This window comes from Colossoma macropomum, unplaced genomic scaffold (assembly GCF_904425465.1).
Source record: "Colossoma macropomum unplaced genomic scaffold, Colossoma_macropomum, whole genome shotgun sequence".
In the NCBI taxonomy this organism is placed as follows: domain Eukaryota; kingdom Metazoa; phylum Chordata; class Actinopteri; order Characiformes; family Serrasalmidae; genus Colossoma; species Colossoma macropomum.
In genome coordinates, this window is record NW_023494787.1 from 7279298 (window position 1) to 7392791 (window position 113494).

Consider the following 113494-nt stretch of genomic DNA (forward strand, 5'->3'; position numbering starts at 1 on the left):
GACCCCAAAACTGACCCCTATCAGATAAACAGCACTTAAAGCTTTCATCTCTGAGAGAGAGGAGAAAATCAAGCTGCTTCAGATCTGAAAACATCCACAGGTGTTTCTGTCCATCCTTCCACTGTGAGAAGACGACTCAGCGTTGTGGGTCTGAAAGGATGTGTAGCTGTTCAAGAAGAACCTTACTGAGAAAAGGAAACGGACACATCAAACAAAGAAGCTGAACAGTGGACTGACCACCCCAGAGTCCAGACCTCAACACCACTGAATGTGTTTGATTACTTTAGAAAATGATCAACCAGCTTCTAAGACTGAACTTTGGAGGCGTGTCTGCAGATTCTTTGAGAAACTGAAAGTGAGTCTCCTGAAAAGAATGGAAGCTGTAGTAAAGGTAAACAGTGGACACAGTGAATGCTGGAAAAAGTATATTATGTTTTTGAGGCTTCTGTGTAATTTTAATATAATATGTTTTCTGATTTTTTTTCTGATGCTGAAAAATGAATGACTTGTACTTACCGGCAGTTTTGATTGGAAGTGAAATAAATGAAGGGGGTCTCTGACCTTTGCACAGTACTGTATACACCGTAAAGGCGCTGTCAGCTCAACACCTGCAAATATTATTAAAAGTTACATTGCAAAAAAGTACATCCTTAACAATAATTTTAGCTTTTTCGACCAATCTGTGGTGTTTTACTTGTCATGCACAAATACTTTCTCTATGTTGAAGGTCATTTTCCATTTACAGGGATCTCAAAACTGATTTTGAAGCATTAGCTTGGGTGTCAGTTTGGGGTTTATGGGTCTCTCCCTGCAGAGGAGCCTGGTTTGTATGATGGAATAACTGCCTGAGGGTGTTGCTAGAATTGACACTGAGCAGTCAGACTCGTCTTTGAGGCCTTGTTTTCCCACTTATACAGCTGACTGCGTAGACAGTAGGGAGCAAGGCAGATCACTAGTTATTGAGACAAACCCTGGAACGTGCAGTGCAGAGAGACTCCAGGGCAGGATTGGGAACCTCTGGCATTCATGAATTTTTGAATGAAGTTGGCCCATGGCTGTTTTTTATTAGCCAGTTTTTGTGGTTGTTATTATTATTTATGTGTTTTAAACTGATGCTTACACTGGGCTAAATGAACACCAGCACATTTACAGGACATTTTATTGGCCAAAGTTGCAATACAAGTAATAAAATAAAAATGATTTGTTCTTTAGTGGGCTGAGCTGGTATTTTAAAGTGCCTGTATCATGGAAAACAAATTTCACTAATTTTAAAAAATAGTTTGTGTATTATGTAAACATTGCTACATTTAAAGTGTCCTGTTCACTCCCCAGTCCGCACATCTCATATATGGAAACTGAGCTGCATAAACAGCCTGTTTTGAATTCAATTGTTTCTGTGATGTCACAAAAACCAACACATTTACATTCATCCCACATTTATTCAGCTACAGCGGTTTAGCCCCGCCCATTTAAACCAAAGTTATAGTGTATAAGTGTTTCAGCTCTAAAGGGGTTTTTTGAGGCACAGCCAATCACAACGGAGCTAATTTACATACATCAGCCTTAAAGGAGCGATAACAAATACAGCCTGTTTAAGTCTAAGTATTAAAGAGAAAAATTGTCATGCAAACATGACTTATGACTATTTTTGGCACATAAAATGACAAAACATTGTAAGTGCAGCTCAAGGGGAAAAATAGAGTACAAGAAAAATATAAAATATGGGCTTTTTTAAATTATTAAATGGAAAATCAGTTGCCTGAAATCAAACAAAGAGCTACACTGACTGTTTAGCACAATGAGTCGTGTATATTTATGGTATGATATTTTTGGTACAGTTGCATTAAAATACAGCGTGATTTCACCCGCCTGCCTCACCTTATTTACCTCATAAAACTGTGACAGAGATCAGACCAAATCAACATCAAAAAAATAGTTTGGTCGATTGCGTGTTTGGACTCGTCCAACTTCAATCATTGCGAAAATGTAGTAGTGTTGAGTTCATTATGATCATTATTTATTATAATCAGCTCATTCCACATCTGTCAGTTTCGTTTTGGTAAAGTGTTCCTTTAAAGGAGTTTCAGCTCCATATTGTTTAGGCAGTTTCTTTGCAGACGTCTGCGGGTTTGCATCCAAAATGTCTCCTGAGTTCATGATCCGTCAATGAACACAAGCTCAGTGACAGCAGTGTAATAAAAACAGCTCAAGACTGTTGTTCCCTCCTCTGTGTGTTACAGAACTCTAAGTCCAGTCTGGATGGAGTTCTTCTCCTGTTACGTTGTGCCAAAAGTACTTTACTGTACTTTAGTAAAAGTAGAAATATTCTATATATATTTCTACTCTAGCTGATGCTCAAAACTACTTACCTGGTCCTGCCTTCTCGTTATCTGTCTCACCTGTCTGTTGTCTGTATCCTCTCATTAGTCCCAGGTGTTTCTAGTCTGTTCTATGTGTATTTTGTGAGTTCAGACCAGGCCTTCAACATGGTGGTGGTAGTATGAGGAAAGGTTGACTGAGGGGGGTGCTCTGAGATCTTGGGCTGGAGTTCTGGGCAGCTTCTGCCTGTAGCTAGAAGGCCAGACCCCCTCACAGCTGTAGTAGGACTGATGCAGGACTGAAGAACAGGGAGGAGATGGGGTGGTGATGGGGATTGCGAACACTTCGTCACAGGAAAGGAAGGTGAGGATGTGAATTTATAGGGCGTTAGATTGGAAGAAGGAGGGGTTTCAGCCATGCTCCACCCCCCAAACTTCAGTTATAACATACCTACATTTACACCCCTGCTTGTGTGCTTAGTGTGTCACTCAGGAGCCCAGAGCCTCAACTGATTTTAAGATCCAGGGGGGCTTTGTTTCTGTCTTTTGCCCAGCACCCCAGAATCATAAACCCACCCCGATCATCCTCGATGTAGTTTTTGCCATTTTTTTTTGTGTAGACACAGATTATAGTGGTATATCATAAAAGTGAGAAGGTTTCTCACAAATATCACTTAACAGCTCATAATAATGATTTTTTTATAAGTGATTATTAATACATACTAAGTCATGATTATGAGATTGTAAGTAAGTCATATTTATGACATTGTAAATTATTATTATGAGAAACTAAGTAATAATTATTATATTAGAAGTCATAATTATGGACTGGGGACCAGGGTGTTTCCTCCCTTCCGCCCAATGAGCGCTGGGATAGGCTCCAGAACCACCTGCGACCCAGGAGGATAAGTGGCTTGGATGAGGAATGAGTGAGTGAATAAGTCATAGCTGAGATACTAAGTTATATTTCTGAGATTGCAAGTCATAATTATGAGAGACTAAGTCATTATAATAAGATAGAAAGTCATCATTATGAAATATAAATCAGAATTATGAGATACTTAGTCATAATTATGAGATTATATCTCATTATTATATCAAACTTCTTGTAGTCTAGTGGCCTCGCTGTGGAACAGGAGGTGGTGCCCAGGAGGTGGATCTCAGGACGGCTCTCACAGCCGTCATCGGGGCCTGGGGGACCGGCGCCTGGCGCAATGAAATAGATGATATCTCATAAAAGTTATTATTGTGAGATAGCAAGTCACAATTATAAAATATAAAACTAGAAATATAAAAATTAAGCATGAGATACTAAGTCATAATTTTAAGATTTCATCTCGTTATTGAGATATCAAGTCATAATTATGAGACACAAAGTTATTATTGTGAGATATTAAGTCATAATCATGAAAAATAAATAGTAAAAAAAAGATTTGTAATAATCGTAAGATATCTCATTATTTTGAGATAGCTAATCATAATTATGAGATACTAAGTCATAATTTTGAGATTTTATCTCATTAAGATATCAAGTCAGAATAGTAATAAATAGTGAAAATACATATTTTTCACTATATATAAACGGTGAAAATCATATTTATGAAATATAAATAGTAATTATGAGATACTATGTCAATCATAATCATATTATCTCAGTATTTTGAGATAGCTAATCATAGTTATGAGATACTAAATCATAATTATGCAAAACTTTCTCATTGTTGTGATTTTCCAAAACGGCATTACACACGCCACCGTCCAAATGTCCCTCGAGCAGATTACAATGAAAAACCACAGAGTCAAAGAGTCAGAAAGTCAATCTGTGAACGGTTGGAATCGAAGAATTGACTCTTTTGGAATCGACTCCTCACTAAAACACTGCATTTCCAAAGATAAAAGTAAATTATTCATGTCGGAACAAAACGAAATCATTCCAAACCATTTCTAGTGTCCATTCATCATGGAATGTTCATGCCATTACGAGGTTACAAGGTTTTTATTCTGACAGCGACGAAATGGAAGGAAAATGTGAGCTTAAAACACCAGAACAAAGACAAAACATTTGTATCAAAATGTTTTTTTTACTTAACTTTGGTGTACAGTTAACATACAGGAGCAGAACGTCCTTCAACAATAAAATAATCATAATTACAACAATAATTGAAATAACAATATCAATAAAATAGTCAATTTTTTTTTTTCCACGCCAGATAACATACTGATAAATACTCGTAAGAATACACGGAATGCTTCAGATTCTGATTTTCCAGTTGAATGATTGTCATGTTACTGACGTACATGATTTTATCATGTTACAAACCTCATACAGCGTGAGTTGCAAAGGGGGTTAGAGGTTTTAGCGTAGAGGAGGGCAGTGACTAACGGAAAACTCTCTATTCTCAGATACAATAGAACATCAAATCTATTCTAGGTTAAATGGTGCAGAATAGACTAGCTCTGAGTGGGTGAGGCGTTACAAATAAACATACTTTCACTGAATGGCAACAGCTGCAGTAGATTTTAATCTTATTTCACCTGTTTTTTTTTGTTTTTTTTTTAAGGCAAAACAAACTGGACAATAACTGATCGGCCTACTCGCTAATATATCACTAATTAATGGGTTTGACCCGACTTTTGTCTCTGAGTTACAGCAATAAGCAAGCTATGCAGTACCAAAATTGGAATCTATTCTATTTCTATTTCATAATAGACGCCTTTCAGCTTAATCACTAAATTACATGTTAATACACTAAGGATTCCTGTATTAACCGTTATGTACAGTTTAAAGCAGAGCCGAATGGATTCGTGTTACGGAACAGACTTCAAGCTCAGAGGAAAAAGAAATATCACTAATTGCACGTAAGAATGCAAGCATACATTGCCTTTGTAATGTGAATTTAAAGGGGAATTCTACAGATTTTCTAAATTTCTGTAAAAAAAAATCTCATTAAGATGTGAACAGAGTCATTCAGAGTGGTTTGGTGTGAAATGGTTCAGATGTCTTTACAGTGGTGGTGATAGGAACCAGGGGTCGCCATGACTACAACACAAATATAGCTTTTTTACTTACTATCCAAAACCACCAGAGATCCTACACATGGATTTTGATTATAGTGAAAAGCTTCCCATGTATCCCTCCACCATGAGAGGATTTAAAAAAATATGTTTTAGGCCAAAAACTTCTCAAAACGATGTCATCAGGCATCAGTGCAGTGAATTCATAACCATTTCCTGCAATAACTGTCTGTGAGGGAGCTTTTAGAGGTGGACGTCTGGTTCCTATCACCACCACTGTGAACAATTCTGACTCTAAGTCTCTCTAGAACAGAGCATTTCACACCAAACCACTCTGAATGACTCTGTTTACACCTTAACCATTTAATTACACAGAAACTCTGAAAGATTTTGGCGCAATTCCCCTTTAAAGTACAGGTTTTAACCGTACGTTTCATCCCCAGTGCAACACAGCGGCACAAAGGCACTCACCAAACAATGAGCGATACCTGACATCTAAATTCAATGTGTACTAAATAACGCTCAACAAGAAGAAACAAGGCAGAATGCATAAATAGTGTAGCTGTATTTAAAGGCTTGTAATTCTCTATGTGACCTGAGCCAGCATGATCCGCCCTGCAGAAAGAAAACTGGGAGACAGCATCATTTGCATCGTCCAATTACAGACAAGGGACCTTTTTTTTTTTTTTCTTCAAAGAAAACCTGAAAGCTCTTTATAACTGGTAGAGAATTGAAGTAGTTACATTCCATATTGAGGGGTTTCTTCATCACTCGAATCAAACCAGTTACACCCACAATTAAAAATAAACAATGACTCATAAATGTTGGATGCTAGGGGAAGGCACAAGGACTATGCTAACAAAAAAATACACTATATGTCCAAAAGTATCCAGACACCAATTTTAATATTAATTCAGCTCCTTTAAGGTGCACCTTTGCTGACACAGCTTGTATTGTCTCCATAGAAAAGCACTGACCAATAAGACAGGGCGCTCTAGAACAGCCACACATGAGCCTGAGGTCACTATGCTCAATGCCAAGCCTGGGCCAGAGGGGTATAAAGCCCCCCAGCATTGGGCGGTGGGGTAGTGGAACCGGTGTGATGGAGCTCCATCTAATACCTACAGGATGAGTTTGAGTGATCTAGAACTGACTATCCAGCATCAGCACCTGACCTTACTAATGCTCAATCAGATCCTCACAGCAATGTTCCAACATCTAGTGTAAAGCCTTTCCAGAAGAGTAGAGGCTGTTACTGCAGCAAAGAGGGACAAACTCACTATTCATTTAAGAAGAAACACGGGTGTCCACAAACTTTTGGACATATAGTGCATCTTAGGGGCCTGTAATGTGTCAAAAACCTGTGTGTAGTGCACTCAACACTGCAGTTATGATGACCGCATGTGTCTGACCATGTGCATTATGGAAATACTGTTTTACTGAATACTCTGTTATGTATTTTTATCATCTTTCACTCAAACGTGCTCTCCAACCTTCTCCCTGTCCAACCTTCTCTCCTGTATATCTCAAAATCAAAAACCATAATCCCATAATTCAGACACAGATGAAGACATTCTGGAGATCCTGGTTAGTTAAATCTGGTGTGGAGAACTAGAGCTGGAATCAAAAGAAAACTCCAGCGTTTTTCAACCTGCATCTGCAAATGACAGTTATTTCATCTGATCGGCTTCCATTGTAAGTGTGTTTGAAGTCAGTGGGTTTCCTAAGAACCAGAAAATGTGTCAAAATGATCACTCGTATTAATCAAACAGTATATAGAGATTAGGCTGAAAAATGCAGGACTAAGAAGGTAGACCTTGTGGAAAAGAGTTGGTGACCACCAGCTTCTAAATGGGGCTCGCACTGTAAAAAGTGGCTCTTTAGATCTACCTAAAAAATGACTTCATGTAGTAACAAGTAAATTAATTAGTTTTATTCCTAAATAGATACTTTGAATGAACGATTCTTTCAATCAATGTAGTTTTTAAGCTGAATAAAACTAGTTCAACTGCTTGTTACCACATAAAGTATTTTTTTTCTAGATCTGAGAGCCACTTTTTACAGTGCGGATTTTTGAAAGCTCAAAAAGCTTTTAAAGCTGTTTAGAGATGCGGGTTACAACCTAAACAGTAAAAATATCCCTCCATGTTAAGTGAAATACCTTTATCACAATGCCATAGAGCAGTGTTTCCAGACTCCAGAGTCGCTTGTTTTCCTCATTCAAACTAATTGTGAAACATGAGCTGCGGATACAGTCGCATGCAGAAGTTGTTCATGTTGTCCCGATTTTATAGAACTGGAATATGAATAAAAAGTGCCATAACTTTTTGCACAGGCCCCAATATGTTAAATCTTAAACTCATTTTTAAAATGTGCAGAAGTGTGTTCTCTGTAGAGGATGTGTTCACTCATTCACACTTCAACAACAACATATAATTTGACCAGGGGTGCTCACACTTTTGCATACGACTGTATGACTCAGATACACTACCACTCAAAAGTTGGAATTAATGCTTAATGGAATTAATTTCTTTTTGGCCGAGCATCAGCGACGTGAGTGGTTAAACTTGATAAATCAATGACAAAGAAAAACATATAAAGTGAAGTATTATTACTGTTAATTGTGACAATGCTCATCCAAAAGCCTGGTGAGTGGACTGTGGTTTGGCTATCTCAAATACCTTCAAAACTAAAAGAAATCTCGAGAGGTCAAGTCTCAAAGACAGTGGGAAACGCAGCGATGTACTCCAGATCCAAATCACAGTCACCATCCACCTCGTACATTTCTATCTTTTTGCTCTTTTTCCCTTTTTTAACATCTTTACAAATATATATTTTTTAACAGAACTGCTAATTTTGCAACTTGTGATTAAACAAATATGGACGATCAGATCTTTTTTAGGTCCTGATTATCAGGTTTTCAGTTTCAGCACTTAACAAAGAAAAAATAAAATTGTATTTAATTGTATTTTTTTCCTGTGGGCCGCTATTCTTTGTATTTATAAACAGGCGGGCCTTGGGGTAGAAAAGGGTGAGAACCACTGGTGTAAAGCACGCTGTCACTGGACTCTAGGGCAGTGTTAAACGCGCTCCCTAGAGTGATGAATCACCCTCCACTATCTGGCAGTCTGATAGACAAATCTGGGTTTGGTGGATGCCAGGAGAACGTTACCTACCAGAATGCATAGCGCTGACAGTAAAGTTTGGTGGAGGAGGGATGATGAGCTGGGGCTGTTTTTCAGGGTTTGGGCTCCTTAGTTCCAGTGAAGAGTGATGTTACTTCCAGTTACTGAACTGGAACGTTAAGTGTAAGTCAGGACTTCTCGTCCAACATCAGTGTCTGACCTCACAAATGCTCTTTTGACTGAATGGACACAAATTTCCACAGACACATCTTGTAGAAACCTTCCCAGAAGAGTGGAGGCTGTTATAGCAGCAAAGAGGAGCCAACTCCATATTAATGCCCACTGTTTTGGAATGGGGTGTCCAACAAGCTCATATAGGCGTGACGGTCAGGTGTCAATATTATTTCGGCCACATAGTGTACAAGCAATGAAAAACAACACTCCTAGCTTTGTTTTCTTGGATTTTGCCAATATCCCGTTGAGATAGTTTAAAAGCTGGGCCAATCCAGGAGCACTTTTATGTGGATTTTTACGTTGGCATGCTTTGGTGGTCTTATAGTGTGAACAGCTTAAAGTACTTCAAGCTACACTGTATACATTATTACTGAATAAATGAACAATAATAATGTATAAGATATTCCAATGGTAGTGTAGATAGTGACAGTATATTGTTTGCCATTTAATACGTTCTTGTTCCCAAAATACTTGAAATGGAATAAAACATCTAAAATACTTTTGGTTTCACTACCAATTAGATCTACATTGTATAAATTAATATTGCATATGAAATATAATATTAATATGAGTAATTCCAAACCTTTGAACAGTACGCATGTCATAAATAAAGAATACAGTGCAGGGAGCTCTGGAAACACTGGGAAACTAAACATAAAGCAAAAAAGTTCATGGTTTGCATTAAAACAGTGGGTGCATCACAGTCTTTTCCCTTTTCTTTATGACCCCCCCAATACTGATTTGGTCAAAGCGTGAGGTGAGTGTATGAATGCAAATAATGAAGATTACCCGACATATTTTGGCATATAAAGTAAATCCATTGGGTTCATGCTCAATTATGATGAGGTATTCTGGCTTTGGTGAATCGTACACCACATGGCAAAATGATTTGGTTACGAAAACACGAAACTGCGTCACCACAAAATACCAACACCACCATTTTTAAAGCTGACGATTTCGGCTTACTTGTTTAGTTTTTTTTTTTTTGTCCTTTTTTGGTATGAAAATAAACAAGCTCGAAGGCTGTGCTCGTGTAGCTAGGAGGATGGCTGGATGGTCAGTAGGGGTGTAAGTCTCAAAACAACTCAATCTGATTATGATTCTTTAGGAAATGATTCAGCGCATCATGAAATCTCAGACTCAATTTGATTCAGTCTGATTCAATTCTTTCAGTACGATTCAGAATTAATCTTAAAAATACACTAAAAACATAAGTGGTTCAATAACAAATAAGCAATTTCAAAATAACAACTGTAGAAAATATGAATGTACAAATTATTAAAAATAAACTTAAAAGTGTTTAAAAAGGACATGATGCACAGTTACGTATCTGCAAGAATCATATTTGTTTCATAGCTTTTATAAAGGCATACATTCACTTTTAAATAGGATCTTCAACTTTACCACCTAAAAAATATCAAGTGGTGCAACCACACATTCATTAAAACTACTGGAAATGTGTATGAGCTAGTTTTTGCACTTGGACCTGTAAAAACCTCTGTTCTTGACCTTTTTTTGAAAAAAAAAAAATATATATAAAAACACATTCATAATAACATGTTCATGCTTGTCCTGGGGTCGCACCACATGACTTGGTAAACGACGTCAGCCTTGACTCAAAAACAATTATTCCAATATTTGTGAATCTCTGGCCTTGGTATTGCAATATGCTCTTTCTTTAAAGCATGCCAAAATAAAAGTCCTTTGTAAAATAGACTATACATAGTATTTATATAAAATTACCTTTTTTTTAAATTATTAATCTGCATATACGGTTGGACGGTCGCACCACTTGACATTTTTAAACTTCGGGAGGTATAAAAAACAAAAATTAATTCTAAATCACTGAAAATGCATTCACATAAAGGAGGTATTGTAGATTAACGTGGTATTTGTCATGTATTTCCTAAATATTTTAAAGGAAAATACTGGACACAAAAAAATGCATGTCTACTTACTCATCAAATGTGACTGGAGGAATGGTAGAAATATTACACTGTAGTGTAATAAAGACAATAAAAACAATACATGAAGCTGTTTTTAAAATTATTTTTACCCAGTATTTTATCAATTTAGTTATTATTAACAGCTGGTTTTTGAAAGCAGCCTGAACAGTTTATTTGGGCCAAAAAATAATTGCATACATTTTTGATACATTATAGTTGATTATAATGGTATCAAAATCGATGCCATTGGATCATGATGCATTTTTACACCCCTAGTGGTCAGCCAGACATTATGATGAGCACAGGGAGTGGAATTGGATTCCACACACAGAGGAACACAGCACAAGCACAGAGACAGTGAGATTTTCGAGGTTTGTTCTGTTTTCATCCGTCTGACCCAGTCTGAGACAGTTTCAATTGAGTTCCTGAACAGTTTTTGATCCACTAACGCTAATCGTTTAGGGTCCTCTGGTCTCCTCTGGCCTGCTCTGAGGTCACTGACGTGAACAGTAGCTCTGTGGTCATTATCACAAGGCCAACGAACCTGCAAAGTCAACGCTGGCGTGTGTGTAAAGCGATCAAAAAGTGACAGCTTCCCGTTCACCCGCATACCAGTTATATTTGATCATTTAGTGTGTGTATAATACTGTGCAGAAGTCAAAGACCCCCCTTTATTTACTTGATTTCCGGTCAAAACAACCATTAAGTACAAGCTATTCATTTTTCAGGAGATACTTCTGAGGAGACTAGATATAAGATAATCCATTTGATTATCAAAGATAAACAGGAGTTTCCAAAACTGAAGTTTAAAATTTGAAGAAATATGCCTCCTAACAGCCACCTGGAAGACCTGGTCGACACCAAAAACTGCCCCCATCAGATAAACAGGACTTAAAGCTTTCATCTCTGAGAGAGAGGAGAAAATCAAACTGCTTCAGATCTGAAAACATCCACAGGTGTTTCTGTCCATCCTTCCACTGTGAGAAGACGACTCAGCGCTGTGGGTCTGAAAGGATGTGTAGCTGTTCAAGAAGAACCTCACTGAGAAAAGGAGACGGACACATCAAACAAAGAAGCTGAACAATGGACTGACCACCCTAGAGTCCAGACCTCAACATCACTGAACTCTGGAGGTGTGTCTGCAGATTCTTTGAGAAACTGATAGTAAGTCTCCTGAAAAGAATGGAAGCTGGAATAAAGGTAAAGAGTGACTCACTAAATACTGAAAAATGTATATTTAGTTTTTGTTAATAAAATATATTTCCTGATGCTGAAGAATGAATCACTTGTACTCGATGCCTATTTTGACTTCAAGAAATTAAATGAAGGGTGGTCTCTGACTTTTGCACGGTGTGTGGTGTGCATACTGACAAATAACATGATTTGCCACTCGATCCCCCTAAATTCATTGTTTTGGAACAGGTTTAAAAGTATTGCAAACCCTGCTGCAGTCTGCTCTGTATTATTACTATAATCAGGTGATGTGCAAAAGCTCGGAGAGGTGTACGGACAGTAAAGCTATTTTCCCTGAACTTAATCTGCAATAAACCCTGTGGAAACTTTTGCATTGATCCGAAGGTATGCAGTGTTAAAGTACATTATATAACTGTATTCTGCAAAGAAATGCATCTGCATATCCCTATAGGAGAACTCTATGGCAAAACCTTTGGAAAACAAGAATTTGAGGGATCTCAAATGAGGAGTTACAGGTCTGCATTTCGGATTATGATGAGGATTAAAAAGTAAAACCGGTGTTGTCTGTGTAAAATACGGTCGCCATGTGTACGTATATAAAGACTAAGTTGCCACTTTATTAGATAAAGCCACCTTGTATATACACTCACCGGCCACTTTATTAGAAACGCCCACCATATAGGTGCACGCCATAAAATTACAGTCATATACTCTGTCCACCAGTGGAAAGGGATCACAATGGGACCACCACTCCCCAGATATTACTTGGGTGGTGTTGCTGGCATTTTTAAACACTTCATTGCCTCTGCTAGGTTGAGAGTGGTTCACCGCCCAAAAATATCCAGAAACCGACCGCTGGTGAAGAACTAGAGTTTCCCAACCAGGGTTTCACAACCCTCTAGTGGTTTGTGGTGACACTACAGATTTTGCTTGAATCTGTGATAGAGATATCACTGTTATATTAAACACAATAAAGATATAAATGCACCACTTTTGGTGTTGCTCACATTTGGCAGCAGTTTGATAAAACAAAAATACAGATCTTGTTCCATAGAAATGTGTTGTGCTGCTAATGTGGGAATTCTGTTTCACAACACACCCAGAATTTCAGTAAAATCTTTTCAGTAGAACGTTTATATTTTTGTTCAGAATAAATATAAATATGTACATCTTCACTGTCATAACAAAACCTTGCATCTACAAAATAGTACATTTTAGGAGACGGAAAAACATTCTGAACTTGTATTGGAAGTGAGTGTAAAAAGTTTTTTCCCGGATAATTTTGGAAAATTCTTATCACTCATTATGAATTTTTGTGACAATGTAAAGGGCAGCTGGTGTTTTTAAATGATATCGCTGTTGTCGGAAGAAAACCTGGTATCTCCAAAATGGTGACTTTACAGGAGAAGGAAAAAACATACTTTACTTTTAATGTAAGTCAATGGAACCAGTCATTTTGGGCCATTTTTTTTAGTCCATTCATCATGAAATTTACATACAATGTAAAGAGCAACAGGTTTTTTCAAATTATATCAAATGCTGAAAAACGTCAAAAAACGGAGATACGAGGTTTTGTCCTGACAACAGCGATATACATATACAAAAAAACAACCAAAATAGAGTACGGTTTTCTCAACAGTGAAGAAATGATCTTTTAAAAATAAAAATCAAAATTGAACACTTTGTGATTAGCTGAGCCTAAAGCAATATTTCCAGACAGTATTGATCTATTCATAATTACTGAAGAGTAATTACTGTATGTTTATGATACTGTATGCTTTCTAATCAAAGTATGAAGCCAGCTTTCTTGGAAAGATATTTGAAATGCAAACCAGGAAACCGATTGACTAAAAAAAACCCTGCAAATTGCACCTATATGGTAGGTGTTTCTGATAAAATGGCCTCCGAGTGTAGATACAAGGTAATCCGATTAACCTGGCGACTCAGTGTATACCTAAGTGTATGTTAGTGTGTTCTTTTATCTCCTTCTTCTCAGTTAGAAGGTCCAGGGTCTGCGAGGGGCATGGTGTGCAGAACCTCATCCAGCAGCTGCAGCGCGCGGTGCAGGTGCACCTCCACCCAGCAGGGGGTGTGTTTGATGCTCTGCCGCGGGTAGTCGGGCCCCCAGCCCTTCACGAAGCTGAGCCGCAGGATGCACAGCCTCCGCAGGTCGTCTACACCGATTCCTGCAGCCGCAGACAAACCTGCAGGGCAGAGGAAGCAGAATCAGATCTGTGGTTTGCCTGCAGACAAGTGTCTTTCTTTGATAAATATACGCAGTACTGAGTTTATCTGGGCAACAAGTGTGTTTTTGCCAATAAAAACAACTTATTACATTAGAATAAATACAAACAAGTAACACGAATTTCTTATTTTGAAAAAAACAAGCAAGTTTGAAGAAGTCTGGTTCCGATTTTACCAGCACAATTGATTTAACACAATGAATCACTGAGAAGCCAAAACAGGTATCAGATGCCAATTATACCGTGCGTCCTCGAGGAGAGGTTTGGAAATGGCTAAACAACCACATCGTCACACTTAAAACCACTACTTATTGCATTAATGTTATCTGTATTTATTGTAATATTTGTGCTAGTATTGTAATAATAGTGTTATTTTCTCAGGTGTCTATAACTTTTGCTCAGTACTACATACAGTCGTATGCAAATTTTTGTACACCCCTGGTCAGCTGACATGAATTGGTGATTAAGTGAAAATAAATGAACATGTCCAGGGAACAAACTTACAAATAAGTATAAACAGGGCCATATATATTTATTTGCTGAGTTTAGCATATTCGGAAAAAATAAAACATAAAAAATAAAAATGTGCCATAAACTTTGCACAGGCCACACATTACGTTTTATTTTATTTTATTTTTTTGTCAATTCGACAAATATACAGTAATTGTGCAGAAGTGTGTTCTCTGTAGAGGAAGTGTTCACTTATTTTCTCTAAGAACATCAACAAAAACATGTCATTTGACCAGGGCAGCCAAAGTTTTACACACGGCTGTATATAAGCTAACATTGGACATCATACGTGCCATGGCAGATTTGGGGTTATTGGGAAAACCAGGGAGTAAACTTAAATGTCAACAAATTTCCAGGGAATAGTGGAAATTAAACGTCCAGAGAGCAAACTTATAAATATAAATGGCATAAATACGGCCATATATATTTGGGGGGAAAAAACATAAAAAATAAAATGTCATAACTTTTGCACAGACCACATACTTCATTTTATTTTATTTAATTTCTTTTTATATTTATTTACTACCATATAGGTGCACTTTACAGGTGTTTTTTTAATGAATTGGTTTTGTGGCCTGGTTTGCATGCTTGGTTTTCTTTCCAAGAAAGCTGGTTTAATACTTTGATTAGAAAGCATACAGTATCATAAACATACGGTATAACATTACATAGTTTAAAGATGTTCCGTTCATTTGAGAATGGAATAATGTGGAATGATGGTTTTCAGCCCCAACAAAGACTGGATATCCGGAGAAGTTATATTGAGAATTTCAGGGTTTTTTTTCCCCAATTTTCTCCCCAATTTAGATGCATCTAATTTCACCTGCTAGTTAGGACCCCCTCAATCACATGATACCACCAGGAGGGCGAAAGCTAGCACAGTCTTCATTTGAGACCTGTGAAGCACCATTGCATCTTTCTGGACTGCCACTAATGCAATGTCATTGGACAGCTGAACACGTTCGGAGGAAAGTGCCAACCGCCTGTTCTGTTGTGTCAGCTAACAGACACCTGTGCTGGCTAGCATCGTGCTGAGTGCTGGGGGGAAACCAGGGGGCCATCCTACCCACTCAGAAAGAGCGAGGACTCTCTTGGACTCCTGGCCACGGATTGCTGTAGCGTCACCAGGAATCAAACTCACGATCTCCTGACGATAGGGCGTTTTGTACCGGGCTGCTGACCGGTACCTGGCAGTGGATCATTTTGCACTGGGCCCCCGACCGGCACCTGGCATTGGATCGTTTTGCACCGGGCCCCCGACCGGCACCTGGCAGTGGATCGTTTTGCATTGCGCCCCCGACCGGCACCTGGCATTGGATCGTTTTGCATTGCGCCCCCGACCGGCACCTGGCAGTGGATTGTTTTGTACCGGGCCGCATCAATGCAGCAGTGAAGAATTAGCAGCCTAACTGCTAAAATCTACTATTATTGTCATTAACATAATTAATATCATTATAATATTATCTTGCATTATGTAGCCTTTCTAACTGTATAACTCAGATCCACAGGGTTTAGATCTACAGGTGTAATGTGACGTTCTTCGAATACTCACTGACTGCAGGCGCGATGCCCCCGACGCTGCCTGGACCCGGGATGTTGCCGGCCACCGCGGCCGCCTGAGCCGCCGCTGCTGCCTGAGCTGTGGCTGCCTGCTGCTGCATCTGCCTGTGGCACTGCCTGAGGTCAAACACCTGCACCCGCACATCACCACCACATCACACAGCACCAAACAAACATTGCTTTTAATGCCTTTAAGACCCCAGTCTCCTAACACAGAGCTGTGACAGGGAGCTGTTTGGACAGGCTTTAATAAAACCAAGCTGTGGCTAAAACAAATCTAATGTGACAGCATTGAAAAATACACACACAGGCTTGCCGCGCTGCCCTTCAAAAGTTTGGGGACAACATGCCTCCTCCTAAATTTTGATTTTTAATTAACCCACACCTAAAAACTTAAAGGGCCCACATTCCACATTTATCTTGCATTTTCTTTTTTCTTTAACCCTTGTGTGGTGTTCAGGTCTGTGAGACCCATTTTCAATGTTTACCAAGAGAGAAAATGATGCGATTTGTTTTTATTTCAACCTCAGATTTCTTGGCCTTTGCTCATTTTCTGTGAAGAACGTATAAAATAACGCATTCAGTGTCTTCACTCTGTTCACCCCCCACACATTTATATTACACATGTGGTGTTGGGTGAACCTGCGGGGAGTAAAAGTGTGGAGGTGCTGTGTCCCTTACTCTGTTCTCCTCCTACATGGCCTGCTGTTAGTGTGTGTGTGTCTGTGTGTATGTATTTGTATGTGTGTATGTGTGTGTGTGTGTGTGTGTGTGTGTGTGTGTGTGAGGGTGGACAACATGGACAGGCTGCTGACTGCCTACAGCTGCTAAAGGAGAACCCTACGCTGGCCATATGTGATATTTTAAACATCTGGTGTTTAAAATATCAAACAATTTTTACATAAATTGTTATGGCTGTATTGATTTAAAGACCACTGAGTAACAACAACATCAACACCACACAAGGGTTAAGTAAGAAAGAAGATTTAAATTACCATAAAGCAGCTCTGTGCTAAAGCTTTGTGCATATTTATCATAAACTCTCAGCTTCATGTTCATCCAAGTGTCTTCCTTGGTATGAAGAGCAGCTTTTACATAACAATTTGACAGTTTTCTTTTCCAAACTATTGTTAAAAGCTTTTACTGAAACTCTTTTGGCCCAAAGGAGGTTTAAATAGCTGAAAGGTTTGACTGCTGATGAGTGCTGACATCACAACAAGAGGATACAATGACAGACCTCTGGCTTTATTCCTAGTGTAGCACTAGTGTAACTCTCTCACTGATGTTTACATGTGTGATATTGTTTTCTTCTAAATAAACCAGATTAGCCTTTAATAAGTCATTGCATGACTTATGCTCATTTGTATTAATCACGTGTTAAAAAGCTATGTGTCCCCAAACTGGATGGCCACTGCATATGAAAAGATTCACAGCGGGCTGAATATTATCCACTGCACTGGATAATACTGATGTAGGCTCCTGTGCTTCTGACCTTGATGTAGGCTCCTGGGTAGATTTTGTGCACAGCGTCCCCTGGGGCTCGCCCTGCCTCTCTGTCCAGGTAATAACTCTGGACGAACACAGCGTGGTCACTCATACACCGCATCCACACGTCTCCTTCACCCCGACACTCCAGCTGCACGCCTTTCCCGATGTGCAACCTGCAACAGAGCGACACGTCTTGATTAATTTATTAATATTTCATGAATTTGGATTTAATGAAGAACTTTTTTACTTCTGTTACTGTAAACCTGCGTTTCTTAGATCCTGCTGGTGTGGGTTCACGACTGTTCTTTCTCTAAATGATGAACACTAAAGTCACTTGCTCACTAATAGCGCTTCACGTTGGAGAAACGTCAGATCACTAGACCACATCCACGTGCTTTACATATTAAAAAACAAGGTGTTTTCCATCATCATAGCCAAGTCGCTCTGGATTCAGCCTTAGATGCCTTTGGAAACTCTTCATCTTTAATATTATTTACTGAGCAGTTTAAACTAGTCCTCTAGTTCTCTCAGATCTCTTTCCCAACATAGTGATTATTGCCTTTAAGGCACTGTCAGCATTATTATGTTAATTCAAAAGCCTAAATAAAATGGCAGATTATACACAAAATAACCCTTTCTTTCAGTTTACAGTACGAGTGTGCTCTAAATTCCGGTTTTGGTAAAGAATTTTCAGGCCCACTTTATGTTAAATGTCTCTAATTACTGTGTAGTTACACCTTAACAATAACGGCAACAACTAAGTAAGTACTGGTGATATATTTACTGTTACAGATTGATTACAGTAGCATCAACTTCAGTTTTTTTACTCATGTAATTGATAGTTGTAAGAGCATATTTTCTTATATGTAACTGATTACACGTGTGTATGAACTGCTGTTCTTCCAACAAGACTTGTCTGACTGTGACAGGAGACGTTCAATCATACATTATGAAAGCGCTTTCACTGCATCTGCAAAGAAAATGCCAACTTTCCCAACATTTAGCCAGCTGTATTAGTATGCTTGTGCTGTGACATAATAACCAAACCAAAATTCCTGTCACCACTATTAAGCTACACATGTAATTACATGAGCAAAACCTGAAAAGTTGAGATACATGTGTATTTATATAAGCTCCACTACTGCAATCCATATATATATATATATATATATATATATATATATATATATATATATAGACAAACTATACAGCAGTACTTATATTGATGTAGCATGCATTGTTAATGTGTAACTACAAAGTTCTCAGAGACACAATATAAAGTGGGACCGAATTTTCATTTCCATCCATCTTAATGATTTACCAAAGAATCATAAGCAAATCAAATCACTGAGTGTGATAATCCGATCATAGTCAGATATCTGCATTTATCTGATTATTCAAATGGTCATGTAAACATTATATTCCCATTTCTTAGATTGGAGTAAGGTCTAGAAATCCGATTAAGAAATCCAATAAAGAGAGCTGGATTTTAGCTCAGTAGTCAGATTTCTCAGTCCATGTAACTCTTATTCTGATTTCTTTCAGATTTCTGTGACTGCGCATGTGTGAAACAGACAGTGGTAGCGGAAATAAGCAAGTAGCACTTCTGCGAGATGCAGCTCAATGCTTTTGGAGTGACGCTGAAAGCAACTACATTTAAATTTAAATGATTTAAATTTCCATCTTCTAGATGATGCACGTTCATATTTTCAGGCAAAGTGGCGCGATGTTTTTTTGTGTCACGCAGTTTGAGTTTTACATTACGCTTACGTCACATCTTCATCTGTGAGTTTTTGGCTGGTCCGATTACTGCCTGACTCATGTAGATCCAGAGTTTTCCCATTATCTGATTATCCAAGTGCATGTAAATGCATTGATCGGATTACTGACAAAGTCTGGCTTTGTGCAGTTATCAGATTATTAAGAGCATGTAAATGCATCGTATAATCAAATCATCACAGTCAGAGATGTGCACCTGTGAAACATAGACATAAACAGCTGGACGTAAGGAGCACAGACCTGGCCCTCTCGCTAGCGTCGGTGCGATGGACGTTGCTCAGCTGGCCGAGGCAGAAGCGATCTCCTCCTGACGGATCCACATAACCGTCAACTGTCACAATGGGACAACTGGACAGCACCTTAAACATCTCACCCACCTGCACATCCATCTCAAAATAGGAGATGGAGCACCAAAACTCCGGCCCTGCGAACACAAAAATGGTTTAAAGCAATAGTTCAGCACAAAATCAACTTTGCAGAGTTGCTTCTTTAGTTTTACACTGGAGCTACTAGGTTAATGAAGTAAAAGTAAAGCCCACCTATCAGCACTGCCTACAGGTTAAGGAGAATTCTGGCATAAAGCTTACATTTAAAATGTTATCTGTCATGTTATGTATGTTCCATAGCTCAGGAGGGGGCGATAAAATCGATAATCATGATTTTTTAACCATAAAATATTATGCAAATTATTTTTAGATATTAGTAGAAGAGTCTACAATGTAAGTCTATTAGAGATTATCTAAAAACCTGATACAGTTTGGGGTGATTGTGTAATGTTTTAGGCATGCAGTTAGCACCATGCTAATTGGTGGGGTATAAGGTTCCATTACCTATTAGCGACATTTGCCTCATAGCTCAAGTGCAAAACTAAAGAAGCAACCAAACATGTCTTGGCTAACTGAAACTGTGCACACTGTTTTTTTTTTCTGTCATTGTTTCTCTGACAAACTGTCACTTTAACATTCTCAAAAATGGGCTTAAAGTAAACCTGAAATCAAAACTGAACTTTCTAATACTGTCCAATTATATCATGTTTCACCCCACCCTTCCACCCCCACTTATCATGGAGAGAAAACGCTCAGCTAGCTCAGAGACCCCCCCGACACCGTGATTGACTCACAAACACGTCACAGGACAGAAGGAGAAGTTATATTTCCCCATTTGTGCTGACTTTAATACAGGAAGAGGTTTCTGTACCTGGATGGTTGGAGACTGGAGGAGGGAATGAAGGTGAACTGTGATGCTGAGACCCTGATAATCATACAACAGAGAAAATACCATCACTATACAGCAAAAACATGTACCATCACCCAAGATCACCCAGGTGATGAGATCATCACTGTACTGCAAAATAAACGGCTTTAAAGTTCCAAAACATTAAAAAAACATTTTTTAAAGGGTCCATATAAAGGAAAAAACAATATTCCCTTGGTTTTTTTAAATAAAGAAGCTTGAATCAATATGTAAACATTGCTAAAGTTTATAAAAACATACCGTTCGCTCCCCAGCTCATACATCCCATATATGGAAGCTAAGCTGCAGCCTGTTTTAAATTCGATGTTTCTGTGATGTCACGAGAATCAACTTATTTACATATGTCCACCTACAAAGCCTACAGCAGTTTAGTCCCACCCACTCACACTGATGTCATAAGGAGCACTTCAGCTCAAACCGCTTTTTGAATGCTTCACATCCAATCACAGCAGAGCTTATTTACATAAATCAGTCTTAAAAGGCAAAGTAACATAAATAGCCTGCTTAATTTTAAGGGACACCGGTAGTAAAAACGGTCATGGAAAAATTCATTATAACCATTTTTGGTACATAAAACCGCACAGTAAGTGGACATCAAGATCTAAGAATGAAATACAAGAAAAATATAAGATATAGGCCTTTTAAACAAATTTGCATTTTTGTCATTTTGAAACGTCACATAAGAAATTTTGTAACATATTGAACATTAAACAGGATATCTGAGTGAGAGCTGCTGCTGTATATTTTAAAAAAATGTTATTTCTTAGAAAACTGAAAAGTTACAGTGACCACATCTGTATTCAAAAGAAGGCAAGGGGTCCTCAAACTTCAGACAGGCAGTTTACAAACAGCCAGAGTTAAGCTTAGGATCAGTTCTGTGTTTCTGCAGCTCCACTTACAGAAGTGGGGGTGGTGTAGAGGGGGCTGGTGACCGCGGCTGTTTTGCTGGGGTCCTACGGGAGTGTAGGAGGCCGTGCTGCTGCCTGTCCATGTAGCTGAAACAGCGAACAGAAGAGGTCACCTACCTTACACACGGACCAAGTCCAGCTCAATGTGATGGCTAAGAAACTGTACCACACTGTCCAAAAGTCTGAGAAAGTTCAAAAAGTAGATAAACCATGTGTTGGATGGTAACACTGAATGCTGGACTTTCTCAAGGAGAGCTTTGAAAAATGGTTAAGCTAACATCCACATCAAATCCTTATTTTATTATTATTCATAATAATATTTTTTTCAGAACAGATAAAAGCCCGGTGCCCGGATAAATATCTCAATCTACTGTCAAATATAAGACGCACTGAATTCAGAGCCTGTGCATCGGATCACAGCAATGCGGTGAGATAACGCAGTGTGTGACAGAGGTGAGCTGGTTTGTGTCGGAGGAGCAGCATCATAGCAGCCGATCATCACTGTTTTTAGTGAAGTCAGACAATGTTTGCTTATCATTTAAGCTATTTTTTCCCAGTAAATGTCTCTGAGGTGTTTCTGAGACAATGTGCGGTTTGCAGGAATTACAAGCATAAAAATACAGCACTTCAGCAGACATGAGAATGTGGCTTCATAATGACTCCATGAAAAAGCCTAGCATTGAAATATTTGCTCATAAACTGCAGCCAATGACAGACTGTCATTTAACCATCACTGGTTGCTGCTAACAAACTCTCTTTAACTGCTTTACCCTTTTTATTCTCTTTACAACTGGCTACATTCTGCCCTCACTAGAGCAGGCAGAGCAGGTAAGCTAACCGGCTAACAGGCTAACGCTACTAAAATAAAAGACAGACTTTAAGTTCAAGACTGAAAAATATACATACAAAGAAAAAAAATGTTACTTGCATGTCTGTTATGAGCTTAAATTGTCTGTACTGAAACTGAAGCTGACATGAAAATCCAATATAGCGCCGAGCTAACCCTGCTAGCTTGACCCTAACAGACCGTAGAGCATTTAAAGAGCACTATTAAAGTGCTGGTTTAAGAACAGATTTCTGCATTAGACATTGCTGTGTAGCGGCACTACTTTCTGTTTTTCTGCCTGTACCTTGAAAGAAATGACTTTATTAGTTTGAGTACTTTGCTATAAAGGTTTTAAACAGGATCTGTAACTTTCATGCAGGTTAAAATATCATTTAACAGACTGATTTCAAACATCAGCACCAAGCATTCGAACATCCCAACAATAAAGATTATTTTTATCATTATTTAATCCACATTTCTATCATGTTAGGACTTCATAAGCATGTAACTTACTGTCTGTCTACACTTTGCTGGACATTCTGTCACTCAAAGGATCATGGGCGCAGGAATAAGGTAGACTTTACAGTCCAAACAGCATTTAATGTTGGTTTAGCGGCCATTAATAATCTTTAGAAATATAAGCAACTGACCTACATAAAAACCTGTTACACCTACAGCAGTTCAGTTAGCCCCACCCACTCTCACTGAAGTTATAAGGAGTGTTTCAACTCTGAGTGCTTTTCGAATGAGGTACAATACAGGACAGCCAATCAGAACAGAGCTCGTTTACATATATCAGTCTTAAGGACACAGTAACAAAAAAAGTCTCTTTAATTCTAAGGGATAAAGAGAGGTCATGTAAAAATAATGACGACCATTTTTGGTGCATAAAAGCATAAAATGTTATAAGTGGGCCTCAAAGTAAAATATAGGGGGTCCGTGAGTGAAAAGGCACATAAACTAAGAATGAATTAATGACATTTTGTTAGTAAGATATATTTAAACTGCTCAGTGCTGTATGTGAGTTACTCACTGTGGAAGGAGCCCTGGCTCTGCGTGTGCTTGGAGCCGTTGTAGCCGTTCTGATTCGGAGGAGGCTGTTGGGGGGCTGGAGGTTGGGGGGGTCCGTGAGTGGGTGTGGAGGGGGGTGGTGTGGGGGTCATGACCTGAGCCTGGGGAGATGCAATCTGCAGAAGACCCTCGCTGTGACCACCCTGCATAGGCAACATAGAGCCAGATGCTAGAGAGAGAGAGAGAGAGAGAGAGAGAGAGAGAGAGAGAGAGGGAGAGAGAGAGAAAAAGTGAAAGAGAAGGAAAGAGTGACAGACGGAAAGAGATGGAGGGAGAGAAGGACAAAGAGTGAAGGAGAAAGAAACAGTGATAGAAGGACAGAAAAGGAGAGAGAGAGAGAAAGAGTGAAAGAGAATGAAAGAGTGACAGAGGGAGAGAAAGAGGGAGAGAGAGAGAGAGGGAGAAAGAGTGAAGGATGAAGAAAGAGGGACAGAGGGACAGAGAAGGAGGGAGAGAGGGAAAAAGAGTGAAGGAGGACGAAAGAGGGACAGAGGGATAAAGAGGGAGAGACAGAGGGACAAGGAGGGAGGGAGAGAGGGAGAAAGAGTGAAGGAGGACAAAAGAGGGACAGAGAGGGAGGGAGAGAGGGAGAAAGAGTGAAGGAGGACAAAAGAGGGACAGAGGGATAGAGAGGGAGGGAGGGATACATGGAGAGAGAGAGAGAGAGAGAGAGAGAGAGAGCAAAAAAGAAAGAGAAAGAGAGAGAGAGGCAGAGTAGGAGAGAGAGATTGAGAAAGGTAGATATGCAGAGGGAGGGAGATAGAGGGAGAGAGGGAGATAGAGAGAAGGAGAGGTAGAGAAACAAAGAAAGAAAGAGAGGGGGAGGGAGCGAGACAGAAGGAGACAAAAAGAGAGCAAGAGAGAGAGGGGAAAGGGAGGGAGAGAGTCAGAAAGAGCAAAAAAAGAAGAGAGGGATTGAGGGAGGGAAAGAGAGGTACAGAGACAAGGAAAGAGAGAGAGAGAGAGCAAGAGAGAGAGAGGAAGAGGGAGAGAGTCAGAAAGAGCAGAAAAAGAAGAGAGCGAGGGAGGGAGGAAGACAGGGAGACAGAGAGAGACAGAGAGCAAGAGCGAGAGAGGGAGAGAGGGAAAGAGAGAAGGAGACAGCGAGAGAGAGTGAAAAAAGGAGAGCGAGAGAGAGAGAGAGGACGACAGAGAGAGTGAAAGAGAGAGAGTCTTTTAACAGGTTCTGCTGCTGCTGTAACCTTGATTAATGAAGTTTATATCTGTCGGTGTGGAGAGAGAGGAGAGGGGAAGAGCTGTAGGGACAAGATAAAAGACGACACTGAATTTGGTGAAACAGGACTGGAGAACAGTTGGCCTGCTGAGCGCGGAAGCTGCTGAAATTCAATCTGAAAATCTCTTAGCGCTCGGCCTGTCGCACCAAACAACACATCAGAAAGCAGAGCCTTCTTTCATCTTCTTCTGAAACCATTACGCAAACTCTCTGAGGTCCCCCATGTCTCGAAATTACAGTGCACTGATGTGGGAACTGTGGGCTGATGCTGACAGCCGATATTTTTGTATTTATTTATCTGCTGATGTCAATGCATAAACATAAAACATAGAAACTGGGACTAAACAACCTGGATCAGCATTATGGAGAAAAATAAGATTATTATAATATTATTTCTGTTACAAATGCAGTAAAATAAATAAAATGCAGATGTTTTAGTGCAGTAACCCAGTGTCACCTAAACATTCTACTCTACGGTACATACATCGTCCAATATCAGTCCGACATATCGGCCACATCTAAACACCCCCCCCGTAAGAATTAGTGAGCAATCTGGAACTGAAGGAGACTCGTTCACATTACAAGCCTCATTGCTCAAATCCGATCTCTCTGACGTGATGGTTCACACTCGTTTAGGTAAGTGATTCAAATCCGTCATTAATGTGGACGAACCGGTGTCCTGAAATGACCCTCGTGAGCACATCCTACTCAGTAACGTCACGTGAATGAATCACGTTCATCATCAGCACAAACTAACGAGCAGAACGAGCTTCGCTGAGAAGATAATTAACTCTGATCAGCTCTCAGCTTCATTATTAGAGCGAGACGAAGGAGGAAAAGGTGAGATGAGCTGCTTTTCCACCGTTTACAGGCTTTAACTTCTGTTCGGCGCTGCTGCCATGGTAACGCTGAATGATGGAGCAGCACAGTGGAAAAAAGCACGTGAATTCCGATCTGAGCGCCACATTAAGGTCGCATGGCTACGAATTAGATACGTATCCGATCTAGGACCACATATCAAAGCAGCTAAGGTCGGATTTGAAAAGATCAGATTTGTGTCTCCACACAGCCCTGAAAACATCAGATCTGAGTCACATTAGGGCAAAAAATCAGATTTGTGCCACTTCAACACGGTAATGTGAACGTAGCCTCACTCAGAGTGGACAAAAATGAAGCTTAATCCTTTATTTACTTTGGTAAATTTGACATTACAGCCTCGCAAACAACACAATAATACCATTATTGTCAATGTTTTGGTTCAGTCAGTTTATCTGTACCACTAATAAAGGAGAACTCCACCACATTTTTATAAATTTTGAATAATTTAGTGGTTGAGATGTAAATAGAGTCATTCAGAGCAGTTTGGTGTGAAATGGTTCAGATGTCTTTACAGTGGTGGTGATAGGAACCAGGGGTCGCCATGACTACAACACAAATATAGCCATTTTATTTACCATCCAAAACCACCTGTGAACCTACATGTGTCTTCTGAGCTTTTATATGGAATGTTGATGATGGTAAAACAGCAATAAATCCTTGGGAACTTTTTTGCCTCACAACTCCCTGCATGTATCCCTCCACCATAAATGGATTTTTAAAATGTTTTACTCCAAAATCTTCTCAAAACTATTATAAAACATTCTCAGACATCAGGCAGTGAATTCATAACCACTTCATGTTATAACTTTCTGTGAGGGAGCTTTTAGAGGTGGACGTCTGGTTCCTATCACCACCACTGTGAACAATTCTGACTCTGTAAGTTTCTCAAGAGCAGAGCGTTTCACACCAAACCGCTCTGAATGACTCTGTTTACATCTTAATAATTTATTTATGCGGAAATTTTAAAAATGGATGGAATTCCACTTCAAACTGAGCTTATCAACAGAGAAGTACAGCCAACCTTAACGTGTACTAAAATTCTGATTTGGTCTTTAGCAGAGCTGCCTTGTTGTTTATCCTGCCCCCATCACCCAATTCATACTGTTAATAATTTATTAGTCCTTAGTTTCATTGTAAACTGGCATTTTTTGAAGTATTTTAAAAATAAAATATAGTGTATTGTTAAAAAATACATCTTTACCTGATTTTAAACCCATCTATCTTCTCTATTTGTATATTTTTTGTCCTTTGGTCCTCAGCCCACCACAAAAATAGCTTTCCAAAGTCCAAAAACACATTTTCTACATCATGTCCAAAGTAGCATCCTTACCGGTGGGTGAGAGAGGCATGTTGGGGTAAAGTGTGACGGGCGGGGGGCCCCGAGGAGGTTCAGGTGGCAGCTGTAACGGTGGCAGCGGCTGGCTGTAGTGCTCCGGAGGAGGGAGCTTCATCGCCCCCTGGTGGTCGGGCTGCGGAGGCAAACCTGGCGGAACATCCATCTGAATACAGTCATGGATATATTCCTCCTTAATCAGCCTGCCGGAGGGACCTGCAGCCCAGAACAGCCGTAACGGGGAGGAAAGGATGATGAAATTCTGCGCTGTTTGTGTGAAATAACCTCACCAAACAGAAACATCCTATTTTAGGACAATGATTAATGGAAATTGCAGCCACTCACCTGTGTTCTGAAGACTGAGGCCCACTTGAGAGAAAGGGAGAAATAAGAAAAAGGTTAAATAGACTCCACCCACTCCATAGAACACCACAGTAAAGATGAGTCTTCCTCCTTCTCACAAACTTCAGATGCCAAACAGGTCATATTTGTGGTACTGTAAATGTGAATTATGTGGCAGTGCCAATATCCGAGGCTTTTCATATACATGTACATACCTGCTGATGCTGGCACATAAACATAAACATAAACGTCCAAAGAAGAACATGTATCTCCAAAATAGTTTACAGGAGAAAGCAAAAATCTTCTTATCTTTCAATGCAAGTTAATGTAAAGAGGTTTTACTCCAAGTGATTTTGGAACATTTCTATTGGTCTGTTTGTCATGGAATGTCCACACATTGCTTTAACATTACAGAAAAATATAACATTTATTGCTGTAAAATGAGTAACATGCTGATTTTTGGGCACAGTAACCCAGAGTCACCTAAACATTCTGCTCTTCCAGAGCACAAGAACACATCAAATATCAGCCTGAAATACCAGCCAAATCTAAACATCTTGCTGACGCCAGTATTTTTACGCAGTACTTTAAAGCTTCTTCTTACATTTTTAATATGCATTCCATCAGGGCTGATCAATATGACAATATTTATCGTTGATAAATTACATCACAATGTCACAAGGAGATTTCGGAGTATACTGTGAATATCATTAGTACTTAAAAAACACTTTCCAACTACATGTTTGATCAGAAAGAGCATCATTAGTCCTGTTTAATATCTGTGTGAAATGTTGAATACAAATCAGTGGATTCATTGTTTTTTTAAGTATTTTTTTAAATGTTACACTACTTTGTTCCAACTTACCAAAAAAACAAATTGAGACTTACTGTATATCATGAAAACTTCTTAAAATGTTGTGATGATATATTTTTGCCATAGCTCTACATTTAATTAGCTTACTGACAAGCAGAGAAAGTCTTTGGAAAGTGTAGAGTCTAGGCCTTAAATTTTAGGCTTGTTGGCTACATTAGCCTTGTATCTCCAGTGCAACATTAAAGAAGTAAACTTCAGACACTAAACATGGCTGATCAGCTACTACAGTGTTTCTCACACACAGGCTATAATTGTGCAGTACAACGGCAATTTAGGGCCGCTGTTAAAAAAAAAAATAAAACAGTAGACTTCAAGAATACAGTTGTAATATTTCGAGATGTCGTACGGTATATTGTGAGAATAAGTCATAATATTTCGAGAATAAAGTCACAGAATTATGACATTAAAGTGGGACATTTCCAGGAAAAGCCTCAATATTGTAGCCAAGGGTTTGCAAAAGGAAGGCAGCACCTCCTCGTGTTAAATGAGGGGCGGTGAGTTGGTGGAGTTACACTTTCATATCGATTTCACCCACAAAGAAACACTCAGTCTCCCTGTCTCTCCTGCACATCAGCACCAGCCTGTTATTAGTATAAGAAACGGCTGAACCGGCTGAGCAGGAAACTGTGTTTATTTAGAATAAAGAGCCAGACGGACTCGGAGGAAACTGTCTGTCTGTTTTGTTGAAGGAGAACTTGCAGGCAGGGTCGTCTACACGGCTATCAGTGGCTACATCTCTGTGCCATTCAAAGAGGGCATGTATTTTCACAGGAGACAACGAGGATGATGATCAAAATGATCAATTAAGAAGGAGTGAGTGGAACCCCGGCGTGCTGCGTCTTCGTCCTCGCCATTACAGCAACCGAGGCCCCAACGCGGTACGCCCCCCCTACGATTCGCCCACTTTATCCTCAAAATATCGTGAGTTTATTCTTGTAACTTTACGACTTTATTAACGAAATTATATGACTTTATTCTCAAAATATTACAATTTTATTCTAAAAAATACAACTTTATTTTCAAAATATTATGTCTTTATTCTCAAAGTCTATTATTAAAATTTTTGGTGGGGCTCCCTACGACGGCGTTTTAGCAGCCCCACCAAAGTGAACTGATGTACATTTTGTCCCATTTTAACAATTTTTATATTATTATAAAAAATAAAATTTTATATTATTATAAATAAACATGGACACATTTTGTGTAACATAAGACACAATATCAGCTGCGGAGTAACAAATGTACATTACAAAATTACACAATAGTTCAAAACTTTTTTCTTTGTTTTAATTCCATCTTTTTTCCTACTCAGTTATTTATTTATTTTTTCCTAATTTAATAGTGAAGTAGAGGCGGAGTGATAGACTCACCGATGCCCGGGGAGACCACCCTCTCGTAGTGATAGGGGTTAACACAAACATTGTCGTATTTGAGGTCGAAGGCGTACTGGCAGAACTTGACGTGTTTCAGCTCGTTCTTGTGGAGGTCCGGCCAGCGCCACAGGCGGGCGTAGATCACATGGGGGAAACCTTTACGTCCAGCCACCTACACATGCAGACAGGAGATGAGGACAGTACACTGAGAGGTCCAGAATCACACGAGGTGGACACACAGAATGGACTGTGAATCATGTATCAGTTACGTACATAATAAACACCGTCATACGCAAAAGACGTGTTTTTGTTGAATATAAGTGAACACATTGTCTAGAACACACTTCTGTAGATTTTAACACACAATTACTGTTTATTGGCTGTATTTGACATATTGAGGGGAGGGGGCTGGCCTGTGCAAAAGTTATGGCACATTTTATATTTTTTTGTCCAATATGTTAAGCTGTGTAGACCATATGGGCTGTATTTTCATATTGTTTTGACATTTATTGGCCGACCTGAAGGCCCAGCTCTAACAGTCACCATTGATTCAGAGCTGAAACAAGTTCCCACAAGCTTGTCTGCTTAAAAACAAAGGTGCACTGTAGCTATAATGTTCATATGATGTACGTGAGCATCCGAAACATAATACACTCCCAAGAAGGGTTGGGGGCAAAAACCTATCATTTGTGAACAATTCAGTGAAAGTGGCTAAAAAAAGTGACTTAGTAATCAAAAATAGTTGGGATGAAAACAACTTGACTTCAGGATGAATCTGAGGAAATATCTGTCTGATGATGCTACGTGCACCAAAATCACGTTCTAACTGAACCTTTTTAACTACACTAAAAAATCCATGTTATATTTTTATCCCGTTAGTTTGTGCCCCGCCCTCCCCAACATAATATCACTGATTCAATAGAGAGTACAGTATAATACAACTCAAGCGATGTGACAGGAGTGTAACAGGCGGCAGAGGTCACCGGCCTTAATACTGGAAACACACAGTGACAGAGCCAAGGTCACACAGCAGGTCCCACAGGAGTGTCTGTGTATGATTCAGTCCTATGGCTGCATACCACAACCACTACAAGCACTTCAGTGCAGTACAGCAACAAAGCCAAATCCAGCTGCTTCTGCCACTCAAAACCGGCAGACAAACGCACAGACAGAGAAACGCCACAGCAGGGCCTCATACAGCACGCTCTGTATTTCTGTATGAGTGTCTCAGGGGGCTTAAAGGAATACAGCATTTCTCAACATAATCTCAGTCCAGCGCACCTACAGTGTACTGTCAGCTACCACAGACAATAAATTCAATATGTTTCCCTGAACTCGATCCTAATTTCTGCATAATTAAATGTTTAAGATGTAAACAAAGTCATTCAGAGTGGTTTGGTGTGAAATGCTCTGTTTTAGAGAAACTTACTGAGTCAGAATTGTTCAGAGTGGTGGTGATGGGAACCAGACGTCCACCTCTAAAAGCTCCCTCACAGAAAGTCATTAAACGAAAAGGTTATGAATTCACTGCCTGGTGCCTGAGATACTTTTTTATGGTGGGCTTGAGAAGATTTTAGCCTAATTATATATATATATATATATATATATATATATTGCAGATTTACCACACTTTTTAGTCATTAATTATCACGACCACTGTAAAGAAATTTGAACCATTTCACACCAAACCACAGAATGATTCTGTTTACATCTTAACAAGTGAATTATGCAAATTTGTCTGAAAAACTGGTGGCATTCCCAGATTCAGATTTTATTCAGACACAAAAACCAGATGTGATTTTTAGATGCAGTGGAATCTTCACACCAAATCAGACATTTTTTTTTTAAACACTCCGTGGATTTAGGAAGACGGTGGAAAAGGAAAGTAAAACGGAAAAATGGACACAATGTCACACTCAGAATCAATTTCAGACAGAATTACTATGCTTGTTATAGTTTTTAAAAATTTGACGTGTGGTCATGTTTTTGTACATAAGTTAACAAATTTTAATGCACAATTACTGTTTATTTGCTGAATTTGACATTTTATTTTAAACTCAGCAAATAAATACAAACTGTGCACTGAAATTTGCAAAAAATGTCATATTTAAGAAACTCCAACCAAAGCGTAAGATAGCGGCTCTTTACTGCCCTCTGGTGGACCAAGAAATTCAGATTTCTCATAGTTCTTAAATGTGAGAACATATGATGTTAGAGAACAGCTGATGAGAGCAGTTTGCTTATCACAATTCCTAATTTACTTTTCCATTTGTTAAACTCTAATGGTTAGCTGACTTTTCTTACATCTGTACTGTCACAGTGTAAAAGTTGTAGTTTTAATTCTTATTTTATAGTCACACATTTTATTCTCAGAATTTAGCAACTGCCAACTGGCTTCTATTATAAGTGAGTTTCGTCAGAGAGTTTTGTGTCAGAGTCAAGGAAACATGGTAAAATCACTGTCCATGGAAAAAGACTGTATACTGTAGAATACAGAGAATAGGATGAAAAACATCTCCGTACTCCTTTAAAGAACATAAAGGAGAAGTAGAGCGTGAAGATAAGAGAGAGGGAACACTGTGTCTGTAAGGTCTGTTGTCTGGACACGCAAGTTCCTCTCTCTCTCTCTCTCTGCCTATATGTAGCTCTGTCTGCCTTTCTTTCCCCCTCTCTCTCTCTCTGCCTATATGTGTCTCTGTCTGCCTCTTTCTTTCCCTCTCTCTCTCTCTGCCTATATGAGTCTCTGTCTGCCTCTTTCTTTCCCTCTCTCTCTCTCTCTGCCTATATGAGTCTCTGTCTGCCTCTTTCTTTCCCTCTCTCTCTCTCTGCCTATATGAGTCTCTGTCTGCCTTTCTTTCCCCCTCTCTCTCTCTCTGCCTATATGTGTCTCTGTCTGCCTCTTTCTTTCCCTCTCTCTCTCTCTGCCTATATGTGTCTCTGTCTGCCTTTCTTTCCCTCTCTCTCTCTCTGCCTATATGAGTCTCTGTCTGCCTCTTTCTTTCCCTCTCTCTCTCTCAGCCTATATGAGTCTCTGTCTGCCTCTTTCTTTCCCTCTCTCTCTCTCTCTCTCCCTCTGCCTATATGAGTCTCTGTCTGCCTTTCTTTCCCTCTCTCTCTCTCTCTCTCTCTCTCTGCCTATGTGTCTCTGTCTGCCTTTCCTTCCCTCTCTCTCTCTCCCTCTGCCTGTATGTGTCTCTGTCTACCTCTTTCTTTCCCTATCTCTCTCTCTGCCTATGTGTCTCTGTCTGCCTCTTTTTTCCCTCTCTCTCTGTCTATGTGTAGCTCTCTTTCTTTCTTTCCCTCTCTCTCTCTCTCTGCCTATATGTAGCTCTGTCTGCCTCTTTCTTTCCCTCTCTCTCTTTCTCTCTGCCTATATGTAGCTGTCTTTCTTTCTTTCCCTCTCTCTCTCTGCCTATATGTAGCTCTGTCTGCCTCTTTCTTTCTCTCTCTCTCTCTCTCTCTCTCTGCCTATATGTAGCTCTGTCTGCCTCTTTCTTTCCCCTCTCTCTCTGTCTATATGTCTCTCTCTCTTTTTTCTCTGAAGAAGGTCATCAAAGGTGAGACATGATGTCTTCACTCAGCAGTTTAGCTCTATTCCACCAGGGTGGATTGAATTCCATAGACACATACACACACACAGGTTTGTTTTTATACTTTGTCAAGACATGGGGGCATATATGTATGTATATATATATATATATATATATATATATATATATATATATATATGTGTGTGTGTGTGTAATTATCTCTATGTAGTAATATGTCCCATTGGAATGAAATTACATTCATAATTCACAAGTTCAGAATTTTCTTTTCTTGTGAAGTTACCATTTAGAAATACAAGGTTTTGTCAACCCAGTAACAATATGTAAGTACCTACACTGTTAGAAATGAAGGTTCTGTTCAGGTACACTTTTCGTTCATCAAGGTACAAACAATGTAAATGTGCCCTCAAAGGTACAACAGTGGTTTTAAGGTCAAATTGTGAACCTTAAATACGTTTTTCCAGGTTAAAAGTTCGTATTTGTACCTTTTCATAACTGAATGTTTTTAAACAGAACAGTAAAATAAAAGCCTGGAGACGAGACGGGGTGTGTGGAGTCAGTACAGCCTAGAAAACATCATTTCAGTGGATTATGGTACAGTTATGTTCCCTGACTAAAGGTACTGAGATGTACCCTTGAGGGTCCCACCCCAGTGACAAGAGGGGTACTGCCCCAATGACAGTTTACTACCTTTATTTCTGAGACATGTGTACATGTTCTGTGTACATATAACAGTAATGCCAAATGTGTATTATATGTTCTTTACATGTAATAATAATAATAATAAGGTCTCAAATGTATTATATATAAAGTACTCTGTGAAAATGCACCTAAGCAATTTGCTTAAAACCATTCATCTCAGCATTTAGTGTGTTTTTGCTTGTGCAACAGTCCCATACAGCATTAGAACAAATACAAATAAATACAGATACAATTAAAAGAAATCTTTCTGTATCTGTGAGTGTGTGTGTCTGTATACAGTGTCTTCTGTGAGTATTGGGACAATGAGGTCTTTTGTTTTTTCTATACACTGAAGACATCAGAATTTCAGCTTTTATTCACTGACACTTACATCTAGATGTGTAAAATAACTTAGAACATGGCTCTTTTGGTGGCAGACCATCCAATTTTCAGGTGAGCAAAAGTTCAGAAACAGTAAATAACTCTTAATATTCAGTTGCATATCACTTGCTTGCAATAACTGCATCAAGCTAGTGACCAACTGACATCGCAAAACTGTTGCATTCTTCTTTTGTGATGCTTTTCCAGGCTTTGACCACAGCTTCTTTCAGGTGTTGTTTGTTTTGGGGGGGTTCACCTTCAGTCTCCCCTTCAGGAGGTGAAATGCTGCTCAGGTCTGGTAACCTGGTGGTCTAAAACCTTCTGCTTTTCGCTGTTGAGGTCCTTTATTGTGTTGGCAGTGTATTTTGGGTCATTGTCTTGCTGTATGATGAAGTTCGTCCTGATTAGAAGTGATGCATTTCTCTGTAAAAGTTTCTGTAGAATAGTGAATTCATTCTGCTGCCACCATCATGAGTTACATCTTTAATATAGATGAGTGAGCCCAGTCTAGAAGCAGGCATGCAAGCCCAAACCATGACACTACCTCCACCATGCTTGACTGATTAGATCACATGTTTGGATCATGAGCAGATCTTTTTTTTTTCTCCACACTTTGGCATTTCTTGGTGTTATCAGTCCATAAAATTCTGTTCCAGAATTGCAAATTGCAGTCTGGCCTTCCGATTCTGATGAGTACTTTTCATCCTGTGTCCTGGCCTCTTTATTTCTGCCCTCAAAGTCTTCAAAAGGAACACTGTGATACCTTCACACCTCCCCCGTGGAGGTTGTTGATGATGTCACTGACCGCTGTTTTTGGGGTTTTCTTCACAGCTCTCACAATGTTTTGGTCATCAACTGCTGTTGTTTTTCCTTGGCTGACCTGTTTGACATCTGGTTGTCAGTACACCAGTGGTTTCTTTCTTTTTCTGGGCGTTCCGAATTGTTACGCTGGCTGTGCCCAATGTTTGGATATATACAGGCTGGATGTTTTTGGTTGGTGGACTGTTCTCAGTCCAGCAGTGACACTGAGGTGTTTAAAAACTCCAGCAGCACTGCTGTGTCTGATCCACTCGTGCCAGCGCAACACACAATGACACGCCACCACCAAGTCAGTGTCACTGTAGTGCTGAGAATGATCCACCACCCAAATAGTACCTGCTCTGTGAGGGTCCACGGGGGTCCTGAGCACTGAAGAACAGGGTAAAAGGGGGCTAACAAAGTATGCAGAGAAACGGATGGACTACAGTCTGTAACTGTAGAACTACAAAGTGCACCTATATGTGTGTGTGTGTGTGTGTGTGTGTGGTTGTGTGTGTGTGTGTGTGTCTAATCCTAAACTGAACCCTAACCTTAAGATCAGGAACCATAAACAAACAGTATTGTCCTTTCACTTTAAAAAAAAAAAAGGTTTTATCAGGGGTTTTTCCCCCAAAAATGTACAAAAACAAACACACACACACACACACACACTGATACACACTCTTTTGTGTTGACTGAATAAATTCTTGTGTGTTTATAATGGAAAGTCCAAATTCCTCTGCACACATACAGAGAGAAAATAGATGGCCTTAACTTAACCCAGCCCCTTTCCTGTGTTTCAGACAAAACATCCCTCGCTTGCTCTTCACCCCCCCTCTCTCCCTCTACATCCCTCCTTCTCCCCATCTCTCTTCAACAGAGTAGTCAGATAATCTTTCATCCTTTCTTTATCTGAGCAACCCTCACAGTGTAACCAAGCTGGACACCAGTGTGCCTTCCTAACACTGAGAACAGCACTGCAGAGAACTTACTTCATTTAAATGTGTACATCCTTCCCACATCAATGCAATGTATCAACCCTTTAAATGACCAGGGCTCACCGGAAGCCTCTATAGTTACTGAATAACAAGGATTAGTATATAATAAGCCTGGGATTATAACCCTTTTGTTGCCATATTAAGGCTAAATCAGAGAGCTAAGAGCAGGTTTTACATTGATCTGGCTGTGTGTTTGTGCTGTATTTCTGGGTTGTGTGATGTTAGAGCTGGTTTCTCTCACTGAGTGTTCTGGTGTGTGAATCATGTCACTATTTTTAACCCTTTGTTTATAATATGAAGGCTAAAAGCATATGAAATCACTCTGGATGGTGAGGCAGAGTCTGAGGAGTGGTCTGATGTGTGAATCATGTCACTGTTTAACCCTTTGTTGGAATATGAAGGCCAAAAAACTGAGCAATAATATCAGGATTTTGGGTGATTTTCCAAGCCGAATTACTCACTGATGCTGACATCACATGATGATGCCAGTTTGGGCCGGGTCTGCTGAATGGTCTGATATGTGTATCATGTCTGTAGCTTAAAGCGTTCTGGAGTTATGAAGACTAGAAGTTACCTATGGTTTTGGGTCCTACGGGTTAAGTTGTTAAATCAGCATATGCTGTTTTTCAGTTTACTTGCTTTTAGCAATAACTGTGTTGATGAATTTTATTAACGTATTGTGGGAAGTATGAACGCATTTGACTCAAGTAAATTCACTGCACTAGTGTAAATGTTTTTTCAGTCAAATTTACTTCTTATTATTTTCTTTATTATTATTACTGTTTTTATTATTATTACTACTACTACAATTTCTATATGTCTTTAGTGGCTGTCAGCCAACTAGTCACCATGGACATGATCAGCACAATCATGAAACATATCAAATTCCCTCATATGAACAGCCACTACTGCTGGTTGCTTCACATACATTTGCTTTTATGTCTTGTCAGGATGTGAGGTCATACATACGCCACATAAGTTATACATATAAGTTTCTACACTTAATAACAATACGCTCCATTTGTATATATTCAGTGTAGATAAAACCACCAGATGAAACTATGAAACTACAATCAAACTACCATCAAAACATCAGATCAAACCACCATCAATCCAACATTCAACCTTCAAAACACCATTCGAATCCAAATTGGTAACATTATGACTTAGAAGGATTATGTCTATACAGTAGCTTATTAAAACAAACACTGTAATAACTAAGTAAATAGAATCTGGGAAGAATATGGGAGGAAAGAAAAAATATAATAAATCACCTTTAAAACCACGGAACCACCATCAAAAAACCGCCAGCAAACCACCTTAAAAAACCACAATAAAACCACATTCAAAATCATCATCAAACCACAATCAAAACACCCTTTAAGACCACAAACAAAATAACATAATTTTATCATAAACAATTAAAAAGTACCATCAAATCAACTTTAAAAACCACCATCAAAACACCATCAAACCACATTCAAAACACCATCAATGACTTTCAAAAACCATCATCAAACACCTTCAAACCATGTTCAAAAACCATAATCAAAACACCATCAATGACTTTCAAAACCCATCATCAAACACCATCAATGACTTTCAAAAACCATCAAACACCTTCAAACCATGTTCAAAAACCATAATCAAAACACCATCAATGACTTTCAAAAACCATCATCAAACACCATCAATGACTTTCAAAAACCATCAAACACCTTCAAACCATGTTCAAAAACCATAATCAAAACACCATCAATGACTTTCAAAAACCATCATCAAACCACCATCAAAACACCCTTAAAGACTACTATCAAATTACCTTCGAACCATCACGAAAACCTTGAAAAACCACCATCAAATCAACTATAAAAACCACCACCAAAACACCAACAAACTACCATCAAACTACCCACAAATCACCTTCAAAAACACCATCAAACCACCACCAAGCCAAAAAATATATCAAACCAACTTTAAAATCCATCAACTCACCTTCAGAAATCACTATCTAAGCACTTGATCAAACCACAATCAATTTACCATAAAATCATAATACAAAACACCATTAAATCATCAAAACAAGCCACCATTAAACCATCTCCACACTGAAATGGATCTTAATTGAATTGGATTGAATGGATCAGAATTGAAAACTGAATAAGACGGAGGGGCGTATCAATTCTAGTTTACAGTTAATTCAGTTTCAATTCTAGACACATTATTCTGATCAGTAAACGAAGCGCTGCTTTCTGCACTTCTTTCACGATTCTGCAGACGCCGTGTTGAGGAAATGTGTGTTAACAGTTTGGACACCATGTAAACATGTTTAAGCAACTGGAAAAAAGAAAGAGCTGTAAAAGCTAACATATGGAACGGCCCACGCCGACTGGCACAATATCACATCCTCTGCTGTTACACACACCTTATCATGTCACTTATCTCTGCCATCATAAGCTGTGATGCCTCATGACTATTCCACATTCATCTGCCTGATATTTTCTGCCTTGCTCTATTGCACGGGGGTCTGTCTACTGTCTGTCTAATACCTAATTTTTCCTCAGAAGACCATTACAAACCGGGCAGGGTATTAATGGCTGATTTATAAGCGCATTAACAGAAAAAATTAATAATTAAACTAAGCAGAATTATCTGTAACATTTTATTTTGATGGTCCACTGTAGATGTTTTGTAGATGCTCACCTTGTCTTTAAATTACATTCTAAAATGAACTTTAACCCAAAGCCTAAACTTGGTCCTAATCATAATCCTAACCCTCGTGCTACTGAGAATCAAATGAGTTTCAGTAGATAATTCATAACAATTAGAATATTTTTGCTGTAATTAGAGTTAAAGTTCTAAACTAATTGTACCTATTTGTGTGTAATATTTATACACTGAAAAAAGGTGCTGCACTCAATTATTTGACTACAACTAAATTTAATGTGTTTAACATCTTGTTAAAAATAAAACATAAAATATAAAATATGCCATAATGTTTGCAAAAGCCAGATTTTACATTTTTTTTCCCCAGTATGTTAAATTCAGCAAATAAACAGTAACTGGGTATGAAAATGCATTCGACGTGTTCAATTATTTTCACTTAAAAAACGGACAAAAGCTCAACAAATGCCCAGACTTTTGCACACGACTGTATGTCATCATGAAATTACTACACATACAAAAAATTACAGTATATTATTTATTATTTCGCTTTTTGATGTTTCCAAAATACTATATAAATACTATATCCCTGATAGCAAGAGGTCAGTGGGCCACTGCTGGTCCGCTGATGGCAAAGCTGGCGGTCCACTGGCGTTTTGCTCCGCTATTCTAGGCGGCCCACCGGTGGTTAAGCAGAGTAATGAACAAAATTCCAATTATCTTCTCTCATTTTCCACTCACAGTCCAATTTACTGATTTTTCCTTCCTTCCTTTCTTTAATTATACTTTGTAAATTAGTTTAGTAAATAATATTAATCTAATACAGAGTCAGCAACAACACTTTCTATAAAAGTTTAGATCAATACTAGTTGTTATTTTTCCTCTCAGTTGTTTGTGATATTTGTCTTAGTTCATTTTCCAAACTAAAAGTCTGTGTACATATAAAACCTTTTTGAGGAAATTAAAAGCTAGTTAGAGCTTCTATGCAGGACAGTAATCTGGGTGGTCCGAGGGTGGACCAGCAGTGGTAAACAGTAAGTGGGATGCCGACCTTATCAAGCCAGCAGACCGATATGTTTGTTATCTGGGACGTATCATGTTAAAAATGAAATATTAAATAAAACATAATATAAAATACTTGTTGTGTCTGGCTTATTAGGGTTGGGTGGTATCTACTTGTTTCACACCGTTAAACCAAATATTACCACTGTGTACGACAAAAAGCGTCATAAGTGACATAAAAGCATTTGTCTTGTCCTACATCATTTTAAAATTGAAAATAATCAGAAAGTTAAGCCCAAAGTCTTACAAAGTCACCAAACAGGTGAACACAGTGCACGATTTTCAAGCCATCATTCAATAAATTTGCTAACTGTTAAAATTGCTGCTAACCAGGCGAGAGGAGCTGTTAGCACTAGCTTAGCTAGCATAACAACAGCTCTGCTCACCACAGGACATACTGGATTCTGGCTAACTAAAGCACCGACACAAGTTTAGATGATAATGATTAATATCTGAAGCTGAAGTAAAGCAGCTGGTGCTGAAGAGCCAGAAAGGAAGAATGAAACCCGTACGGCGTTTGTATCTGAACTTCATGTTAGCTTAGCATTCAGACTACAAACACCAACAGCTACACGCTACAGTACAGGTTTGATTCTGCCTGCTCTGCTGACACAAGTGTAGATGATAAAAGCTCATTCCTCAGAGAACAAACTCTCTGGTGTTGGAGTGACAGAAATCCAAAATCAAAATTTTGGATAGCGCTGTTGTCGGAAGAAAACCTCGTATCTCCAAAATAGTAACTTCACAAGAGAAGGAAAAAACTTTAATTTTAATGTATTCAGGCTTTTTTTCCAAGTCATTTTGAGTCGTTTCTTTTAGTCCATTCATCATGAAATTTACACACAATGTAAAGGGTAACAGACATTTTCAAATCATATCAAAAAACTGAAAAATGGACTGACAAAACTGGAGATACAAGGTTTTCTTTCGACAACAGCGATAAGCTAGAAAGCTTAGTTAGCATACTTTACATCAGGCTCAGTTCCAGCTAACTGATACTAAAGTGACCTCCGTTTAGAGGATATCTGAGAGCGACCGGTGTTACGAGTGAAAGTGGGACGTGTTCTGTGGTGAGTGAAGCTTGTAGTCGTTGCTGAGCTGCTATCATGCTTAGTTTTCCTGCGGTTTTTACTTGGCTCTGATTTTTCAGTCCCATACAGAATTCTGATATATGGTCACATATGTACATACATCATAAAGGGTCAGGCATATATTTCAAAATATATGTACATATATGTTGTGTAATTATATTGTCACTGCCTAAAAAAAAGGAGACCTCCAAAATTTTTCACGATAAGGCAAAAACGTTCTTAACTTTTAATGTGAGTTAATGTAAAGAGATTTTATTTCGAGGCATTTCTATTAGTCATTCCATCATAAATTTTTAACACACTGAAAAGAGCAAAAGACTTTTAAATATAAGACTTACATATGTTATATATGGATCATACATATATGTGTGATCCTATGATGGTTGAATACGTCCCAGTAGTTGTAACTGTTCCTATGTTATCTGTTTGCTTTTAAATATTAAATTGTTTAAATTTGTCGTGGAACAATATTTTCATTTAATTCATGTTCTTCATTTATGTTTTCTTTAGTTATGCAGCTATTTAACTCATTTTCTTTCCATTTAAAAAGTGTCACAAGAATATAAATTATAACATACATGCTGAGCTTTTTACATTCATATCCATATGTATACAGTCTGATGCAAACGTTTGGTTACTATTATAAACCTATAATATTAAGGTAGGTAGGCCATCAGTATATGAATGATGTTTCTATTATATATTGTGTTTTATCTGTTATACATATATGTTTGTATATGTTGATATATGGCTGAAATACATGTTGTATATTTGAAAATGCCCCATTTCAGATAAATCACCCATATGTCCCTATGTGTGTACAAATACTAGTCAGATGCTAACATATTTCATGCATTTGAAATTCATAAATTGCAAACTATCAGATATACGTATGAGATGAGCCGCTCTTAAGTATAAATGGTGGAATGCGTTTATTTGGCTGTTCAGTCATGGAATAGAAATTTGACACATCATAATTATTGCCATCATTGTTAAATACCATCAATATGTTATTACAACATTATTATGGTATAACCTTATACCACCCAACCCTGCTTATAGTATTTCAGTCTACAGTGTATGTGCCATTATTGAATACACAGCAATTATTAATATGATGAGATCTTAACCTGCAGCTTATATCAGTCGGGTCCTGGACGCAATATAATTTATTCATATGGAAATGTGGTACATAAGGTAAATTATATATAATACTTTCTTTCTGTGTACAATGGACAGCCAACCTCTGATAAACATCATTTAGTGAGGATTATCTCTAATAGGACAACGGTAACCGTGTAATAAGGCACCACTTTTGATAAGACGACAGTAAATTTGATCCGTCCCACCTGCAGCCTGCCGTCCAGCGTCCTCTGGATGGTGACACATTTGCTGGGATGGACCCCGTTGGTGGTGATGGCAGTGATAAGAGAGTCCAGCTCGTCTTTCTTCTCCTTGAGTTTCTTCACCAGGCTCTCGATCGCCCTCTTGGCGAAGCCCTCGTTCTCCCCGCCTTGTCTGTGGCACATGAGGCTGTGCACGATGCTGAGGCACGCATCATTGCTGTTGGGGGGGTTCACCGACATCCTGCTGCTCCAACAGATGGAGTAACAGAGAACAACAACACTGTCAGTCTACACGCACCAGACATGAAAACTCTGAGCAGTGAAAGAAGTGACAGGGTCAGGAATAAAGCTTGGTCCGGCAGAGACAAATTTTATTGATTTAACGTGAAATTTCTTGTGCATTCTAACACCGCGTCCTCGCGGCAAGTAAGAGCTCAAGCGTAGTAACAAGTCGCGAAGCCTTACGGATGTCTACGTTGGAAACATCACGTCACACGTCAAGGCAACACGTAAACAAACCACGGACAGATCAGAAATGATGGAGTTGTTCAGCTGTTGTTTTAGGACATTGATTTAAATTAGTATTGCACTGTTTTTAGACTGTAGAAGAAATGACTGTCTCAGATTTCTTCACAGCGGTGGTGATAGGAACCACTGAACCTGCACTGCCTACAGTGTTGTTCAGAGGAAAGGAGATGTAACACAGTAGGAAACAAGCTCCTATCCCAACTTTTTGGAACGTGTTGCAGGCACCATATTTAGAATCGGAATATCTAAACGATAAAGTTCATGAGGTAAAACATAAAATACTGAGTTTTGTACTGTTTTCAGTTTAATACAAGTCGAACAAAATTTACTAATCTCTGCTTTCTGTTTTATTGGCATTTCACCTACTGTTTTTTGGAACTTTTTTGGAATTGGGTTAGCACTACAAATTATTCAGCATTTACTATAAATTATTCAGTTTCTACTACAAATTAATCAGTATCTACTATGAATTATTCAGTATCTACTATGAATTATTCAGGGTCTACTATGAATTATTCAGTATCTACTATGAGTTATTCAGGGTCTACTGTACTATTTATTATCTACTATAAATTATTCGGTATCTACTATGAATTATTCAGGGTCTACTATGAATTATTCTGTATCTACTATGAATTATTCAGTATCTACTATGAGTTATTCAGGGTCTACTATGAATTATTCTGTATCTACCATGAATTATTCAGTATCTACTGTGAATTATTCAGCATCTACTGTACTATTTATTATCTACTATAAATTATTCAGTATCTACTATAAATTCTTCAGTATCTATCATAAATCGTTCATTATCTACAATGAATGTCTATAGTTTTTACAAGACTACTCAGAAATAATTCTGAATTAAATTATTCATTTACTGAACTCTCTCAGTAATAGCAGTCCTGTTTGATTTGACAGCACAGTAACCTAATACCAAACCAAGTAAAAATGTGCCTCAATTTTTTTTTCTTTTTTTGTGATCTGAAGACAGAATAACAGCTGAACTGGAGTTTGATTTGACCCAATTCCTTAATCCCTACAGTTCCTTAAATTTCATGACAAGACGATTTTGTCGTGATGACCGAATTACACGGAGAAGGAAAATGAAAGCTCTCAAAAATACCTCTCGCGAGGCAACGCGTTTCTGTCTTGTTGGGTGGCATTTGGTAAATTTCACTTTCACAGCTCTTTGACCACCAAAAGCATAAGATATAATAATGCACCATCATTTGGAAATCCCATTGATAACGGACATCCAGCGTCACACTTTGGGGTTTATTTTTAGTGGCAAATGCTCCTGTAAATGTCTGTGTGAGGATGTTTTGATCCAGACCACTGGAGTAACTTTAGGGATATTACACAGATCCTTTATCCTGTACGAATTGACCAGTCAAATCACGCACAAATTACATTACCAGACCTGCTCTGGTAAAACTAATCCAGCTCCCAGCCTAGACTAAAAAGAATTTCCAAATTTTATCCTCTATTGACACTGAAATTGAGCTAAAATTAGGTGTAATCCATGTACAGTTTGAGGGGTTTTAAATCAAGACATTTAAGTTTCCAGTTGAAGAAAAAAGTAAATTCAGTGCATCACTTTTCTCAGTGTGTCCTTGTAAGTGACACAATTTCAGTATCAGGTAGACTCTTTCAGCATTTCTGCAAAAAATACAAATAAAGGATTCCTCCAGAACCTAACAGACAGTTATCACATCATATCACACTTTTCCAAAGAGTGAATGGACAACAATATTTGGGTCTTAGTGAACTTTACTTCTCCTCAACCCTCTTCAAAGGCATTTTGACTTACAGCCTTTAGTTCATGGAGCGAAGCTATTTTCAACTATGCTAGCGCTAAAATGCCCTTTTAGACTGTAAAGAGCCTTCAGAGGCAAAGGTTTCCTGCTCAAATAACGGAAAAAATGTAAAGGTTAGATAGTGCAGCCATATCAAAAAGAGAAATATGAAAAACATTTTTATTATCAATTAACTCTGTTAAATAGCGGTTCAATTATACCGAGATTGGTTTTAAAGACCTTCTGACCTCTGAAGACCATCGCTCTTATTGTGAGACGTTACATAAGCATATTTTTCAGTTGTGTATGAAGAAGTTTCATAAGAGCAGCACTGAAGACATCTTCAAGCATCATCTTCGCTTTCCTGAGAAAAAGCCCAACACTAAACAACACTGTCTAGTCTTACCATTCCGATGTGAGAGATTAGTAAACAGCACATTCCTGATTTAATAGACATTGCAAGCAATCAATAATGAAAAGGTTCTGTTGACCTGTGAGACAGAAAGTCAGCGCTGAGAAAGTTCAGCACAAATGTAATTACATTCCACGGAAAAACTTCATGAGCTGCCAGCGCGTGAAGAAGAGTTAGTTATGCTAAGTGTACTTTCAACCCCGTTTTCACAGACAGAAAATGTAATTTCTGCCTGTTTTGGAGCTCCATCAGTTGAACTGTGCATCCTTGTTTCTCCAATTACGTTGATGGAATATATTTCGAAGTGTGTGATTTACAAAACTGGAAGCAAAGGCTACGTTCACATTACCAGGTTGAAGTGCAAATCCGAGTTTTTGCCCTAATGTGACTCAGATCTGGTGTTTTCAGAGCTGTGTGGATGCAAATCTGATCTTTTCAAATCCGACCTGAGCCACTTTCATATGTGGTCCTAGATCGGATATGTATCCAATTAGTGGTCATGCGACCTTAATGTGGCGCTCAGATTGGAATTCACGTGCTTTCTTTCCACTGCGCCATCATTCAGCGTTACCATGGCAGCAGCGCCGAACAGAAGTTAAAGCCTGGAAACGGTGGAAAAGCAGCTCATCTCACCTTTTTCTCCTTCGTCTCGCTCTAATAATGAAGCTGAGAGCTGATCAGAGTTAATTATCTTCTCAGCGAAGCTCGTTCTGCTCGTTAGTTTGTTTGCTGATGACGCAGGTGATTCACTCACGTGACGTTACTGAGTAGGATGTGCTCATGCGGGTCATTCCAGGAAGCTGGTTAGTTCATAATAATGATGGATTTGAATCACTTACCTAAACGAGTGTGAACCATCATGTCAGAGAGATCGGATTTGAGCAATGAGGCTTGTAATGTGAACGTAGCCAAAATGGATTTTCATTTGCATAGGTGAGCAACCATATCAACATTAATAAAAGTTCTTTTACTGTGTTTAAATGCTAATTTTTAATATGTCAGATCATCTGTTTTATCTCAGCACAGCCATCTTTGTGGAGAGGTGGGAATAGTTTTCACGCCCCTCCCCTTTTGCCCCTCATTGCTCACTAGCAGCTCAACACATTAGAGAGAGAGACAACAGTGTTCTAGTTCACCTGGTAACAGAGTTATGGGGAACAAATATTGGTAACACTTCCTATGAAACCTATATATTTATAAATAGTAGCAATGCTTTTTAAGCACACTGTAAGCAAACTCTAATAATGCCTCATAATAATGTACTATAATTAAATCTCTGATAACATATAAATATAAGTTTATAATCATTGTAAACAGATAACGACCGATACATAGTTATACATTTTTAAAGAATTTGTGAATAATATTTCAGCCCCCAAGTATTTTGCCATGGTACGATCTGGCCCTCTTTGAAAAAAGCTTGGACCCCCCGCAGTACAGTATCCAGAATATGCTTAGCCTTTCAATCGCTGCTTAGCAACCATTGCTAGCCGCTTTTCAGGCCTTTCCAGGTTAGGCCTTTAGCAACACACGCAGACATACTTTGGTCAAGAGATTTGAAAAAGACGAGACAGAGCGGAGAATCTTGTTTTCTACTCGTCTTGAAGGCATAAAATAAACTTTAAAAAGTCCGATTTTGGTTCCTCTGTGTGGTTTGCAGAGAAAGCCCATGTGTTCCTACATTTGCTAGAAAGTCTTTTCCATTTCCATTACATTCCCAGTTGGTGATATGAGCTTGTTAGACGGAATAATAATCAGTATTGACTCCACACGGGAGCCTGAAAAGCCAATGCTGTGCAGATTGTTGGGCTGAGACCAACTTTAGTTACTATTTACTGTTTTTACCACGTTGTCTATGCAGTAAGTTAACTTTAATAAATAGATAAAACAAGCTCACCCACCTCAAGACCAGCAGGGAAATCTGATGGGGTTTCAGTGTTGCACTGAGCGCAGCAGCAGGACAAATTATTTCCTTTCATTTAATTTCATTCACATATCCATAAAAGACTAAATCCAGCGCTATTAAACTGCTCGGAGCAAACCAGGCTGTTACATCAGTGCGTTTTGGGATGCGGTATATGATCAAGATAGCTCTGCCCGCATACTGGAATATGTGGCCAGAACAGCACATCAGCCTGGTATCCTTGATCCTATACTGGAGAAATTCATGTTGGTCACATACTGCATACTACTGCATACTATCAGTACACGAGCAGTATGTAATACGCTATTTCAAACACAGCCAGGAGCTCCCGATCTCAGTCCTGGTGACCCTTTTCTGTGCACATTTTTGTGGTTTCACTACTCTACACACCTGACCCGGCCAACGAGGTGTTTGTTACCTAACTAACGAGTTGAATCAGGTGTGTTAGATGAGACAAAGCACAAAAATGTGCATAGTGTTGGGTTGCCAAGACTGAATTTGGGAAGCCCTGGACTAGACTTGGTCTGGACACGATCATTGTGGGTCACAGCAATCCTGTTCACAAGTTTTTCCTTTTCATGCCTCAAAAAGAGGGAAAGACTGATGTGTTACTCTAGTATTACATCATGTTTGTTGTAGTTAACCAACCAGCTGCACGGTTTTGACAAGGCTGTCAATCAAGGACCCCATCACCTGTCCTAAAAACAGAAATGCACCCTGCTGCGGTTTAAACAGTACACACGCAAAGTAAAATATGGCATGCATTAGTGTCTATGACAACAGGTTTGAACATCTCTGGTCAAATGACATGTTTGGCTGAATTTCTAAGTGAAAGAGTTAACATATCCTCTACAGAAAACACAAAAAAATGGCATTTTTCTGCCGATTTTAGAGCACAATTTCTGTTTATTTGCCTAAAATATTGGGAAATATTTGCACAGTAATTATAATAAACAGTAATTGTGCAATAAAATGTTATTTTCACTTAGAAAATCAACAAAATATGAAATTTGACCAGGAGCGCCCAAACTTTAAAGGTGAAGCATGAAGGTGGGAGCATCATGATATGGAGCTGCTTCTCTGTAAATGGTATTAGACCAGGGCTCGGCAACATGAAGCTCCGGAGCCTCACGCAGCTCTTTTACTGTCCTGCTGTGACTCCACAGCAGAATTAGATTTGTAGGTAATAATAAAATAATCCTCCTTTACAGTAAAATAAAGCTCTGCTGATCGTTCAACACAGTTTAACAATAAATGGTCTTAAACACTGGAGTTCATGTAGAACTGCTAATTCACCGCTTAACCCTGAAGACCAGCGCAGACTGCTGGTCACCATAGCAACAACGACAATCTAACCTAGCTAGTAGCTAACGAAACAGCAAAGAGAAAGATTTAAGGCGAACTTCGATAATTTGGAGATGAACTGACTTATTTGCGCTTATTCCAACTGGTTTCCTGATACATTTAATCAGCAACGAGAAACTGCTGAACACTAAAAAGTTGCGAGGCTGAAGACAGCTTCTCATTCCACCTTAAATGGTGCAGCAGTTACAATCTGGTACCTCAGGCACCATTTAAGGTGGAACAGGAAAATTCTAACAAGAAGCTGGCGAATGAGAAGCGACTTCAGCCTCGTAAAAAGTCAAACTCTGAGAGACATTTTACAAGAAACTGTTCTACTTTTGAGGAAAAGTTTCCTGCCGGAGATGTGAGAAAAGCGGCTATAGCTGAGAAAACGCTTAAAGCTTAAAGTCTGTGTTTTCATTTATATTATGTTTTTAGCCTATACTAACGCATTAGCACATACATACAGATATATTTACAGCCAAGATGGTAAAAAGAACATAAAATATTGTGCCTCCCAAGGTGGATTGATTTTTGGTGAAAAGACAAAATAACCCTTCTTAACATTTGGGTTGCGACCTCTGTACTAAAGCATCACACAACATCAAAGGAAACATGAATGGAGTAATATTAGAGATATTAGATGAGAATTTAATCTCATCCGCCAAGAAACTGAATCTGGGGAGAAGATGGATGTTTAAACAAGACAACCTCAAATATACAGCCAGACTTTAATCTCATTGATAATTTATGGAGGATTTTGAATCTGCGAGTCCATCTAATCTTGGTGATCTGAGGACAGTTTGCTGAGTGAAATGGGCCAAACCTGAACCACAATGATGCAAAAAACTGTAACACACCTTAAAGCTTTATTTGCCACCAACAGCTCGGCAACCAAGTACTAATGTTATAGATTTACACTGGAGGGATATTAAATAACCTGTGTCTGTATACTTGTTTCTCCTCACTGTATACGCTTTACACAAGGCTTTGTTATCAGAGCTGGTGTCCACTAGCCCTTCATTACTGGTCATTTTCTAACCAAAGAGCCAAACATTTCTGGCTGACATACTATTTTGAATTAGGTGAATCAGTTTAATATACATGAAGTATTTAGGCATCATCTCAGAACGCAATACCTCTAATAGTACAAATATTTCTAAAGACACTTTATAGACTTTTTCAAAACTATTTTAAGACCTTCTATGGATCCAGGGCTTCCCTGCTGAAGTATCAATACTTCTGATCCTGTCGTTTCCTTTTAAGAATCGATCCTCACGCAAAAATATCCAAGTTTTCTTTAAGCACTAAACTGAATATTGTGTTATGAAATGAAGCTGAAAAGTGAGAAAGACGATGGTAGCAAATATACGTGTAAAGATGGGAACTGCTTTTGCGTCTTCTCACCTGTCAGTGTATTTAATATTAGATTCTTCAAAAAGATGGTTCTTCAAAGGTTCTTTAGTGGCATGAGTTCTGTAGAACCACTTGCATGATTAAGGAAAGAACTTCCTAAAGTTCTCAGAGAAAACGTTATTAAACAACACTTGATTGGAAAAAGTTACAGAGCCCTAACATGGTTCTCTGCAATGTGAAATGGTTCTTCAGATTGATGGGGAATGTGAACCTTTTTCGAAAATGGTACTACATAGCACCATTCTGGGTTCTGCTTGTAACAACAGCAGAACCTTTCTTGGTGCTATGTAGAACCACATGCAACACGTTCTCCATTAATCTGAAGAAACATTTCATGATGCAAAGAAACATTTAAGCATGAAACGGTTCCATATAGAACTTCTGTTTCTAAATAGAACCATTCCCTTTACTAAAGAACCCTTGAAAAGCCATCTTTTTTAGAGTGTAGGCCTCTGAATATATTTTTTCCTGTTTTTTCACTGCAGAAATCCCAATCCAGAATCCCAATTTTAATAAAAGGAAGGCTTTTAAATATGAAGAAAAATTAATGCCAAATTGAAAATTGTAATCACTACAGTGGAAAAATGTGAAATGCAAAGCACACATAACACTGTTTTTCCAAAGTGACATGCGGAATATGTGCCAAAATGAAAAACAAACCCTCTGTTAAATTGATTCATGTTGCTCAACCCATTTACTGAAAAACAATGCATGAGGATTTACATTTAAAAATGAAATGCAGAATTTCTGTGAGGACTGAATATAATCATCTTTAAAATGCTCTGTTGCTTTCCACCATGCAGTACATACTTAAAAATGATTGTTCTTCCAAGGTTCTATAGCAAAGAAATTACATATACAACACATTCTCCATCAATCTAAATAACCCTTTCATGATGCAAAGAGCACTTGAGTTTTCATGGTTCTATATAGAACCATTTTCTTTACTAAAGAACCCATGAAAAAACATCATTTTGAAGTGTTTAACGTAAACTTTCCATGTGTTTTCCTCTTTGAAATGCAATCGTAACAGTGAATAAATTGCACACATGACGTTACTTCTCCATAGGTGATGTGGAATATAAGCCAAAATGAAAAGCAAAACCCCCACCACACCGTTTTCATGGTGCTTGACCTCTTTTTTATCCTTCAAAAGTATTTGTCTCATTAAAATGCAATCAAAATGCAGTGCACACGAGACTGCATTTAAGCAGTAACATGCGTAAAATGTGCCAAAATGAAAAAGGATTCATTACACAGTTTTAAAGTTGTTTAAAGTACTGCAAGCTGGAAAGCAATATAGTGGTGCTTTTATTACATTTTAAAGTGGGTTGTGTTCAATTCTGATACAGATCCAGCATTTCATTTTTAAAATGCAAATGTGAAATCAATGTAAAAGAGGGTTTGCTTTTTATTTTGGCATATATTCTGCATGTCACTATGGAAAAGTAATGTCATGTGTGCTTTGCAGTGCAGTGCAGTGCAGTGCAGTGATTGCTTTTCAATCTGGCACAAATTCCTCTCCATATTTAAAGCAAATTGGCATAATAGCCTCGACAATACTTAAAATTAGTGCTACTGCCCGCTCCCTAGTGCTGTGCCAATGCGGAGCTGCCCATTACAGTTTCTGACCACAGCATCTCTTAGATACTGCTCACCATCTGTTGTCATCTTACTCCTAAGTATGAAAAAAGCCATTTCTATACCGGTATGGACTGTGCTCACATGGTATGATCCAGGCAGGTGAAAGACTGTCTGGCTTTGCAGTTGTTGTCCAAGGGTTCAGAACCTGTTGAGGCTGAACCGCAGCAGCCATACAGCTCTACATCTCAGTGCAGTCTCAGCCACTGGGCCATATTTGGTCCAGCCATTTTCACGAGGTGTATATAGTGGACCGTGAGAACTGGCACAAGCAAAGCAAACACATGTGGGGGGGGGACAGACCAACACACAAAAACACAACAACGCAGCTACATGGGAATATGGGACGAGGCTGAAGTTATCCGCCTGCTTCTTGTTCGAATTTTCCCGTTCCACCTTAAATGAATGTAATTGCTGCACCGTTTAAGGTGGAACGGGAAAATTCGAACAAGAAGCTGAGCCAAGCTTCGTGAATGTGGGGCATGGAGAGGCGCAGAAAGGCTGCATCGATGAAAAAAAAACATGGCAGACATGGAAATACGAGCCTGAACAGGGAGAGAGTGAAGCCGGGAGAAGTGTCACGCCACAGTCGCGCCCTGCTCTGTGTTTATGGAGCCGGGGAGGAGGAGAGCTGCCCGCGGGCCTGTATGAGGAATGCTGATGGACAGAGACTGTAATGACTGTAATGTTTGTACTCACACATCAGCGAGAGTCTGGCAGAGAAACTCCGTCTGTGTCCGAGCAGATAGAGGAGTGCTAACCGCGCCGATCCTGCATCATTCTCTCTCTCTCTCTCTGTGTCCCCCTCCTCTCTTTCTCTCCCTATATTTCTCTGTCTCCCTCTCTCTCTCTGTGTGTCTCCCTCCTCTCTCTCCCTATGTTTCTCTCTCTGTTTCAGTCTCTCTCTTTTTCGCTGTCTCTCTCTTTCCCTCTCTCTCTCCCTCTCTCTCCCTATATTTTTCTGTTTCTTTCTCTCTCTCTCTCTCTCTCTCCCTCTCTCTCTCTCTCTCTCTCTCGCTGTACAATAACAAAAGCGGTGCGCGTGAGCGTCTCCCTGGGCTTCAGCCAATCACGGCGCGGCTCTCAGAGGGAACGGCGGCGTTCGACCAATCGGAGCGCGCCTCTGCGTCTCGGCCCCGCCCACCCCCCCCCCACCAGTCTGAGGTCTGTCTGGGTCGCGTCTGGATTCACGGAATCGGCGCGACTGTTTTTTTAAGGTGGCGCCGCACAGATTACACACACCCCACCCCCCCTCCTTCTACTACCCCTCACTCTACTGCTCTACTGCTTACTGCTCCCCCCATCACCACTGACCCTCCCCACCACCACTGACCCTCCCCTTATTGCCCTCCTGCATCAATTTTACTTATTACTTATTATACTTTCATTTAACCACCTATGTATATATATATATATGCATATGAAAATCCATGTAATTTGATAAATAAATAAATAATATATATATATTTTTTTTTTAAACAATAAAATAATTAATAAATAAGTTTTACTTCTAAAAGTAACGTTTTATAGCACATTTAAAAAATCCTCCATTTATCAGAAATGCATGATTTTTTTTATCAGTTAATCATGATTTCCAGCATAATAAAGTTTAGTAGCTTTGAAGCTGGATAATCACGTCGAGATGGATAATCATGACAATCAAGTGTTATTATAGTCACAAAGGAAAAAGTTCTCTCCACAGCCGTTTGTCTTGTATTAAAGGGCCCATATCCCCATATCCTACCTTTTCCTACCATTCGTTCCCCCCTGAGGTCCACTTATGACATTTGTCTGGTTTTATGTACCAAAAACAGTCATAATAGTTTTACATGAGCCTCTCTTTATCCTGTAGAATTAAACAGGCTGTTTTGTGCTACCACACCTTTAAAGGGGAATTCCACCAATTTTTCAAAATCTCTATGTAATTGTATGGTTAAGATGCAGAGTCACTTAGAGCAGTTTGGTGTGAAATGCTCTGTTCTAGAGAAATTTCTCAAGTCAGAATTGTTCACAGTGGTGGTGATAGGAACCAGACATCCACCTCTAAAAGCTCCCTCACAGAAAGTTACTACATTAAATAGTTATAAATACACTGCCTGCTGACTGAGGCATTGTTTTCTGATAGTTTTGAGTGTTGTGAGACCAAATAGTCCCCAAAGAAAACTTTTTTTTCCATATTTTCCACTATTTTAACATCATCAATATTCCATGTAAAACTGAGAAGACACATGTAGGTTCACTGGTGGTTTTGGATAGTAAATAAAATGGCTATATTTGTAGACATGGTAACTGTAAAGAAAGTTTCTATAGAATTTTACATCACTCTGAATAACTTGATGCAAACACTGAACTAAAAAATCTCTTAAGACTGATATGTAAATTAGCTAGGTTCTGATTGGCTGTGTCTCATTCAAAAAGCAATCTGGGCTGAAACACTCCTTTAAACTTCAGTGTGAGTGGGCGGGGCTAAACTGCTCAATAAGCGGATGTAGAGGAGTTGTTTTTTACATTTACATTTACATTTACATTTACAGCATTTAGCAGATGCTCTTATCCAGAGCGACTTACAAAAAGTGCTTTGTCTATCCAGAGAAAGTATCTTTGCTAGTTACCAATAGGTCAGAGAGAAAGCCAGTCCTGAGCTCAGATACTGCTAGAATCAGAAAGTCATTATAGACACCTAGAGAAAAAGGAACAGAGTTAAACACAGAGCAGTGCAATACAATACAATACAATACATAAGTGCAGTACAATACATTACAATCAACACTTAATTCAGTGCTCGTTTTTTCTTGACATCGAAAAAACAACGAATTTAAAACAGACCAATTCTGCTAATTAATTTCCATATATGGACTGTGGACTGGGAACAGTATGTTTACAAAATGCTATCCTTCAATATCAAACATATTTATTCTAAGAAAAGGAGGAAATGTACGTTTTCCATGATATGGGCCGTCTAAGCCTAATAACATGGAGTGATTTGCATTTTCTTTGGAGCTGGAAAATCTCATTTAAAGTTCTTGTTATTCTTGTTATTCTCAAAGTTGCTCTAAACGCAAAGCCAAAAATAAGCCTCCAGCATGTCCTACTGTGAGCTAACAGGGGCAATCTTTGGTTATTTTTCCCAGCAGTCTGTTCTAAATCTGTCATTATTAGAATCACATTTAGAGAGACTTCTTGTGAATTTTACATCCTCCCTCCCTTTGACCTTTGGCCTGGTCAAAACTCCGTCCCTAAACCCGAGGTCATCCAGAACTGGCCTTCTGCCTCTCCGATTACAAAACATTCATTATTTACACGAGCAGACGCACATAGCTGGCATTTTACTGCTGATTCAATTATACAGTGATCCACCAGGTACAGCTGCACTTTATTCCGCCTTTAAATCCAATTTAGTGTTTGAAATATTTTAATAGTTTGATCCTGAAACAGAAGCTGAACTGCATTAGGTACATTTAAAACTTCCTGTCATTAAATAAGAGTAAAGAAAGTAGTGGAGTGTTAGAAATCACTGCTGTTGGAACAAAACCTTGTATCTCCATTTTTGTCATTTTTCAGTTTTTGACATAGTTTTAACAAGCATATTTCCCTTTACTTTGTGTGTAAATTTCATGATGATTAGACCAAAAGAAATGGCCCAAAATTGCTTGGAAAAAAGTCTGGTTCCACTGACTTACATTAAAAGTAGAGTGGGTTTTTCTTTCTCCTGTAAAGTTACCATTTTGGAGATATGAGGTTTTGTTCCGACAACAGCGATATGTTTATAATTAATAAGTTCACTGAGTGCCACTCTGAAAAGTGAGGAAAACACTTTTTAAGCATGGAAACTGCTGTTCAAAAGTTTGAAATCAAAGTTTTTAATACTATCAAAACAGTCCGGTTGTGGATGAATGTATAAAATGGTTCTAATCTGCACAGTAAATAATCAACAGGCCACTAAACTGTAAATGAAAATGCTGAAATGTTTTAATGGTTCCAGAATAAAAAATGAATTTCTAATAAAATTAACATCCAGAATTCATATTTCAAGATTACTTAAAAAAAATGAATGTTAATAGTTGATTACTGTATATTATTCAATGAATACCTGAAAGATTGAAGTCTAAAAATACCTTTCATACTGCAAGTTTTATACTGTACATTTGACAGAAAAGACAAATATGGAACCTGGAGGAGTTATAAATGTAAATGCAGTGTAAATATTTTCACTGTTCTAATGAACCGTTTTCAGGAGAAGGAGAAGAATATCCATAACTTTTAATGAAAATTAAAGGGTCCATATCACGGAAAAACAAATTGGGAAAAAAAGAGTGTGATGTACTATGTAAACATTGTTAAAAGTTTCAAAACATACCGTTCATACTGTTCACCAGTCCATATATGCATATGTGGAAACAAAGCTGCAAAAACAGCCAGTTTTTAATTGTTTTTGTGATGTCATGAAAACCGACTTACTTACATGTATCTACCATTTGAGCCTACAGGAGTTTAGCTCCGCCGTGTTTAAAAACTCCAGCAGCACTGCTGTGTCTGATCCACTCATACCAGCACAACACACACTAACACACCACCACCACATCAGTGTTACTGCAGTGCTGAGAATGATCCACCACCCAAATAGTGCCTGCTCTGTGAGGGTCCATGGGGGTCCTGACCACTGAAGAACAGGGTAAAAGGGGGCTAACAAAGTATGCAGAGAAACAGATGGACTACAGTCTGTAACTGTAGAACTACAAAGTGCACCTATATAGTAAGTGGAGCTGATAAAACGGACAATGAGCGTAGAAACAAGGAGGTGGTCATAATGTTATGCCTGATCGGTGTATGAGTCTTAACAAGAACTGCCTGTTTAATTTTAAGGGATAAGAGAAAATGGTCATGTAAAAATAAAATTATGATGGATTTTTGTTACATCAAAACCACAAAAATTACATCAACAGAAAGGAAAAAAAACAATACAACAACAATCTTTCATATAGGCCCTTTAATGTTATAAGATTTCCTAAGGGAGAAGTAATTTTGGACCATTTCCATCAGCATTCATGGAATATTCACACAACATAAAGGCCAGCTAGAGTTTTTAAATGAATAGGTTTACAAGGTTCCTTGGAACATTTACAAGGACAGCATAGAACATATGTGCATTTCATAAGGCTTAAAATGACTGAGGAACGATTGGAGGGATAAACATTCCAGTTCCAGATGATACTCAGCCCAGGACCAGCAGGTGAGACAATACGTTTGTATTTCACATTTACATTCTGGACAGTATTAGGGTCCTAAACAATCCATCAAATAGATCAAATGTGAAAGTGGCCAAAGCTACAAGGACAGTGCATGGAAAACAAACATAAATACAGTGATATTAATATTGTACAATTTGTTAATTTACATACATTTCAACATATATGAATCAGAAACATTAATGCCAGATGCAAATTAGAGGCAGGCAATCATATATCCATTAGGCTTAACTAGTAAAGAGGACATGGTATTGACAACACTAACAGTTAAAGGGGAATTCCAATGATTTTTCAAAATTTCTCCATTAGTAAATGGTTAAGATGTAAACAGAGTCATTCAGAGTGGTTTGGTGTGAAACGCTCTGTTCTAGAGAAACTTAAAGTTGGAATTGTTCACAGTGGTGGTGATAGGAACCAGACGTCCACTTCTGAAAGCTCCCTCAGAGAGTCATTCCATTAAATGCTGACCGTCTGATGTCCGAGACATTGTTTTACTAAAGTTTAGGGAAGGTTTTTATTTTATACATTATCACTATTTCACCATGATCAACATCACATATACTCAGAAGACTCGTGTAGGTTCACAGGTGGCTTTGTATGGTAAATAAAATGGCTATATTTGTGTTGTAGTCATGGCGACCCCTGGTTCCTATCACCACCACTGTAAAGACATCTGAACCATTTCACACCAAACCACTCTGAATCACTCTGTTTACATCTCAAACACTGACTTGTGCAGAAATTTTGAAAAACTAGTTGAGTTCCCCTATAATTCAACACTCATGATGTTTTTGTGCACTTATACAAAAAAAAATTATATAATAGTTTCTTTGGTTGCTTTTAAAGGAATCATCCCAAAAAATCAAATGTACAGACCGTATGCAAAAGTTTGTGCACCCTTGGATAAATGGCACGTTTTGTTGATTTTCTAACTGAAAAAATGTGGCCTGTGCAAAAATTCTGAACATTTCATGTTGTATTTTTTTATAATATGTAAAAATCAGCACATAAATAGAAACCGTGCACTAAAATTTGCAGAAAGATGTCATTTCTAAGTGTGTTCTCTGTAGAGGAAGTGTTATTCCACCTTACCGCAAACATAGTCGATTGGCCAAGGCATGCTCCGTGTCTGAAGTTTGCTTCTTTAGTTTTATACTGGACTTGCACTTTACACAGACTTGGTACTCGATTACATTAGTCTTGGGGTTCCAGCTCAAGTAAACAAGCAAATTTCAGACACCAAACATTTCTCAGGCAACCCCATATGTTTGGGGAAAAGGGAATGTGTAAATTTTGAATTTTCAGTCTATTCCTTTAAATGAACACATTAGCTGTTTCGCAGTGCCACACGTCTGCCGATGCTGTGCATAGCTCAGAACGTTTCTGCTGAAGCCTCTGCTCGTGTACAGCAGATGCACATCGAGCTGGGCACAGTGTGATGGTTCAGTGTCTTTAAGCGTAGATCGTCATGGTTTGCTTGGTGACCGAGTGGAAAACGCTCCAGATGTTTCCAGCATTGTTTTTCTGCGTGCCGTCTCCTTGGCCACATTATGGTTCAACCTCCGCAAGCGTTCCTGCAGTGAAAAGGATGAGAAGAGGAAATAAGAATGGAAGAGTTACCTCATATACGTTCACTAGCGTTCAAAAGTACGGAATCACCGTTAATGGGCTGGAGGTTAGGGAACCAGCCCTGTGACCGGAAGGTCGCCGGTTCGATCCTCTGAGCCGACAGTACGTGACTGAAGTGCTCTTGAGCAAGACACCTAACCCCCAACTGCTCCCCGGGTGCTGCGGATAGAGCTGCCCACCACTCTGGACCCCCTAGTGTGTGTGTGTATATTCACTAGTGTGTATGCTGTCCCCGTTGTGGGACTAATAAGGGTCTCTTAATCCTAATAAAAGGATTCTAATCTGCTCGTCCTGTAAAACTTCACAGCACTCAGCTAACTAGCTGCAAAAAGTGGAGAAACGTTAGAATGATGAACAGAGCTGTAGAAGATGCGAAGGACTGTATCAGTGTCTGAAGTGCTGAGTCATGGTTTAACAAGGGTCTCTTATTACAAGCCAAATGAACTCAGACCCCTCTAAACGGCCCCAGAAACTAACCCAACTCAGAACACCTCTTGAGGAGGTCTCAGTTCTGTTCGTTTGCAGTTTGTTTTGTGGCTCAACTGATTTGTGCATTGTGAAAACAAAACGGCCCCAGTCCGCTTTTGCTCTGCTTTACGGTGAAGACTTCAAGGTTTACCAAACGCACAGCCACAGTCTTCCAGCACTTCAGCAGGTCAAAACAGACCACCAACGATCATTTGTGAGGTTCTACTCAGGATAAAGCCTGTTCGTTTGCTTCATGGTGATTTTACTGTGGCTCACGCTGGGCACACAATGCTGAGGCAACTCACCGTGGCAGACACGTAGGGTCATTTTTAAAATTTTGTGCGATGCGCTTTGGCCAATCGTTTAAGTGTGGCCAAAAGGAGAGCAGCAGGCGTGTCCGGTGGTCACCTGAAAGGTTAGATTTATCAGAGAACGCTGCCCACTTTGCGAGCGCTGCGCACACCGTGAGTGGCGTGAAAGGAGTCTGAGTTCTAATGGAGTTGTGGTCTGAACAAGCAGTGGTCTGAGATCTCAAAGGACCAGAAAGAAAACTGTGTCCTCTTTCAGTTCACTTACATTGTGAACACAAAACGAACTGAGGTCATTTGCAGTTGGTTCGCTTTCAGGTTCACTTTAAGGGCGTTTTTACACTTGGGCCTCAGTGTCTGAAGCCCACTGAGTCATGGTTTTCTGCCCATATGTGAACAAGCCAAACAAACTCGGACCCCTCTAAACAGCCCCGGTCCACTGAATGAATGAAAATTCACCGCTGCTTTAGCTTAGTGAGGAGCACAGCCAAAAACAGAGCCCACCGCGGCAGACACGCAGGGTCATTTTTCCAATTTTGTGCAATGCGCTTTGGCCAATCGTTTCAGCGTGGCCAAAAGGAGAGCAGCAGGCATGTCTGGTGGTTCCTCTGGCCACCTGAAAGGTTAGATAGATAGACGTTGCCCACTTCACAGGCACTGCGCACACCGTGAGTGCTGTGAAAGGGGTCTGAGTTCCAACAGAGTTGTGGTCTCAACAAGAAGTGATCTGAGATCTCAAAGCAAAGAAAAAGTGTCCTCTTTTACAGTCCACTTACATTGTGAACACACAAAGAAACAGGTCATTTGCAGTTGGTTCCCTTTCAGGTTCACAATAACAGAACTCAGTTTGGTTCATTTGAAAAGAACTATATGTGAAAACACCCTAAAATGACCGAGAAAGCTGAATAATACTAAGAATGAAGCAACTGTGTATTTACACTGACGTGACTGTACAAACTGTGACACTGCATCTTGACAGACAGACAAAAATGACTGCAATTCTATACTAATACTACTGTACCAGTCGTCTTCTTTATTATTATTTTATTATTTCTGTTTTATTTGCATCTCACATACAGTCACAACATTTCTGAACTGAACTGACTTCATGCTTTGCTGGTTATTAACACTCCTCACCCAACTCATGAATATTTATATGATTAGCTGAGAGGTTTAACTGTATAAATATAAAGACGAGGACATAAACGAGCCGCAATCTTGTTTAGAATCACTTACTTGAGCGTTCTGAAGGATGTTGTTGACCAGAACCACTCTGCGCCGTGCATTCAGCAGTTTCTTGACATAGGGGTCCAAGTCAAGGGCGACTTTCTGATGCTCATTAATTCTGCATAACTCTGAAAGGAAAATGTGCAGACGAAATAATCAATAATCATACCAGTCATCATTATACACCGTTACACAGTTAGTATTACCAGTATTGAGCACTGTTACCAGTTGCCAGGTTGTCAATGTGTTCCCGAAGCTCCACTTGACTCTCTCTGTGTGGAGATAAAGACAATCTCAATCAGCTGTTTTTCTCCTGGCCTTTTTCTCAATAATCACACTCAAAGTTAAAAATCAATACTCAATAGAATAAAGTGCAAAATACTAATGAACAAATAAACAAAGATAAAGAGAGTGAGAGGAGGAGCATAAACTCATTCCCAAGTAAAAGAATTGTTACTTCAGTGAAATAATGACTTGAGCATAATGTAAAAGTAGCTACCAGCAACAACTTTAAAAGAGTCTGAGGTGCAAAAACTCCTCCAGAAGAGCTCTTAGTAAATGCAGCATCTATCAGCACAGCAAGTGAAGCCTGTTTGACTGGTCGAAATCAAATGCTAAATCTGCAAAATGAGAGAAGTGAGCACCTGTAAAGCTGGATTTAGCATCTCAGGAGCTAAACCAACACAACAGAATGAAATTAAAGAGCCCATATCGTAGAAAACAAACGTCCTTACTTTTTAATATAAAATAGTTAAATGTAGTATGAAAACACTGGTTCATATTGAAACTTTTAGCATTCATATATATATATATATATATATATATATATATATATATATATATATATATATATATATATATATATATATATATATATACACACACACACACACACACACAAAACCCTATTTCCAAAAATGTTGGGACGCTGTGCAAAATGTAAATAAAAACAAAATGCAATGATGTGCAGAACATTTAAACCCTATATTCCATTGAAAATTGAAAATAGCACAAAAACAACATATCAAATGTTGAAACTCAGAAATTTTATTGTTTTTTAAAAAATATCTGCCCATTTTGAATTTGATTCCAACAACTTGTTCCAAAAAAGTTAGGACGGGGGCAACAAAAGGCTGGTAAAGTTGTGTAATTCTAAAAAAAAAAACAAAAAAAAACACACACCTAGTGGTTGATTGGCAACAAGTCAGTAACATGATTGGGTATAAAAAGCATCTGAGAGGCTGAGACTTTCAGAAGTAAAGATGAGGAGGGGTTCACCACTCTGTGAAAGACTGCACGATCAAATTGCAACAATTTAAGAATAAAGTTTCTCAACGTAAAATAGCAAAGAACTTTCTTGCTGTGATCTTTGGGCCCTCAGGCAGCACTGCATTAAAAACAGACATGTAGTGTAAATCACTGCATGGGCTCAGAAACACTTCATAGTTCATCACTGCATCCACAAATGCAGGTTAAAACTCTAAAACGCAAAGAAGAAACCATCTATAAACAGGATCCAGAAATGCTGCCACCTTCTCTGGGCTCGAGCTCATTTAAAATGGACTGAGGTGAAGTGGAAAAGTGTCCTGTGGTCTGACAAATCAACATCTGAAATTCTTTTTGGAAATCATGGACACTGTGTCCTCCGGACTAAAGACCACTCAGCTTGTTCTCAGTGCACAGTTCAAAAGCCAGTATTCATGATAGTATAGGGGGGCATTAGTGCGCATGGCATAGGTGACTGGCACATCTGTGAAGGCACAATTAATACTGAACGATATGTACATGTTTCATATGTATATTACATGTTTGATATATACATGTATGTAAAACCACACTAAAGTCCTAAGGGGGAAAAAAATAAAATACAAGAAAAATTTAGGATAAGGGCCCTTAAAGCCCATATTCTTAAAAAAGACAGTTCTTTAATGGTTCTTAAAAAGTAAAGGGAATGGATCTATTAAGAACCATGAGTTCTATACAGAACCATTTCATGGTTAAATGATTCTTCAGATTGATGGAGAACGTGTGGAATATGGTTCTATGAAAACCTAGTTAAAAATGGTTCTATATAAACCCATTTAAAAAAATGGTTCTATATAGCACCAAAAAGGGTTCTGCTTTTATTACGATGTCAAGCTATGATGTAACAACAGAAGAACACTTTTTGGTGCTACATAGAACCACAACACATTCGCCATCAATCTGAAGAACCATCCAAGCATGAAACGGTTCTATATAGAGCTCGTGGTTCTAAACAGAACCGCTCCCTTTACTAAAGAACCCTCAAGGGACAGGAATTTAGGAAGTAGGGTTAGATGTAAAAGACCAGAGTGGAACTGAAAACAAAGCTGATCTCTGAAAGTCGGAGTGAGTTGGAAGCAACTCTACGGAGCTCCGCTGGTGACATCCTGTATAAATAAAAATAACGCGTGGCCACGACTTAGTGAGGCACGGGAATGAGATGATTAAGTCGTGGCCACGACTTAATAAAGCGTGGGGGTCTGGATTTAATACACGCAGACTCCGCGGTTACCGGTCTGCAGTGAAGGACGCGGGTCGTGTTGTTGTTTATCTTACCGCTGTCATGGCAACAAGCAAACCCAGATCTGCTGCGTTTGTTTACCTGACCGAATGCACGTGTAGATCCAGCTGCTGCACCGCTGGCTTTAACAGGCCCAGCAAACCTTCTGCTATCGCATCTTTGCCAGAAGGGGTTTCCACCACCGCCAGCGCAGCCATCTTACCCAGCGCCAGAGAACACGGACAGCTAATTCTCGCGATACTTTAATGCAATCGAATTGCCCTTCTCGCGATATGTTGACAGCTGCGGAGAACCCCGCCCACTCCTACTCGTGATTCTGTTTGATCCAGTTTACGGAACCGATTCTTTTGAACTGTTCTTTTCAATGAATCGTGTGTCCGATTCAACGGTTCATTCAATGACAAATCAAATTTATTATTGCCTTATACTTTTATCTAGTATTATTACCAATAACAACAACAATAATAAATAAAATAACCATATATCATTTGAGATCCAGTGAGTGAGTCTCATGTTAACATGTACTACCCTAAGAAACTTGATTCTCACACACTCAGTATGAAAATTACAAAGTCAACTTTACTGGATGGTTTGCGCTATAATAATAAATTGCTAAATATTATTAATCATACTTTATTTTATGTCTTTATGTACAACTCATGTCAACACTGCAAAGCTGCTATTTAAAAAAAAACGTATTAATTTAAACCCGTGAATCGGTTCGATCGATTTATCGAAAAGAACCGATTCGTTCATGATTCCTACATCGATACGCACCACTGAAGCCACAGATGATTGCACGATTTTATAGAGGCGCTAGAGAGTCTTCAAGAAACGGGAGTGAAGCGAGATAAATGGGTATATTCATTCAGTAAATACGTTTCTAGTCCATAACGCAGTAACTTGATCATATGTTTGAAAAAAAGAACTCTTAATCAAAATAATTTGTGTTTCAAAACAATTACTAATGTTTTCCGTTTTTTTGCGGGGTAAATTGCTAGCATTGTTGCTACAGTCAATGTTTTCATTCATTTTGAATTTATAATTTTTATTAATTAATGTTTTATATGTTTTTATTTATTTATTCATTTGTTTGTTGTGTATTCTCAATGACTTTTCTGTGCACAGTTGTATACAAAGTGTATCCAACACATCAACACATACCTGAGTATGGAAGCTCATTCCCACCACTTGAAGTAAAATAATTCAAATTATTATTTTTTTCTTAGTAAGGGAATTGGCATGCCATGATTTAGAGATACTATCTCATTATTCTGAGATCCTCTCTCATTATTTTCAGAAACTTACTCATTAGTTTGAGAAACTTTCATGTTTTTTAAGAAGCTTTATGCTTTATGAAAAAAATATTAATATGAATATATATTTAAATATAAATAAAATATAAATAAAAAATAAGAAAGCATCTCAATATCACAAGGAAGTTTTCCAAATAGTGAAAAAGTATGTCAAAATAATGAGAAACTTACGGAGCCCCGCTGGTGACATCCTGTATAAATAAAAAATAATGCGTGGCCATGCCTTATTAACGCATGGGAACGAGATCCTAATGCGTGGCCACGACTTAGCAAGTTGTGGGAATGAGATGATCAAGTCGTGGCCATGACTTAGTAAGGCGTGGGAACGAGATCACGGCTTACTAAGTCGTGTCCACACATTATTTTTATTTATGCAGGATGTTACCAGCGGGGTAAAAAAAGGCGCTCGATAGTTTTTGGTTGTTTTTTCCACAGCAGTGGTGGAGAACGGACCTCCATAACCGAGTGGGCCATCTCGGTATCTTAAAAAAAAAGCTCTGTGGCCTTCTTGGAGGGCGGAGTTAAGAGCCTCCATTTTCCCGCAGCAGCTCCATTTTGTGTTGAATGAGGAGACGGGAGGCCGATTCTAGGATTAAAGGTGTAGAAAACGACAGAAAACAGAAAGTTTTTATTTATTAAGGTGATTTATCGTAAGAGGAGGGGCGACAGCGACAAGACTCCGTAAGACGTTGCTGGAGCAGGTAGCTTTAATAGAACAGCTGAGTCAGTGAAAATTGAAGCGTGTGAGCCGAAGCTGCCTCAAACCAGCGCAGATCCACAGCTACTCCGTCAAAAGTGAGTAGAACCGAACTCGGAGAGGTTGAGATGGCGATATTCACAGTGTTGGTGGTGCTAAATCAGTGTTTATTATGGGTTAAGTAGTCCATCCCGGACCGGGCTTGAAGTTGGTTTCTCACTCGCCAGCTTCGTGTTTGAATTTTCCCGTTCCACCTTAAATGGTGCAGCTGTTACATTCAGGCGTCTCGGGCGCCGGGATAGAACTGCTGCTTCATTTAAGGTGGAACGGGAGAATTCGAGTAGGAAGCCACTTTCAGCCTCGTTTGAAGGTTTGTAAAGTTATTCAAAGTTAGAATATATTAGTAGGAAAGTGTCTGTTAAGGTGGTCAATATGTTTATCTGGCGGTACTGCTAAAATGTTGATCTGTATTTATTAGCGTGGGGCCCTTTTAAAGGAGAATACCACCAATTTTTCAAAATTTCTGAATTATTCAGTCCTTGAGATGTAAACTCAGAGTCATTCAGAGTGGTTTGGTGTGAAATGGTTCAGATGTCTTTACAGTGGTGGTGATAGGAAGCAGGGGTCACCATGTCTACAACACAAATATAGACGTTTTATTAACTATCCAAAACCACCACTGAGCCTACACGAGTCTTCTGAGATTATATATTCAATGATGATGGTAAAATAGCCATAAATCTGGGAAAAAAGTTTTCTTTATGGACTATTTTGCCTTAGAACACCTTGTATTTATCCCTCCACCATAAATGGGTTAAAATAAATGGTCTAAAAACATTTTAACCCAACACTTTGTAACCAAACATGTCATACGTTGAATTCATGACCATTTCATGCAATGTCTTTCTGTAAGGGAGCTTTTACAGGTGGACGTCTGGTTCCTATCACCACCACTGTGAACAATTCTGACTCGGTAAGTTTCTCTGGAGCAGAGCGTTTCACACCAAACCACTCTGACTTTGTGTACATCTCATTTAATTATGTAGAAAATTTTGAAAAATCAATGGAGTTTCCCTTTGGGAAAAAAAAAAGCAACCAGTTTAAGTCAAAGACTTAAATGCAAAAACTATTGGAAAGTTTGAGCTTCTTATTTTTCTAAATATCCTCAAAAGCTGGGTCTGAGTAAGAAAGTAACTCCAAATAAAAACAGAAAACTGCTCTTTGCTCTTCTGATCTGATATTACAGCCTGTTTACTGGGGCTGATTGAAATAGGGGGGAAATCTAATCGCAGTTTTTCTGTTGTTGTTTCAATATTAATTGCAGTTAAAGTGTGAATTATGAGCCACACTTTTATTGGTGGTCTACATAACATGAAACGTCACATAACTACCTTGGTATCTTGTTCTTGCGTGTAAAGAATCCAGGTAAATAAGGCAGTTGCTAGGATTACTGTTTATTTAAGCAATAAAAATGAACATTAAAGGGAAATTCCACCCATTTTCGAAGTTTCTGCATGATTAAATGGTTAAGATGCAGACAGAGTCTTTCAGAGTGAAATGCTCTGTTCTAGAGAAACTCACCGAGTCAGAATTGTTAACAGTGGTGGTGATAGGAACCAGACAGCCTGTCCCTCTCAGAAGGTCATTATGAATACACTGCCTGATGTCTGGATATAGTTTTATGATAGTTTTGAGAAGATTATTCGGCCTTTGACATGTTTTTTTAATCTATTCATTTTGGAGGCATTTGTGCAGGGCGTTCTAGGGCAAAATGATCCCCAAGGGAACCTTGTGTTTTCAGATTTATCACTTTTTTACTGTCATTAAAATAACATTACATAATAAAAGGAGAGCTTAAAGCTACATTATGTGAGTTTTGGGGATTTGGAGCCCTCTCTGGTGGAAGTGCGTAACTGCACGCAGCGTGATCTTTAAGAGAAGAGTTAAAACGTGGTGAAGGATGTGTCGAGGATGTGAGTGAATTATGTATTACTGTCATCATATCTTCACCAGTATAATGTTGATTGTGCATTTGAGCCCTAGACAACAAGTCAGGCTTTCGTTTTGAGTGTGTGTGACGTTTAAGCAATAGAAGACGAGAGGGAGTGTGTTATCGTAAAACAGCATCACGGCTGTGATTTGGTCGCCGTAGATCTTCACAGCCGTGATGTTATTGGCGATAACGCACTCCCTCTCGTCTTCTATTGCTTTTATACAACAGTTAAATAAATAAAGTAATAAATTAATAAACTGGGCCGTGAACGCGGCGTTTAATATGTTTTAATGTTCGCAGTTCCTTCACCAAATTATAGTTCCTTAACAAGCAGCTTGTTGCTGCGTCAGAGTAACAAGCTCCGCCCACTCGCTGCACAGCCGGCAGTTCGTTCTCCAGCTCCTTACACTAAATTCCCAAACTGTTGTCACCACTGAGCAGCTTTTCAGTCGGCAGCTGTGACAGAAGAACAGCTAAACAACCTGGAATCAGCCAGAAATGAACCCAACACCATTCGCCAAACTAAATGGGCTGTAAGATGCTTTACAGACTGGCTGGAACAAAACAACATTAATACTGATCTGGAAAAAACTGACAAAACTGAGCTGAACTTGATATTGTGGCAGTTTTATGGCTCAGTCTGATTTGGTCAGACTCTGAAGATCAGACTACACGTTTGGCGAATGGTATTGGGTTCATTTCTGGCTGATTCCAGGTTGTTTAGCTGTTCTTCTGTCACAGCTGCCGACTGAAAAGCTGCTCAGTGGTGACGACAGTTTGGGAATTTAGTGTCGTCTCATCTTCAGAGTCTGACCAAATCGGCTGTCGGTCAAACGTGATCTTTAAAGTGTCCGTTTTCTGTTTGTGGCACAGTAAGAAGTAAAAACGTTCAAATGGCTTGAGCGACTCCTACAGCGGTCAAAGTCGTTGCTTAGCAACGGCGCCTCAGCGGAGTGATTTTATAGTGGTTGTGGGGGGAAAAAAAAAACACTTCTCAACCAATCAGCTTACGCAGCCGGAACTAACTGCTGTATAATAGCACGTAAAGATGTACGACGTGGTGTGGAGAAACTCAACCCGACTGACTTTTAAACGACTAACTCTGGCTTTACAGAGCGACTTCCAGCAGTAATGCTTAGTAATTGTTGTTGTACGCAGTTCAGCTTTACAGTCAACTCTACACAAAACATGCAACCACTTTACGAACGTAGGAGCAGGCGTAGCGTTTTATTTTCCAATTGTGTAAGTTGGCACTTTACCAGACGCGCTTTGTCGTGTCTTCAACCCGTCGGTAGTCGTTTTATTTTCCTAACGTTAAACTCTCTCCCCACAGGAACAAGCCAGGCAGCAAGTCTGAAGAAAAATGACTTCCCCCTCTTCTCAAAAAGTCGTGCTGAAAAGCACCACCAAGGTGTCCCTGAATGAGCGGTGAGGGTCCAACGCTTCCTGACAGCATTATCTCAAGCCCGGGGGGAGAAAACAGAGATACTTAAGGCATGAAGCAGAGAGCCGTGTTGTTCTGTGGAGGTCAATGAGGGGAGATACCAGACCTGGCACGGACGCTAGACTGCCCACGGAGTGTGTGCTGCTCACTCAACACGGCCGCGGTCATTTAGGACGGGTGACAGATTGAAGGAAAAACCTGAGTAAGTTAATAAAGGAGCATACCAAGTGCAGATGCTTCCCTTGATGCACTTAAGCAGGTAACATCTGTACCGTGTTGACCTCGATTTTGGTTGGCGATGACGAGAGGACGAGATCTAAGTGACTTTGAACGAGGCTTTATTATTGGGGCGCGCATGGCAGGAGCTTCGGTCACGAAGACTGCCGAGCTGGCTCGCGTTTCGATAGGAACGGTCACTAAAGTGACCACCGCGTTCAAAGCTATGGGGAAGACGTCGGTAAACAGGGCTGGGAATTGTGGTCGGAAGCGCGCGTTTAATGAGCGCGATACCCGCGCGTTAGTACGATACGTAAAGAAAAACAGAAGAGCGACGGTTCCTCAGATAACTGAGAACGTCAACGCGGGACGCAACCAGACCGTGTCGGCGAGAACTGTCCGTCGACAGCTGCATAGAGAGGGATATAGTAGGGTCGCGGTCCAGAAACCCCTCGTTACAAATACGAATGAGGTGGAGGTGGAAGAAAAACGCGATGCAGTGTAGTTGCACAAGTTTTTGGGTTTAAAAGTAGGTTTGATACATGGAGGCCCAAGCGTCTAAGTGCATTAAACCCATCGTCAGACTCTCCAAAGTCCATTTCTCTCTTAATCATGAGTTGGCACTCTTTCATATCAGGGAGGCTAAGGCCTTCGTCGGTGGAGTTGTTAGGAACAGTTAGACGTAGTGCAGTGGTCACTAGGCCTCCTCCTGGAGATCTTTCCTGCAGAGTTTAGCTCATACTGCCCCCTGATCCAGCCAATCAAGGACCTCTGTAGATGTCAGTTGGAGAAGGTGCGGCTAGACTCTGTAGGCAAGTCAGTGCCTTTTTGGTTCTAGAGTGCACATTTTAGGGTCCACAAACCATCAGCACTGCACCGAGATGTGGTCATCCACATTATTCCCCACAAGTGGGAGAGTGCATGTGCAGCAAACACCAAGACAACAGTTCGAGCCTGAATGCTTGACCTCTGCAGTGAGTGGTGGCTTTGGGTTGCTGTGGGCGGCATTTTGCTGGCAGTTGTCTCTTTTAGAGTGCAAATCAGAATAAAACTATTTTGAATGACCACCTCTATCCAACCACAGGGCATGAGGGGTCACTGAATGGTTTGCAGAGCATAAAAGTGATGTAAATCGTATGCTGTGGCTGTAGCTCTGAACCAAGTTGAACATCAACAGGTTTTGGAGTGACACTGGACCGCGTTCTCATTGAAGTACCAACTGTAGGAATGTCCTTCGAAAGAATTATGTTCTGACGATCCAGTGCAGTTATTTGAAAGTGTCCAAGGTTGTCCATTATCTTACTAAGACACCTTATATTAGGTTTTTGCTTTTACTTGTCACCCGTCTGTTGGGTTATTTTTCTAGCAGATGATATTTAACAACATCAGAGCATCGGTCTCGCATTTAGCTCGTCGTGCTGGCCGTCTTGCGTCAGCAGCACACACCCTACGGTGAGAGAGTTTTGGTAATAATGGTAAGGTAAGCTGCCTGCATGTGAATGCACTGCAGAAAAAACACTCCCCAGAACACGGGAGTGAGAAAAATGAGATTGATACAGTGGATGGTTCTCCATCCTTCATGTTTTTTGCCCTCTCTCACACAAACTCTCTCTTAGATGATCCTATACTTTCTCTCTTTTCTCTTAAAATCTGTCTTCTCTTTCTCTATCAAATAAGGTGCCCAGTCCATGCCTGGACGTGACTGTTTCCCCCTCACCCCTTTTCCCTTCTTTCTCTCATGAAGAAGTGTATACGGTCACGGTCTGGGCTGTAAGTGGCCGGGTTGCCTAGACACCCCTCTAGCCCTGGACCACCGACACCACTACTAGGTGATAGGGGTCCGTAAGTGGCAATCACTCTGAAAACACTCTACTCTATACTCTGCTCCAGTTTTCTTTGTCTTTTTTTCCCCTCTCTTCTTTTTACTCTGTACTATTTACTCTCTCTGCATTTTAACAGTGTTCTTAACGTGCCCTCAGCAGTTTCATCTCAAAGGTAGTGTCCACCTTCGCTGACTTTACCACAAAACAGAGCACTCCCCATCGCAGACTTCACCTCAGAACAGAGCGTCCACTCTCGCCGACTTCCTCTCAGAACAAACCGTTCACCCTCGCCCACTTCAACTCAGAACAGAGCGTTTACCTTTTTTCCATTTAAACTCAAAACAGAGCGTTCACCCTCACAGAGTTCAGTTCAAAACAGAGCTTCACCTACTTCAACTCAAAACAGAGCGTTCACCTTCACCCACTTCACCTTAGAACAGAGCGTTCACCTCCTCCTGCTTCACCTCACAACAGAGCGTTCACCTCCTCCTGCTTCACCTCACAACAGAGCGTTCACCTCCTCCTGCTTCACCTCACAACAGAGCGTTCACCTCCTCCTGCTTCACCTCACAACAGAGCGTTCACCTCCTCCTGCTTCACCTCACAACAGAGCGTTCACCGTCACCCACTTTACCTCAAAACCGAGCGTTCACCTTCACCGGTTTCAACTCGAGACAGCGTTTACCTTCTTCCACTTCAACTCAAAAGCGTTCACCCTCCCCAACTACAGCTCAAAATAATGTTCACCTTCGCCGACATCAACTCAAAGCAGAGCGTCCACCTTTGCTGACCCCATACAAAACATAGAGCATTCAAAACATTTACTTTCACCGACCTCACCGCAAAAGTGTTTACACTCGCTGACTTCACCTCAGAACAGAGCGGTCACCTTTGTTGACTTCAACTCAAAGCAGAGCGTTAGTCTTTGCTGACTTCATTGCAGAGCGTAGAGCATTCATCTTCACCAACCTCAGCTCAAAACAGCCTCAGCCTTAGCATTTTCGCCAGCTTCACCTCGAAAGTGGATTTTCCAACACAGTAGTCTGCCTGTGGCCAGGCTAAGCTCTGTGACCTAATTAGCTAGCAAAGCAAATTTGGTAAAGTGTGTTTTTGAGAAGGCCGAGCGTCACGTATGTTAACCCTGTGAATAATTACGTTAAACTTTAAGTTAAGAAGAACACCGTGTCCTTCCTTTGTCTTGTTGCCAGCTTTATAGGCCTTAACCTCTGAGATGGGTGTATCAAGCCTTTTCTCTTTGTTTTTTTTAAACTTACCTCACCCCTCAAAGAGGTCCATCAACCTTCAGTTGAGCTAATACAATGATGGAATGGTCCTTAAAATGACATGGAAGTTTTCCTGAACGGAAAATGTTGAGGGCATGTTAAACAGTATTGAAACGCAGTTCTGTCTTCTGTTTCCTCTGCCTTTGGAAGTCTAATAGACTTTTTGTTTAGCTCTGCTGAATCTGCTGAAATGCTGGGGTGTCTCTAGACTTTACAGAGAGAGAGTATAAGAAACAAAAACACAGAGGTGTCTAAAAACGGGCATTCACTGAATTGCTGCAGGTTCAGCCCTGCGGCTGCGTCCATGGTGTGTGTGGAATGATTTGATTTCGAAACCCCGTTTCCTCCGTATCCCCCCCTCCTCCCTCTTCTCTTCCTCTCCCGTCCCCTTTCTCTCTCCCTTTTCTGTGCTCCCCGCTCCTTTTGGTTGTGTTCCACAAGCTTCACAAACATGATGAAGAACAAGCAGCCGACCGCCGTGAGCATCCGGGCTACGATGCAGCAGCAGCACATGGCCAGCGCTCGCAACCGCCGGCTCGCCCAGCAGATGGAGAACAGGCCCTCAGTGCAGGCCGCCCTGCAGCACAAACAGGTAAAGAGAGAGAAGAGCCAGTGAGGAAAAAGGGCTGCAACTATTGAATATTTTCATTTTTGAACGTTCTTTAAAATACTATCACAAATATTTGATTATTCTATAAGCTCAAAATAGGTTTCACTTCACTGATTGAATAGAAAAAATATCAGTTTAGAACGTTTAAAAGATGCTGTTGAGGATTTTATAGATCATATTAGAAAGATTTACGTCATCCTTATCAAAACAAACACAAAGGTGGGAAACCGCACTAATGTCCGTGTTCCAAAAAGACCAAAATGGAACATCCGGAACGCCCCTTTTCCAAAATTTCTGCATTATTAAATGGTGAAGATGTAAACAAAGCAAATCAGAGTGGTTTGGTGTAAAATACTCTGTTCTAGAGAAACTTAGTCAGAATTGTTCACAGTGGTGGTGATAGGAACCAAACGTCCACCTCTAAAAGCTCCCTCGCAAAGTTATTATGTGAAATGGGAGTGTCTTGCCTGATGACTGCGACGATGTTTTATCGTAGTTTTGAGAGGATGATTTTCAGATTTCACCATCAATGTTCCATATAAAGCTCAGACTCGTGTAGGTTCACTGGTGGTTTTGGGTAGTAAATAAAACGTCTATCTTGTGTTGTAGACATGGTGACCCCTGGTTCCCATCACCACCACTGTAAAGTAAACACCCTTTTAAAAGTGAGGGCAAACGTTTCAGTGGTCCATACTGTCCATGTCCGTTCTAAGTGTTTTAGATCCGTATCTTTTTATGTTGTTGCTCTTTAGTTTTCTTCTTCTTCTTCTTATTATTATTATTATTATTATTATTATTATAATTACTGTAATTTATTGTTAAGTAGTCTTTTTCTATGATTGCTGGAATCTATTGTTCTTTATGTTTATGGTTTTTAAAGAAACCCAAAAGACTAACAGGTGGTAAAGGATAAAAGCAGCTAGCTAGCAAGTACGAAAAGCGTTTGGACTGAACAGGCGATTAAAACCAACATTATCACCTCAGATTAGAGCTCTAATACAGACAGTTTGGAGCGCAGTTAGGCAGCTCGACCACTGACTGCTGCAGAGATATCACTGTCATTTTGAGGGGAAAGGACTGCAGGACTGATGAAGAGAGGCTGTTCTAGAGTGACGTGCAAGCAGGTCTCACTCTCTTCAGATGCACTGCTAATGTGCACTACTCCTGAATCGGTAGTGGTTAGCTTTATAAATAAAACTTTCGATGAGGTGCATGTTTGCAGTAAAGCAGCTAAAAGTCGTGGTTATTCAAATTGCTTTTTCGTTTTTGAATATTATTAAATTTAGAGGGTCAAATTTGTTGCAGCCTTAGTGAGAAAGAACAGTAAATTACGCGTCTTAAAGGATTAAAGGTCAGCAACAAATCAGATTTGTGTAGAAAACGTAGGGTTTTTTTTTTTTCCTCCCCAGTCCTTTACATCCCAGGGAACATGTACAATGTGCTTGCTAGGTCCAGGTGAGACCGTAGAGAATGATGTGGTTTTAAGTAAAAATAATTTAGTCGTTAAAACGATAAAAGGCTTCATCAGTAGAGCTACTTCTTTTACAGACAATAAAAACCTAGTAACAGTAATAATAAAATGATGTAAAATAAATAACAATGAACAGTATCACTGAAAATAGAGAGCATATATCAAATGAAAGACTTAATAAAAACCAATTAACTTTAAATGCTATGTTAAAAAATATATATTTTCAGATGTGTTTGGTTTGACATTGTATGGCATAACGTTCTATAAAATCGTGTCGCTGCTGTCGGAACAAAGCCGCGTATATCCAAACTGGTAACTTTACAGGAGAAGCAAAAAAACATGCTTTACTTTTAATGTAAGTCAATGGAACCAGAATTTTGTCCAAGTAATTCTGGGCCATTTCTTTTAGTCCATTTTTCATGACATTTACACACAAAGTAAAAGTCAACAGGCATTTTCAAATTATGTCAAAAAACCGAACAGAGTCTGTCTGCAGACATGCACTCTCAGACAGATGCACTCTCTGCCACAGTGGCAGAAACAGCCCAACGGCACGTTAACTTCTGGCTGCTTCTGCTTAGTGAAATCATCTTTAAATCCATTTTTTTGTCCTTAACACGGAGAGAGAGTTACATTTAATGTACCTCCCTGTTGAAAAAACTCATAGAACCCATTAAAAGTGTCTGTTGGCTCCTGGTGGTTTTCAGTAGTCACTAATGGTGTTCTGTGGTTTCCTGATGGGTTGATATCACAGTGTAAAGGATTCTAATCATTTAATCAGGCGTTTTAGGATTGATTCCAGATACATTTGTTCGTTTCCTAATGGTCTCTAATGGTCGGCAACCATCAAGCCAATTCCCGTTAGGAAGCAAAGCCATCAGGTTCTAATCGTCTTCAGCATGGCTTTCGTGAGTTTCAGCGGTAGCCGGTTTGCTTGATTTTTCTGCTAATAAACCTGACATTGTTTTATCGTTGTGGTTTTATTTTGAAGTTTCCATATTTAATTACCTTATTATCGGTACGACAACGTTAATATACGTTCAGTGTAACTCTTGTTGCCCAGCAGTTCGTGGTTCAGTTTTTCCTCCTAAAACCGACAAAAACACCGTCGTGGCAGAGCGGCACTGGCGTCATTAATAGACTGGCGGTGCATGTCAGGCTGAGAGAAGAAAATGCGGTTACGAGGTTTTGTTCCAACAGCAGCGATGTACAAAAGTATACTACATGGCTACGAGCAGTACCAGCAGTTATTTTGAAGCTTGAAAATTGTCCAGTATGAGCTGCTATATCTTTTTGTCAACATTAGCCTTGTAGCTCCAGAGTAAAACTAAAGAAGCAGATTTCAAGCACTGAACATGTCTTGACTGATCCACTACATTTGGCTTATAGGAGAAAATTGTATGAATGACTCATTGTCCTAAAATGAGCTCCACGTTATTGGAGGCCAATAGGAGGTGTCCCGCTTATAGGTATGTTACTTAGCGGTGTTCAGTCTTAATTTGCGCTCACAGTGTAATTATCTGCAGAGTCTGAAGCAGCGACTAGGGAAGAGCAACATTCAGGCCCGGCTGGGTCGGCCCATCGGCTCGTTGATGCGGGGTGGAGCCGGAGGGCGGGGCTTCGGCATGGGAGGAATGCGCGGAGCCGCCCGAGGCCTGAGGGGACGAGGAAGAGGCGGCACCATGAGAGGAGCTCTGGCTCTCAGAGGTGAGATCAACATGTGATTCATCTGTACTGCATTTTGTTTTACAGCCCTCTGCTGGTTATACAGCAGCACTACAGCTTTTAAACCAGTAATTAATAAATCAGTTAACAAGTCTGAAAAGTGAAAGTTAATTTGAACGGACGAGCAGCGTCATTTGTTTTTTGTGAATGAGTTGAACTTTGATCTTTGACGTGAAATTGCTATCTTTGAGAAGTAGCACCAGAGAACTTGTAGAGAAGGGAATTACCCTTCTGTAATGTCTTCCAGGTTTCTCAAACGCTAGAGGGCGCTCCCGAGTGAGTCCAAAATGAATGAGTTAATATGGAGCATTTCGGCAAAATCACAGTGTAGAAACGTTTAAACATTTTTAATGTAAAAGAATACAATCATATCCTGAACACAGAACAGCATAAAACATTTTAACACTGCTGTTATATTTTTAAGAGCTTTTAAACTCGAGTTATAGGAGTTGAAAACAGCGCCTCGTACATCTGTGATATCCGTGAGCGCAAACAGTGAATGAGCTGTTCCGCTCGCCAACCAATCAGCACTTGGTAGCAGTAATGTTAACGTTCTGCTGCTCAAAACCCGTTTACTGTAGAAAAAAGGAAACATACAGGTGAGTTTTCTTTGCTTTTTAAGTGAAATACATCCTTCTACTTTCTAAAATTAAAGGAAAGTTCTGGGTGAGAGATTAGAAACTATTTTAACTTTTTGTTTTTAGTCGTTGAGCTCCATTTACTCCCATTCATTGAGGACTCTCTCGTGGGCGCCCTCTGCTGTTTAGCAGTCTTGTTTTTATATAACGGGGGAAATAGGAAGTGGCCAGGCTCCTCATAAACCTGACATTTGAAGGGGCGGCCCTTCAAATAACACCACTGAAGCTCGAAAACGGAGGAAACTGTAATTTAAATACTGTCTAAGCACAAACTTTAACATTTTGTTCCCCGCTGAATATAAACAAATACACAAAGGCGAAACTGCATAACACACACTTGGTCAAGAGAACATATTGTGTTTTTCTATCACACTCTTGTGATTTTTAGCAGTTTGTGGTAGGCGTTAGCCAGCATGCTAACTGTGATGCTAGCTCCTATTCATTAAAGGAATCTCTGTGTGTGTGTTCATCACTTGATGTGCAAATGTTTCTCTTTACACATCCCCCAAGATGTCTGTTATTAGGTGATGCAAAGCATTTCACCTTTTCTATGGTTTGTGTAATAGAGAGATGCAGCAGTGAATAATGGCTTATTTCTGCCAGCACTTATAAAGGAGGCAACTTACAATTGATTTGTTTTCAGCGTGCAGATGACACAGCGTGCAAAATTTCAGGGATTCTGTAATGAATTAAGAGAGGAAGGCAATCATATGTATGGCATTTATGAATCATACAAAAGTCATAGTCTTTTATACATGTAGTCCCTTCATTTATAGTAGTTACTCGCTTTTGCTAAGAATTTTAAATGTTTACAAACTTCTCCATCTTGAATATAATTTTATAACACGCAAAAAAGCATTTTTATGAAGAGCTGATGAAAATAAGAAGGCGGATAATAAACAGAATCTCTAAGAATTCTGGGTAGCCCTGCCTCCCCTATTCCCATGATATTTACATTGCTTAAAACTCTGAGAACTGAGTCATATGTCAGTAAAGCACGGTTTAATTACAACAGTTGAAAGATTTTTTTTTAATAAATATAAAATCAGTCAATACAAGGTGATTCAAAAAGATTCATCCGGTTTCAAAATGATTGATTTCACTTGTAAATCGTTACAGATCAATGCAGTAAACTGTAAATGGTTTAAATGAACAAAGTTTATGTAATTTTACAGGTTCTCAATATGAACCTCCACCTGCTGTACAGACAACATCAACACCATAGTCAAATTCATCCCATACTCGATTGAGCGTGTCGGGTGTTGCTGCACTCACGGCTCTTTCAGTGTGATTTCGGAGATCATCCAGTGTTGTGGAACCAACGGCGAACGCTCTGAGCTGTTGGAGCTTCACTGCCCACGAAAATCACATTACACAGTTATCACAGATTCACTCTTATTGAAGTGGAGAACGCAGAACGCTTTCTGCTCAGGGGTCTTCCATCTCCTTACAGATTGAAGGGAACCATCTTCTGATGACAGTCAGAAACTCTGAGACCCCCTCTTTCAGTTGGATTGTGATTGGTTCCTAGGCGCCTCACGGATGTAAAAATATGGTGCTTTGAAATCAGATGAATCTTTTTGAATCACCCTGTATTATAATCCTTTAGGCCTTTGGTATCAGTATCAGTCAAACTGTTCATGCTCAGGCCAAAGTAGTGACTCTGTCGTACAAGAAACCATTGAAAAGGCTCTGTTGCGTCATTAAAACCTTGAGTACAAGAATGTTTGTCAGCGCTTTTGGTAAAAGTTTCTCATGTTATGCAGAGTTTTGGTGCGACAGGCTTTAATCAAAGCACTGATGTGATAACTGGCGGCTGCAGCCATGAACACTTCAGTCGTTGTTGGTTCCAAGGACGGTCAGTTTACGTCTGGAACAACCTTGCTTTGCTCTGAAAGTGTCCTTCAGAGATAAATCACCACCCACAGAAGCTCTGGACATTTTTACTGAGTTAAATCGTCGTCAGTCAGAACTGGCCTCCTCCATGCTACGAATGTTGTGCTGCTGAGTAGACAAGCGTGTGGGTACCACACCTGTCTTGGGACGTATGATGTGGTGATGGAGAAGGACAGCTGGGCTTTTACTGCTGCTCTCACACTGTCATCTGACGCCAAAAGGCTTAAAGGAATCCTCCAGCGTTTTTCACCTCAGTCTGTCTGTTTCAGCACCGGTCCATTGGCTTCTGCTGAGATTACGAGTGTTTTTTTGTTTTGTTTTTACTAAGTACAGGGAACAGTGTAAAATTGTGTCAGTGGTAATCAATCATACCAGAGATAAGAGTTGAAACTGAAGCCTTCACCCGTGTCTTTGAGACCTGACCCTAAATTTGAAACCCAAGCCCTCTCTCGTAGGCACTGACAGAGAGGCTTATTGCAGACCTGGTTTTACAGTGATTTCTAAGTGTTTGAGTTGATCTACAGAAGATTAGCTTAAAAGTCAAGTCAAACTCTACAGGCTTTCCTGAAAGCCAAGCTTTTGCTGTAGCTGACACGGACTTAACCGGTGTGAGGAAGTTCACTGACGCTGACCGTTTCGGGCTGGTAGCTGCTGCTTAACGGCGTGGTAGGGCTAGAGGGTGGGCAATATGACAAAAATGTGAAATCATGATTCAAGAAGACCTATACATGTCGCAATATTGTTATTTCTAATGTTGGACCAGACAAAATATCGCCTCATTTTAAAAGTACTATCAAAAACAGCAAATCCAAAGATTTATATTGAACATGTCACTGTGCTGCACTAAATCCAGTTAAAGCCACCTCCCCTTTTCTTCAAACAGTTACCTGGGAAGTGTCGTATGTACTGACAATATCCTTGAGATGGTCAGTAAAGCATATTATGATATGTAATTGAACACAATGACAGTAAATATTGTCATTGCTTTCCATGGTAGGAAAGTGCGTTCCTACTGATTTTGGTGTTTATCAATAAGAGTTCATGGACAGAAAGCTGGTTAACCAGAGAAGCAAAAACATGTGAACAAAAGGGGAGAAATGGATTTTGTCTGAAGTTGATATAGAGCTGCGAAAAGCCATTTCAAAATGTTTTATAATTCAGATATAGCAGAGGGACGTTGGGTCGTTTCTTGTGTTGGATGAGTAACATGAAGGAGCCTCAGATGAGCTAAACTACAGCTAACCACTAACACTGGATGCTGACGGAGACTCGTCGTCTTTTACAAGTGTTTTTGTCCTCTTCAGCCACAATATTTTGTTTCAGCTGGACCAAAAGTCAACCTAGTGCAGCTTTTACAAATAAAAATAAGCCATCTTTGCATTCTGTCTCCTTGGTAACATTCTTATGTCTCAGAGTAGCACAGTTTAGCAAGTGCTGTCATTTATCCAGAATCGATTTCAACCACGTTGTGCTTTTACAGGTGCAGGCCAGCTCAAGGGCCGAGGTGGTCCTGGACGCATTGGGCTTCGCAGAGGTATGCGCCAGCGTGGAGGACCCCCTGGTAGAGGCGCTATCCTGAGTGGACGTGGTGGAGCTGGACGAGGGGGAGCTGGACCCAGAGGTGAGGGCTTGTGGCCTTTTATAATTCATTTTACAGTTTCATTACAGTGGAATCGGAAACCATGATTTCAGGCAACACCCAAGAGTGGATTAATTAGAAAAGGTGATGCGTTTCATGCGTCTTTGCAAATCTGTATCAAACTTTGTGCTGTCACAGGTAGTTAAAATGAGACAGCTGGAAAAACTGCAGTATTTAGATAAATATCGTTACTGTCCAACAAAAAACGTCTCCATTTTTGTCGATTTTCAGTTTTCTACATGACAAATGTACCAATAGAAATGCTCTAAAATCACTTGGAATAAAGTCTCTTCACATGAACTTAGATTGAAAGGTAAGAGTGTTTTGCCTTCTCCTGTAAAGCTGCTATTTTGGAGATGCTTGTTTTTATTTGGACAGCGACGATATATGTCAATACTGCTTTGTAATGTTACCCTGCCGGCCCAGCAAAAGCAACACCAAATGTTATTTCACATATTAATTGCTACAAGGCCAAACTTGACATGTTTTCACCAGATTTTTGTTCGAATTGTGTCTGCGCTTGTTTGTGGCACATCAGAATAATGGTTATGATGAAACTCATGCCTGAGGATACTGGATGAAACGTTATACCACCCACTATGAGTGCAGGGGTGTCCAGTCTGAACTGCGGAGGGCTGGCGTGGCTGCAGGTTTTTCTTCCAAACAAGCAGAAACACCCCTGGTTTCTCCAGTTTAATCAGTTGGTCTTGGTCTTTTACAACGGGTCAGGACTTTGTTGGGAGAAAAACCTGCAACCACTCCGGCCCATTGCGAGTAAGGTTGGACACTCCTGCTGTAGTGTTTCCATCAGTGGGTATGAATCATATGAACATGATAGAGTATTATTGAGCATGTTTTGGAAATAATAACAATAAAAATCCATGTCCATGTTGTTTCATACTCTGTGTAATCAAAATGGGTACCGCCTTAGTCATAAAAGCTGGTGCTACTATAATGTAATCAGGAAAAACAAATGAGGACTCTGGTTCTCTACAGATTAATGAAGTAATTTTACCTCTTGCCTTCGCTTTGTGTTCGCATTGACCGAATGTGCCCTCTTCTTTCAGGACGTGGTGGTCTTCGGGGCCGTGGGGGTTTCGTTGGAAGGGGCCGCGGCCGTGGCAGAGGAAGAGGAGCCGGCCGTCCTGCCGTTACGAGGGAGCAACTGGATAATCAGCTGGACGCCTACATGTCCAAAACCAAGGGCCACTTGGATGCTGAGCTGGATGCATACATGGCCCAAGCAGACCCTGAAAGTATGGAGTGATGACAGCGGTGCTCAGAGATGGAAGGATAGAGAGATGAGAGCAGGGCCCATATAGATCTGCAAATAAAAAAGACTGATGTTTTCATGTCGGCCAACAGCCGCGGCATTTCATGTGCTGAGTGCCCACCGAAATCCTACTGACATTTGGACTGATAACGTTCCACAAACGTGTAGAGCTCTTCTACTGATTGTTCACTGGTCTAGAACATAACACAGGCAAAGATTCTTAAGAGTAGACACATTGCTTTGACTCAAATGTTTGATAAAAATATTGATTGGAAGAGGTAAGAAAGGCTTTCTGTAAAGTGGACATGATTAAGGATGTGTATGTAAGCCTATCCTGCCCGTTGAACAACTTTGCCGAGCCTCTGGTCGCGAAACCCAAAACTGACATGGACCTAGAACAGACCCTTGCTGAACCACTCTCTCCTTAGAGCACCATTATGGCCCTGGAAACTCGTTTCAACTGGACTTTGAAGAAAAGAGTAAAAACCTCAGCTGTTTGGTTTTGACACAGGCTGTCCCTGAATACAACGTCCTACGAATGTCTTTCCCCCTCCCTTTTATTATAATGGTATTTTATTGTGATTTTTAAAGGTAGAATTTTTGAAGAGGGTGATTGTTATAACTACTTTTTGCTTCTTTATGTTAAAAAATATAGAAAATATCGAAGTATAATGTAACCCACATCCATTTTTATTTTTATTTTTTTGCATTTTAATAAATTTTGGCCTCGATGGTCCAACAACACTGTACATGTGCTTGACTTTTTGTAAACAGCAAACTACACAACTGCAGTGTTTCTAAAGTCCATTTATGTTGCATTGTTTTATACTGATAGTAGAAAGATGTATTTTAATGGTCATAAAAAGATCATATTAAGCACATTTATAGACCTGTAAAATATTAGTACTTTACACCTTGTATAAACAAAAGGTGTTTAATTTGTCTTTACATGTTATTGGGACGCAACTGACCATTGTGTGTGTATGGTAGTGCATTTTGTTTGGTTTTTGTATTTTAGCAGAATTGCTACATGTATGTGATTTTCATTTAGATTTTATAGGGGTTCCACAGTGTTTAAAATACACCGATCAGGCATAACATTATGACCACCTCCTTGTTTCTGCGCTCATTATCCATTTTATCAGCTCCACTTACTATATAGGCGCACTTTGTAGTTCTACAGTTACAGACCGTAGTCCATCTGTTTCTCTGCATACTTTTACCCTGTTCTTCAGTGGTCACACCACCACCACGTTAGTGTCACTGCAGTGCTGAGAATGATCCACCACCCAAATAGTACCTGCTCTGTGAGGGTCCATGGGGGTCCTGACCACTGAAGAACAGGGTAAAAGGGGGCTAACAAAGTATCAGAGAAACAGATGGACTACAGTCTGTAATTGTAGAACTACAAAGTGCACCTATATAGTAAGTGGAGCTGATAAAATGGACAATGAGCGTAATGTTCTTTTATAATTCAGTATATCAAATATAAAATTCATATAATCAGTCATTCAGAGTGGTTTGGTGTGAAATGGTTCAGATGTCTTTACAGTGGTACTGATAGGAACCAGGGGTCGCCATGGCTACAACACAAATATAGACTTTTTATTTACTATCTAAAACCTCCAGTGAACCTACACGAGTCTTCTGAGCTTTTATATGTAATGTTGATGGTAAAATAGTGGAAAATCTAAAGTATTTTGTGGACTACTTTGCCTTACAACACCCTGCATGTATCCCTCCACCATGAAAAGTTTTAAAATGTGTTTTAGCCCTAAGCCTTGTCTTAAAGCTCTTGTAAAACAGTGGCAGTGTATTCATAAGCATTTTGTGTATTAATGTTGTTACGGAGCTTTTACAGGCCTCTAAGGGTAATGCCACCCATTTCTCAAAGTTTCTGCATAACGATTAAGATCTAAACAAAGTCATGCAGAGTGTGAAAATCTCTGTTCTAGACTCTCACTGGGGCAACTGCACTGTCATCATCTTAGTTGTGGTTTAGAGTTTAATCTGAGTTTAAACCTGAATGAGTCATGGAGGTTCTTGAACTCCATTGCTGTGTCTTTAGAAGCTGCTGTTTAAACTAATCCCAATTGCTGTCATTTAAAATCCCACATCTGCTATATATATATATATATATATATATATATATATATATATAAAACAGTACACTACATTAGCTGCAGGTAACTGTTACACCTCTTTAAATGTCCCCAATGTACAGTAGGTTTTTTAAGAAACTGCCCGTTCGCTTTCACCAAACACCTGGCTTTTTTTTTGGTCGTTTTTGTGGTGCTGTCCCATAGACTGTTGTTGGGGAAGGGGGTGGGAGCACAAATTACGTTGCAGTGCATGCTGGGAACTGTATTGAGGCTCATAATGAAATGGGCTTGTGTTAATATAAGATTAAAATAGCTTTGCAGGCCTGATTTGGCCCAGATGCCTTGTGTTTAACACATGGGCACTAGATGGTGCTGTATCTCAGGTTAAACTGAGGTTTTCTTTAAACCTGTTAGACATGGTTTTACTGAGTTTTAAGGCAAGATTATTGTAATTGAACTGCATTTTCAGCCCAGATATTTTAATATTCCATACTCAGGCCTATATGACTTCCACCATAATGTTTTGTGGGCTTCATGGCATGTTTTGCTTTAATGCTGAGCTGTCGTGCTCAAGTAGAGGTATTGATATTAGTTGCAGTTTTGATCAGGCTGTTTTGAATGTATTGTTCAGAGAAGCTAATTATGACGTAAGGCTATCACTGTTATTGACTTAAGAAAATGTTTATTCTTCATTTAAATATTTTGATCAGTGCATTATACATATATATATATATATATATATATATATATATATATATATATATATATATATATGTATATATGAAAGCTTTTATATAGTAAAATACACTATATGGACAAAAATATTGGGACACACCTCTTAATCATTTAATTCAGGTGTTTCATTCAGTCCCATTGCCACAGGTGTATAAAATCAAGCACCTAGCCATGCAGCCTGCCTTTACAAGCATTTGTGAAAGAATAGGTCATTCTAAAGAGCTCACTGAATCTGAATGTGGTGCTGTAATAGGATGCCAACATTGCAACAAGTTAAGTTGTGAAATGTCTTCCCTCCTAGATATTCTACCATCAACTGTCAGTGGTATTATTGAAAAGTGGAAGCGTTTAAGAACCACAGCAGCTCAGCCACGAAGCGTCAGACTACATAAAGTTACGAAGCGGGTCGTCGAGTGCTGAGGTGCATAAAAGTCACGAACGCTCTGCTGATCAATAACTGCAGAGTTCAAACCTCCTCTGGCATCAACATCAGCACAAAAACTGTGCAGCAAGAGCTTCATGTCAGGGTTTCCATGGCCGAGCAGCTGCATGCAAGCCTTACATCACCAAACACAAGGCCAAGCGTGGGATGGAGTGATGTAAAGCGCCGCCACTGGACTCAGTGGAAATGTATTGTGTGAAGTGACGATTCACACTTCTCTATCTGACAGTCTGATGGACGAGTCTGGGTTTGGCGAATGCCAGGAGAATGTTACCTGCCTGACTGCACTGTGCCAACTGTAAAGTTTGGTGGAGGAGGGATGATGATATGGGGTTGTTTTTCAGGGGTTGGTCTAGAACCCTTAGTTCCAGTGAAGGGAAATCTTAATGCTTCAGCACCAAGACAGTTTGGACATTTGTACACTTCCAACTTTGTGGGAACAGTTTGGGGAAGAACCTTTTCTGTTCCAGCATGACTGAGCCCCAGTGCTCAAAGCAAGGTCCATAAAGTCCTGGCTGGGTGAGTTTGGTATGGAAGAACTTGACTGGCCCCCACAGAGCCTTGACCTCAACCCCATCAAACACCTTTGGGATGAACTACAACAGAGATTGTGAGCCAGGCCCTCTCGTCCAACATCAGTGTCTGACCTCACAAGTGCTCTTCTGGATGAATGGGCAAAAATTCCCACAGACACTCCAAAATCTTGTAGAAAGCTTCCCAGAAGAGTGGAAGCTGTTATAGTTGTAAAGGGAAACCAACTCCATATTAATGCCTATGGATTTAGAATGGGATTCATAAAAGTACCTGCAGATGTAATGTGTAGGTGTCCCAATACATTTGTCTATATAGTGTATGTCCTTATTATTATAGTGTTTTGTTTTAGCTAGATCATAATGTAAATTGACAGTACATCCGGTTTAGCAGTGGATCTGTTAGACTTGTGCTTGGTTTGACAGAGCAGTCAGGTTTAATTCAACACTCAGCTGTGTGTTAAACCTCTGAAGTTACGGGTTTAGCCAAACCCGTGTTAGACTGAGATTTAACTGCTGCTAAGCTAATGACAGCTAATGACAGAGCATGTTATTTTTTAAGTACTTTTGAAAAAAAAAAAACATGTAGTGTCATAAAATGAACTGTTAAAATGTACAAGTATACTGGCAACCTGAGCCGGTTTATGAGGAGCCCGGCCACTTCCTATTTCCCTTGTTATATCAAAATCAGGACAGCAAAACAGCAGGGAGTAAATGAAGCTAGATGGCTAAAAATGAAAAGTTAAAATAGTTTCTAATCACTGAACCAGAACTTTCCTTTAATTCTAGAAAGTAGAAGGATGTATTTCACTAAAAAAGCGGAGAAAACTCACCTGTACGTTTCCTTTTTTCTACAGCAAACAGGTTTTGGGCAGCAGGACGCTAACATTACTGCTACTGAGTGCTGATTGGTTGGTGAGTGGAGCAGGTCATTGGCTGTTTGCACTCACAGACATCATGAATATACATGAGGCGCTGTTTTCACCTCCTATAACTCGAGTTTAAAAGCTTTTAACAATATAACAGCAGTGTTGATGTTTTAAGCTGTTCAGGAAATAATTGTATTCTTTAACATTAAAAATGTTTAAGCATTTAAGAACTATGATTTTGCTCAAATGCTCCATCTTAACCCATTCATTTTGGACTCGCTCGGGAGCGCCCTCTAGCGTTTAAGCAACCCTCTACATGTTCTCTGACTGGCCGTGTGCAAAAAGGTAAAGTTAGCAAGTTGCTAGCTGTGTCGTCTCATTCACCACAAATACACTTTACCCCTGCATGACAAAAAGTTTGGGCACCCCTGAACCGAAAGTAAATGAAATGGTTATGAATGAAATGCTGCCTAAAGCCATGAGATATTGTTTTATAATATTTTTGAGAAGATTTTGGCCTAAAATCCATTCAGGGTGGAGGAATACATGTAGGATGTTGTGAGGCAAAATAGTGCCCAAAGAAAGCCTATTTTTTTTCAGATTTATCCATCACTAACATTATATATAAAACCTCAGAGGACACGTGTTCACTGGTGGTTTTGGATAGTAAACAAAATGTCCAGGTTTGTGTTGCCTGGGTTTCTATCGCCACCACTGTAGAGAAATCCGAGTAACCGAACTCGAGTCTGCGCACTAGATAGGCGCCCTAGTAAGAGCGCAGGCGTGTGTATTGGAGCGCTCAGCGATGTTGCGGAAACGACGTGTTTGTTTGCGGTGACGTCGTCGGGTGCCATGGCAACAAGCCGCCTCTGCGCTTCTAAGCGAGCAGAAAGAGCAGAGGAGGCTTCGGAGCGCCGGAGAGCGCAGAGCTCCGGAGATCCCGACTTCCCGAGGTATTAAGGCATTTTAAAAGTCTGCTCTTCGGCTGCTGCGGTCGTTTAAAGTGTGGAAGTCCGGCGTCCTGCGGTTTCTTCGCTGGGGCGATGCTGGAGGCAATAAAAGTGACCGGTGAGTTTGTGTTTACTTGATTTTCCCGTTTAAACTGTGCTGCTTTTCCTGTTTCACTGCTGTGTTCTTCATTATTTACCCTAATAAATGTACCCAGTTCACCCAAATCCACTGTCCTGTACGGTTTACTGCTCCAGTAACGTTACACCTGCTTCAGATGAAGCTGAAGGCGCCAGGACGTGTAACTGCTGCTGCACCATTTAAGGTGGAACGGGGAAATTCTAATGAGAAGCTGGAGAAAAGGGAACCAACTTCAGTCTCGTTTGCTTTAACTCATCAGCTCAAGTCCTTCATGAGGTTAAAATGAGGGTAAAGCAGGAGAAAAAAACTGAAATGTGCAGTGCAGTAGATCCATGACTGACACAAAGCATTAATATCACTCTTAAAGGGGAATTTCTGAATAATTCAGTACTTCAGATGTGAACATTCAGTCATTCAGAGTGGTTTGGTGTGAAATGGTTGATTGTAGAAACTCAGATGTCTTTACAGTGGTGGTGATAGGAACCAGGGGTCGCCATGACTACAACACAGATATAGACATTTTATTTACTATCCAAAACCACCAGTGAACCTAGTGCTGCTCGATTATGGCAAAGATCATAATCAGGATTATTTTGGTCAATATTGAGATCACGATTATTTAACATGATTGTTCATTGAGTTTGAAAACATGATGCATTTATTGAACTTCAAAAAAAGTCCTTCTAACAGTCTTTTTAACAGTGGATTTCCTTGAACTTTAACTATAATTTAACAAAAAAAAATTGTTATAAATGCGCTGAATTTCTAACATAATGACAGTTTATAGCAGTGATGAAATGAGAAGATCATTGCGAATTGGAATGCGGACAATAATCGCTTGGTCTCGATTATCATGTTTTCATAATCAATCGAAGCCAAAATCTTCTTTGAAAAATAAAACTTGATTAATCGCCCAGACCCAGTGAATCCACATGTGTATTTTTATGGAATGTTAAAGATGGTAAAATAGTGGAAAATCTGAAAAAAAAAAAAAGTTTCTTCAGGGACTATTTTGCTTCACAACACCCTGCATGTATCCCTCCACCGTGAATGGATTAAAATAAATAGATTCAAATACATTTTAAGCCCAAACCTTATCACAGAACTATCATAAAATACTGTCTCAGACGTCAGGTAGTGAATTCGTAACCGTTTCATGTAAAAACTTTCTGTAAAGGAGCTTTTAGAGGTGGACGTCTGGTTCCTATCACCACCACTGTGAACAATTCTGACTCTGTAAGTTTCTCTAGAGCAGAGTGTTTCACACCAAACCACTCTGAATGACTCTGTGTACATTTAATTATGTAGAATTTTTGAAAAATTGTTGGAGTTCCCCTTTAACACTGTAGTGATCTTCTGGAGCAGGAGGTGAGGAGCGGTGAACTGAAGAAAGTGACAGTGCTTTGGGTGATTATCTGCACTTCTGCAGCAGTCTAGCCTATATATGCTATAAAAAAAAGAGTTTCATTCCAAAATATTTTTTTGTTGTTTAACATTTTGGAAAAATAATAAAATATTAAATGCGCAATAACTTTTGCACAGGCAAAAGACAGTATATTAAATGTAAAAAAATAAATAAAACCCAAATTTGTCCAGGGTACCCAAACTTTTGCATAAGACTATGTATATATACATATATATACAAATATATATTCGTTATAAAGTATGTGCCAAAATGTATTTTTCAATGTTCAAAATTTATTCTATTGATTATTATTCATATATATATATATATATATATATATATATATATGCAATATTCAAAATTTAATAATTCTGTGACCAAGAAGTTAATAAATGCTAATAATATACTGAAATTAAATATTTGCATTATTTTTTTTGTAAAGTTTATTGCCAGTTATGAATTCTGTATTTTCATTTTATTATAATTTATTATAATTTGTACAGTCATTTCAGAATCTTCTACAGCTCTGTGGACACATCCAATATTTATTCATTTTTATTTACACTTAGTAATTATATGAAATCTGTGACGTTGTACAGGATGAGCAGATTAGAATCACTTCATTGATCTGCAGCCAAACTGGTTTTATATTATTGAAAGCATTGATTCCAAGCTGATTTGAGTGGCGCATAAATCTTAATGGATTGATTGCTGGATCAAACCCAGGAACCCAGCTGTGACTTACCTTTAACATAACATAACATTATATTTAACATAAAAAAAAAAAAAGTAGTATTTTTGCAGAACTTGCACTTATCCCATCTCATAGAGGTCGGCGATATGGCACAAATATGATATCGTGATACTTTGGGAAATTTTCACGATACACGATATGTCGCTACATTTAATTTTTCAGACATCTGGTCAGTTGGAACAGAGAAAAAAGAACCAGTAGCACTACATTAAAATTGAATACAGTAATTTTTATTCAATATTTCACATACTGTGTAGCAAAAAATCCAGTTAAACGGGACTAATTGTGCTCTCTTTATAATGAAGTACTGACGATATACACAATATATTACACAATAAAGCATATTGTATTGTGACATAATTTATCACAATAACGATATACATCATCTCATTGCCAAGCCCTACCATCTCATGTACGCATGATGTCAGTATAATCATTTCAGACTGATTTAAAATGCATCCTAGTTTAGTTCCACATCCTGGTACTTAATTGACTTGGTTAGTATGATTAGAGTAACACAGTGTGCAGAAGGAGCCGTCTGTCAGGCTGACTCTCAGCTCTCCGATGCTGAAGCTGTGCTCTCCTGCTTCCAGCTCAGTGACTTTATTAGAAGAGCTTCGCTGTTTTGATGCCTGAGGGTATTTTGCGAAGCTCAGGCTGTGTCCTCCGCTGTCCACATTCATCAGGCTCATTTTAATGGAACGTTAACTTCTCAGAAATCACTCGCTTCAGCGACGCGGGACACTCTGATGTGACGTAATGCTGAAAAATGAACATGTATTACTCACTCATGCACACAGCCATGCAAAGCTCATATATTAGAATAAGGGAAATGCATGTAAATGTAAATGTGCAATACACTCTCAGGAAAATGGTTTAAAAAAGGTTATTTAATTACAAGTTAGTTATTTTTCAGGAAGCAAAGCAAAAAAAAAAATTCAACAGGAAATTATACAACAATTACATATATATTTTTCAGTATTTATTGTGTCCACTCTACCTTTATTACAGCCTCCATTCTTTTCAGTAGACTCACTTTCAGTTTGTCAAAGAAATATATATTGTATATAAATATATATCGCTGTTGTTGGAACAAAACCTTTTATCTCAGTTTTTTGTCGCTTTTCAGTTTTTGACATAATTTGAAAAAGCCTGTTATTCTTTATATTAACTTCATGATGAATAGACTAAAAGAAACGGCCCAAAATTACTTATAAAAAAGTCTGGTTCCATTGACTTACATTAAAAGTAAAGTATGTTTTTTCCTTCTCCTGCAAAGTTACCATTTTGGAGATATGAGGTTTTGTTCCCACAGCAGTGATATATGCTAGATGGTTGCTGTGGTATTTGATATAATAATTCTATAATTACTATTGCTGTAGCATTTTATGCAGTTGTTAGGGGTTGCTAGCTGTTAGAATTGCTGGGTAGTTGCTATGGTATTTAAGGGGCTTGCTAGGGTGTTGCTAAGCAGTTGCTAAGATATTCGGTGGTGTTGCTTGGTGGTTGCTGTGAAATCCTAGGTGGTTGCTAGGGTGTTGATAAGTGGTTTGTTTACTCCAGGTGGTTGCCAGAGTATTGTTAGGTGGTTTACTATGGTATTCCAGGTGGTTGCTACAGGATTGCTGTGTGGTATTGGAGATGAATGCTATGGTTTTGCCAGGTGTTCACTATTTTACCATGGTTGGAATACATGGAATAACAGGAAGCTGCTAAATAACACCAAAAAACCCATAGTTGTGGTCTACTGTAAGTGAGTCTCAGTTGGTCTCAGAGCTGAATGGGGGTGTTTTCTGTCCTCCTCAGTCAGTAATAGGATTAGTCTGGTGTGTTACGGTAACTCAGTGGAGAGTGAAGGAGCCTCTACACTAAGCCTCCACTCTCTTTTCCCTTTTTACTCAGATCTGTTTCTTGTCTTTGTTGAACTCCGGGTTACATGGACAGGGGAGATTGTGTTTCCCGGGAAATGAGGACACAGCACTAAAACAAACAGTGAGCAAAGTGATACGATGCCCTGAGCTTTAGCCAAACCTTTGTTCCCTGGTTTAAGTAGAATGTTAGCCTGCACTGTACCTGCTTCTGAAAGTTCTTTAAGGGAACATCTGATTGAAAACCAAAATAGTTTTGCTTTTTTAAGTAAAGAGTTTGATGACCAGTGTAAACATTGTTAAAGTTTTAAAATGTACTGCTCACTTTTTGGTCCATGCAGTCCACCAATATGGAAACTAAGCTGTAGAAAGACCCTGTTTGGGATTCTTCATGGGTGTGATGTCACAACCATGAACTAGTTTACAATCGTGAGTGGTAAGGAGTGTTTCAGATTGGTTTTTGAATGAGGTACAAGGCAGGACAGAGCAGAGGTATTTACATGAATCAGTCTTAATGACTGTGTTTAATTGACATGGAAAATGTCAAGTAAAAATTAATTACGATTTTTTTTAGAACTTAAAATGACACAAATGTTCCAAGCGAAAATGCAAGAAAATAGTGTATGGGTCAGTTAACAGGCCAGTCATCATTCTTCACTAGTGGCACTTGCAGTTGCATTTGCTTGGCCAAAAGTTCACTCTCTTAAATAAACAATAAACAAGGTTTTTCTCGTTGTACTTTTTTGAAAATTGAATTGAACCACTTAAAATCTCAGGCTTATTAAACTCTTATTATTCTGCAACTAGTTCATTAACAGTTCACTGACAGTACAGGTTGTTACTGAAGGAGTGAACATTAGATAGACATATGGAAGCGAACACTGGTTTCTTGGAGTAATGATAGTTTCCTGCACCTCTGTCAGTCAGATACTGCACGGTGGTCTCGGGGCCAGTTTTGTCCAGTTTTCTTCTTTTAAAATTACAACAAACGGAAACTTGCACACTATTGTAAATATTTTCCAGACAGAAAACACATTTCCAATAAGGAAGCTTACTTTTTATTTCCTTTTAATGTATAATTATTTTGTATTCTGTTCTTTCAAAACCCAGGAAATTACATACTTTGCAGTTTATCACATTTTAGCAATACTGATAATTCTAGGGATTAATATTATTGTAATATTGGTACAGATGATACTGTAATGCCTGCTATAATGTAACAATAATTATTAATAATAATAATACATTACATTTAATAATAATAATAATAATGAATGTGCATGTGAACTGCGTTCTGAGTATTGTGAATGGGGCATTTCTCCACAGAGCGACTCCACTGGCCTGAGACTGAGATGGCTAAGAAGTTTGTGCTGAGTCCGTCGGAGAAGCCACTGAGCCCCAGTCAGCTATACCTTGAGCGCTGGTCTCCAGGTGTGCTAAAGGACCTGCTTGGGACCAGCAGCTACAATGGTATTCTACAGAACGAGGAGGAGGAACACCAGAGCCCCAAACGCTCACCTTACAGACGACCCAAAAGAACACAGCGCCTTGTTTCTGCAGCCTCGAGACAGCCTGGTGTGAGGCCTATAGTGTTAATCAGACCCAGAGAGGGTTACGGGGACAGCAACCAATCACAGATCTTCTCCAGCAGCACACGGTTGGGAAATAATATCACAATTCTTGGAAATCCCATCGGTCTGACCCCCCGTCCAATCAGCAGGCCAATAAGAATTTCTCAGGCAAGCACATCTCGCATCAAACTCCCCCTGCTGGCTGGTGAAAACACAGTGAAGAAGCTGTGCATCCTCACTGCCATCAAACCCTCCAACGTGGAGAGCGAGAAGACCCGCTTCTTCAAGTCAGACTTCATCTACAACCCTCAGTTTGAATACAGTAACCCAGTGGCTCCACAGGTGCTGGAAAAACACAACAATGCCTCTGACCGCTTCCTCACACAGGTATGGGTCAGTTATACACTGCTTTTTCACACAGGTACAGGTCGGTTACAGACCACTTTCTCACAAAGGTACAGGTCAGTTACAGAACGCTTCCCCATAGAGGTACAGGTCAGTTACAGACCGCTTTCTCACAAAGGTACAGGTCAGTTACAGATTGCTTCCTGTAAAGGTACCACACGGTTAAAGACCATTTTCTCACAAAGGTACAGGTCAGTTACAGACCGCTTCCTCACATAGGTACAGGTCAGTTACAGACTGCTTCCTCACACAAGTACAGGTCAGTTCCAGATTGCTTCCCCGTAAAGGTACCGGTCAGTTATAGACCGCTTCCTTACAAAGGTACAGGTCAGTTACAGACCGCTTCCTCACAAAGGTACAGGTCAGTTACGGACTGCTTCCTGTAAAGGTACGGGTCAGTCACAGATTGCTTCCTGTAAAGGTACCACACGGTTAAAGATTGTTTTCTCACAAAGGTACAGGTCAGTTACAGACCGCTTCCTCACAAAGGTACAGGTCAGTTACGGACTGCTTCCTGTAAAGGTACGGGTCAGTTACAGATTGCTTCCTGTAAAGGTACCACACGGTTAAAGATTGTTTTCTCACAAAGGTACAGGTCAGTTACAGGCCGCTTCTTCACAAGCGTATGGGTCAGTTATAGACCGCTTCCTCACACAGGCGACGGTCAGTTACATAATGTTACCTTACACAGGTACGGGTCAGTTACAGACCACTTCTACACACAGACGGAGTCAGTTACAGACCACTTTCTCACACAGAGTCAGTTACAGACCACTTCTACACACAGACAGAGTCAGTTACAGACCACTTCCTCACACAGAGTCAGTTACAGACCACTTCTACACACAGACAGAGTCAGTTACAGACCACTTCTACACACAGACGGAGTCAGTTACAGACCACTTCCTCACACAGAGTCAGTTATAGACCACTTCCTCACACAGAGAGTCAGGTACAGACCACTTTTCAAGTACAGGTCAGTGACAGACAGAAATATGCACTGACCTTCTGTACTGATGGACAAAAAGACATGAGCAGAGACAAACAAACCAATCATAGAGGAAATCCCCAAAAAAAACAATTTCTCTTTCTTTCTTTCTTTCTTTCTTTCTTTCTTTCTTTCTTTCTTTCTTTCTCACAGTTTTTCTTGTTCTCTCTCTCTTTCATCACATTTCTCTCTCTCACACCCTCTCTCTTTCTCTCTCTCTCTCTCTCTTGCCATCTCTTATTCTCTCCATTTCTCTTCTCTTTTACTTTCTCTTTCTTTTTCTTTCCTTCTGTCACTGTCTGTTCCCTTCTGTCTCTCTCTTGTCTTTCACTCTCCTTTCTTCTCTTTTTCTTATGCCCATTCTCTCATTCTCTCCAGCTCGTTCTCTCTCTCCCGCTCTCGTCTCACTCTCTCGTTCTCTCTCTCTTGTTCTCTCATTATCTTCTCCCCCCACTTTCTTTCTCTCTTCTCTCTTTCTGTCTCATTTTGTTCTCCTTTCTTTCTCTCTCACTTTCTTTATGTTTATCGTTCTCTCTCTGTCTCTCACTTGTCCCCCCCTTTCTCTCTCTCTCCTTTCCTTTCTCCATTTCTCTTTCTGTTTTTCATTCTTTCTTTCTTGTTTTTTATCTGTCTCTGTCTGTCGATCTCTCCTTCTCTTTTCCTCTCTGTTCACCTGCTGCTCTGTTGTAGTTCTCTCCTTGTAGCAGTGGCGAGTTTTGTATTTTGGGTTTTGCAGCGCTGCTTTTAGAGAGACCGACAGCTTTAGGAGGATTAACCCAGGAAAAGCAGGAGGCTGAAAGAGATACCGATGTTCCTTCAGGTTGGATTAAGGCAGTGAAGGATGCCTCAGTGTCGGTACAGTAGCTGTATAAATATTGCCTGGGCAGGAATCCAGCGGAGCTTCTCCTGAAGCAGCAGACAAACAGGACAATGTTAAAAGTGAAGGTTTAGCTGATTAGGCCAAAAACAGAACCCGATTAACGGGCTTAAAGAGAACAGCAGTGTCTGTCTAAAGCAGTTTCACTCAATGAGACTTAATATCCGGGAGCTGTTGGCAACACCTGTATCTTAGCTGGTGTTGCTAAAGTGATAAGAATGTGCTGGTGTTCATTTAAAACTGATCATAATGAAGATGTTCAGAAGGTTTCAGGACTGTTGTCGACGGCAGTTAAAGCAACATTTTGGCAAAAATCAAATCTACACGGTCTGTTGTGTCTTTACCAATTAGCATGGTGCTAACCACATTCTTAAATCATCACACTCTCGCCTCAAACTGTGTGGAGATACTGAGTCTCTAATAGACTTGATTATGCGGTTTCTGACTCTGTATGACACACTGTGATCATAGGCATAAGTCTGAAGTTTAACAAGATGGGGAAAAAATACTTTGCACAGGCCCCATATATATATATATATATATATATATATATATACGCTGATATATGACCTCCTTGTTTCTACGCTCATTGTCCGTTTTATCAGCTCCACTTACTATATAGGTGCACTTTGTAGTTCTACAGTTACAGACTGTAGCCCATCTGTTTCTCTGCATACTTTGTTAGCCCCCTTTTACCCTGTTCTTCAGTGGTCAGGACCCCCATGGACCCTCACTGAGCAGGTACTATTTGGGTGGTGGATCATTCTCAGCACTGCAGTAACACTGACGTGGTGGTGGTGTGTTAGTGTGTGTTGTGCTGGTCTGAGTGGATATATATATATATATATATATATATATATATATATATATGACTGTGTATAATAGTGTTACTTGACAATACCTATGGCATAGACATTTTCTAGATGGTTATTTGCTGGTTGCTAGGGTATGTTGTGTGCTTGCTAGGGTGATGTTAAACAATTGCTAATTTTTTTCAAAGTGGTCGCTAGGGTGTTACGAAGTAGTTGCTATAGTGTTTTGGGTGGTCGTTAGGGTGTTTCTAGGTGGTTTCTATGGTATGCTTGTATCTTATGGTTGCTTAATTTTGCTTAGAAAATCAAACGTGTATATGTAAAGAGGAAATCTGTTTAATTTGGCTGTTCCTTTAATGGTTTAACCGCTGGGCATGTTCACCACCGTCCCTCTGTAGAATTAAATTACTGCTTTGTGCCCTGTGGAGCCACATCCTCTACACAGGCAGGGATAAGCTCCAGGAGGTGAAGGACGATCATCTATGTGGTGGGTGTTATGGTTTGTGCTATCATGTTCTGACCCCTTCGCTCAGTTCTCGGTTAGTTTTACACACAGCAGCAGCGCAGTGGACATTAACTTTTCAGTGACAGCCCAAAGACACAGTGTTTTTCCCCTCATTAACCCAAATGCACGGTTGTTAGCTAACAGCTCAGTATACAGTGTGTCAGGAGTTATTTCCCTGAGTGCATTAGCATGTAAAGTTAATGTGCTAACATGTGTCTTGTGTAGGTCAGTGTGTGTGTCTAAAGGCTTGTGGTCAGGAGCCCTTCAAGAAAAAGAGAGAGGAAGTCATCCTCTCCGTTTGTGGGGTGATTCCTGTTCGGTTGGACGTGATAAGCGGGTGATTTTCCTCCAGGTGCATTGCTGTGGCAGGTGATTTAACATGATGCAACAGCAGGCATCTAGAATGTTGGGAACATACTGTAGCAGTTGCTCTACCAGGCTTGTGATACTGTTATGAATGAAGGAGGGACTTATAAAAACAGTGCAGCTGGAGATGATTACATTTTTCAAAAATGAGTTTTACTTGAGCATGATTCATCATAAACCATTTAAAAGACAAATGTTTTGTTTATCTTCTGTCTAAATGCAATGACTTTTGCTGCCTCTACAATGTCTTCTGATTTTTGATTACGTCACCATGCACCAGCAGGCAGGCAAACATAATACTAACCAATATCGTATTTCACCTCCCCCCTCCCACCCCCACCTATCATAGAGAGAAAACGCTCTGTGTTAAAACATAAACGTCACAGTACAGAAGGCGAATGAGTTATGATTTTATATTCATGCTGACTTTAAAGGGTCGATGTTCAACATTTTGCTTGTATTTTGCTTTTTCTTGTAAGTCCACTTATAATGTTTGTCCCTAGTTTTCTCCCTCCTTTTGTCATGGCCAGTTCCTGTCCTCTAGGTAGGTCTCCCTCTATCACTCAATGCTACCAAGCTAGGAAGGTGAAGGCTAGTGCTTGCTTCCTCTGAGTTACATAAAGCTCCACTGCATCTTTTCAAACTGCTGCTAACACAATGATGTTGGACAGCTCTAAACGCTTGGAGGCGAATGCTGACTGATAATTCTGTTATGTCAGATAACAGGTACCTCTGCAGGCTAGTATTGCGCTGAGTGATGGAGGAGAGGGAGGACCATCCCACCCACATAGAGAAAGAGAGGTTAATAATGCTCTCTTGGATGGCCACAGATGGCCGTGGCATCACCAGGGATTAAACTTGCGATCTCTTGACAATAGGGCCAATGCTAACAGCTGTTTTTATTGCTGTGCCTTTAAGTCTGATATATGTAAACAAGGCTGCTGTGTATTATGTCTTGATCAAAAAGTAGTCCAGGCTAAAATATGCAGAACAGTGTGAAGTTTATCCTGAAATCCTAAGAGAATAAAATTTCTTCCTGACAGCCGAGAACAGCACCACATTTAATCGTTTCCCATCCTCCACTCTGCTACAGACTGACAGATCCGATGGAACAACACTCTGGATTGCTTCAATGGGAATGGGCGGAGCTAAACTGCTGTAGGTTCTATGGGTGGAGCTAATGTGGGCAGGGCCAAATGGGCAGGGCTAAACTGTAGGCTAAATGGGTGAGGCTAAACTGTAGGCTGGATGGACAGGGCTAAACTGTAGGCTAAATGGGTGGGGCTAAACTGTAAGCTGGATGGACAGGGCTAAACTGTAGGCTGAATGGATGGGGCTAAACTATAGGCTGGATGGACAGGGCTAAACTGTAGGCTGGATGGACGGGGCTAAACTGTAAGCTGAATGAGTGGGGCTAAACTGTAGGGTGAATGAGTGGGGCTAAACTGTAGGCTGGATGGATGGGGCTAAACTGTAGGCTGGATGGATGGGGCTAAACTGTAGCTGGAATGGGTGGGGCTAAACTGTAGGGTGAATGAGTGGGGCTAAACTGTAGGCTGGATGGATGGGGCTAAACTGTAGCTGGAATGGGTGGGGCTAAACTGTAGCTGGAATGGGTGGGGCTAAACTGTAGCTGGAATGGGCAGGCTGAATGAGTGGGGCTAAACTGTAGGCTGAATGGGTGGGGCTAAACTGTAGCTGGAATGGGTGGGGCTAAACTGTAGGCTGGATGGACAGGGCTAAACTGTAGGCTGAATGAGTGGGGCTAAACTGTAGGCTAAATGGATGGGGCTAAACTGTAGGCTGGATGGGTGGGGATAAACTATGCTAAATGGGTGGGGCTAAACTGTAGCTGGAATAGGTGGGGCTAAACTGTAGGCTGAATGAGTGGGGCTAAACTGTAGGCTGAATGAGTGGGGCTAAACTGTAGGCTGGATGGGTGGGGATAAACTATGCTAAATGGGTGGGGCTAAACTGTAGCTGGAATAGGTGGGGCTAAACTGTAGGCTGAATGAGTGGGGCTAAACTGTAGGCTGGATGGACGAGGCTAAACTAGAGGCTGGATGGACAGGGCTAAACTGTAGGCTGAATGAGTGGGGCTAAACTGTAGGCTGAATGAGTGGGGCTAAACTGTAGGCTGGATGGACGAGGCTAAACTAGAGGCTGGATGGACAGGGCTAAACTGTAGGCTGAATGAGTGGGGCTAAACTGTAGGCTGGATGGACAGGGCTAAACTGTAGGCTGAATGGGTGGGGCTAAACTGTAAGATGAATGGGTGGGGCTAAACTGTAGGCTAAATGAGTGGGGCTAAGCTGAATGAGTGGGGCTAAACTGTAAGCTGAATGGGTGGGGCTAAACTGTAAGCTGAATGAGTGGGGCTAAACTGTAAGCTGAATGAGTGGGGCTAAACTGTAGGCTAAATGAGTGGGGCTAAACTGTAAGCTGAATGAGTGGGGCTAAACTGTAAGCTGAATGAGTGGGGCTAAACTGTAAGCTGAATGGGTGGGGCTAAACTGTAGGCTGAATGAGTGGGGCTAAACTGTAGACTAAATGAGTGGGGCTAAGCTGAATGAGTGGGGCTAAACTGTAGGCTGAATGAGTGGGGCTAAACTGTAAGATGAATGGGTGGGGCTAAACTGTAGGCTGAATGAGTGGGGCTAAACTGTAAGCTGAATGGGTGGGGCTAAACTGTAGGCTGAATGGGCAGGGCTAAACTGCAGGCTGAATGGGTGGGGCTAAACTGCAGGCTGAATGGGTGGGGCTAAACTGTAGGCTGAATGGGCAGGGCTAAACTGCCTGTTAGTTGTTCATATGTAAATGTTTTCATGGTGATGACATCACAACTGTGATGAATTCAACCACTTTCTGAAAATGTGATGCCAACTTTGAGATGATATTACAGTGATCATGCAGATGATGCTGTGATGATGTCATGCAGATGTCTGAGACGATGACACCTGGACAGCAGGGACAGTCACATTTCTTTTGCATTTTGTCCTCCTGACGGGACTGGAGTGTGAAGCGGAGTGACTGAGCAGTGAGATGTGTGAGTGCTGCAGCAGAGGATGATTGCTGTAATGATCTTAAAGTGCAGTATCGATTGTCTGAATGCTGAGTGCCTCAGGGCCGTTCACATGCAGTATAAATCACATCTCTCTGGATGAAGTGACAGCAGGGCAGTGCAGTGTGATACTGTAGACAATTTACAGCCCATGAAGAGAAGGAGCTGCTGTATTACAGTGATAACTGCATCTGCCTTTAATCCATGATGCCACTTAAACCATCTGAGCATCTCTCTCTCTCTCGCTCACTGTACAACATTTCTGCATTTGCATTTACAATTTATTTACTTTAACTTAGTTTAATATTACTTTATTTATGCTTTATACTATTTTATTACAGTACAATATCTATCTTTCTATCTCTCTCTCTCTCTCTCTCTATATATATATATATATATAGCTAGATTTATTTACTTTAACTTAGTTTAATATTACTTTATTTATGCTTTTATTTTATTTTTATTTATTTTCTATTTTATTACAGTACAATATCTATCTATATCTATATATATATAGCTAGATAGCCAGATAGATAGATAGATAGATAGATAGATAGATAGATCTATCTATCTTTCTGACACACAATGCCTCAGATCAGAGACATATTATTTTATTATAAAACAGATCTTACATCCTGCATAGTCAAATAGTAAACCTCAAATCCCATCCCACTGGTTGGTTTTCCCTTTTTTGACTGGTTGATATCCCATTATGACTGAAGTATTCCATCAAATATCACTTCCTCTGTTTGTAAAGACATGTTTCTCTTTCATAGCTCTAAGTTTTGTACTTTGAGTTTTTCAGTCAGCATGCAGCACCTTTATTAGAGCGCTTTAGTGGGAAAGTTCATAATGTAAATGCAAAAACACCCGAGATGAGTTTCCTTTCCCTGTCCATAGAGTCCTACAGAACAGAGCTGTTTCTCCTGTTTGTATCAGGTGTGTTCTGTTCACGTCTCTCTGTGGGGTTAATGTTGCCCTCCAGGCGGTGCGGATCATGGAGCTGGCGCTGCAGAAGTACGGAAACTACGAGAAGTTTGAACAGGCCACTGGAGGAAACCTGCTGACCAAGAGCCGAATCTGGTCCCACGTCAAGAAGTACATGGAGAAAGAGGGCTGTGTGGGAGAGGTGAGAGAGAGAGAGAGAGATCTGCACACGTTTAAATAGAGCCCAAGAGTTTTTAATTTAGTATCAATGATAATAATAACAATAATAATAATAATAAAATAAAAAGACATTTTTAATGATACAAATATTTTTGGGGTGTCAGAGTAAGGTGCTATATATTTCTTTTTAAATAATAAACATCTGTAATAATAATAATAATAATAATAATAAAACTTTAAAAATAATTGAAACCTTTAAATTTTTTTTAGTAGTATTAGTGGTAGTAGTGTTAGTATTATTTATCATAATACACACACACACACACACACAAGCCGCTTATCCTTCTGGGTCCCTGGGGGAGCTGGAGCCTGTCCCAGCAGACATTGAGCGGAAGGCAGGATACACCCTGGACAGGTCGCCATCATAATAATACACTATATATATATATACATCGCTGTCGTCGGAAGAAAACCTCATATCTCCAAAATGATAACTTTACAGGAAAAGGCAAAAACCTAGTTTACGTTTAATGTAAGTCAATGGAACCAGAATTTTTTCCAAGTGATTTTGGACCATTTCTTTTGGTCCATTCATCATGACATTTACACACAATGTAAAGGGCAACAGGCCTTTTCAAATTATGTCAAAAACTGAAAAATGACTGTATGTATGTATATATATATACACATTTATTTACATCTCCATTCTCTGACTTACTTTATAAAACATAACAAGTGGACTTCAGCTCAGTGTAGGCGTGTGAGATGCTGTTGTCACAGTCTGGCTCTGTAATGTAACGACGTTGGGGAAAGTTGTATGTTGGTGCAGAAAGAACACAGAAGCAGCACTGAAGCTCTTTCTGAACATTCTCAATGTGCGTCTGATTCCTGTGTGTCATTAGGGGTTATGTGAGGTTACAGCAGTGACTCCTCTCATTACTGTCACACAGAGCTGAGGGAAAAGCAAACGCTTGCAGAATGTCATTCTCAGAACCACCAGCAACTATGATTCACTGTTCAGTCACTTCAGTGCATCGTTATGTTACTGTGAAAAACTCTATTACTGTTACTGTGAAATCTCTATAACCTGTACAGAAGTACAGGATCCAGAGTCCAAGGACAAAAGCACATATCAGACAGGCCAGTTTCAATATAGAATCTAGAGAAAGCAGCTTAAGGCTGCATGTGATTGTTTTATATATGATATGACTGGCTAGATAAATAATGCTGAAAAAGATCGTGTTGAATCTTTCCTAAGTATGTTGTATCCCGACATTTTGTTCTGCTGTTATTCCTGTTTGTGAAATTATTAGAGACGACAGAGAAACAGCTATAGATGATTCTAAAGTTCAATAATCAATAAACATTAAATAATGTTAATATCTAAATGAATTTCCAATAAATTCCAATAGTTTTTTAATATCCAGTGAATTTCTAACAAAAGTATAAGCCTTATAATTGAAAAGTGATGATCAAAAATCAAGGCATGTCATCATTTGACAAAAATATTATAAATAATTTGACAAAAATATATATTTAATAAAAATTATATTTATACTGTAAAAAGAAAGAAGGTAGATTTCAAATCAAGTTTTTAAAAATGTGTTTTTTATAACACTGCACTATATTTTGTTACTAACTTCAACTTCTTACTTCAAAATACTATTAATTATTAATATGTTATATATAATCTAAAACTTTGTTCTCTGATTGGCTTTGTTGGGGTGGTCCAGGGGTTGGGGGTGTGTCAGGGTAACTTTCTGGTCGGCCAAATCAAACATCCTCACGGGCCAAATTCAGACAGCCCTGGTTTATGTAATGTTTAATGTATAGCATATAAATAATCAGATTTTTTAATTTAAAATATATTCTGATATTTATATGTACTTTGTATGAGTTGTTTATGTCTATGTGTCAGCAGATTGTGGTGCACCTGACTGATGACCTGTTGTCCAGAGCTTCCATGACTGTAGTGAACGGCAGACCGACACTGACCATCAACATCTCCACAGCCAGAGAGCAGTGGCTCGAGGGCATGCTGAGACACGAGATCGGTGAGTATATTTGTATGTAGTGCTAATATCTACAAAGCATAGGTAGCATCACAAGATGTTTTACAAACACACAAGTTAAACGCTACTGAAAATGAAATTGATAATTGAAAAAAATGAAATGAGAGTGCTTCACTCAGGCACGCACTACTTCCGAGGGATCAATAACAGCCAGCAGCCTTGGAGCAGCGGGGCGGGGCGGAAGAAGCTTGGGCTGCGACCCCTGAACCCCACAGAGGAGGGACTGGCGAGTATCCACAGCGTTCTGTTCCGCAGGGACCCCACGCTGTGGCGGGCCGCGCTGCTCTACTACACTGTCTACCAGGCCAGCCGCATGAGCTTCTCTCAACTGTTCCGCGACCTGGGACGCTTTGTTCATGACCCAAACACGCGTTGGGACTACTGTGTCCGGGCCAAACGGGGCCAGACCGACACCTCACAGCCAGGTAACACAAACACTGCTGTGTTTAGATAGATCTATCTATCTATCTATCCATCTTTCTATCTGTCTATCTATCTATCTATCTATCCATCCATCCCTCCATCCATCTATCTATCTATCTATCTATCTATATGAACATTATCCATATCGCCCCCTACTCTTCCTGCAGTGTATTACAGTCTGTCAGAATATAAAGACACAGACAAACTGCACAAAAACACCACATCAGGTTTTTACAGTGTATCTGAACAGCCAGGACAGGTGTCTTTAGTTTTGCACTGGAGCTACAAAGCCAACAAACATTATAAAGCATTATAAAAACAAGAGTATGAAGACACAAACTTCAGACACCAAACATGTCTTGGCTGGCCGATTGACTACATTCAGGGCTGCCAAGTAGCTGTATGCTGATCCTTCAGTCAGATGATAGAACATTAATACACAGCTAAGATAAACTGTCGCCACACTACGTACTACAACACTGTATTCTGTGATATAATAATATTCACTAAATCTGCACAGCAGTGTTGGTGTTGCATCAGCTTATTTAAAATGCTTTGTCTGGTCTGCAGGCTGTTTCAGTAAAGACCAGGTTTATCTGGATGGAATTCTGAAGATCCTCAGACACAGAGAGAAGATCGACTTTCAGCTCCTCACTGCACTGGGCAAGGTCAGTCTGGCATGTTCGTCAATTATTACACATTCATTATTCATCATATGCACAAAACACATATAATTACAAATGTAATATATATTGTATATTATTGATATTATGACAAAACCTACATGTATGGTATGTATACACTTATTACATAATGCAATGGGCAGTGCTGTCGCCTCACGGCAAGAAGGGCATGGGATCGATTCCCAGCCGGGCGACCGGGGTCCTTTCTGTGTGGAGTTTGCATGTTCTCCCCGTGTCTGCGTGGGTTTCCTCCGGGTACTCCAGTTTCCTCCCACAGTCCAAAGACATGCAGTCAGGCTAATTGGACACGCTAAATTGCCCCTAGGTGTGAGTGTGTGTGTGAATGTGTATGTCTGTCTGTCTGCCCTGTGATGGACTGGCGACTTGTCCAGGGTGTAACCAATGACCGCTGGAATAGGCTCCAGCACCCCACCATGAACCACAAGGATGAGCGGTTTAGAAAATGTGTGAGTGTGTGTATTATCCATTATTTTTAATTGCACTCTTTATTAAAGGGCCCATATCATGGAAAACTGAGTTTTTTCTCCCTTTTTAAAAATAAAACAGTTGAAGTTTAAGGTTACAAAATGTACAATTCATATATGGAAACTAAACTGCAAAAACAGCCCATTGTAAGGGGACAGAATGAATCAGATGCATGCGGATTGTAAAAAATGAAGAGGCTTTACTAGTTTTAGGAAGTTCCGAAGTTGTTGTCAAAAAACAGGCCAAGGTCAGTTCCAAAACAGTCCCAAACCAGGAAAACACCGTCTTAACAAAGTCAAAGGGATAAGGCGGAAAGGCAGAGTCATAACAAATGTGATTATTATCCAAGGGGTTCTGGGAATTGGAGTCCCTGCTGAAGGGGTGCGTGACACCCAATTTGAAATTATTCAGATGTGATGTCACAAAACCCAACCTAATATTTTTCTGACTATTCTTCCTACAGCAGTTTTCTTTTTTTTTTTATATATATATTTTTTTATATATATATGTATATATATATAAAGAAGAAAAGAGAAATATATATACCCATATACACAATGTACACTAGTATTGTTTCCAATGTACAGTTGTACAGTAATAAGTTATGAAATAAAACTATGATATGTACTGTTGTACACATTTCCATATGTGCAGTTAGTGGGTCTGAGGTATATAAATAAATGAGATGCAGGTACACGGGGGATAGAATATTGTTATAGAAATCTTCCAGATTATACAAGATATGGATAGAAGATCTCAATCAATAGATGTCAATCTATATGTGCATAGATTGCTAGATTGAAGTAACATTAAGATCAGAGTAAGTCTGTTGAGGTGCAGTGTGGATTGTCCATGGAGATCATCATGATGATGATTCAGAGGTTTAGTGACAGGCCAGTATCAGTCTTAAAGACACAGTAACAGAAACAGCCTGTTTAATTCCAAGAGATAAAGAGAGGTTGGAAAATGGTCATGTAGAAATGAATAGTTACTGTTTTTGGTACGTTAACCCACACAGATATTATAAGTAGACTTCAGATGAAAAATAAAATTGCAGAAAAATATATGATGTGGGCCCTTTAAGTTTGCTGATTTCATCAGTTAATCATATCGGAGGCATGCGTTAAACACGGAGACAGGAACATCGATTTGAGTAAGTCTTTGTAATCCAGATTTATCTTGCCACAGTTTGTCATTTCTAAACGCAGACAGGCCCTCTGTATGTATCCAGCCCAGCTAGCTGAGTGATTTTCCACTCTAGAAAAGACTGGAGAGAACCCAGAAGTGCTCATTTGCATGTGAAATGGAGTGAGCGTGACTGTGCTGAAGGCTAATTGCACAGATGGTGTTGTTGGAAAGACATGCTATGGAGCACACAATGAGGAACATTAGGGGCGTTTTGAGGGAGCTGAGTGATTCCACTGTTATTAGAAAGGTCGAGAAGAAAAGCCTATTCAGACTGACTCAGATCTTTTCTTTCTTTTACCTATACTGCACCATCAGTTACTCAGAATTTATCTACACTATCTGGCCACTTCAGTACACTTTGTATCTGCGCTCTGTCCGTTTAATCAGCTCCACTTACCGTATAGGAGCACTTTGTACTTCTACAATTACAAAAAATTAAATAAAATACAAGAAAAAATGTAGGATAAGGTCCGAATAAAGCTTTCATCTTTGAGAGGGAGGTGAAAATCAAGCTGCTTCAGATCTGAAAACATCCACAGGTGTTTCTGTCCATCCTTCCACTGTGAGAAGACGACTCAGCGCTGTGGGTCTGATAGGATGTGTAGCTGTCAAGAAGAACCTCACTGAGAAAAGGAGACGGACACATCAAACAAAGAAGCTGAACAATGGACTGACCATCCCAGAGTCCAGACCTCAACACCACTGAATATGTTTGATTACTTCAGAAAATGATCAACCAGCTTCTAAGACTGAACTTTGGAGGTGTGTCTGCAGATTCTTTGAGAAACTGAAAGTGAGTCTCCTGAAAAGAATGGAAGCTGGAATAGAGATGAAGACTGAACACATGAAGTACTAAAAAATTTATATAATTTTCTGTGAAATATGTTTTCTGCTTTTTTCTTGAAGCTAAAAAATGAATAACAACATTTTTTTTCTGGATATTAAATAAACGTGGGATGGTCTCTGATTTTTGCACAGTACTGTATATTAAATACAGAGGGGGCATTTGTAAAACTCCATGTGCTGAAACTGTATAAAGCTGTGTGTTTGTGTTTGTGCAGGTGTCCTATGAGGATGTAGAGAGGCTGAAGGGTTTGGCCGTGATGGAGCACGTGCGGATCCCTCACTTCCTGCAGGATCAGAGCCGTTACTCGGAGCAGCTGCGGAAGATCATGGAGGTCAACCAGCTGACGGACGAGGAGCTCCGCACACTCATCTGAGCTCACATACAAACCTGCCCGATCACTACAAGCGCACAGGTGTCCTATTGTGGCAAACCCTGCATCTCTCAGCCTCCACCCAGCCTGCGAGTGACGCACCTTTAACCCAAGTGTACTTTTTATCTACCCAATTTTTGTCCAAAGATAAATACGTAGGTCATTTCTGTAGTTTACTGTCTTTGATGCTTTCACTGTTCAGGGAGGACTTTCAGATGTGAAGGTGAAGAAAAGCAAAACGCAGCACAGTGCCACCTGCCTGCCATGCACAGTAATACATTTTGTATTCACTTCAGTAGATCTGAACAGGCAGGAGGTAGAACAAGTGCCAATATGCCACTCATGTTCATGCCTGTCTGTACTACATACCTGTATGAATCCCATGCTGTGCTAGTGTTTAAAAAGACAGTGCAAAGTAAAGATCCACTCCCCCTCATAGAGGAATCCCACCGATTTTTCGAACTTTCTGTATAATTAAATGGTTACGATGTAAACAAAGTCATTCAGAGTGGTTTGTTGTGAAAGTTCTACAGAAACGTACCGAGTCAGAAATGCTCACAGTGGTGGTGATAGGAACCAGAATGTCTGAAGAATTTATTTAAACCGCACAGAAAGTTATTATAAGAAATGAATACCAACACACTGCCTGGTGCCTGACATTGTTTTACAATCATTTTGTGATAAACCTTTGGTATAAAACATTTTTTAAATACATTCATGGTGGAGGGGTACATGCCGGGTGTTATAAGGAAAAATAGTTTCCAATGAAAACTTTAGATTTATCACTGTTTTACCATCATAAACATTTACATCTAGAGACTCAGAAGACACATGTAGGTTCACTGGTGGTCAGTAAATAAAATAGCTATACATGTAAACATTGTGATAGCGCTCCTATCAACACCACTGTAAAGAAATCGATAAGTAAAACTTAAGTCTGTAAGTTTGTCTACAGTGAATCATTTCACATCAAACCGTCTGACTTCTCAACCACTGAATTATGCAGAAATGAACAAAAATCGGAGGAATTATCCTTTAACAACAAAACGCAGATGATCAGCCAAGACATTTGGCGTCTGCATTTAGCTTCTGTAGCTTTGTGCTAAGGCTAAGAGGCTAATGTAGCTAACAAGTAATGGAAGCTAATGTATACAAGTTCAGCTTTTGAGTTGACTGCTGTTACTGTGTGACATGCTTTTCTCTATTTATATATATATATATATATATGTGTATGTGTGTATGTATGTATATCGCTGTGGTCAGAACAAAACCTCGTATCTCCAAAATGGTAACTTTACAGGAGAAGGAAAGAACATGCTTTACTTATAATGTAAGTCAATGGAACCTGAATTTTTTCCAAGTCATTTCTGGCCATTTCCATTGGTCCATTCATCATGACATGTACACACAATGTTAAGGCCAACAGACATTTTCAAATGATGTCAAAAAAAAAAAGTTAAAAATAGAGATACAAGGTTTTATTCTGACAGCAGCGATATATATTTTCAATAGTTCTGTTTGCATATGATGCATATCAGTAAACATAAAAGATAAACAGATTAGGCTAACATAAGCTTGTTTTATTCCAGAAGTCAGGCACATTGGTGATAAATTAAGTGGATTATCAGGAGGAGTGTGTTTTGTTTCTAGAGGCAATAATATTTCTTTTTTTATTGTAAAGCCCACTATGGACCACTGGCCCCGCTCAGTATTGGCCCGAGAACCACCGATGGGTGCTTTGCGGCCCACCTGTGGTCTGCGGCCCAGTGGTTGAGAAACCTTGTCATACAGTGTCATAAACCACCATAATCAAGTCTATTAGAGATTACTGAACAACTCCACACGGTTTGAGGTGAGTATATGATCATTCAGGCATGCAGTTAGCACCATGCTAATTTACTGGGGTGTAGGTTTCCATTATTTGTTAGCTATGTTAGCCTAATAGCTCCAGTGAGGAACAAAAGAAGCTTCAGACATCAAACATATCTTGGCTGATCGACATTTGGTTTGTGTCATTATTTAGAGATGCAGTTTGAAGCTAACGGACATGTTAGCAACATTAGCCTCCATAGCTAACATAGCCTTGATTTTTCATCAAAATGTTATTTCAGGAGAAGAATAAATCTGAATTTGTTGTGATGCGAAGAGGCTGATGAGGACCAAGTTATGAACCAGTGTCCAGTTTAGAAGTTCTTTTGGTTTTGATTCGTGTGGTGTTTGCGCAGGTTTGCATATTCAGGAGAGCTGAGTACCGGACTGAAGCACTTCTAGATGAATGTTGGTGTCTGTAGCTCAGTAAAAAAGCACACTCAGATTTTCACCAGCATGCCTGCTGAGTCCCTACTTGCACTCTTTCGACCTTGACGCTGCTCTGTTCCTGACTTTTCTTGTAGGCGGAGATTTCCACAATTTAGCAAATAGTATTTTGTATGTTAGATGTGATAATCTTTGATGAACAGTTGTTTACAGATGTAAATTATAAATGTTCTTTACAGAGAACTGAGCACCCTGACGGTGTTATTTTCACTGAACATGTGGAGATTTTCTTTCAGTAGGACTACACTCTATGGACACTGAGGAGGACAAAATAATACACTGTCCAACTGTTGACTTGCTGTGTTCTGGTATTCTTGGACTTAGTGTTAAATCCTAATAAACTGACATACCCAATCGTCTCTAAAGCCTGTTTCTTTGCACTGGTCTTAGGTATGTTGAAGGAGACAACCTGCACCCCATGTGTCAGACACAGTCCTATCCGGCCCATGAAATTATTTAAATTTTCTATTCTTATTAGCCCGTTTTATCCTGAGATGCACTAAACTGAGGTTAATTAGGTAGATATATTTAAATGTGTTGGTTTTTAAATGGAACTCTAGTAAAGAGAATGCAGTTCCACTGTTCCACAGCCCAGTACTGGAGCGCTTTATACCCTTCTAGCTGAAGCTAACTGGTGTACATTGGCATTGTGCATGGTGACTTTTGGCTCATATGTGACTGCTCCATTGACCGTTCTATTGGTCAGTGCTTTTCTATGGAGATTATACATATACTGAACTTCTGTGTCAGAAATAGGTGACCTTAAAGTAGCTGCATTCACTCATTAGAAGGACTGTCTGGATGCTTTTGGACACATAGGGCTAATTTCATAAAGGCAGATTTAGCCTTGGTCTAAACTGAAAATGATTTGTGAAAGTGAAGCAATGGTTGCAGTTTAGCTCAGGACTCAGCTTAATGTTTTGTAGTCATTGTTGGAATATACTGTGTGTGCTTACTGACCACTGTGATTTTTAGAGCCACATATTAGCAGAGTACAGTACTACTTGTAGAGAGTCGGGTAAAAAGGATCTAGGTTAGTTTACTGTCTCTCATTTTGCTACACAAGTAGCACGAGTAAATAAACATACAACACTGGCCTTAGACTGTAAGAGGGGATGGATTACTGACAGGGCCAATGAGGCCAGTGCCCAGCCTCTGACTGCCAGGGGCCTCAGGAAGCCTCGGACCAAAAGCTCCTAGAAAGCTCAAACACTCAGGACCACCACAAATAAGTGGCCCTTGAACGTACAAATGGCTGAATACATGAAATATAAGAAGAGTTTCATTCCAAAATAAAACAAAGATGCAGCTCACAAGACCATGATCTGTCCCTGACTGTACGCAATGTAATATACCATATACATATCGCTGTTTTTGGAAGAAAACCTTGTATCTTTATTTTTGTTGTTTTTCAGTTTTTGACATAATTTGAAAATACCTGTTGCCCTTTACATTGTGAATGAATTTCATGATGAATGGACCAAAAGAAACGGCTCAAAATTACTTGGAAAAAACTATGATTCCATTGACTTACATTGAAAGTAAAGTAGGTTTTTTTCCTGCTCCTGTAAAGTTACCATTTTGTAGATACGAGGTTTTCTTCCTACAACAGCGATATACATAAAATAACTATATCTTTCTTACTTTTCTCTACATCTAACTCTAAGCATAACCTCAGGAACTAAAAGCGATGGTTTAGCTCGTTCAGTGTTAGCATTCATTAGTCTGATTTCTTTTTTTCTGACAAATGATAATGTCAGTGTGAGAAGACTCATTTGCAGCTGCAGTAATACTGCACAGCCACTGAGGGGCGCACTCAGTCCAGTGTCCAGTGTACAGCTGAGTGAGGGGTTTACAAGCAGCTCGGCTGACACTGTAAAGAGTTCACGTCAGACACGCTGAGTGTAAAAACAAAGACAAAACCTCAATGTTGTCCAAACTGAGGACGATGTAATTCATTTCGATCTAGCTTTTCATGAAACTACAGGCAATATATCATAAATCATCAGTCCTTGAGTCCATTATTCAGCTGGAGTTGCTATATGGAGCCCCTTTTATTCAGTTTTATAAATAACAGTGTGTCGTACTGGATCAAAAACCACATAAGCAACTCTGTTAGAGTTTACTCAAACGTTGAGCCTCCATTACTTGTTAGCTACATTAGCTAGAACAGAACTAAAGAAGCAAACTTTAGACACCGAACATGTCTTCGGTCTTTATGCCATCTTTTGCATTTCAGCCTAACATAACAAATAACGGCATCGGAAACAGATTCTCTGCATCACTAAACCCCTTACCGGCTGCTTACGGACATCAGGTGATCAGCCATATCTGGGGTCCAGTCTCAAAAAATAAAAGTGCCAAAAAAAAAGTTATTTGGAGTGAGCATTTTTGGCCTTATAGTATCGTTCAATGGAAGGTTCTTATATAAAAAAATAATATATTGCTGTGTTGTTGTTAGTGTCAGGATGACTGGAGGCAGCACTGGGGCACTTAGTGTTCAATGGATCGCACTGACCCTGATGTCACACACAGACATATGTGTGTGTGTGTATATATATATATATATATATATATATATATATATATATATATATATACAAACATATAAATGTACACACACAATTTTAGGATGCCTCTTTTGCCACAAGTCATTTGGTGAGTAAGTGCTATTTACTGTGGAATGGAAGCACCTAGGAGCAACAACAGCTCAGCCATGAAGCGGTAAACCATGCAAACTCACAGAGTGGGGCCGCCAAGTGTAATTGCCTATCCTGTTACATCACTCACTAGACTGTGTCTCAGGAGCTTCATGAAATGGGTATTCGTGGCCGAGCAGCTGCACCCAAGCCTAAGATCCCTAAATGCAATGCCAGGTGTCGGCTGGAGTGGTATAAAGCACACCGTCACTGGACTCTGGAGCAGTGGAAACGTGATCTCTGGAGTGATGAATCAAGCTTCACTGTCTGGCACTCTGGTAGATGAATCTGGGTTTGGTGGATGTCAGGAGAAAGTTACCTACTGGAACGGATAGTGCCAACAGTAGAGTTTGGTGGAGGAGGGATGATGGGCTGGGGCTGTTTTTCAGTGTTTGGGCCCCTTAGTTCCAGTGAAGGGTGATGTTAAAGCTACAGCACACAAAGACATTATACACAATTATATGCTTCCAGCTTTGTGGCAGCAGTTTGGGGAAGGCCTTTTTCTGTTGTGGTCTGTACTGTGGTCTGCACAGAGCCCTGACCTCAACCCCACTGAACACATATATATATATATATATACACACACAAACACACACACACCAGTATATACTGGGTTTTTTGGTTTTAGCACTGACGCTAAGTGGCTAATGTAGCTAACAAATAATGGAGGCTTATATTGATAACTGCATAAATAATCACCACACCTCAAACCTTGTGGAATTGTCCAGTAATCCTTAATAAACGTGTTTTTTTTTCACTGTATGACTCAGTTATCTCTGTACACGGACTAAAGTACATTAGCGTAGCTAAAACCGGTAGTAGGAGCTGAAAGCCAGCACTGTGAAAATGAGGTCTTTCAGATCATTGACATCACTGAAAACATGATTACAGTTTTTTTTCCCCAAGACAATTAAAATCACACCCAAAATTAAAAGGGGTACCTGTATACTGTACTTCTAACCAGGCTTTCTGTGGGTTTAACGAGATACAGATATTGATTAAATCTTCTCTTTTGACTTTAACTCAAGTTCCCAGGCTTATTATTTAGTAGCTACATAGAAAACAAGTTATTCTCAAGCTGAGCGAGTGAGGTGTAGAAGTCTGGATCAGCTGGTGAGTCCTGAGTGTTTATTAAACCAGTGCAAACAGCTTCATCCACCCAAACTCCTCTCACTCAAAATAGGATCACGGTATGAACAGTAAGCACCTTCTTTCTCAAGGTTTACAACCAAAACACAATAAAGCCTCTCACTGTCCAAAGAGAAGTGAAAAAATACAGTTCCTTATACACACATTCATAATTCTGTTTAAAGACAAACGGAATTTCCCTCCAAACTGAAAGCCGTTTCAAATTGAGCTACTAACGTATGCTATTCACTATTTGCTGCACCTTCCTGCACAGTGCAGCACACAGTATATGTAAGCATAAATAGTATATGCTAGGTATGCAGTACAGTAGTACAGTGCATGTTATGTGTATAGTATAACACTGCATAGTGTTAGATACACTATAATAGTTAATAGTAAATGTTAGGTATACAGTATAAAAGTAAATTGTGTTATAGTGTAACTAAACAGTGCACACTAGATATGCAGTCTAATAGTATACACTGATCAGGCATAACATTATGATTATTTCTACGCTCATTGTCCATTTTATCAGCTCCACTTACTATATAGGTGCACTTTGTAGTTCTACAGTTACAGACTGTAGTCCATCTGTTTCTCTGCATACTTTGTTAGCCCCCTTTTACCCTGTTCTTCAGTGTTAAGGACCCCCATGGACCCTCACAGAGCAGGTACTATTTGGGTGGTGGATCATTCTCAGCACTGCAGTAACACTGACGTGGTGGTGTGTTAGTGTGTGTTGCGCTGGTCTGAGTGGATCAGACACAGCAGTGCTGCTGGAGTTTTTAAACACCTCAGTGTCACTGCTGGACTGAGAATAGTCCACCAATCAAAAATATCCAGCCAACAGGGTCCTGTGGGCAGCGTCCTGTGACCAATGATGAAGGACTAGAGGATGACCAACACAAACTGTGCAGCAGCAGATGAGCTATAGTCTCTGACTTTACATCTACAAGGTGGACTGACAAGGTAGGAGTGTCTAATAGAGTGGACAGTGAGTGGACACAGTGTTTAAAAACTCCAGCAGCACTGCTGTGTTTCATCCACTCATACCAGCACAACACACACCACGTCAGTGTTACTGCAGTGCTGAGAATGATCCACCACTCAAATAGTACTCTGCTCTGTGAGGGTCCATGAGGGTCCTGACCACTGAAGAACAGGATAAAAGGGGGCTAACAAAGTATCAGAGAAACAGATGGACTACAGT

General features: G+C 39.7%; 4 protein-coding genes across 5 annotated transcripts; 2 read left to right on the forward strand and 2 right to left on the reverse strand.

Moving 5' to 3' along the window:
* Positions 1–11781: 11781 nt before the first annotated feature.
* si:dkey-222b8.1 (uncharacterized protein LOC560317 homolog) lies at positions 11782–52013 on the reverse strand. Its single transcript, XM_036565996.1, has 12 exons — positions 51839–52013; positions 42079–42319; positions 29504–29678; positions 27263–27286; positions 26915–27133; positions 23434–23640; positions 21566–21661; positions 20610–20663; positions 19653–19836; positions 17638–17806; positions 16138–16276; positions 11782–14036 (listed from the first exon to the last, which is right to left on the reverse strand). Exons 2-12 carry the CDS (start codon positions 42313–42315, stop codon positions 13825–13827), a joined length of 1716 nt encoding a protein of 571 aa, XP_036421889.1. The 5' UTR covers positions 42316–42319; positions 51839–52013; the 3' UTR covers positions 11782–13824.
* A 4098-nt stretch (positions 52014–56111) lies between these two features.
* On the reverse strand, positions 56112–62793 carry snapin (SNAP associated protein). The gene is made up of 4 exons (XM_036565997.1): positions 62644–62793; positions 60243–60289; positions 60027–60145; positions 56112–57959 (listed from the first exon to the last, which is right to left on the reverse strand). Exons 1-4 carry the CDS (start codon positions 62757–62759, stop codon positions 57852–57854), a joined length of 390 nt encoding a protein of 129 aa, XP_036421890.1. The 5' UTR covers positions 62760–62793; the 3' UTR covers positions 56112–57851.
* Positions 62794–64399: 1606 nt separating this feature from the next.
* On the forward strand, positions 64400–81335 carry chtopa (chromatin target of PRMT1a). Its single transcript, XM_036565998.1, has 6 exons — positions 64400–64673; positions 67902–67996; positions 71776–71926; positions 74942–75122; positions 79155–79295; positions 80381–81335. Exons 2-6 carry the CDS (start codon positions 67932–67934, stop codon positions 80578–80580), a joined length of 738 nt encoding a protein of 245 aa, XP_036421891.1. The 5' UTR covers positions 64400–64673; positions 67902–67931; the 3' UTR covers positions 80581–81335.
* A 4811-nt stretch (positions 81336–86146) lies between these two features.
* si:dkey-222b8.4 (uncharacterized protein KIAA0895) lies at positions 86147–107396 on the forward strand. 2 transcript variants are annotated; one of them, XM_036566000.1, is made up of 7 exons: positions 86147–86332; positions 91707–92338; positions 99951–100094; positions 101991–102126; positions 102264–102569; positions 103138–103235; positions 105986–107396. In XM_036566000.1, exons 1-7 carry the CDS (start codon positions 86308–86310, stop codon positions 106142–106144), a joined length of 1500 nt encoding a protein of 499 aa, XP_036421893.1. In that variant the 5' UTR covers positions 86147–86307; the 3' UTR covers positions 106145–107396. The 2 variants fall into 2 exon arrangements, with proteins under 2 accessions (XP_036421893.1, XP_036421894.1); XM_036566001.1 differs by having other exon boundaries at positions 101994–102126.
* Positions 107397–113494: the final 6098 nt, after the last annotated feature.

What these genes read in the sequence shown, in the direction of transcription:
- snapin (XM_036565997.1), bottom strand. Translation starts at nt 62,759, where the DNA reads ATGGCTGCGCTGGCGGTGGTGGAAACCCCTTCTGGCAAAGATGCGATA. An exon ending in CTACACGTGCATTCGGTCAG is followed by an intron (nt 60,290 to 62,643) that starts GTAAACAAACGC and finishes ATCTCCACACAG; the next exon opens with AGAGAGTCAAGTGGAGCTTC. An exon ending in ACATCCTTCAGAACGCTCAA is followed by an intron (nt 57,960 to 60,026) that starts GTAAGTGATTCT and finishes TTTTCACTGCAG; the next exon opens with GAACGCTTGCGGAGGTTGAA.
- si:dkey-222b8.1 (XM_036565996.1), bottom strand. Translation starts at nt 42,315, where the DNA reads ATGTCGGTGAACCCCCCCAACAGCAATGATGCGTGCCTCAGCATCGTG. An exon ending in TCTACACCACCCCCACTTCT is followed by an intron (nt 20,664 to 21,565) that starts GTAAGTGGAGCT and finishes TATGATTATCAG; the next exon opens with GGTCTCAGCATCACAGTTCA. An exon ending in ACCCAGGAGCCTACATCAAG is followed by an intron (nt 16,277 to 17,637) that starts GTCAGAAGCACA and finishes GTGCGGGTGCAG; the next exon opens with GTGTTTGACCTCAGGCAGTG.
- si:dkey-222b8.4 (XM_036566000.1), top strand. Translation starts at nt 86,308, where the DNA reads ATGCTGGAGGCAATAAAAGTGACCG. An exon ending in AAGAGGGCTGTGTGGGAGAG is followed by an intron (nt 100,095 to 101,990) that starts GTGAGAGAGAGA and finishes TCTATGTGTCAG; the next exon opens with CAGATTGTGGTGCACCTGAC. An exon ending in CATGCTGAGACACGAGATCG is followed by an intron (nt 102,127 to 102,263) that starts GTGAGTATATTT and finishes TGCTTCACTCAG; the next exon opens with GCACGCACTACTTCCGAGGG.
- chtopa (XM_036565998.1), top strand. Translation starts at nt 67,932, where the DNA reads ATGACTTCCCCCTCTTCTCAAAAAGTCGTGCTGAAAAGCACCACCAAG. An exon ending in AAGGTGTCCCTGAATGAGCG is followed by an intron (nt 67,997 to 71,775) that starts GTGAGGGTCCAA and finishes GTGTTCCACAAG; the next exon opens with CTTCACAAACATGATGAAGA. An exon ending in AGGAGCTCTGGCTCTCAGAG is followed by an intron (nt 75,123 to 79,154) that starts GTGAGATCAACA and finishes GTGCTTTTACAG; the next exon opens with GTGCAGGCCAGCTCAAGGGC.